This window comes from Nyctereutes procyonoides, unplaced genomic scaffold (genome assembly GCF_905146905.1).
Source record: "Nyctereutes procyonoides isolate TBG_1078 unplaced genomic scaffold, NYPRO_anot_genome, whole genome shotgun sequence".
In the NCBI taxonomy this organism is placed as follows: domain Eukaryota; kingdom Metazoa; phylum Chordata; class Mammalia; order Carnivora; family Canidae; genus Nyctereutes; species Nyctereutes procyonoides.
The window spans coordinates 37,842,466-37,979,741 of NW_026575131.1; the positions used below are offsets into that span (position 1 = coordinate 37,842,466).

The following is a 137,276-nucleotide window of genomic DNA, read 5'->3' on the forward strand; positions in this document are numbered from 1 at the left end:
AAAGCCACTTGCCCAACATGCCTGACAAGACCCTGGAGTCGGAAGAGACCAGTGCCTCCACTCGCTTCTTGAGACCCACCCCCTCACTCTGCTCTGGGCCTTTGCACTTACGTGATGTTCTTCTTCCTGGAACTGTCTCCCCATCTTTTCCCCTGGCTAAGGAGAGAATCAGCTTATGTACATACCCCCTTCCTCTAGAAAGCTCTCTCTTACCCCATCAGGGGTTCCCGCAGCCATTGTGCTCCCCTGGCCACAAGCCTGCTCATTCTGTCCCATACCTGCCTGGTCACATGTCTGTCAGCTCCGTGCCACCCAGTGTCGCAGGGCCTGGCACAGTGCCTGGCAGAGGGAATGTCTCCAGAAAGTGTCAAATGAATGAGTAACCCCCAAAAGGTGCTCAGAACCCTGAACTGGCCTTGACCAAATGTCCTGGTTCCAAGCTCATTGTCAAATCTTAGGCTTGTCCTGAGCCTGGATGTTGGTCTGGGGCTTGGAACCTGGGGGATCCCGGCACCCTGGGGTGGGAGAGTGTATGTGCCCAGAATCGTTTCCGAATGTGGTCCTGTTATTTGCGGACGGACCAACTGAGAGTCCTCGGTGAGCAGGAAGTGGGAAGGAGAGCTGGGCCTCTGTTCTCCCACCCAATCCTCAATTTGGAGGATATGCAGCCTGTAATTTGGAAGGCTAATTTGGTCTGGGGTTAGGAGGGAGCTCTCTGTGTGCTGGATGATGCCATCCTCTTCCAGGGGAGGAAGTGTCCTCTCGCTAGAGACCTGGGGCCTCTGCTCTCAGGCACAGGCCAACTGCTATAGTGTAGCCCCCCTGAGACCCCTAGAGAATTGGGTAGCCAGCCCTCAGCCAGGGGAGAGGCAGAGAGAGAACTGGGTCCCACCTTCTTGGCCACTGACTGCTCAGACATGGTTTAGCTTGGGTCAGTGGGTCCCAGATAGCAAAAAGAGCTAGCAGAGAGTCCCCAAGAGCCAGAGCCACATGGTAAACAGTGCCCCAGGGGCACCCAGCAGGTCATGCCCCTTCAGCTGCTCAGGAGAAACATGGGGGATGGGCACCATAATGACCTGGCTCAGAAGGCACACTCCCCAGCACCCCTTCCCCACCTGCCACTCCCTGAGCCCAGCCACGGAGCTACTTAAGGTCCCTCCAGGCATGATGAGCCATAGAGCCATTTCCAGCCCCTGAACATCTTTCATCTCCTCTCCTGTAAAGCCCTCTATGACCACCAAACTGGATCCGGAGCCACTTCTGGGCTCCCACAGCCCTGTGCTTCCCACTTGGAGACCTTCTGCCCTACAGGTGCCTGGCTCCCTCCCACATTGGGATATGGGTACCATGAGAGTACGCCTGGTCACGGTCACCTCAGTGGCCCGGGGCCCTGCCCAGGGTCTGACTTGGCATAGTTGGTGTGACAGGACAGGCAGAGAAGCTGTTCCACTCCCAGGTGTGTAGCCTCAGGCCTCAGTTTTCTTGTCTGTAGGCCAGGCACAAGCAGTATTTCAGCATTTGGTGAGCAAGTGAATGAATGAATGAATGAATGAATGAATTGGAACTTGGACTAGATGGTTTCTAAAACCAGGGCAGCTCAACCTCTCTGCAGTGTCTCCCTCCTCACCTGAGCTCCAGGGTCACTAACCACGTCCGTGTGAGCAGGGACTGGCAGTGGCCTTGGGATGAGTAGCCCCAGGGTGGGCAGGCCACCCAGGGAGCTGAGGGGAGCTGAGAAGCTGGGACCTTCTTAAGGCAACGGTGCTTGGGGACCGTTGTCTAGGGGAGAGCAGAAAGACTTTGCAGTGACAGGTGAATGTGTCTTATGCCTGAGGACCCCAGCATGCCCACACCCCATCCCCAGCTCACCCACAACCCTGCGGCTTCTCCCCAAACTTCTGCTTGGCTCTAACAGTCTGTCACTGGGACTGGTGATTCACACGCGCCGCTCTTCTTTCCTTTTCCCAACTAATTATAGCTCCTGCGTGTTTCTCCCCCTGGAAAATGTCTTCTTAAAAAAGTATATCCCCAAGCCGTCAGTAATTAATTTAGTGAGCACCATAGTGTGCAATTCAGATTGACTCTGAGGACAGGAAGGTCCCAGGTGTGGGGGAATGTCTTCTGTCCCCCAGAGGAAGGGATGGGCGTGGGACTTGGGACGGACGTGGGACACTTCAAGTAGCAGAGGTTCAGCCCATCCCCCACTCCACCCATCATGGCTCTGGGGGCCGTGGGGAATTAGAGTCACAGTAACAGTATGGGGACTTCATTGAGTACTACTATGTACTGCGCACAGTGCCAAGTACCTGCCAAGTGCGCTGACATTTCATCATGTGGCACCTGCTACTTGGCCCTGGAAGAGAGGAAACTGAAGCTCAGAGCTCACCCAGGGTCACACAACCATAAGTGGTGCAGGGAAGTCGGGACCCTGGGCACAGATCATGGCCAGTGGCCTGAGCACAGGGAGGCCCTTCAAGGGACAGGCAAGCACGTGGCCCTCAGGCCTGTCTTTCCCTCCCGCCTTCTGGGAATCACAGCCACTCCCCTGGAACTGGACCAGAGCTGAGACCACAAGTGTTGTCTGAACTCTTCCTGGGGCCCAGCAAATGGACGTCGGAGCAGATGTCTCAGCAGGCATCCCGGCCAGGTGGAGAGAGAAGATACTACCAGGACAGGGTCCCAGAGCAACAGTGACAGGAAGGCTGAGCTATCTGAGACTGGATGGGAGAGAGCCAGATGAGGAGAGAGGGCCGGAGATGGACACTGAGATGGAACCACATCTGAGTCAGCAAAGGACAAAGAGATATGCAGACAGGAGGGACAGAGACACAGGGAAGGAGACTAAGCAAAGACGGGGCAGCCAGAGCCCAGGCCCAGCAGCGGGGACAGCTGAGATGAGACCAGTCCCCCCAGCTGGGGTGGCAGAGGGGCTGGTTTGGTCAGCGAACTGGAGACCTGGCTGGGGTCTAAGGGAGAGCCAGGAGGGAGGTAGCATTGAGAGGACAATGGATGAGGAGAATGGAGGCCCAAAGCCTTCATAAGTTCAGGCTCTGTCGGCAGGGGCTGCAAGGAAACAGGGCTGTGAGGCACGGACCCTCCAGGCCTGGTGTGGGAGTCGTCTCGGTTAATCCAGGAAGACTGCCTGGGGAGGCAGTTCCAGAGGAGTGAGCACGTGGGCATTAGGAGAGCTGAGGGAGCAGTGGGGCCTATTCTGGAAGAGGCTCACCCCCGAAACCAGTTCTCTAAGCCTGGCCTGACACCCAAGGCAGAGACCCAGACCCTCCCTTGGGACACGAAAATCCAGGTAGGGCTAATCCACCTCCTTTCTTTCATGGATGGTGAAGGGAAGCTCCGGGTCTATCAGCCAGAGGGCCCCTGCCTCGTCCTGCACAGCCATGCCCTTCATCTGCTTAGGAGAAACACAGGAGAAATGCAGAGCCATCCACCTGCCAGCTGAGTGGAGACCGAGGGAGACAGGTCCAGAGCTTGCCCCCACCCTGAGCCCAGATGGCAGGTAGCCTTCCCTGCTGTGAGACTGAATCAGTCCCCCCTGTACCCCAATCCCCACCAGCAGCCGCTAGGAAATATATCCCCTCTACCAGCCCACAAGACTAAAGTAAAGGTCTCTCCCCCTCCTCAGATTTCTCAGGCAAGGCCAGGTCTCTCTCAGCCTATGATAGGACCGTACTTCCTTTCCCAGCCCCTCAGGATGGGGCCTGCCTCTCCTTCAGGCCCAGATCTCCTCCTCAAACCCTCCAGGGGAGGGCAGGACCCCTCCCCCACCCCTGGCCCCGCTCCATGTTGGCAGCCCAGGAGGTGTGGACAGCCTCCATAACCACAGGCAGACTGCCCTTGGCTCTAGCCATCACCTCCCCCAACTCTTCTGGACACCTGACACAGCCTGGGGTCAGGGCCCAGTGCCCAGGACCTGTGAGCCAGGCAGCTGTCGGGATTTCCGGCAGGGGGCCTCTGGGGCTGACGCCTCTCAGCCACTTTCTCATCTGGACTCTCCCAGCCAAGTCTGTACTTTGCTGGGGTCTGTGTCTAGATCCTGGAGCATCTGTCATGGGCAAGGAAGGGGACACAGCAGGAAGCAGGTGGCCTTGGATGGCCTTGAGCCCAGAGAACCAGCACAGGACCCTAGGATGTGCCCTTGAGCCCCTGGAATGAGGAAGAAGTGACTGTTGATCCCTGGGATGGGTTTCACCAGTGCAGGAGAAAGGCACCTGTGTGGGCTCCTTGTGCTTGGTCTAGCCACCCCAGTGGGCCTAGAACTCTGTGGTCACTAGGGTGTTTTGAAGGAAGCAGCTGTTTCATGGATCCCCAAGACAAACCAGAAACCCTCCTTTTATAATGATGTAAGAGGAGGCAACACAGGTAGAGTTTGAAGGCTAACAAACAAGGTCTTTCCAGCTCAGGCTCTGGGGAAATGACCAAGCCTCGGTTTCTTCATCTGAAAAATGGGGCTGCCAGTAATTCCCTCCTCAGAGAATGCTGTGAATAATTGAGACTTCACACATGAAGCTGAAACATGAATGGCTATGCTTTAGGGTAGGCTCCAGACTTCCCCTTAGAGCCCCCATTCGCCTCCAGGCCCCTCCTGGCAGGAGCAGACAGGCAGTCCTCAGCCCCACTGCAGCCTGGGGCAGACCAAGGTGAGGTTTGAGGGGAAGGAGGAGGCCTTGGTGGGGACAAGGAGCTAGTGGAGCTAGCTAGAGGTCCCCTCCGGGGTGGGACCTCTAGGTCTCTGAGCCATGGGGACTGGCCTGGCCAAGCACTTTCTCCCTCCAAGCTGGAATCCTCAGGCCACCCCCAGGGCTGTCACCCTCTGCAACCTCACCCTGACTCCACCCCCTTTCCAGGCCAGCCTGGCCTTTGGCCTCATTCCCTCCGAAAGAAGAGAGGGAGAAGGCCTGGCTCACCCCCATCTCAGACTGTTTTTAGCCCCCGAGGAACTCGGCGTCCTCCCAACAAGGGTGCGTGGGTCGTAGCTGGGTATTAATAGCTCGGTGGAGGAGGTGACCGGGACTTTCACAGCCAAACCCTGGAGGCCTCGCATCCTGGGTGGGCAGGGCAGCCCTTGAGTTGTCCACACGTCCTTTGTGGGCTCTCCACTGCTCCTGTCTCCCAGAGCTTCTCTCACCTCCCTCTGCACCCCTCTCCCCCGTGCGCATCCCCACCTGCGTTGAATCTCCCCGTGGTGCCCTGGGGAGGAGGAGGCCTCTGGGGTCAGGGCCCCGGTGCAGGGTGAACGGCCTGAGACTGGTCCATGCCCAGGCCCCGTGGGAGATGAGAACAGAGAGGCCTCTGATAAGGCTTCCTCCTTGGCACCCTTCTCTGCCCGCTGGCCTCTCATTCCTGCTTGCCTGCTCCACCCCCAGATTCCCCACTGGCCGTTGTGTGGGCTTGTCCCCAAATACCTGTCCGTGCTCGGCCCAGAGCAGGGAAGAGGCGGGAAGACCCAGCTGGCAGGATGGAGGCCTGGAAAAACTGCGCCTGGATGTGCTGCTGGCACACGGCTCAGGTGGGGCAGCGAGGCCTGGCTGGGCTGCGAGGCCGCCTCTAGGGGGAGCTTGGGAAGCCGCAGGGCAGGGGCAGTGACTGTGAGGGACCCCTTGCCACGGGACCCCAGGTGGGGAAGGAACATAAGTCCACGGCTCGCCTGTCACGTGGTTGCCTCAACCATGAGTCCTCCCCAGCAGCTCCCCGATGCCCCACCGGGGCCACAGTTGTGAGGGTAGAAATAGGCAGCCCCGCCCGACAGGGCATGTGCAACAGGGAGGTGCCTGATCGGACCCTGTGAGTGTCAGAGATGAACAGCTGAGGTTCCCATCCCCGGAGCAGGGACGGCCCTGCTCTAGTGGCTTTGCAAGCCAGATCTGCTCCCAGTCCTGTTCATAGTCTCGTTCAATCTCTGGAAGCCAACCCCGCCCCCGACAAACCCCTTCTTGCTTATCATAGGCATCCCTCCGTCACGGGTCCTGTCCGACTCATTTCCAGGAAATAGGAAGGCTTCTGGGTCTTTGGGGACCTCCTCCTCAGTCGGCTGTGGCCCTAAGCACCAGGCTGATCCTGACCTCTGACCTCTGACCTTACATCAGCTTGAGTCCTGACCCTGATCTCAGACGGAGCATGGAGCATGGCTCTCCATCTTCATCAAGTTCTGAGCAATGGCTGCTGCCCTCTGACCCCTGACTCCAAGCTAAGTCTGGAGCTTTGACTGTTGGAGGAGAATGAGGTCCAACCCTTTGATCTCTGACCTCAGCTCCAGTTTGTCTGAATCTTTATTTTTTTTTAATTTTTATTTTATTTTATTTATTTATGATAGGCACACAGTGAGAGAGAGAGAGAGAGAGAGGCAGAGACACAGGCAGAGGGAGAAGCAGGCTCCATGCACCGGGAGCCCGACGTGGGATTCGATCCCGGGTCTCCAGGATCACGCCCTGGGCCAAAGACAGGCGCTAAACCGCTGCGCCACCCAGGGATCCCCTGTCTGAATCTTTAGATCGAGGTTGAATCTGGGCCACCAGCCCCTGACTCCCACCCCAGGCTAAGCCCCAGGCCAGCCCCTACCCCCAGACCTGGCAGGGATTGGCCCCCACTTCCCTTCCTAGGCTTCCGTCCTGGGCTCACCTCGGCCCCCGGCTTGGTCTCTCAGCGTGGAGGAGGCCCTGCATGCTCCCTAAACTCACTCAGCCACCCCCACCCTGAGTTTTGAAGCAAGCTGACATAAGGAGCACATCACACCAGGCGATTTATGACTTGGATGAGCAGAGGCTGGAAACATATGCTATTTCGGGGCTGGATCCTGTTGGTTTGGACTGCAAGGAAAGCAGAGCCCACAACAGAGGGAAGGGAAGCATCCAGCACATGGACCCTCACGCACACAGACACCATGTGCTGGGGTACAGAGGCTCTGGGCAACATGGGGCTGGGAGAGCTTGCTCCCCCAGGGCAGAGAGGCAGGCATGCCTGACCGGGAGGAAACAAATTATGATAAATGTGACACCCCCACCGACTCCTACACCTAGTTTTCTTTCCAGCTGTGGAACCCACATCTTCGGTGGCTCACAATAGAAACTGGGTCCGAGTCCTGGCTCTCCTTCCCACAAGTCGTGAGACCTGGGATGTGCTGCTCAGCTTCCGATAGTCTCAGCAGCATCCTCATCTGTAAAATGGGAACGTGATGCTACCTTCTTCACAGGCTTTTATGAAGACAGAATGCCACTGTGGAGGCAGAGTCCCTGGTGTGCCTGGCATGTGGCAAGGGCTCACAAAGGAGCAGCTACTTTGATCCATCAGGGATCAAAGCCCAGCTGCTCCAGTTGGAGAATGGGTAGCATCTCTCTTCTGCTCCCACCTAAGGGCTCCTGGGGGACACAGTTTGGAAACCCTTGACCTAGATTCTAGGCTGGCAGTAGGACCAAAAGTAGCATTAGCTGATGATTACAGGAGCCGGGGAACAGCATGGAATTTGTCAGCATGGAATTAGGTCACAGAATTCTTAAAACAGAGGAGCCACAGAAGCCAAAAAAACTCAACATCTGAAGGCATAGTGCTCTCCTAGGTCAAGAATGGAGTGCATCAACCAGGAAAGGATAGCTTCCTGCCTTGGATGGCAGGTTGGGGCACTGGCACACGCCCGTCAGCTTTTCCTTGGGTGTCCTGCAGCCTCCAGGGGCTGGGAGGGCCCTTCAGTTCCACCAGGATCTTCAAAGCCCCTCATTTCCTGGGGATTTGGGGGATTTCCTTCTTCCCCACCTCTATCGGCTCGGGTGCCTGGGAAGGTCCAGCCACTCTCAGGCCTCTTTCCTCCACCTGATTGCCTCTATGGACCCTTCCCAGGACTGCCTGCCTAGCTACTGAGTCCCTTGGGGTGAATCCCGGGGGGCCACCCCTGCTGCCCCCGGGAACCCTGCAGAGTGGGCTCTGGACACTTGAGTGACCTCCAGCCCAACCCCCTCTGGGCTCCCTTTCCTCACGAGTGAAGTGAGGGGACTCTATGGAAGAAGGTAGGTGCTGGGTCGCCTGGGTGGTTCAGCGGTTGAGCACTTGCCTTTGGCTCAGGGCATGATCCTGGAGTCCCAAGATCGAGTCCCACATGGGGTTCCTTGTGGGGAGCCTGCTTCTCCCTCTGCCTGTGTCTCTGCCTCTCTGTGTGTTTCATGAATAAACAAAATCTTTAAAAAAGAAGAAGGTGGGTGCCCATATGCCGGGCACCTGCTGTGCACCAGGGATTTTATGTCCCTCGTCGCTGATTTGGGAAACAGAGTCAGAGGCGGAGTGACACTCCCAAGGCCACATTGCTGGGAAGTGGCAGGGGACGGTTCGACCTAAAGCTGCTGCCCTGCGAGGAGAGACAAAAATGAGGTCCCAGGTGTGGCTACCTTGCAACGGGCCACAGCGGAGATCTACGGAGATCTACGGCCAGCTCGCCCTCACCCAGATCTCCAGGGGTGGCCCAGCCTCTGCCAGGGCTGGCTGAGCCCCGCCCCCAGTGCCATTCCACATGACCTTTCCAGGTGGCTAATGAGGGTCCAGGCACCACTCAGTAATTGGCCTCATTAGGCGGCTGGGGCTGCCCAGGGGATGGGGTGGCGGATGCTGGGCCCTGTGGGGACAGGCCAGACAGCCTCCCGTTAATTACCTGAAAAATCAGACAATTAGGCCTCCTGCCACCCGCCTGCCCACGTCCTGCTGGCCCCTAATTACTGACGGCTGCTGAGCAGGCCGGGAGTGACCTGGATTTGGACCAAGGAGCAGCCATTGCCATGGCCCCCCTCCCCCATCCTGTATCCATCACGGGCTGTGGACATGGGAGGGGGGCGGGGGGTGGGGAGGCAGGGGAGTCGTCTGTCAGGGATCCTCTGGTAGCCCCCTTCCCCAGCCCTGGACCCTTCCCATTCACAGTGTCTCCCAACAAGGGCAGTCCTAGAAGGAAAAAGGTGGATGCCTATGCAGCCCTGGAGGCCTCAGGGAAGATGGGTGGGCTGCTAGAACAGGACAAAGGCTCAGAAAGGGGGGCCAAGAGATGTGGGGGGTAAAGTGACTGACTGCCCTTTTCTGCCTGGCTCCTCCAGGGAAAAATATACTGGACTATGTTCAGGATTAGTAATGGCCAAGAAGACAAAGCTGAGAGCTCTCCTGGGTGCCCTGGTCCAGGACAGGGGGTGCTGGAGGTCCAAACTGCCCTCAAGGAGTCTCCCTTCACTCAGGAGGAGATGGACCTGGACAAGCAAAAGCAGGGTACAGCCTGTGGTGCTGGGGGAAGTGTGGAGAAGGGGGCCTGGCTTGGCTGGGGTAGTCCTGGACAACTTCCCAGAGGCAGTGAGTGACCTTTTAGGCCGAGCCAGGCGAAGGGTGCACTATTCCAGGCAGAGGGAATTAGTGGGGGGGGGGCAGTCTGGGGTGGATCTCCCTCCACAGAGAGCCCTGGTCTACACCAATTAGAGACACCAGCCCAGCCCCAGGGGTGTGCTAAGCAGGGGAGCCAGAGGGACAGAGTGGGGTTGCTGAGGCAGACGCACTGTCCCTCCACCTGAGCATGCTGGGAGCCACCGCCATCGCAGACAGGTCCCGAAGGAGGAAGCCTGATCCGGGCATGTGGGCTGCTCCCCTCACTGCTCCTTTGAAGGTGTTCCCAGTAGCACTAAAGCAGCTTTGCAGGCAGTAAGTACCTGGGCTGCCTCCCTGCCTTATTTCCTCACTGGTTTCTGTGCCGGGATTGAAAGTCTCCTCCCTTGTTTTCCTGAGGCCTTGGAGCCCCAAAGGTGCCAACTGTACAGAGAAACAGTTTCAGCTCAGAGAAGCCAAGAGGCTAAGCTGAGATCACCCAGCCAGGTGGCTGGAGTGGGCCTCAGAGGTGTCCACCCTGGTCTTCCAGTAGAGATCTGGGCCCAGCCGAGGACAGAGCTACAGCACCAGGGAAGGAGAGAGGCAGGAAGGAGACAGGAACCACATGGAGAGCCTGGGCCCTGCACTGGGGAGCGAGTTTCCCTGGCAGCCAAAAGTTATGCCCAACCCATCTCCCATCCTAGCTCCACCTCCAGGCTTCTCTCTCCCCAAAAAACTGTCCCTGAGAAGAAACAGGGGGAGGGTAGTGAGACCAGAATCCTCAAGAGACCCTGACCTGGTACGTTTCCAGGAAATGGGACAGCCAAGGGGCCTGCCTCCTGCGGCAGTTATGAGATGGACTGGGGTCCGTGGGGACACCCTCGGAAAGGCCTAAAGGCCGTCAGGAGAGGTTCAGAGCATCCAAGTATTCCTCTGTAGGCAGGAGATCATCCAGAAGTTCTTGCTGCTGCTGCTTTTGTAAGGTACAGACTCACCGGGTGTTCTTAAGTGACTCCCTTACTTGTTAGCTATGTGAGCTTCACCCCCTATGAAATCCTGACTTTCCTCATCTATGAAATGGGGTATGCAGAGAGCCTCCCTTGCAGGTTGCCACGGGAATGAAATGAGACAAAATGTGAGTCACTGGAGGGTAAGCTTGTGCGTACCTGCTCTCAGATCCTTCTGTCTCCCCATCTGCGAAATGAGCCCCACAGCCCAGAAAGTCAGAGGCAATCCCGATTCCCCACATTCTGTCTTTCTGTCCTTGGGCATCATTGAAATGGGCCAGAGGTTCCAGATTCTGGGCTTCTGAATGGCCCCTCTCAGGCAGGATGATATCCAGGAACGCAGCGGAGAGGCTCCGTGAGACCTGGGGCCTCAAGGATCTTCAGTTCATGCAGAGCCTGCTTGTGGTAGTAATGAGGGGAACAGAGTGGACTGCAGTAGGGAAGCTAATGGAGTGGTTGTGTGTGTGTGTGTGTGTGTGTGTGTGTGTGTGAGAGAGAGAGAGAGAGAGAGAGAGAGAGAGAGAGGAGTGACTCGAGGTGGGAGGTCAGTGACAGCTGGAAAGGAGGAGGCAGGGAGGGAGCCCTTGCAGAAGGCAAAAGGCAAAACAGGCTTTGGATGAGTAGAGGGACAGAGGAAGAACATTCCTGGAAGAGTGAACAAGTGTCAGGGTGGAGGAGCAGAATATTATTTCTTCTTCTTTCTTCTTCTTCTTCTTTTCTTCTTCTTCTTTCTTCTTCTTTTCTTCTTTCTTCTTCTTTCTCTTCTTCTCCTTCTCCTTTTCCTTCTCCTCCTCCTCCTCCTCCTCCTCCTCCTCTTCCTCCTCCTCCTTCTTCAATATTTTATTTTTAGGTATTCTCTACACCTAACACGGGGCTCAAATTCACAAACCCGAGATCCAAGAGTTGCACATTCCACCAACTGAGCCAGTCAGGTGCCCCGGCAGCAGAATATTTCATATAATCACAACAGCAGCACAGATGGTGTGGTATGCGCTGGGTGCTTCACACACACATGCTGAGTCCTCCCAAGAGCTGATGTGATCATCCCACTTTATAGATGCAGTAACTGAGGCTTGGCCAGCCAGTCACCTCCCCAAGGCCCCACGTGAGGAAGCAGCAGAACCTGGCATTGAAGGAGCTGCGTATTCATCCAGCAGGTGCTGGGCTGTGTGCCGGGGCCGACGACACAGCATCAAGATGGCCCTCAGGGAGTCATCTATGACCAGCTCATAGGTCTGGTCATAGGTGAGGCCCTGCCCTGGGGACTCCAGGTGTGAGCTTAACCTGGACTTGCCGCCTTCATGTCAGCGATGAAGCTGGGTCTCCTGACTCCTTGAGCTGAACTCCTTCGCGGGCCCCCTTCTGAGTCTTAAGAGAAACAATCTTTCAAGCTGGGGAAGTGGGGTGGACTCACTCTGTAGAGGACACCTAGAGCCAAGCGTGGGTAGAGTCCCACTGGTGTCCCTTCTGGTCACGTGCCCTAGACTGTCCTCTTCTGAGCCTCAGGTTCCCCATCTGTCCCATGAGGCTGAGATAGGAGCCATCGAGGAGGCTCCTGGAAAGCTCTGTGAGCTTCCTAGACTGCGAGACTCAATGTGGTTGGGGATCAGAAGCTGTAGCAGTCTGAAAGCAAAGCGACTGAAGCCCCTTGCTCTCCATCCCTTTCCACGGGTCTGGGCTTGCTGACAATCGCTGGTGTGACTGTCCTGTGCTCCACAATACGAATTGCCATGGCTACCCAGGCATTTCCTGCTAAACACCTCAATTTGCTGTGTGGCAACTGCTGTAGGGATGTGGGGCCTCCAGGATTCTGCCAACTGTTCCCCAGAGTCAGAGCATCATGACACACACAGAGGCATGCACACAGATAAGCACCCATCCCTATAGACTCACGGTTGTCTTACTGTGCTTCCTGTCCTGTTCCGGCTACCAAGAGCCATCAAGCCATGAGTCCCCCCATAATCCTTCCCAAATGCCTTGTGTTCTACCACAACTGAGGATCATGCTGGATCGTCCCCGTGTCTGTCTCCCTTAGTGGACAGGGAGCTCCTGGGAGGTGCCAACTGTTCTCTTTCACGATTTGGTCACTGCCACAAAGGAGACACTCCTCTACCATGAATATTTGTTAAAGGAATGGGTGGCTGGTTGGATGGAGAGACAGATGGATAAATGGGAGGATAGATGGTTGCCTGATGGATTGGATCATTGGATGATGTGTTAGTTTCCTCTGGCTACTCTAAGAAATCACCAAAAACTTAGCAGCAGAAATCAAGACAAAGCTATTCTCTTACAGTTCTGGAGGTTAGAAATCTGAAATGGCTCTCATCAGGCTAAGATCAAGACACTGACAGGGCTGCGTCACTTTTTTGCTTTTCCAGCTTCTAGAGGCTGTTTACACTCCTTGTCTTGTGACTCCATTCCTTTATCTTTAGAGCCAGCAATGTTGGGATGAGTTTTTCTCATGCTGCCATTGTGTTCTCTCTTCTGATTCCCTTTTCCACTCTCAAGGACCCTTGTAATTTCATTGGGTCCACCCAGATAATCTAGGATAATCTCCCTATTTTAAGGTCAGCTGATTAACCACCTTAATTCCACCCATAATCTTAACTCCCCATTTGCCATGTTAAGTAACAAATCTACAGGGTCTGAAGATAAGAATGTAGGCATCTTTTGAGGGTCATTATCCTGCCTATCATAGACGGATAGATGGTTGGTTAGATGGGTATATAGATGTTATGATTGGATGGATGGACGGATGGATGGATGGACAGATGGCAGAGTGAGCCCCCCAAATAGAGATGAAGAGCTTGAGACAGAGCAGACATGTTAATCTCCCATCTTCTGCATCCTCTGCTTCTATTAATGTAGTGCAAGAGCCCTGGGCCAAGGGAGAGAGATCTTTACCAGGCTCTGCACTCCTCTCTATTGCATTTTTTCTTCCCACTGGCTCTGGCCATCCCAGAGGTCGAGTATCCTGCCCCACCTACCAGTCTGGTACTCCAAGCCAAATATGACCCTTGCCTGCCAATGAGTGAGAGAATGACCCTGTGAGACATTCTATCAGGATTGGAGGTTGGAGAGGAGATAGGGGTACAGGAGTTGGGACTCCTTCTGGATGAATGTGATGGAATATCAGTGAGAAGAGGTGGAGAGGGGAGGTCAGCCTTATGAGCTCACCCACTTTGGGATTTTTTATTTTGAAGGAGAGATCAATTAAATTTGTGTTTATTCCTTATCTATCTGTTTAAATACAATATTTGTTTAATGTAAAAGAATATCTGGAAGTGACAGAGCATAATAATATAATTGACACTGGTGACCTACCACACAATACAAGCACAGGAATGAAATTTGCCTTGTAAGAACATACACTCCCCAAAGCCTGGGATTACTATCTGTCCTGCTCTGGTCACATCCCCTCCAACATCAATTGTGCCTGGTACCCTCTGGGCTCTTAAGAGATATTCATTGGTGGTGCCACACCTGCCCAACTCCTACCTACCCCAGGGTATCAAGAATCTTACCTCCTGGACCCTGACACAGGCCCCACCTGCTCTGAGGGTAGTCCCTCTCAGCCCTGCACGAAGGGGGTGACAGGGAGCCCAATGCTGTCTCTCCAGACCGATTGAAGAGGTGGAATGAGGGAGGCCTCGGCAGCCCCAGCCCGGGAGGGAGTCAAGTGCTTAATTTTGCATTTGCACCCAGGTTTCAAATGAAGCTCAGTGTCTCATGGCAAGGAAGGGAGAAATAGGGGGGACAGGAGCCCAGATCCACCCCCCTGTCTACACTGGAATGGGTGGAAGGGGCTTTTGCCTCGAAAGTATGTTGGGGTGAGATCTCCTCCAAAACAGACTCTGTGCTGGAAGAAGCCACCACCTCAGCCAGGTTGGTCCCCCTCCAGGATGCAAGTCTGGGGCCAGGCCAGCCCTGAGCTCGGTAAGCACTGAGCTGCGCTCCGGGAGCAGGCCTCAAGGAGGAAGGCGAGAAAGGGCCATGTCGCCTGCGACATCCTGCACCCCTTCCCCCCCACGGGCACTGCCTTCCTCCATTCCCTCTCAGGGAACCCCCTCTCTAGGCGGCTGCCACACTCCCACCCCCGTAGCCCCCAGGCCCCTCCTCCCTAGGGTGGGAGCATAGCAATTCAAGTTATTTTTAGCCACAGAGGGAGCTGAGGATACAGCAAGTCAAGGGGAAGCCGCCCCCACACTCCAGGAGCTGCTTGTGGAAAATGCTTAAAACCAGAGCTGCCAGGCCCAGGCCAGGAGGGCAGCCAGGCAAGGTTGGCCCATCCCGGATGCTCCCAGAGCTGCGGCCTGGTGGCTAGGAGTGGCGGGGTCTCCACATGTCCCTCATTGTGGCCACCGCTCAGCAGCTGCTCCTCAGCATGCTGTCCCCTGGCCCTGGCCCTGCCATCCCCGCCTGCAGGGAGGAGGACATCCCAGGGCCTCCTCACTCTCCCATCTCCCTCTGGACTGGGCAGCTTGGCGGTGGGCAGCTTCCCTGTTTCCAGGGAAGTTTTTAGGAGTGGGGAAAGACCCCCGTATTGCCCGCCTGGCCTTCTGGTTACTTCAAGCCTGGTCCCTGGAGGGCCACCTAGTGAGACGGAGACCATGGCCCAGGCCCTGTTAAGTGCTTGGCAGGAATGGGTCCCTGAGGCCCCACCACAACCTGCCAAGTAGGTAGTGTCCTCATTCTCCTCTTATAGGAGGGGCCGGTGAGCCACAGGGGGTCCAGTAATTGCTCAAGCTCACCCAGCCACTGGGCGTCAGGCAGGATCTGGGTGGTACTGTCCAACCTTCACCAGTGGCTGGGCTGGGGTGGAATGTGATGGCCAGTTGATGAATAAGCTGGCGCTGACACAGACGGGAAGGACACACCAATGTTGTCCTGGGGGGATGAGACAGGCCCCCCACTCTCTGCCACTTGCCGTGGATCAGGAGCACACTCTACCACAGGGTCAGCCCTCAGGTGAGGCATCGCCCTCCTTTCCCCAAGCTGTCACCAGTGTGAGAGTTTCAGGCGGGGTCCAAGCCCAGAAGAGCTTCCCGAAGTGGTTTTGACTGAGGAGATGCTGGTGACCCCGGGCAAGTCACTTCACCTTTCTCAGCCTCGGCTTCCCCATGTGCAACAGTAGAAGCGGCTCTGACAGCACGGTGGGGACCAGTGAGGACCAGGGATAAGTGACTCCAGGCCCTACCAGGGCACCTTTCCCTGCTGGAGCCCTGGACTTGGGGCTGTGCTCTGGGAAGGTAGGGATACCCACTGTGGGCCAGCCCTCGGGGCTTTGGGGTACAGCTCAGGGAGGCCCCGATCAGCTGGGGTTGGGTGCCAGAGAGCCCCTTGCGCCCCCTCCAGCCTCTGGCTGATCTCCCTGCCTTCAAGCCCAACAGCGTGCCTCCACTGCCAGGAAGACTTCCAGGTCCCTCCTCCAACCCCCAGAGGCTCCTGGCCTAGATGGACCCCTCTCTGCTCCACATCTTGGTGTGCTATGCCTACAGCTTCCTCTCCTCCCAGCCCTCCAGGCTCTGGGCACAATAGATGCTCCTGGTGGTCATGACCATAGCTCTGGCCCAGCAGAGATAAGGGGTTTCAAGCTCAGGCCTCCCACGGTCCATCCACAGATCTCCTGCCTCTTCGCTGCATGGCAAGAATCTCCCCCAGCTTGAGCGGCTAAACTTATTTTACATGGAGTAAGGGTAGAAGGGGGGTGAGGGGCAGCCCCTGGAAAGCTGGGCGATTTACCTAGTGATGCAGCTTGGAAAGGGCAGTGCCTGGGCCAAAGCCCATTGCCTATTCTTGCTCAGGGGGCACTTGATGGGACCTTTAGGGTCCCCAGCCCTCCTGTGTGTGCCCCTCTTCAGATCCCCAGCTCTTTCTGTTGTCCCATATGAATCCCTAAACAAGGCTGGCTTCCTCCCTCATTCCATCCATGCTGGGGCCCTGGAGGGGATGTTACTGAAGCACTCAATGGGGAGCAGACACGGGCAAGCCAAGAGCCTTCCTTAGACATCCCCCCTCCCCCATGGGGTACACCCTTCCTGTGGCCCTCAGGGCCCATCTGCCCTTCAGCCCCACAGGAAGATGCTGCCCTCACCCTCAGCCTCTCTTTAGCCTGGGCATCCCAGCTGGACAGGGTAAGGGGAGGTAGCCGGTCTGCTGTTGCCATGGCAATGACCCTGGGGAGGGGGGCTCCCTGGGTTGCTGGGGAGGGAGAGGAAAGGGTCCCTCCCAGCCCTTTTCAGGCCCTCTTTGTTAAAAAGGAGTCGCCTTGATGGTTTTGTGTTTTCCATCTCAGAGGCAGGGCGGAAGGCAGGGAGCCACTCAAGGGTGCAGTCCTGCCCTGTCCTGCCCCCTCACATGTGCCTACTCCCCCACCCCACCTCCGTGACTCAGTTCTCCGGAGCGGCTGAGCTTCTCCTGAATTCACATCTTGCCAGTCCCTGCACGCCTCTGCCTCCTCCCAGGGTCACTGCACCCACCACCACACCCCCCCATTCTAGGCCTGTTCTGGGTGAGTGGGTCTGAGCAGAGGCAGGGGCTAGACCACAGAGGCCAAGGGCTTCTCCCAGGCCACCTGGGGGTCAGTGTCACCGGGCTCCCTCTGTGGCCTCACTGGGCATACATCATCCCATGCTCCTCCAGGCCCCAGGGGGCATCTACACTACAGCAGCTCTCCATTTGACTTGGGACTTCTAGCAAGTCACGCCCAAGGACTCTTGTCTCTCCATCTGTGAAATACAGTAACGAGAACCCCCTCAGCCCCCGAGGCTGCTGTAAGGTCTCTCGAATGCACAGCCAGGCTCTGGGGGGCTTCCCTCCTGCTCAGCCCTGGGTGCTGGCTCCCTCACAGCTATGGATGAGGAGAATGAGGCTCAGAGATGTGAAGTCACTGCTGGTGGGTGGCAGTCAGACTTGAACCCAAGCCCACCTGTGGCCAAAACCATGGCCTCCAGTCACTCTGAGGTGGCCCAGCAGGGGTGGTACCCACAGACTTCTCCTTTTTCCGTCCTGAACTCTCTTTGGGGAAAACACCTCACCCCCACCCTACCCCAGAGCACGTACCAGGAATGGGCAGACAGAGGCTTAATCCGCAGGTAGGGGCGGGGTGGAGAAGCAGGTGTGCGGGGGGGTGGTGGGGGTGGGGGGTGGGGGTTGAGAAGAGAGAGAGGTTGGGGAGGCTCAGAGGGTTCCCAGGAGAGGGGAGCTCCAGCCTGCCGGCAGTCGCACCATTCCATCCTCGGGCCTGTGCTGCCCCCGTGTGGACAACAGGCTCACATTCCCGGCTGGGGGTACCGCATCCCTCCTGGACGGGAGGCCCCTCCCCAGAGGGAACATTGGTGGCCTGGAGCTGCTGGAGGCATCCCAGGTGACCTGAGGGATGGGCTACCCCTCCAAGCCTCCACCTGAACTGTCTTCTCTTCCTGCCAGGTCCTGAGCCCCAATCTGGAGTCACACGCTGCCCGCCTTTCCTTCTCTAGGAATCTGAATCCCAGACTCCCAGAGGTAAGTGAACTTCAGGGTTATAGTCTCCATCCTTCTATCCCATACTTCGTTCTCTGTCCCCAGTAATTTTTAAAAAAGATTTATTTATTCATGAGAGACACACACACACACAGAGGCAGAGACACAGGCAGGGGGAAGAAGCAGGCTCCATGCAGGGAGCCCGATGCGGGACTTGATCCCAGGATCCCAGGATTTTGCCCTGAGCCCAAGGCAGACACTCAACCACTGAACCACCCAGGCATCCCATCCTCAGTAATTAAACCGCTGCTTGCACACCTCTCGTATCAGGGAACTCACTGCTCTGTGGTTTGGAGGAAATTCTGATTGTGGAAGTGATCCTCATCCACGGAGCTGACACTTGCCTCCCCCAGTCACAGCTCTGCTTTCTGGGGCCACACAGTGCCAGGTGGCCTCTCACTTGGGAATTTCTAAGCAGATCCAAAGTCCAACCCAATGCTTAGGGGGCTCCTCTACTCTGTCCCCCAGTCCTCTACAGAGATAACATCCTGGTTCTGCTAATCCACTCATAGTTCTCTCTTATTTGGGGTCCCTAGCTCTTTGGAGCTACAGGACTAGGGGGACCCAAGACCCCTGAGAACTGTCACTTGCCCCAATTGTGGCCTTCCCTTGGATCTTGTCTTCATTTTTAGCATTCACTTGCCACTGACATTCATTCCTCTCCAGAGACCCTGTGGGGAAAAAGCGTGGATGGGACTGACGATGATTGAGCACCTAATGCGTACTCAGTCAGGGGTCCAGTGCTTTGCTCAAATTATCCAGTGTCATCCTGTGGGGCAAGTTTTGTGTTTGTCCCCAGGTTAGACTCAGACCGAGGCCGAGAGAGCAGAGATCTGAGCTGGTAGAAGAGGAGGCTCTTCTTCCCATGAAATCCCTGCAGGCTGACTGGCTTCCTGCCTCCTGACTCTGCCACCTGCCTGCACTTGTGAAATGTGTACATTTAATTCCTCAGACATTTATCAGGTCCTGACATGCACCTGGGACTGTGTTAGGCACAGCAGAAATAACCCCAGATGTCTCCGCTGCTGTTACATTGCTGAGTGGGCCCCACCGGATCCTAGCTGGGCTGTGGATGGGGCTGTGGCTCTGGACGAGGCCTGGGCAAGACAATGCCACTGCAGGTCACATGGCTCAGGTGCGTCACATCCTGCCTGGTATAAGGCTTGACTCATCACCAGGGCCTTGCCTCTCTGTCTTGTGCCCAAGGCAGTAGCAGGGGGCCTGGCAGAGAGACACCGTGCTGAGTCCAGCTAGTGGCTCTGCCCAAGGCTATGCCACAGAGGATGGCAAGTAGGCCTGGGCCCCTACATGGACCTGAGATGAGCAAGAGCTTCTCACTCACAGAGGGTGGAAGTGTATGGAACCTGGAGGAAGGGTTAAGTTTTTCACCTTTTTTGTGTGAGACTCCTTTGACATCTGGTGATGTTTACTGACCTCTTTCAGAAAAGTTTGTGTGTTTGTGTGTGTGTGTGGGGGGGTATTTATCTCAGTATTCTCTACACCCAACATGAGGCTCGAACTCATGACCCAAGATCAAGAGTTGCATGCTCTTCCAATCGAGCCAGACAGGTGCCCCCAGAGTAATATTTTTAAATATGTAAAATAGAATTACAAAGGATTTTCTTGAACAGGGAACAATGTCCATGAATACGATTGAATGAATAAAATCAGGTTACAAAAGACCTTTTGTTTTTGTTTTTTTAAAGATTTTATTTATTTGAGAGAGAATAACAGCACAAGCAAGGATGGGGAAAAGGGGATTCAGAGGGAGAGGAAGAAGCAGACTCCCTACTGAGCAGGGAGCCCGATAACGGTTCAATCCCAGGACCCTGAGATCATGACCTGACCCAAAGGCAGCCCTTTAACTGACAGAGCCACCCAGGTGCCCCAAAAGAGCTTTTGTGAAAGAAGAAAGAAAGAAAGAAAGAAAGAAAGAAAGAAGAAAAGAAAGAAAGAAAGAAAGAAAGAAAGAAAGAAAGAAAGAAAGAAAGAAAGAGGGAAGGAAGGAAGGAAGGAAGGAAGGAAGGAAGGAAGGAAGGAAGGGAGGAAACTATCCTTCTACATAGGACAGGCCTTAGCATCTTTCTTACCTTGAAAAGCATAGCAGAAAAAAAAAAAAAAAAGAAAAGAAAGAAAGAAAAGCATAGCAGGCCACTGACTCCAGGTCATGTTCCCCTTTGGCCCCTGAACAAGTCCCCTCAGATCACAGTCATGGCGAATGGATAAAGAAGATGTGGTCTATGTATACAGTGGAATATTCCTCAGCCATTAGAAACGACAAATACCCACCATTTGCTTCAACGTGGATGGACCTGGAGGGTATTATGCTGAGTGAAGTAAGTCAATCGGAGAAGGACAAACATTATACGTTCTCATTCATTTGGGGAATATAAATAATAGTGAAAGGGAATATAAGGGAAGGGAGAAGAAATGGGTGGGAAATGTCAGAAAGGGAGACAGAACATGAAGACTCCTAACTCTGGGAAGCAAACTGGGGGTGGTGGAAGGGGAGGAGGGCGGGGGTGGGGGTGAATGGGTGACGGGCACTGAGGGGGACACTTGACGGGATGAGCACTGGGTGTTATTCTGTATGTTGGTAAATCGAACACCAATAAAAATTAATTTATTAAAAAAAAAAAAAAGATCACAGTCATGGCTCCTCCCTCTCGTCACTGCTCCCCCTTTGCCCGGCAGCGGGGATTTCACCCTGGGCCCATCCCTATAGTAGCTCCAATGTTAATGCGTGGCCATCACCTGTCTCTGACTCAGCCTCCCCCGTCAGACTATGGCTCTCTGCTCACTGCTTGCTCTGCCTCTGTCATAACGGCCTGGCAAAGCTGAGTTCCGAGCAGGTGTCACTGCTCACTTTTGAGGAGCTCACTGTGGGAGATGCCGCTCGGCCGGAAGGCCTCGCGGTGGGGCAGCCTGGTTCCTCTAAAGCCTCTGCAGCCCCCTCTGCTGGCCCCTACCATGCCTGCTCCTCTTTCTTAAGGGTGCAACCTTCTCTCTGTCCCATCCTCTGGGCTCAGCTCTCCTACTCCCTGGGCTCAACCCTTGACTCTCTGACCGACCCCTACTTCCCGTAGTCCCCACTTCTGCCCACCAGCTCCCCCCTCTGGCCTCAACCGCTTGTTGGCATTAGTTCACCCTGTCAGCGACTGAGCCTGCTCTTCATTCTCCTGACTCACACCTGCCAGATTTCTCTCTCCCTTCTCAGGAATGCTTTGGTGAGGAGTCACCGACATGTCCTGCCTCCATATCCTCTTTTCCCCCCTTTGCTCCCCTATTACCTGCAATATACTCCTGTCATTTCATGAATCCACTTTGCCAAAGAATGTCCACTTAGCAGGTGTTTACTAAGTTTCTGTTCTACAGCAGGCTCTATGTCAAGCAATGGAAAAGTAAAGGTGACCAAACGAGTCCTGAACTCAAGGTGCTTGTGCCGATGGATACACACACAAGTAAATAAAGAATATAACTAGAGTCTGGAAAGTTCTATGAAGAAAGCAAAGAGAATGAGAGGACACCAAGTAACTGGGGAGATAGAGTGGAGTGTTTTCAGACAGGAAATTCTAGGAAGGGCTCTCCAAGAAAGCACAGCACCCAAAGAGCAGGGAGAAGGTCGTCCAGGCAGGGGGGAGAGCAAGTGCAAAGCCCTGAAGGCAGAACAAGCATTCAGGCTTCACAGGAAAGAAAAAAGCCCACGGGTCAGGGGTAGGGAGGTAAAGAGTTTATTTCAAATGCGAGGTGAGGCCTTTGAAGACTTCCAATGACAAGGTCTGCTTTGTGTCTAACAACGCCCTCAGCCCCCACTGCTGTGTGGAGGGAGACTGAACTGTGGGGGGGGGGGGGGGCGGAGGGAAGAGTCCTCGGGAGGAGGCAATGCCTAACTCATTTTGGAAGCCCAATAGGCGTCTCACGTTTACTGCATCTAAACGGAGACCTCTGGATCATTGGCCTCCTCCAAACAGAGCAATAAAAGCCGGGCTCCTCCCAACCGTTGTCCCCATTTCTGTGAGCAGAACCAGCGTTCACCCAGACGTTCAAGCCAAAAACTTGGGAGCCACCCTGGCCTCCCTCCTCTCCCTCCTCCCCCTCCTCCCCCTCCTCCTCTGCATCCCAAGTGCGGTGTATCTATCCGCTCTTCTCCGTGCCCGCTACCCGGGTTCGTCGCCGGGTGCCCCCACTCTCCCAGGACGCTCGCAGCGTCCCCGCCTCACCGCTGCCCCCTACAGTCCATTCTCTGCCCACTGGTACCTTTATTTATTTTTATTTTTAAAAGATTATACTGATTAATTCATGAGAGACACAGAGAAACAGGCAGAGACACAGGCAGGGGGAGAAGCAGGATGCCTGCGGGGCGCCCGATGAGGGACTCGATCCAGACCCCGGGATCACGACCTGCGCCAAAGGCAGATGCTCAACGGCTGACCCTCCCGGGGCCCCGCCAGGCAGCCTTTTAAACACCAGCAGTCTGTCACTCCCTGCCTAGCATGCATGCCTCAAGGGCTCCCTCCGCCTTCGGGACCTTTCACGAGAACCGGGTCCCAAGAACCTGGGCCAGTAGGAACAAACGTGGGTAGAACCGGAAGGAAGCCGGGCCGGGCTCATAGCACCGCCTTCGCGTCTGCGTTGTACCCGTCCGACTTAGGAACCTTTCTTCCCGGCGCTGGGGGAAGCTTTTCCAGAGGTACCTTCCGGCCTCGACGACCCTATTTCCCGTGCTGCACAGCGGCCTTCCTCTCTCTTTTTCTCTTCCGGTCCGAGGCGCTCGGGGAGCCGCGGGCTTTGGTGAGGCTCGGCCGCGCGGTATCCGGAGCCATCCGCGACTCCCGACGGGCGGCTAGACGCAAACTCGGGGGGGGCGGGGAGACCGGCTGCGGGGCTGTGGGGAGCTGAGGGCGCGGGGAGTGCTTGTGGGTTCTCTCAGGGAGTGGATGGGAGAGGGAGCGCTCGGATTTGGGGTAGAGCGCAGTCTCGTGAGGGAGGGTTGGTTTCAGCGCGCTGTTACCGAGTCCCGGAAGCGGGGACCGGCGTCGGGTGGTGCTGTGTGGAGGCCGCTGGAGGCCGCAGATGCGAGGCGCCGGTCATGCAGCTGCATTCTGGCGTCTGGCCTGACGTCCACTGTCTCTTCCCCCAGGTGCAGACATGGCCAAGTCCAAGAACCACACCACGCACAACCAATGTAAGTCCCCCCCCCCCCCCGCCCCACCTCCCTCTCACTTCAGACCCTGGCAAGGATTAGGGATACTGGGGCAGGGCAAGGGGACACTGGGCCTGGGGCTGGTTTTGTTTTCCGCCACTCTTAACTTTGGGTTACAGTTTAAGAAGCCAGGGGGTCTTCCTGAGGTACCCACAGTGCTTTGCATTCCGTCATGAGGGCCATTCTGGATCTCGAGAAGACCTGCTCTGAGAAGGAATGGTTTTCCCCAGGGGGCTGGCCAGCTGTGATGTCGTGTGGTCCTAGCAGAGCACATCTCTGTTGGTCTAATTCCTTTGCTTCCCCACAGCACGAAAATGGCACAGAAATGGCATCAAGAAACCCCGGTCACAAAGATACGAATCTCTTAAGGGGGTGAGTTGAGAAAGCGGGTCCGGTGGCGCAGCCAGGGCCTCGCTCGTATCTTTTCCCGGTTGCAGCATCTTGCCTGAGCAGCAGCCGTTAATGACTGTCCCTCCTGGTACCTGGACTGCCAGAGCCTTAACATTAAACCTTTACTTGGCTTTGCCCAGCCTGAGTTGTAACTCCGTTGTCAGGTGTAACCTGCCTCCTCGGGGTGGCTTGACGGTCCCTGTTGCTTATCCAGAGCACTTCAAGGGAAGAAAGGACCTTATCTTTGTGTCCTCGGTAACTTGTGAGAGCCTTCCATTCTATCAGCCAGTGACCTCGATCTGACCCCGTGCTGAGCTTGGGGGGCAGCTGTCCTTGCTGTGCCAAGGAGTTCTAAGGATTGGCTGAGAAGGCTGAGGCTGGGGGGTCTGAGCAAGAGGATGGGGTCCTGTCCCTCTCCTGTGGCCTTGGTCTTTTGGTCTGTGGCATGAACCATTCTATCTCTGAACCTCAGTTTCCCCATCCTGGTGTCTTCAGCCTCATCTGCTGTGTGTCTATTGTACCGGGCATGGTGCTTAACCGACTGCATCCTTTAAAGAGGTGGGGATAGCCTTGGGAGGGGTTGAGAAAAGACAGTCCTGCAAGCCTGGCAGAGGGGGCAACTTTCATTTGTTCTTTTCCTTCTTGCATTTGAGCGCTGTTGGGCTCTGGGCATGTAGCCCTGAAGATATGGTCTGTGTATGTTGCATTAGCAGGATGGAGTGTTGGCTTTGGGGTTGTGGTACATGTTTCTCTGCAGATAGTTTGTAAGGGGTGTGTTTCAGCGTTTTAAGTTTGACTCGATGCCGTCCATGCCCCCAGGAGGCCTTGGGTGGAGCCCAGGGGTCTCCTGGGCACAGCTGTGGCAAGGGTCACCAGCGGTGATTTGGGGCCCCACATGCTGCACTTAGAGCCTGTACCTTTCCTTGCCTTCCAGGTAGACCCCAAGTTCCTGAGGAACATGCGCTTTGCCAAGAAGCACAACAAGAAGGGCCTGAAGAAGATGCAGGCCAACAATGCCAAGGCCATGGCTGCGCGTGCTGAGGCTATCAAGGCTCTTGTCAAGCCCAAGGAGGTTAAGCCCAAGATCCCAAAGGGCGGCAGCCGCAAGCTCAATCGACTTGCCTACATCGCTCACCCCAAGCTCGGGAAACGTGCTCGTGCCCGCATTGCCAAAGGTCTCAGGCTCTGCCGGCCAAAGGCCAAGGCCAAGGCTCAAACCAAGGCCCAGGCTGCAGCTGCGACCCCGGCTCCGGCTCCGGCTCCAGCTCCGGCTCCTGCTCCTGCTTCTACTCCTGCAGCGCAGGCTCCCAAAGGTGCCCAGGCCCCCACAAAGGCTCCAGTGTAGAGGCTTCTGCCTGCCAGTGTGAGGACGGAAGGACTGGTATGACCCCTGGGCTTCTGTCTGCATGGGCCTGGTGTCCTCCTGTGCTATTTGTACAAATAAACCTGCGGCAGGATCTGTCAGTTAGCCTGTGTCTATGATCCAGGGACTGGGGTGTGGGTGGGAGTTGGGAAATGGAGCCTTGGAGCAACAAGGGGACCTGGTAAAAATAATGGTGGAGGGCCTTAGGAGGCTGGGGCACATAGCCTGCTGGTGAGTCTGGTGAGGAAAGGAAAATCCCAAGTATCCTGATAACGTCTTGGAGTTTACCTCTTATCTCTTGGGATAAAGAGAAGGACCCTGCTGAATTTTGCACTCTGGCCTATGGTGGTCCAGACTTAGGCTGTTGCTAGTGTACACAGCCAGCTTCCACTACTCTGGATTGTGGGGGCAGTGTGCATGATGCTGGGCAGTGCTGGCACTGCCTTACTAGCACTACTGGACTTGACCCTGCTGTGCCCCTGGGATCAGCTGCTTCATCTGCAAAGTCTTAGTCCTTAGAGCAGCCAGTGAAGCAAGTGGTAGAAGTGGTCCTGGGTATTTGTGGAGGCTTCCTATAGAAGGTACCAAGTGTATCACTTCCTGGTCATGCAGTCGTCAAGACTAGTCTTTGAGTATGGTGGCCTTGTGGACCAACCCTGGGCACTTGGGAGGCTCCAAAACGGTTGCATTTCTGGGGCACTAGGCGGCTCACTCAGTTGGTTAGGCATCAGACTGAATTTCAGGCTCTGGTCATGATCTCAGTCATGGGATCAAGCCCTGAGCTGTCCTCCCTGCTCTGGAGGGAGTCTGCTTCTCCCTCTTCCTCTGCCCCTCCCCACCCCTTGCTCACACACTCTCAAAATCTTAAAAAAAAAAAAAAAGTTGCATTTCCTTATATGGAGACAACATATATAATCCATGATACATGGTCCTTTCTTTGAAGTAGGTATTCTTTTTGTAAACTTGTTTGAAATCAAGAGCTCTAGGACCCAGGCAGCCCATGTGGGACCCCAGAAAGTTTACCCAACCAGGGCTGTGCTGCTAGCTCAGGACTGGCGTCCTGGCATGCTCTGGGTGGCCAACTGCCCATCACCAGGGGGTGTCAGGTAGGTGGGGGTCTCAAAAGGGACCAGGAGCAAGTTTTATGTTTCAAAGGTAGCTTCGCCCAGCCTGAGGTCACCAGGTCAGGGGGGCTTCCAGTAAGGCCTGTGCTCTAGGCCTCAGGAAGGCATGAAGACTCCTTTCCCCTGTCAACATGCTGTAGTCAAGGGGGAGGCCAGGCCCCACATTGGGGGCTTCAACTAGGCTTACTTATGGTCACAGCCAGCTTGCTATCAGCTGCCAGTTTCCACATGGAGCCTCCCTTGGGTAGAAAAGGAATCCCTAGTTCTGGAGTTTCAGATATTAACTCCCATTACCTATTCACTATGTAGTCTTGGGCAAGCTCTTCTAGCAGAGCTTCTGAAGGGGCCCAGCGACCCTGCATCCAGGGGCTGCTGGGAGGGTTCAAAGCAGATGAAGATGGCCAAAGTCCTGGCTCTTCGTCAGAACTGCATGAGCAGGGGTTATTACTATCGGGACTAAGCCTGTAGGCCATGGAACCAGGCTGTGGACCTCCCTCTGGCCACAACTAGAACTTCAAAAGCCAGTCTTCCCCACCTCTCCCCATTTTCATGGAGGTCCGGGCAGGGAGACCTACAGGACTAGATCAGACGAGCTAGAGGAGCAGGTTCAGCCATCAGGGCCACAGTGATTCCTGGTACTGCCTGGACTCCCACCTAGCTGTGCTGACAGACCGAAGCCTCACTCACGGGCCACTCAGCACATGGGTTCCCCTGCCCGGAATGCAGGAGTTCTATGATGAACTGACGTGGTCTACCAAAGCTCCTGCCCCTCTGTGACTCCTGCTCCCAACACCAGAGCAGGGGCTGCACCCCCTTCCTGTCATCCTGAGGATCTGACAAATGCTAGCAGTCATGGCTTGCCAGCTATCTCACCACCTGCCCCACATCTGGCAGGGCCCAGCTGGCTTCCAGCTCTAGTCCTGTCTCAGGATCCTGAGTGTGTTCCCAGAAAGCCAGAAGTGTTTCCCTGAGATCTTTGCCTTGGTTTCCTCCTCAGTGAGAATGGTGTCCTCGAGCTTAAAAGTCAGATAGAGGTGTAGTGACCACTGAACAGGAGATATGGCCCCTTGATGCTAGACACAGACATGGCTGGGTAGTACTGGACGAGTGTGCTGTGTCAAGGGGCACAGAGAAGCATGGGGGTGGTAGGGAGGTATCTAGAGCCAGGCTCAGTTTTCTCATCTGTGAAATGGGGATGGTAATAGCATGTCCCCAGAGAAACGAGAATCCCTGCTCCATGAACCTCCTTGCTCATAGCACTTCAGAATTGGCCCCTGTCCACACAGACTTTATTGTTGGGGTGGGGGGAGGGAAGGGTCCTTGACCCTGATCCTTGACCCTGGGAGGAGGATCCCAGTCTAGAAGTTGGGAAGCCCGGCACTCAGCCATCACTGGGCAGGGCAGGCACGCTAGCCAGAGCGGGCAGCAGCTGTGTGTATATATCAACCCCACGGAGGAACACGGCCTCATGCAACCGCTCATCGTGGTCGTGCAGCAGCACAGGTGTGAGGTTCATGGGCGAGAAGCCCAGAGCTGGGACCCCTACCTGCAGGGGGCAAGGAGAAGCCATTAGGAGGAAGGCCAGCATCCAGAAGCACCCCACTGCCCACCCACTGCAAGTGGCTCACCGCACGGAGATAGCGGCTATCGGTGGCAGCAGGGAAAATCTCTGGCTCCAAGGTGAGGTTCCTACAGAGGGAAGAGCCTGGTGAATGAGGAAGCTGACAGGGGAGAGGGCAAGGGAAGGACTGGAGGGGCAGAGGCAGGTGGAAGGGAGGTAGGAGGAGAGAGGAAAGGGGAAGAGAAAGGCTGGCCAGTGTGCTCACATGTCCTTGCAGGCCCCGCTAAATGCTGCCCACCAGGGATCTGAGTCATCAGTAGATGTCACTCGGGACTCTGTCCACTTCTGGAAGGAGAAGGATTGCAGGATCAAGACAGGGCCTGGACATCTTGCCCTATTCTTCACTGCTTCTCTCTCTGCCTCTCTCTCTCTCTGTCTGCCATGAATAAATAAATAAAAAATCTTTAAAATAAATAAATAAAAGTAGTATTATATAAATGTTTAATTCAGGTCCATGCCTCTCTTCATGCTATAAAGACTATGAGACCATGAACTGGGTCTACTTTTACTCCTACGGTATCCCTAGCACTCAACAGTGGCCTCTACAACTAAGGCTTGTTGGTGAATAAAATGTCTCTCCTGCCTAAAGAAATGCCCAGACGTATGCAGGCACACCAGGCCTGCATCCCCACTGTGACACCCACTCAACAAGCCCCGTTTCCCCTGCCTCCAGAGCTCTTGACCCAAAGTCCCAGCTGATACCTGAGCAAAGTCGAAGGTGACCCCATCACCAGCTGCCTGGCACCAGCCCTGCAGCTGCTCCTCGAAAGCCTATGAGAAGGGAGATAAGCTGACCTCTCAGGCTCTCCCTGAGCCTCCAGCAGAGGATTTAGGACCCGGCTCCCTCCTCCAAACCCAGGTAGAGTTGGCACCTTCAGCTCCACATCTGGTGCCACACGGAAGTCGAAGCTGGCGCTCATAGTAGCAGGTACCACATTATAGGCCACGCCGCCCTCTAGCTTGGTCAGATTCACCGAGGTCACAGCCCCTGCCTTCAGGTGGGGGTTTGACTGCAGCCTGCAGTGGGGAGCAGGAAAACAACGATAGAGTCCCCCTTCTCTCTGGCACAGCCGCCCAGACCCCCAGCCTCTTCCCCAGGCTGCCTCACCTCTGCCTCTCCTTCTCCCGGAAAGTCAGGATTGAGCTCACAACCTTGTGCTAGGAGAGTGCGAGGTCAGATGTGAGAGTGACCCCAGGACAGAGCCTTGGGAATTCCCAAACTCCCTCCCTGTGTGCCACGAACCAGCTTCTCTGCCGCCGTGTCCTCGACGAAGCGTGAGCCGTGGCCTGGGTTCCCTGTGCTCGTGATCCGCACCCCTGGGAGATGAGGGAGAAGAGGGTGTCTTCAGCAAGGGGGGGGAGCTGGAGAAGTGATCAGCCTCGGAGTGGGCCCAGGTCTTCCCCTCATTCCAAGCTCCTCTGGCAGGACTGTTCGCTTTAGAACAGTGTAGAGCTGACTCCCTTGCCGCCCACAGCCCCCCGCCACCACCCTGGGGGCTACCCTCAGAAACTCAGGAGGAAGCCCAAGTAGGAAGGGGCTGGGAGGGAGAGGCTCTGGGTTCAAGGCCTCAGGCCCCAACTTGCTGCAGGACTCTTGGCAGGCCCCTGCCCCTTCTGGCCTAGTGCCCCACCTCACAGAGATGCCCTCCCTCCAAGCCCATACTCACACCAGGGGCTTCGCTCACTGTAAAAGACAGTGAAGGCGTCGGTGGGGTTGGCCAGGCCTGGGGAGGGAAAGGGGATTCAGGGGGTGGACTGGTCCAGCCACTGGCAGCCTCCACATCCCCCCTACTGGCTGCTCAGGGGCCTGCCACCCTGCTCACCTTCATCCAGGGCGAAGCCGGCCTTCAGGGCCCGGAACTCAGGTCGCTGCACGAACAGCTCCATGCCTTTGTGACCCCCAACCTCCTCATCTGCGAAAGCAGCAGGGACCTGGGATGAAGGAGCTGCCTCTGCCAACATATCCTCCTGTTCCCTAAAAGTGTCCCTCCCCAAGCCACTCCTACCTGGCACAAAGATCATATGGATGGTTCTGGGGAAATGGCGACCCTCAGCCTTCAGCCTCCTCACAGCCTCCAGGTACCTGAGGGGCAATGCCAGGGTTTAAGCCAGGCACCGGGGGAGCCTCTGGATGCCTACAGGTAGGCTGGAGCCCGCAGTTGGCAGGGGACCATGGGAAGGCCCTGTCCTTCAGTCTCCCTATCCATGTAAGGGTGACAATTCCTGTCCGAGAGAAGGGGTAAATTCCTCGGCCTCGAGGTTCTCAATCACACCCTAGGCCCTGGGTCATTTCGATGGGCCAGTAGGGACACTGTGGGGGGACAGGAAATGGGAGGACACTCACTGGATGCTGACACACTTCATGTCCTGGGCACCCCTGGCATAGATGTAGCCTTCAGCATCCTTGAAGGCCTCAAAGGGGTCATGACTCCAGTGTTCCTGGGGCAGAGATGAGAGGAGGGACCCGAGTCCCACATTTAGTCATTAATCTACTCTGTTCAACTGTGGTCCTGCCCTAGAAGCCAACCCTACGGCTGGGGTGACGAGTGGGGTTGGTGAAAGGGACAGAAGAGGGCTGCAGAGGGCAGCTGATTGCCATTCTTCATCTCTACTCCCACCTCCTCCCCTATCCTGGGCACAGAATGGCCCACTGGACAAAATGATGTCCTATGAGGTTGGGAGTCAGTTTTGGGACCAGCTCCTTAGGTTCCCTGGGGACCAGTGGGGGGTCTGCATCATCTTTGTGTACCCCAAGGCCTGCACCGCTCCCCGCGCCCCCACACACCTTGAAGACAGGCACCACATCCGTGTGAGAGTTTAGTATGAGGGAGGAGAGTCTGGGGTTGGTGCCTGGCCACGTCAGAATGGTCACCACATAGCCAGGGGCCACCTGGAGAGGACCAGAAGGTAAGGAGGTACGCCAGGGGCACCTCCCAACCCCATGCAGGGCCCCAGGCTCACCTCTACTTTCTGACAGCCCAGGCCCAGCTGACGGGCTCTCTCCTCAAGGAAGGCCACAGCAGCCCCTGGGGACACATAGAGTCTTGGGCCTACTTCTGCCTCTACCCACACCTCCCACCAGCCCAGGGAGAGCTGGGGGGCACATCCAGAGAGAGGAGCCGACCCTTACACAGGCCACTGCCTCCTCAGTGCAATTCCACATCCCTTGGGGACACCCGCATTTCTGTCTCCAGGGAAGATTATCTTTGGCCAGTCAGTGACCCTTTGTGGAAGGTCAGGTGGGAAGTCCAGAGTTAGAAATTGCTCTCTTCCTCAGGGATGGGCCAGTGTCTCCCAGCTGGTAAGTACAGGGCGAGGGTCTGGACCCACGTCCATAATTCCCAGCCACCAAGCTTGATTCCCTGAGGGCTGTAGTCTCTGTCCTGCCACCGTTGCTTCTGGAGCCTCTTCCCTTGTGGCTGTCCCATCTCCCCTCCCCCACCTCAGACCCTGGGCAGGGAGGTGAAGTTGTTTCTTCCGTAGCCACCAGGAGTAACTTTTGGTACAACAGCCGGAGGGGCTGCTGAGCAGTCTGCTGACCTGGGGACCCGCTAGAGAGGCGTGGAGACGCCACTTGGGGCAGCAGAGTGGGGCTCAGCGGGGTGACAAGTGGTGGGCGTCGGTGTAGAGCAGTCCCCGCCCCGGATCCCACCGCAGGCCCGGGCACCACCGCGTTCTCACCGTAGTCGGGCTCCGGCTGGACGGTGCGGATCCGCAGGTACTGGCGGAAGAGCGTCACGGACGGGTGCTCGCCCTCGAGACCCTCGCTGGCCATGGCGCGGCGCTCGGTGAGCTAGGGGCAAATCGAGTGGCTACCTACCCCTCCCAGCCGCGGGGGCCCAGGGGACTCCTAGATCTGCACCCAGCCCTTCCCCAGGGCGGTTCCCCGCACGTGAGAGCCCCCCTTCTGTTTCAGGAGCTGTGCTGGTCGCTTTCAACACATTCCCGTATTGAATCCACCAAAGAGCTCCAGGAAGTTCGTGCCTCTGAATGCCCACTTTACAGGGTAGAAAGCTGAGGCTGAGAGGTTCAGAGACAGCCACAGAGTAGCCGAGGCCAGGTCTGAATCCAGACATGGACTTTCCCTGCCCTCCTCAAAACACTTCTCCCAACGGCCCAGATTTTATGCCACGTAACCCCTGATCCCCCTACCCTTCTCTGGGGTCCCACCTCGCTCTTCGCTGGTCTCTGGCCCGCGCTCGCCTCTCAGCGCCTGCCCCGGACTGTGGCCAGGGCTCAGGGTCCTGCGAGGTGGAGGGCTCAGAATCGCCCCGGTCCGCCCACCACGTGGCTGCACCGGATCGCGGGGCGGGACCGAAGACTGAGAGTAAGGGCCGCCCAAGTCTCTGTGGCAGAGTCGGCGACCGTGTCTCAGCCCGCCCCAGGCTCCAGCCTCGTCTCGGATTACGCGATCCCTCTCGGGGACAGCCGCCGCCGCCGCCGCCGCCGCCACCTGCTCCGCCCCGCGGCCGCTGCGAGCCCCGCGGGCCCCGCAGGCCAGGCCCCGCCCCGCCCCGCCGCCCCGCCCGGCCGAGGCGGCGAGCTCCGGGTGGCCCCGCCCCCGGAGGGCTCTATCTCTGCAGCCTCCAGACTGAGCAGGAAGGGAGCAGGGCAGACCTAGACACAGAGGTTGCGTGTGCCCCCTCAGGCGCCCTTCCCTCCTGGGGTACAGCGCTACAAAGTCCTGCCAGAGCTGGCCCCTCCCTGCAACCCCAGCCCCTCCCTCTAGTCTCTGACTTTTCCCCTTTCCTTGTCTCAGCATCTCAGGGAGATCCTCCCTAACTGCCTCACCCCCTGGGTGGAGAGGTTATTGGTCAATATCTGTCCCCTCAGACTGTAAGTTCCAGGAGGCTGGTCCATGTACCCGCAGGAATCTGTCACTAGCAGGGCACAGAGCAGACGCTGGACAATGTGCCACGAGCGAAGGATAAATGGACAGAGGGGCACATGTGTGACTGCATGTGAGATGGTGCGAATGTGCCTCTGTGTGAGCTAATTCAACAATGTGCATGACTGTGAGTGTGACAATACGAGTGTGAGATGCTGGTTGGGTGTGACAGAGAATGTCATGGTGACAGGATGTAACCGTGAGGCTGAATGATTGTGTGAGAGGTGGAGAAACAGCACAAAAGCATACATGTGGCATATTCTTGGCTGACCCTGTGCCAGGCTCCCTGGCTCTACTACAGCCACCGGACAGGAAGGATAAAGAGGCACAGGTGTCGCACTGCACTGGCCACCCACAGGCTGCTCACAGTTGTAGCTGCCCACTTGTGTGCCTGGTTGCCCTTTGTACTCTGGGCCAGTTCTGCCCCCTGCTGTAGGGACTAAGTCAGCTTATGGAGGACAGAGTTGAATACTTCAACCTCTGTACCCAGAGGAGGCAGGCTGGGAGGGCAGGGTGGGGGATCCATCCCAACCCTCCTGGTGTTTAAGTCTAATCTGCTTGTTGACCCACACATACCTAGGGGCAATCGGGCTTGGTAATTCACCAGCAATGCTATGTTCACTGTTAAACCACATTCCTCACTTCCATCCCTGCACATCCTGCTCCCTTTGGCCATAGGTCCTGCATTCCTGATTCACTCGCTCAATTGCCAGACCATGAATTTCCCACAAATCCCAGTGGTCACGCAGCAGTAGTAATACTTGCTTGCCCTGACCCCCTCCAGCCCTGTGTGTCCAAATGCTCCATTTAAGCAGACTGAGTCAAACCTAAAACCAAATTTTGAGCCAGGTATTACCATCATGCCCATTTTACAGGTGAGGAAACTAAGTCAGAGTGGTGAGGGCAGCCAGCTAGGAAGTAGCCCACGTTCTTAGCCTTCCCAGGCTGCAGAAGCCTCCTTCCAGCTCCCAGCCCCAAAGCAGCCCCAGGCTTGCCTCTCACTCCCACCCTACCTGCTGTAATGCCAGGAAATAGGACCTGTCACTCACCAAACATGACAAAAATGTGTTTTTTTATTGTGTCTGTGAGATGAAATGAGAGGTCCTGGCTGGGCATGGCCCCCTGGCTTCCACTCTCCACTCTCCAATCCCAGGGGCTGCCTCCCTGGTGGAGCACTGGTCCAGATTCTCCAAGCTCAGGCCAGGTCTGGGGCCTAGTCAGTGGGTGAACTCAAGGCAGGTGGTCAAGGAAGGCAAGGAGGACAAGGTGGAAGTCTTGAGGCTTGTGGAGGTAGCAGGCGTGGCCTGCATCACGAAGCTTCACCACAGAGTGGTTGGGCAGGTGCCGGAGCTGCTGCAGTGACTCCCGTGCCAGGATACGGTCCAGCTCCCCATACAAGATGAGAGTCGGGGTCTGCAGGGCAAGGTAAGGGGCTGTGATCTGGGGAGCTTGATGGGGACTGACCCTCTAGCCACCTCCTTAGGAAATCTTTCCCAAACACCCCATCTCTTTCTATCCATATGAGGCCATGCCTCCTCCAAGTGAGACATGAGTCCTTTCCCGCCCCGTGACTTGAGACAGGAATAGGAAGCTGGACCTTTGGAAACCCTCCTTCCAGTACCTTCACGGCCCAGAATTGTTCCTGGGTGTAGTTCTGGGTGGAGGCGGGTGCGATGGGCACAAATCCACGCAGCTGGTGGTGGCCTTGGATCAAGAAGGGCAGGGCGTAACGGCCACTCAGAGAGGGGCTCACCAGAACGGCATTGTGCACCTCCAGGTCTCGCAGCACCCGCTCCAGCAGCTCTGCTCGCCCTGCCTCTGTGTTTGCCTCCTTGGAAGGTGCAGAGTTCCCAAAACCTGGGAACAGCAGGAGGCAGTAGCTGAGGGAGGTTGGAAAGGAACTAGGACTTCCTGCCCACCACAATGGGGGAAAAGCAGAGGCACAGGGCAGTGCTACTCCCAACTTCCCAGAAGCCATTTTTTGTAATGTGATAGGTCTGCTAGAAAAGCATCTTTCATCCATTATATTGGCAAAACTAAGAAGACTGGCAATGTGCAGTGCTGGGAAAGATGTGGGGAAATGGGCACTTTCGTACATGACTGATGGGAGGCACAAATCCATATAGCAGTTTTGGAGGGTAAGGTAATATTTGTCAAAAATTTTTAAATGTGTGTCATTTGACCCATCAATTACCCTTGGTAGCTACCCTACAGAAATTATTGCCTACATGCTCAAAGAAACATGTCCAAAGTTGCTTCAGTTTCAAGCATTTCCACTGATGCTGAAAACTCTAAATCAGCCTATATATCTACCTATAGAGAAATGGGCAGATAAAACCTGTCCATCCTTCCAATGGCACACAGTACAGACAGGGAGGTTCATAGTGACTGGCCTGCTCTATGAGATGTAATTTAAGGGGAGAAAACCAAGCTGCAGATAGATTTGCTAAGCAGACAGGACACTAGTCATGTTTCTAACCTCACCACACAATCTTGGGTATTGTCTTTCTATATATGGAAATGCCTGAAGGGGGTTGGGCAACACTTAGGAGAGAACTGTGGCATGGGTCTCCAAGGGCCTCACTTTTGTTCGATTTTTAAAGACAAGAATGATAACATAAATCAACTGCATGGCTAAAAGACCAAAAAGCTACTTAGTTTGTCATAATAAGTACACGGAGATCTCTCCATGCAAGCACTTGTGAAGTGAATCATGTTTCTACTAGCTCTGTGGCATGCAACACTCCACATTCTAGTTTTCAAGGTAGAAAATAAAGACACAGACCTTTTAGTATAACCATCTTGTGTTGTGACCTGCCCCAGACATTGGGGTCCAAATGCACCCACCCCACCATACCTTAAGGCTTTTCTACCCCTCCAATTCCTCCCTCTGGGAAACTGCCCCTTGTACCTGCTAGATATTGCCTCCCTAAACCCCGGAGTGGGGGCTCTCACCTGGGAGGTCAAGGGCCACGGCCCGGTAGCCCCTCTGCGCCAGCAGCTGCAGTGTGCCCAGCTGCTCCCATGTGTGGGAGTTAAAGGCCTTTCCATGGAGTAGCACCACTTCCACCCTGTGGGCACACAGGGGAGTGTGTGTCCTGAGGGTCTCAGAGTGGCCCACCATTCGTTCTTTCTAGGCTTGTCCCACCACCACCCCAGGCCCTGAGAGCCCTGAATTGAGCTGGGGTCCCATGCAGGGACTTCCCTGTGGACCTAGTCTGTCCATTACACCCTGGGGTCAGCACCCACCTGCGTGCCCGGTGGAGCGGGAGCACCTCGCGGTAAAAGATGGGGGAGTTGCCAGGGGTGAGACCAGCCAGGACTGTGACATTGGGGCCTCCCCAGAGCCAGGAGGTCTGCTCAGGGGGGCCTGGCAGCCCCACATACAGGAGCAGCATGAGCAGCAGGCCCAGGCCCAGCAGGGCTACCTGGGACCGGCTCATGGAGGTCTGTACCACAGTCTGGAGGAGAGGAGAGGAAGAAGATGCTGGGGCTGTGGCCCCATCAGGTCCCTGGACCCCATCCCCAAATCCCACCCAGAAGCCCCCAGCAGAGGAAGAGCTTAGCCCTTGCCCTTTCATCCTGCTCTGGGCAGGGGTCTGAAGGTTCATATCCAACTTCTCCACATGCTGGGGCAAGGGCTCCGATACCCTACAGCCTGAGAAGGAGCATCTGAGATGTCCCTGGATATACAGCATGCTCCATGACCACCATCCTCATTGTGCCAGCTAAAACCACTTCCGTTCATCAGGTGCTTATGACAGCCAGATTCTGTGCTTGGCCCTTCACATACCAGGGCTCACGAATCCACGCAAGAACACTGGGGAGCAGATATAATTAGAGTTCTCTTGCAAATGAGGAAACAAAGGCTCAGAGATGTAAATTCTCTTGCTCAAAATGAAGAGTAGCAAGTGGCAGAACTGGGATCCAAACCCAGGGCTGGGCGGCTAACGACCAGGCTACACTCAGTTTGCCAAGGAAGAGATCACAGGGCCGAAAGGTGAGGGATGAACTGGAGCCTTGCTGGTGAGGATAGAGTACTGAGAGTCATCACAAGTGAATGGCTATGTATAAAGCCCCATCCCACTGACAGCAAGCCCCATCCCACTGATGAAAATATTTAATGCTCTACTTCAGCTGATATTAAGTGGGAGGAGGGCTCATGGAGAATACCTGGGATGGAGAAATGCTGAGGCATAAGGGGACTACAACCAGGGAGGAGCATGGTACACCTAGAAATGGAGGTTAGAGAGATGAATGCTCCCTCCCAACCCCACCCCAGTTTCATGACCTGCTTCACAGACTTCTGCAGTCTGGGTCCTTTGCCTATCCAGAGGACAGACATCAGGACCCAGGACCCAGACAGAACGGCTAGCCCTGGCTTTGAGGCTCTGCTTTGCCACTTCCTGGCTGTGTGTCTTCAGTTTGTCAGTAAAATGAGAAGAAGAATAATCCTGCATCAGCCCTCTCCAGTTTCCCATGATATTTCAGTAATATAGTGGACTTGACCCAGGGCTGTCCTGTCATCATTTCTTGGGCCTAGGATGAGTACACCTGCCTTATTCCCAGTTTCCAGTAAACACATCTTTATTGAGTGCCAAATGGGTGCTGGCCCAGCTAGAGACCAATATGGTGCCACCCTCCTTTCCTGGGAGCTTTGGGGATGTTTCTCAAGCCCTCACCCCTAGGCTCCCAGTCCCGTGGGGGAGGGGGCAGCCCCTCTGGTGCTGATGGAGAGCCAGGAGCTGAGGGGAGGAACAGGCCACTCTTTTCTTCCTTTTGACCAGGAACAGCAAACTCCCACTCCACTTGAGCCTAGGTTCCCACTAGTGGGAGAATTGGAGCAGACCTCTCCTTGTGGGAAGCCTGATGTAAGGGAGAGGCGGGACCTTGACTGTTGCCTTAGCAACCTAGGCAGATCATGAGTGGGCAGCTAGCCCGCAACCCAGCATATGCTACAGATATGGCTTCAGATACCAGATGTGGTATAAGCTGTACCCAACTTAGGTCCTTAGCATACATGTATACAATGACACACAGGTGTACACACATGCACACAAACATCCAGTCTTGCTCCCACAATGCTTTTCTTTTGCACAACCTATTCCTGGCATGGCACATACAGGCAGACCTGCTTGGCCCATGAGCAATTGATCCCTTGAAATACATACCCTCAAAATCAGGCACACGGTCAGCCATCAGGAAGGCAGATGGACAGACAGACACACATGCTTTCAAAATCATGCACACCCTCAAATTCATCATAGTCATATACACCATCCTAAAACTACACATGCATACAAGAAACACATGTGCAAGCAAACAGACACTTATAGCCTCAGAAATACACAGGTAGATACACACCCTCAAAGTCACATGTACACAGAAATGCACACAGCAGACATACACAGACACAAGCATACAGACAGACCGACACCCCCCCCCAAAGGTTGGCACGTAGAAACAGACACCACATGGACACACACGCACATTCAGACCCCCGAGAACGCACTCAGACAAACGCCAGCGCTCACACACGACACACGGACACAGGCACACTCCCTGCCCCAGCGCCTGCCACTCCCGCAGGACTCTGCCCCAGGGCCACCGGGGGCAGGGGGCGGAGCCAGGATGGTCCGCTCCCGGGCACCCCGCTGTCTTCACTCCCCGGGGACACTCACCGGGCCGACCGGGATGACCGGGCCGGAAGCCCCAGGGCGGGCCCCGCCCACGCGGAACCAGCAGCCAAACAACGCCGCGACCATTGCGCCGCCTCCTCGGCTCTGCAGGCTGCTGTGCGCACCAGGCGGTGGAGAGCGCGGCCAGAGAGGCGCGCTTGCGCAGTGCGCAGTCGCAGGCCCCGCGCCTCCTAACCCCACCGAGGGGGGACTCCAGGCGGCGCCCGAAAGCAAGTAGGCCAGGCCCACTGTCCAGACTTCCCGGATTGTTCTCAGCCCCAGGGCCAGGGGAGAGCCACCGGCTTCTTCCCACCAGACCATCACTATCGTGGGTCAGTCCCTCGTCTATACAGCGGAGTTATGGATAAGGACCCTCGGTCAAGCCTGAGCACTGTGTCTGGAGAGGAGGCCTCGCTGTTTAATGTCAGATGTCATTGTTACTTGGCAGCTCCAGGTCTCAGCCCAACCCCGACAAATACACAGGCGCTCGTACTGTCACAGGCTAGGGTGGCCTGCGCCTCCTTCACTGCTCTTTATGGCACCTATCCTGGTGGCGGCCAGGGCGGGTACCGGGAGGCAGCGCGGGGCACATAGGACTCTGCGTTATGGACCCCGTGCCAAAGAGGCAACATCACACCCGTCCTCCTGGCCGGGAAATAGGCTCGGAGACGCCGTGAAAACGATCGAGGCCACCTGGCTGGACCTTGGCAGATCCTCGCACTCAAAGCTGTCGGGCTTCCTGCTGCCAGCGCACGTCTCAGGGCCTGGGCAGTCAAGGCCAGGGATGAGCAGGGTGGGGAGGACGAGGACGGAGCAGCAGGGATGAGACCCCAAGAACCCTTCTCCTCCAGCCGCCTCATGTGCCTCTGGGGCAGGCTGCTGGGGGCCAAACGCAAGGCGGGTGCTTGGAGCACCTGGCGCCCAAGGGCTCGGGGACACCAGGCCGCTGGGACAAGAAAGATCTAGCGGCACCGACCGGCCCTGCCACGGCTGTGGCCACAAGAGGGCGCCGCGCGGCACGGCCCGGTCCCCGCCTCCGCCCGGCCGCTGCCCCGCTTCCCTGCCCCGGGCCCCAGTCGCCGCCAGAACTCGCCTGCCTCTTATCCGCGCGAGCCTACGCAGCTCCCCAGGTACCAGCCCTGCGCCCCGACCCTCTCTTCTCCTGTCCAGTGAGAGCCCACCCCCATCTGCCCCCAGTTCTTCCCGTTCCGATCTCGGCTCCCGGGTCCCCTCTCGGGCCTGCCCCACCCTTTCCGCGTGCGCCTTACCGGGCCCAGCGAGCCAGAACCGAAGTCCGCGGAGCGCACCGAGCGAGCCGCCGCGGCGCGGATGGCCGGTGGCCGAGCTCCCGACCTCGGCGTCAGAGCGTTGGGCCCGGCGGGCGGCGCGCCCGACACCCCGCAGGCCTCGCGGGCGGGAACTCCAAAGACTTCCCCAGCTCTGCGTTCCGGCTTCCGCCTCCGGAAAATGGGTTTTTAACTCCAACCGCGACCGGCTCCGGCCTGTGGTGCCAACCTACAAACTGTTAACAGTGCCTTGAAGAGGAAGAGGTCGATAAGCAAAGTATCTACTTGCTGTTGATTGAGCACTTACTATGCCCACTGTGCGCTGGGAACGGCGGCCAGGCCAGCGTTCTCCCGGCTTGAGCTCGTTTAGTCTCACCCACCGCCTCTAAGCTGAGTGCTATTGTATTATCCCCATTTGTAGAAAAGGATAATAACAATGAGGACAATGATCGTAAGGGGAGCTCTTTGTATTGAGTTCCAAGGGTAGGCACCCTCACTTATCAATTCTTTTTTTTTTTTCCCCAACTCTTTAATTCTTGAGGTAGGCTTTATTGCCCCTTATTCCAGAAGAGGAAACTGAAGCTCAATGCCACACAGTTGACTGGCAGAGGCATAAATAACACCCCTGTCTTCCCCACCCCACAGCATGTGGAGAGTTCTGGTAGCCCCCTGTAGGCCTCCTTGCTGCTCCCAGAGGGACCCCTGCCCCTTCTGTTGCTCTCTTTGCTCCATGAGAAGGGTGTTCTGTGGCTCCTCATCAGTCTGGCCTTGAACCACAGGTGCTTCACCAGGACAGCGGCAGGGATGGCGGGTGTGGAGCAGCAGGAGGGCACCATCCAGGTACAGGGCCAGAGCCTCTTCTTCCGAGAGAGTCGCCCAGGCGGCGGGCAGGCTGCCAGCTTCTCAGTTCTGCTGTTGCATGGCATCCGCTTCTCCTCCGAGACCTGGCAGAAACTGGGCACGCTGCACAAGCTGGCTCAGGCTGGCTACCGGGCTGTGGCCATTGACCTGCCAGGTACTTCCGGGGCAGGCTTCTGGACAGGGGTTGTGGGGGCCTCACTGGGGAAACTGCGCACCAGGACACTGGAAGGACCTAGCCAGGCTAGGCCCTGAGCTTGACAGGGTGCAGTGTACTTTGCCAGGGCCTCCAGTTTTCTCTGGTCTCCATTGGGATGTGGTCTGGACACTCTCCAGCTGCTTCTAACCAGGTTGCCCAGGGCAGTGTCTCAGGGTCTCTGAGCCTGTTTCCTCATCTGTAATGGGAGATACAGATTTTGGATGGGTGGCTCTAGTGAGAATGGACTGAGATTACGTGAATATGTGACCAATACCCAACACCTAATAATCAGTACTCAGCCGATTGGAATTAAAATCTTTTGACAGAGCCATAGTATAGGCTCTGTTGGAAGCCCTAAGGAGTGAGACTGAGTCTCCTGACACATTTAGGGGTGAGGAGACTTTCCTAAGGTCACATAGACAGTTGGGTGGAAAACTGAAACCTGGCCCCACCTGTGTTGGACTTCAGAGCCTGATCTTTTCCAGGACACTCTACTGCTGGGAGAGATGGGCATAGACAAGGGAAATGCCTCGTGCTTGCCACAGATATGACAGATCTAGGCTGCCGTAGCAATAAACTTGGGCACACTGTGTGCTGCAGGAACCTGGCACAGAGAGATTGACTTAGGAGGGGTTCCTGAAGGAAGGGACTGTCTCTTCCATTTTCCTACTCAATGCCCTTATCTTTCTCACACCTGAATCCCTGCAGGTCTGGGGCGCTCCAAGGAAGCAGTGGCCCCTGCCCCTATCGGGGAATTGGTCCCCAGCAGCTTCCTGGCAGCAGTGGTGGATGCCTTGGACCTGGGCTCTCCAGTTGTGATCAGCCCATCGTTGAGTGGCATGTACTCCCTGTCCTTCCTCACGGCCCCTGGCTCCCAGCTCCGGGGCTATGTGCCAGTGGCCCCCATCTGCACTGACAAAATCAATGCTGCGGATTATGCCAGTGTGAAGGTATCCCTGTGTGGGAGGCTGAGATGCCCCTGCCACGAGCAAGAAAGGGTCCATCCGGGGGCCTCTTGTCACTTGGGGCAGGGTAACCAAGGTGTAGCTTCTGGGGGGAGCTAAACTACCAAACTCTGCCCTTTATCTTTATTTAGCAGATTACTGTGCCTTGGCCTGTGCTAAACTGTGTACTGGGGCAGCAAAAATTCATGCCTCTGTCCCTCAGGAGCTGGGGCCTCTCCTACTGCCCACTGGACCAGCTTGTCTCTCCCTCTCATTTGGGGTGACCCCAGGAAGACACTGAAGTGGTGGTGGGCCTACAGCTGACCCCTAGGAGGCTGGGCTGGTGTGGCCGATCCCAGCTTACTGTTTCCCTTTCCTTTCTCTAGACTTCAACTCTTATAGTATATGGAGACCAAGACCCCATGGGTCTGACCAGCTTTGAGCACCTGAAGCAGCTGCCCAACCACCGGGTGTTCGTCATGGAGGGGGCAGGGCACCCCTGTTACCTTGACAAACCTGAGGAGTGGCACACGGGGCTGCTGGATTTCCTGCAGGGGCTAGCATGAGACCCAGCCCTGCTGTCTCTGTGGGGGGTGGCTGCTGGCCTGCCTTGGACTCTCTCTGTTGCCTACCCCCTCCATGGGTTCCTGTTCATCATATACACGCAACAGGTGTGTCTCTGTCTATCTGGATTCTTGTCTCTAGGGTCTGCCTTTTCCTCTTTCTCTTGCAGTGACAGACTAAGGAGGTGAAATCAAGAGGAAAAACCTCAGGAATCAAGAGACGTAATCTGGTGGAGGGTAATCTGTTAGATGGACTTCTCCTGTAGGCTTTCCTGTTCACTCACACCCCTTCCTCTGCCCTGTGCAGCCTCCCCATCCTGCCTCTAACCTCTTCCTTCGGTTGCCCTACAGGGCATTCACATCCCCTACTCCTGCCTCTTAGACCACAGATACCTCCATGCCCACATCCATGCTTATGCATTTAGAGCCATCCATGTTCCCAGATATGACCCTTCACTTGGGAGCAACCACCTACGTTACGTACAGGCAACTTGACGGACATGCACAGTCACCAGCAGGTTTGCAGTGCGTGCACTCACACACATGCATTCTTGTGGTTCATTTGCATGGGCACATGCACCCTCCCAACCATGCAGAACCCTACCGTCCAGGAAGGTGGGGACCCTATGGGAGCCAGCCCTAAACTCCATTCACAGGTTGCAGCTGGCCCCAGACTAGAATTGCCTCCCAGAAGGTGAGGGCCATCCCTTGGAACCTCTGATCTCCTTGCTTTTCCCCCTCTTTCCGGATGCTCCCTGGGTTATTAGGCCTGGACCTGCTCAGCCAAGCTTGTTTCCTGCTCTGAGGTTTGGGGGCTGGGGAGACGGAGAGCGGAGAGTGGAGGTCGGTGAAATAAAGTGATGCAATTAGACCCCGCAGGCTCTTGCTGTCTCCGGAGCGCCGCCCCTCCCCCGCCCCTGGGGACCGCCACTGTGGGCCCCTCCCCCACTCTGGCGGGACCAGATGGTCCCCCTGCCCTTTGTCCACCCGGCCAGATGGAGGGGAAGGGAGATTGGATTCCCCTCCCCACCCACACACACCCAGGTGCCAAGAGACTCAGCTGTGGGGGGAGGTGGAGGTCAGTGGGACCAGGCTGAGCCGATTATGGAGAAGAGGGGGAGGGAGATAGATCTGCCCCCCAGGAGGTGCGGTGGGGGAAGAAGGGGGCTTGGGGACCGTCCCACTTCTCCCATTCCCTAGCAGAGTGCACGACCGCGCGGCGGCCCTTGCGACCCTAGCCCCCACAAGGCATCCTGGGGGTAGCTTTGGGGGAATGGCGGGGCGGGGCGCACGGGGTCACACCGCTCTCAGGCGCCTCCTCCAGCCGGTCCGGTCACCTGTCCGGGCCGGACAAGGGCCGGGCCTTGAGGAAGCGGTTGGGTGGCCGAGGGGCGCGGGGCTTGGTGGGCGAGAGCCCCGCGCGGGGACGGGCGGCGCAGAAGCGAGGAGAGCCGGGAGCCGGGCCGGGCGGGGATCCGATCGGAGCCGGAGCCCGGAGCCCGGAGCCCGGAGCCCGGAGCGCGGGGCCTGGCGGCGGGCCCGAGGCCGGGATGGGGGAGCGGGGGGGCGGCGGAGCGCCGGGCGGGCGGCCCTGCGGGGCAGAGAGCGCTGGGGCTCGGGGCCCGGGCCGGGGCCGGGGCCGGGGCGGGGGCGGGGCGGCTGCGCGGGCGCTCGCGGCGGGAGCCCCCGCCCCCCAGCTCCCGGCGCCGGGACGCGCTGCCGGGGGAGGGTCGCCCCAGCCCTCCCGGAAGCGGCCGCCGCTCGGGGCGCACCGCGGCGCGCGGGGCGGGGCGGGCGGCTGCGGCACTGGGGCGGCTGGGGCGGGCCCGCCGCGCTGTAATCGGATCCGGGGAGGGGGCGGGGAGGGGCCGGGCCGGGCGGGCCGGGGGGTGGGGGGGGCGCGGAGCCGGGCTCCGGGCCGGCCGGGCTCCGCGCCTGTCAAACCCCTCATTGTTCGCAGCTGATGTCACTCGCAGTTGTGAGCGGCCGCCTCTCCCGGGGACAATGTGGGACTGAGCGGCCCAGCCGCCGCGCCGCCGCCGCCGCCGCCGCCGCCGCCGCCGCAGGACAGCCCCAGCGAGGTAGGGCGCGGGCCGGGCGGGGCACCGCGGGCCGCGAAGTTTGGGGGTTCAGCCGGGGGGGCGGGGAGCCCGCGCCGGAGTCTCCAGGCCGGGGTCCCGGTTTGGGAGACCGGGAGACTGCGAGGAACACGCTTCCCTGTCCCACACGGGCCCAGGCCTGCACAGGTGGGGGGCGCTGCTCTGCCAGAGGAGCCCCCGGCGTCAGGGAGGGCCGTCCTGGACAAGACCCCAGATTTGAGGCCCACATCCCACCTGCTGTTTCTGTCCTTCGGACCTGCTCTTCCCTGGACCTCCTGCCTTGGGTTCTGGTTCTGCTCCATCTCTGTCCCCATCTGCCATCCCCCTGCAGTTCCTGGCTCACCACACACCCCTTCCCATTCTCTGCAGTCCTTGCCTGGCGGGGTAGGGAGGTGAGAGCGTGGGGGCAGACAGATCTCCAGACCAGGGGTGTGTGGAGGTGACAGTTGGGGGCTCAGAGTGGTCCCTCATGCTCTGTGGCTCTTCAGCCCCTCAGCTCTGACCTAGCTTCTAGCCAGTCCCCCTGGGGGGGCTGGGGGTGTCTCTGGGTACTCACTTCAGCCTGGTCCTCATGCCTGCCTGGTCAGGAGAGGGAGGTGCCCAGCCCCTCACCCCCCTATCCCAGCCCGCCATCTTGAGACCTGTGGCACCCAGTGCTCTGCCCGGCTCCAGCACCCTGGGGAGTGGTCTTCAAGGGGATGCTCCCAGGGCCAGTTGCATTCCCTCCTCCCAGAATGTGGGCTCTTGGTCCCCACCAAGCCCACACTGTTTACCTTCGTGCTGGACCAACAGGGCATGTGTCCCTAGGGGCCCTCCTTCTCCTACAAAGAGCTCTTAGACCCCAGGGACTCTTCAGGAGCTTAAACCTTAGTTCCAGCCTTCACTCTTTCCTGAGGTTACCCTCACTGCTTCAGAGCCAGCACCTGGGGCCTTATCTTTTCCCCATCTGAAGGTCCCCTAGTCTCTCTGGGCTCTGGAACCCCCTCAATCTCCAAAGCACCCCCATCCCAGCCCCCACCCCCCAGGCTTCATCAGCATGCAGGCTCAGGCTGCCCAAACACAAGGGGATTGTTCTTCTTGCATGCTCAGGGTGGGGGGCTGGGAGCAGGCGGCCCACACACCCTGGCAGGCCCAGGCCACAGGGAGGCTGGCTTTGCCCCACCCTGTGTCCCCAGACAGGCTGTGTCCACCCTCCCTACTCTCATCCCTGCCCCCCCTCCAGCCTCCATCACCACTGCCCAGTGGCATTGACCTCTTGAGGAAAGAGCCCTGGGCCGCACAGGTGAACCCCTGGTTCTCCTAGCTCTGCCAGTTGCTTTTCATGTAGCCTTATAAACAAGCTCCTCCCTCTCTGGGCCTCGGGTTCTGACTTTGTGAAACCTATACCACTCCCCAGCTCTTCTTCCAGCCTCCCTTCCACAGGGGGAAACCCATTCTGGGCCTCTAGTAGTCTCAAAGCTCAGCGCAAATCCCCCACCCCAGTGATATGCCTGGGGAGCCCCTAGACCCAAAGAAACAGCAAGAACAGGGGTTGAAGGTGCTGAGGAGTGGAAACTGGGATTTCTGTCCTGGCAGGCCCTGGCTTTCCCCTGTGTCTGGTCTCTCGTGCCCTCAATCTCACCCCATCCTCATTGCTTCTCTGGGACCCTCAGCCCCATCTCCAGTCCCTAATGCCTCCAGGCCCTTCTCCCTATGCACTGAGCCTAGTCCTGGCTCCTGCCCTCCTGGAGGAACTCCTGTCCTCCTGGATAGCAGAAAGATAGGCTTGAAAATGCCCGTGACGGTTCCTTTGAGCTTAGTTGGGGCACAGAGGCCTGAGTGATTATATCTGATTTGGAAGCTTGGGGAGAACTTCACAGAGGAGGTGGCATTTGAGAAGGATTTTGACAGAGTGAGGAGGATGGGCATTTGAAGCTGGGATCAGCCCGGACAAAAGCCCAGAGTCCTGGAGGTACTAGGCGTGTTTTGCAGCCTGATGTGTAGGGGGGCAGGGGATGGAGATGAGACAAGAGAAGCTGGCAGAGGCCAGGCCTGTCTGTGGTGATCAAGTTTTATTCCTTGGGTACTGGGGAGCCAAAGATGGCTGTTGAGCAGCAGAACGATCCAGTCCCCAGCCTGGAAAATGAAAGCTAGAGTCTTTTCTTAATTTGGGTGAGGCAGTGAGGGGATGGGTACCAGTGGGTGGGGATGTACCAAGAAGTTGTATCCTTTCTCTTGGAGCCCAGTCTGGGCCTGGGTCTGCCTCAGTTTCTCTTGGCTGTGAGGATTCTTGAGGGGTTGCCTCATGATGCTCTAAGGAGGCTGTACCATTTCTGGGACCAGCCAACTTGTCAGAGCTTACCTTTGCTGCTTAGCATCGAGTCTACAGGACAGCCTTGTGTCAGGAAACTCATGGACCCCACGCTGTTCCCCTGAAGGCCTCCCCTCCCCCGACTCTCCCAAGGGGTGGTATGAATGGCCATCCTGGGAGGCTGTAAGGCTGAGAGGCTGGGTGCATGGGTTGGAGGATACTAGGGCATTTCTTGCGGAGACCTGGGTAATCAGGAAGGAGGAGCATACCCAGAGAAGGGAACAGGCAAGGGAGTCAGGATCTCTCAGTATGATCTCCCCAAGCCCAGTGTCCACCTCCTGCCACGCCCTGCTCCGTCTGATGTCCTGAGCCATTCCCCAGCATCACTGGGTGTGGCCAGCATGGCTGCTTTTGGATTAGGAGTAGGAGGCTGCTAGGTTGGAGCCTGGTGGTGCTGAGGGGAATGTCAGGGGATGTGAGGTGGGGGATGAACTTGGAGACTGCCCCCCCACCTTCTCCCTAGCTCAGGTGGGTCTATAAGCCCTGGTTGGTCCAGACACTGGCTAGCAGAGCCAAGGGAATCCCCCAAGGGGCGGGCCAGTCCACTTGAGTTGCCTGGCCCCAGGAGCCCTCCCCTCCCCCGGATTGTTCTTGCTCCAGAACAAAGCCAGGGTGGACACTTGATCCCTGCGTGTGGGGGGGAGCTGGCTAAGCCCCCGGCCCTTTGATTGGGCAGCTGTCATGAGAGAGAGACAGCTGGGGGGGAGGGGCAGGAAGGGGCAGCCGCCATCGCTTACACAGCTGTCACCCCCCCCCCCGCCCCCTCCAGCCTGAGTGGCAGGAAGCCAGGGACAGAAGGAGTGGGCACTGGATCTGGGGAGGGGGCCTGGGGAGCAGGAGGGAACACCCGAGGTCAGAGGCAGAGGCCTAGTCTGAGCTTGGTATGTTATGCCAGGGAGTCCTGCTGACCAGAGGGGGCTGGGCACCCCCAGAGGTGAGCTGGAGGTCAGTGTGGCATGACGTTTGGCTGCCATGTGGGTGGCCCAGCAGGGACCCAGGGCCCACCAGCAAATAATTCCCTTAGAACCCTGGTGAGGGTAGAAGGGGAGCCAGTAAGTAATAGGGTTGCTTATTCTTAGGACCCCCTAGGAGGATAATTTGGGAAACCTGTGTCTGGAACTCCTGTTCTCTCCTAAAAACAGGAAAGATCTTGAGGGTGTCTCAGAACAGGAAGGACACAGAGAGACCAGCACCAGAATCCCCCCAGTTCCACACATACACACATAGCACAGGCAGGTAAATTGAGGTCCAGGTTAGGTGAAGGCCTGGCCAAGGTTACCCATGGAATTTGGGACAGTGGGTTCTCCTGCAGACTCAGGTATCTTTTTCAGGGCGGGAACTCTAGTTCTGACCACATTCTAGCCCCTTTGCCCTTTTTTCCCCGAGCCTTATGACCCCAAAGGTGATGTGGCAATGGTATGGAGACAGTGTCAGGTCTCCCACTGGTTATCACTCCACAGGAGTCCCTGAGTCTCAGAATATTCTGGAGTCTCAGGACTGTGGCTTTCGACAAGTTGTCAGTCCTTTCCAAAACATGACCTGCATGTACTAGCCAGGCAGGGGTTTCAGGAACTACTAAAGCCAGTTCCCCACCTTTGAAGAACCTCCCTGGGTCTGACAGACCCAGATGGGACAGCCAGAAAGGGAAGGCAGACGGGGCCTATGATAGAGAGCCCCATGCTAGCAGGCAGGACCATGCTGTCACCACTCCCCACCTCTCTATGACCTTGGGCGGGTGATAGACCCTCTGTTGGCATCAGATTCTCTTCTGTTTGGTGAATTCATCTGTTCAGCTAGCCATTACGTTCAGAACACCTTCTCCAGCCTGGCTCTGGCCTGAGCTCTGGGGACACCAGGAGAAGGTGGCAGCCTTGGCTCCTGCTCTAAGGGGCTCCTGGCCTGGGCTGCCCAGGGAGAGACAAGTGCTTCGCTGGAGGAAGTGCACGCAGCTGGGGGAATGTCAGCAAGGACAGCCAGCATGAGGCTGGCCAGGATGCTCACCTCGTACAGTCCCTGTACCCACTGTTGACCTCTGACATCTGGAGAGCCTATGGGCAGAAGTCAAGCAGAGGGAGGGGCAGCTGCTGGGAAGACAAGTGATTGAGTTCTTGAGGAGACAGTGTTGTTACCCGATGGTTCAGATGAAGGAAGAGGCTTCATGCCATAAGTGGTTTGCTCGGGCTTCCTGAGAAAGCTAGGCTGGGAGCTCTCCCGTTCCTACTCCATGCCCAAGCTCTGGCTAGCAAGGGGGTTCCAAAGAGGGGATTGGAGAGTGCTCCACGCCCTTGACCTTCATGTCAGGATAGGGCAGGGGGCTGAGGAAGAAGGTGCCCAATGGTCTCCAGAGTGCTCTAGGCAGACGCATGCATCCTTGGCTCCCACACCCTCCTGGGCAGGAGGAATTTGCAGGGTTAGGAGGGCTTGATTTGGGTTTTGCTTTGGCACCAGTTGGTCTCATTCTGTTTTCCTGCTTGGGTTCAGCTCCCCATCACAGCTGAGACTTGGTGGGAGAGGGCCACTGGAGGAGAGGGATTTCCAAGCAGGATTAAGGTTCAGGATTAGGTTGGGGCATGAAAAGGGGTCGGGTAGAGAGGGCTGGCGGCTGGGCTAATCTCAAAGGCTAATCTCTGGCTCCTCCTTCCTCTGTCAGTTAACGGCCTTGACATTTCCCAGCCCCCAAATCCCTTTTTTACCCATCACCCAGTCCCTGGGGGAAGCATTCTCTCCATTTTATAGGTGAAGTAGTGGAGCCCAGGAGCCCAGTGACTTGTTTCTGGTACAGAGACAGTGTTGCAGGCTGGGAATGTGGCTGCTTCTTACCTCCACAGCACGCAGGAGAGCAGCCCTGTGCAGACTGCTGGGCTCCTGGCATCACCCTTTCACCCCATGAGCTGAAGGAACCCTGCTCTCAGAGCTGCCTGCAGAGAACCTCCGCCTTAGTGACCTCTGGAGGTGGGGCTTCCAGCTCCCGTGCCCCCCTCCTCACAGCCTTTGCCACGCAGGGGGAGGCAGGGTCAAGAGGACCCTCCTAGAACCTTGTTATTTTCACTTCTTCCCTCCTTTCAAGGCCTCCTTGTGGCTCCCTGTGGCTGCTCCAGCCTCCGTTCCAGCTGCAACCCCATGCTCTAGTCAGCAGGGCAGGGGTGGGGGGTTGGGGAGGGGCCCTTGGACACAAGTGCTTCGTATTTGAAGTAACATTTCAATCTTAACCATACTTTCGAGGCGCAATCCACAGGGGTCCCCTCTTCCAAGGGATCACAGAGGAGGTGCCCCTTCTCTGGATTCTCATAGGCTTCTGGTTAATTCTTTCTTCCACTGTTCCACTATCAGGAAAGGGGAAGATACCCATGGAGACTGGCTGGCTACCACATATGTGCTTAGCTCATCTTAATTCTCCTCTTTGGGGGTAGGACTTGGTAGTCTCTGCTTACATATGGGGAGGCTGAGGCTCAGATAGGTTAAATGAGCTGTCTGGGGTTACACAGCAAGTGAGTTGCACGCAAGGGTAGTGGTCAGTGTGACATTTGAAATGCGGGTCTAGCGACACCTTGGTAGCTCCGTGGTTGAGCGTCTGCCTTTGGCTCAGGTTGTGATCCTGGGATCGAGTCCTGCATCAGGCTCCCTGTGGGGCACCTGCTTCTCCCTCTGCCTGTATCTCTGCTTCTCTCTTTGTGTCTCTCATGCATAAATAAATACAATTTTAAAAATCTGGAGGTCTACTCTGTCTCTCATCCGTGGGAATTTGGTTAGTTTGAGGTCTGAGGTCCCCATGTAAGGGCAGGGGCCCCAAAAGAAACCCAAGCTCCCCTCTAATCCTTCTTCCACTCCCCCCATCAGAGCCGCCAGGCACCGTGGACACACTCCTAGGCTGCTGTGGCCCCAGCCCCGCCTGACAGGATGAGCGGCTCAGATGCGGGGCTGGAGGAGGAGCCAGAGCTCAGCATCACCCTCACACTGCGGATGCTGATGCATGGGAAGGTGAGTGGATGAGGGGCAAGGTAAGGCGTGGCCAGCCAGGACTTGTAGCTCCTGTGTCCTGTCTCTGGTAGAACCCCTGTCCTCCTGGAGGGGCCAGGCCTGGGGCATTGGTCCCCCCTGACTCTATTCTTATCTTGTTTGCAGGAGGTTGGCAGCATAATTGGGAAAGTAGGTGCCCAGTTCTGTTCTGTATGGACCTCAACCCGAGGCCTCAGGCCAGGTAAGGGACCACAGGTTAAGAGCCAGTTCATATTTTTTCTCCCACAGAAAGGAGAGACTGTAAAGCGAATCCGGGAGCAGGTGAGGATGGAGTGTGGGAATGCTGCCTAGGGCATCTGGTTTGGAGGGGAGGGGAGATCTCTGGCCCACATTTTCCCTGAACCCCACCATCTGGGATGACCAGTGAGTGCCCTTGGAAAGTAGCTGTTTCCAGCCTTGGCTGGGGCCAGGTGAGTGGGCAGGCAGACCGGTTCCTGGCAAGGAAGTGGAGAAGGAGCTCCGCTGCCCGGCCTTGTCTGTAACCGCAGAGCAGTGCCCGGATCACCATCTCTGAGGGCTCCTGCCCCGAGCGCATCACCACCATCACTGGATCTACAGCCGCTGTCTTCCATGCGGTCTCCATGATCGCCTTCAAGCTGGATGAGGTCCGAGGCTGGCTGGGCTGGGAGGCCAGGGGTGGTGCCCCAGGGCAGGGTGGGCGGAATAGGGCTCCAAACCCATTCGATGGCGGTAGGTGGCAGGGAAGGCCAGGCCCAGGGCAGGGTTCTTTCATGAGGGAGGACTCGGGGAGGGCTGCCCTCCTTCAGCCCTCAGTAGGAAGATGCTCCAGGGGTGGGGGGGCAGCAGGGGCATGCACAGCCAAACCACAGTCTTCCTGCCCAGGACCTTTGTGCCGCTCCTGCAAATGGTGGAAATGTCTCCAGGCCTCCGGTGACCCTGCGCCTTGTCATCCCTGCAAGCCAGTGCGGCTCACTGATTGGGAAGGCTGGCACCAAGATCAAGGAGATTCGAGAGGTGAGGAGAAGGGGATTACCACCCTCAGGGAGTCCTACCCTTCACTTTGGAGAGGGAACCTGGGCTTATTGCTTCCTGTCCCCTGGGGAGCTCTGAGCCTGGGCAGCCCTAGTCTGGATTATGAGTCGCTCCTGTTCTCTGCTTGTAGACCACAGGTGCCCAGGTACAGGTGGCAGGAGACCTGCTCCCCAACTCTACAGAGCGTGCTGTCACTGTGTCTGGGGTGCCTGATGCCATCATCCTGTGTGTGCGCCAGATTTGTGCTGTTATTCTGGAGGTGCTGCCCTGGTGCAGGGAGGGGGGGACAGGGGATGGGCCCTGGGCCTGCTGTTAGGCCCCCAGATCCCATGCATGTGGCACAAGGTGGAGGCAGGGCAGGGCTGCATGGATGGACTGGGAGCTCCAGGATATCGGGATACATTTACCGGGGGGTCATAGGGAGGGCCTGGAGAACATAGGGACCCTTGGGGAGGTCAGAAGGACCTAAAGGGGCCTGACAGAGCGTCTTCCCATTTGTGCCTTCTAGTCCCCACCCAAAGGAGCTACTATCCCATATCATCCGAGCCTCTCCTTAGGTACCGTCCTTCTCTCTGCCAACCAGGTGAGATGGAACAGTAGGAGGGGTGGGAAGGATTACTGGGGAAGGGGGAATAAGGTGGGGGAGGGATGGAAGGAGGACTTGGAGCTTGGCAGAGGAGAGGAGTGACTGGCCACAGTAACCCCCGTTCACCTGTTTTGTCCCCACAGGGCTTTTCCGTCCAGGGTCAGTATGGGGCTGTGACCCCAGCTGAGGTGAGTGACCATAGCCCCAGGGTCCCCTCCCAGAACCAGGCCTCCTCTGACTTCTGACCCCTCTTCTTTGGCACAGGTCACTAAACTCCAGCAGCTTTCTGGCCACGCAGTCCCCTTTGCCTCACCCAGCATGGTGCCAGGTGAGCAGCCCTGCAGAGGGAGGCAGGGGCAACACCCCTGGGGCCAGGCGGACCCCCTCCTCCCCCCTGCAGAATGTACATGGGGAGGCAGGAAAGGCCCAGAATCATGTCCAATCCCCCTTCTCCTCCTTCCCAGGACTGGATCCTGGCGCACAGACCAGCTCACAGGAGTTCTTGGTTCCCAACGACGTGAGCAGGGGATGGAGTGGTTTGAGGGGGTTGCACAGGGGTCCTGGGGTTTAGGCCTGGCCCAGGGTTGAATTCCACTCTCCCCGCAGCTGATTGGCTGTGTGATCGGGCGCCAGGGCAGCAAGATCAGTGAGATCCGCCAGATGTCAGGGGCACATATCAAGATCGGGAACCAAGCGGAGGGTGCCGGCGAGAGGCACGTGACCATCACTGGTTCCCCTGTCTCCATCGCCCTGGCCCAGTACCTCATCACTGCCTGGTGAGTGTGAGGTGGGGGTGGCCCAGGTCACGGGGCTCACGTGCCTGTGAAAGGTACACTTGGGGTGGGGAGAGCTGATCTCCCTTCCCTGTCTGTCTGGGTGCGTCCCCTGCCTCCTCAACCCTGCCTTACCCACTCCATGTTACCCCCTCCTCCCCTCCACATCTATCCCTCATGTCCTCCTGTCCCTTTGCCCATCCCTGTCTCTTCCCGTGTCTCCCCTCACCACGTACCATACCTGTTATCCTTCCTTCTCTTCTGCTGTTTCCAGCCTCCCCGCAATATCCACCCCATGTCATTATTTTTGATTCCTCTCTGTCTTTCATCTAATCTCCCCCCACCCCCATGTTTTCCCTCACTGCCCCTCTCTTACCCCCGCTGTCCCCTTCATCTCCCCCCATATCCCTCTCTCCAGTCTAGAAACGGCCAAGTCTACCTCTGGGGGGACGCCCGGCTCGGCCCCCACAGACCTGCCTGCCCCCTTCTCGCCGCCCCTGACGGCCCTGCCCACAGCTCCCCCAGGCCTGCTGGGCACACCCTATGCCATCTCCCTCTCCAACTTCATCGGCCTCAAGCCTGTGCCCTTCTTGGCTCTACCACCTGCCTCCCCAGGGCCGCCGCCGGGCTTGGCGGCCTACACTGCCAAGATGGCAGCAGCCAATGGGAGCAAGAAAGCTGAGCGGCAGAAATTCTCCCCCTACTGAGGCCGGCTGAGGCACAGGCGCAGGGGCAGGCAGGACCACCGGTAGGGGGCTGCCTCTGCACCCTACCTGCCCAAGGAGACTCCACCCTGGGGTCCCAAATGCCACTAATGCCCAGACGCATGGATGCACCCCCCACCCAGCCCAGGTCTGTGGGAGTTCCTCCTCTCAGAGTGGGAGCAGTTTCTGGCCCAGGGCCCGGGAGCCGCAGCAGCCCCAGGGTAGGGGGCTCCACCCCCTCTAGCTCTATGCTTGGATGCAGGGAGCATCCTTAGTGCCCCCACTTCCGAGGGTCACTCATGCACTCCCCATCCCTTAGGGCTTCCCAGCCTACTGCCCCCCCGTGGGGATCAGGGAGGAGGGCTGGGGGGTGGCTGGGGGCCGTGCTTCTCTCCCCACCTCCCTGCAGATTCCTGCTGCTTCCACCGATACCCTTTTGACTGGAATGGACCTGCTGGGCTTGGCAGAGGGCAACCCAAAGAAGGGACCCTGCTGGGCAGCTGGGGGAGTGGCATGGAGGCAGGGGCCGAATTCTCAGCAGCAGACACTCTGTACAGTTTTTTCAATCCCTGTTTTTGAATAAATATTCTCAGAGACCAGGAAGCTGTGAAATATTGTGGGTGTTGGCAAAACCTCCAGAGAATGAGTGTGGCCAAGGCCCCAGAGGACCCTATCTGTGAATCCGCCAGTCCCCATTGGGTCTTGGCCCCTTCCACATGCCAGTTCTGGGGCTTCAGGGCCCTTTAGGTTCATGTTGTCCAGCCTCCTGCCCCTGGCACCACACTGATGAAGTTGCTTTATGGGCATTTTAGAAGCTGATAGAGGAGTTCCAGTAGCTTTGTCCAGCCACTTCTTGGTGCAGTTGTCAGGAAAGTCCTTCTGAGTGTCTCTCCACTGGTTCCTCCTGCTGTGGCTGTTACCTAGACCTTGCCCTGCTTGGTCCATCCCTTTGGCTGTAAGCTCATAGGGCCCTCGTCTTGGTGACCCTGCACACCTCCTCTCTTTCTTTGGCCTGGGGACTATCCATGAGTGTTCAAACCACCTAAACTGAAGGAGCCCTCAGAGATGGTTCAGGATACAGATGGGAAAATGGGCCTAGGGAAGAGTAGGTCTGTATTCAAGACTATGCAGAATAGGGCCCAGAACCCAGGATTCCTAGCTCCCAGAAGCCTCTTGATCTCACTAGGCCGCAGGCTCCCTTTCTCCCCGTCCCAGAGCCAGAAATCCAGGCAGGGCACCTGCCCGGAAGGAACTGTGCAGGAGGCTGGATGGGCTCCTTCTGATAGCACCATCTTTTCTCCAGTCTCAGTTCAGCATGGGAGACCGATGTCCTCTCAGGTGGCCGGTGACATACTCAGGTTCTCCCCTCCTGGCAAATCTGGGGCTTGTTCTGGTGCCTCAGAAGACGGTAGAGCAGGGCTCTCTGAAAGCCCCTGGAGGTGCTGCAGAAGTGCTGGCAGGTGCCAGGCCCGCGGAGTGCAGGCCCTCGGGGGCTGGGGCAGTGCCCGGCGGGCCAGGCGACCCAGTGCCCGGCGCACCGGGCGCTGCAGCAGGCCATACAGGAAGGGGTGCGCCGCGAAGGCGGAGTAGGCCACCCAGGTGACCGGCGCCTCGGCCACTGCAGCCTGCGCAGCGGGCACCAGGCACGCACAGCAGTAAGGTAGCCAGCAAGCTGCAAACTGGCCCACGGCCAGCGCTGGGGCCAGGGCTGCTTTGCCCCCAGGCAGGCGAGGCCGGAGGGGCGGCAGGATGGAGAGGCGGCTATCCAGAGAGTCGGAGCGCGGCCGCGGGGAGCCCCGCGCGGGCCTGGGGGGCCGCAGGGCTGCGCGGCGCGCCACGAGGAAGATGCCACTGTAGGCGCCGAGCAGCAGGAGGGCGGGCAGCGCGAAGGCCAGCAGCGCCCAGAGCGGCCGGAAGGGCCCGAGGCCGCCGGCCAGGACCGAGCAGCGCGCCGGGGCCGGGGGCGGCGCGGGCGGCGGCCCGAGCAGAGAGAGCGCGCCCAGCAGCCCCGCGGCGGCCCAGACGGCCGCGAGCACCAGGCCGGGCGGAGGCCGCGCGCCCGGCCGCAGCGGGTGCACGATGAGGCGGTAGCGCGCCAGGCCGAGCGCGGCCACCCCGAGCGTGCAGGCGGGCAGCAGCGCCGCCGACAGGAAGCGCGAGGCGCGGCACGGTGCGGGGCCCAGGCGCAGGCGGCCCAGGCCCGGCGGGGGCGCGGCCACCAGGCCGAGCGGCATGATGGAGGCGGCCGCCAGCAGGTCCACGACGCACAGGTGCACCAGGTACAGCGCGTCGCGCAGTCCCGGCGTGCGCAGCACCACCACCAGCAGCGCGCCGTTGCCCAGCAGGGCCGCTGCCTCCACGACGGCCGCCAGGACCAAGCCCACCGAGCCCACGACTTCCGAGGTGGTCAGCCCTGTGGAGTTGGCCATTCGAGCGCTCAGGCTTCACCTTGTGCGGCACTGCAGGGAGCGAAACGGAGCATCCCCCCTCCCCCCTTCCCATCACCTGTCCCTTGCTCCTCCAGCCCCTCGCCTCGGAGGCTGCCCGCGCGCTGGCTCCGTCGCCCAGGCTGCCATCCTCTCAGGGGCTTGGCCGGCCCTATGCAGAGGTGCAAGGCTGGGACTTCAGCTCTCTCCTCTGCCCGGGCAACTCAGCCTCTGCTGGAGATGGTACTGGCTGACACTCTGATGTTGCCCTTTAGAGACACACAGAGCTGGCAAGGGAGGAGCAGGGCCTGGCACCGGCCCCCTGGGTCCTAGCAGCTGCCAGCTGCCAACTGGAAGTGCTGGGGGTGCCTCTGGAGAAGGGCCCAGAGCACAGGCTGGACTCTAGACTGAGGATATCAGAATGTGGGCTTTGGAGTCAGCCCAGCCTTGCTGGAGTGGGAGTAGGAAGTAGCCCCCTACATGCTCTCTCCTCTCATCTCCATCAATGGGGGCAAGCAGATCATTCAGCCTTTGTCCTGAGGGGAAACTGAAGTACCAGTAAGGCAAGAGCTGGAGCAGAGAGGGCTCTAGGAGGGCTAGTTCTCTCAGAGAGGCTGGGAAAGGTGAGGGAAAAAAAATCATAGGCCTTGGCACATAGTACGCTCTCAACAGGGATTAGCGTAGCACAGAATAGGTGCTTCATGATAGTGTGTAGAATTAATGAGAGGAGGCCTTGGGGAAACTGCTGTTTTTGCTTGTTTTATTTTTTAAAAGATTTTATTGATTTATTTGCAAGAGAGCATGTGCGGGCAAGAGCACCAGAGGGGTAGGGGCAGAGAGAGAAGGAGAAGCAGACTCCACAATGAGCAAGGAACCTGGGGCTTCATCCCAGGGATTATGACCTGAGCTGAAGGCAGATCCTTAACTGACTGAGTCACCCAGGTGCCCCACTGTTTTTGTTTCAATTGAAGTACAATTCTCTTTTTTGGGGACGCCTGGGTGACTCAGGGGTTGAGCGTCTGCCTTTGGCTCAGGGCATGATTCTGGAGTCCCAGGATCGAGTCCCACGTCAGGCTCCCTGCATGGAGCCTGCTTCTCCCTCTGCCTATGTCTGTGTCTCTCATGAATAAATAAATAAATCTTAAAAAAAGAAGTAAAATTGACATATAGTATTATAGATAACTTTAGGTGTACAACATAATGATTTGACAATTCTATACAATATAAAATGCTCACCACACTAAGTGTAGTTACCATCTCAACTGCTGGTGTTTTTTTTTAATGTCTTGCTGAGTACTTTTTATCTATCTATCTATCTATCTATCTATCTATCTATCTATCTATCATCTATCTATATCTATCTATCTATCTATCTATCATCTATCTATCTATCATCTATCATCTATCTATTTTTTTAAAGTGGGCTCTAGGGCAGCCCCAGTGGCGCAGTGGTTTAGCGCTACCTGCAGGCCAGGGTGTGATCCTGGAGACCCAGGATCGAGTCCCACATCAGGCTCTCTGCGTGGAGCCTGCTTCTCCCTCTGCCTGTGTCTCTGCCTCTCTCTGTCTCTATGAATAAATAAATAAAATCTTAATAAAAATAAAATAAAGTGGGCTCTATACCCAGCATGGGACTTGAACTCACAACCCTAAGGATGAGATGCTCTACCTACTAAACCAGCCAGGTTCCCCCAAACTGCTGCTTTTTGTTTGGTTTTGTTTTTACTGTTAGCAAACAAGTCCCCTTCTGCTAGGAGCACCCTGAGTTTTCTTTAGGTAACCACCCTTTCCCAACTCTCAGGGCTTATGGTTTGGATGAGAAAAATCCCCACCCTCCGTTTTCCTGGTAAGGCACAAAATCCAGTCCTGGCCAGTCAGTGTATGGCATCCTCCACACCCAAGGTAGTTGGCTCAGAGAAAGTCATATGACTCCATTGGGGCATATGCCCTCAAGTGAAGTCACCCAGTCCCCTGTGTAACCCCTTCTATATCCTGATGGCTTGACTTGTATCTAAAGCGCCTTCCTCTCCTTTGCCTCTCCAACATCTCCCCTAGTACTTTGACTATTGGGCATCTTAAATGTCCTATGTCCAAAGCAGAACCATGACTCTAGAGCCCTCCCCAATGTGCTCCTCTCAGAGCCTTCTGCAGCTCAATAAACTCCATTTCAGAAGTCATTACTAATGCCTACCTTCCCCCAGACCCCACATCTCACCCATTAATATCTGTGGACCCAGCCACCACCACCTCACACCTGAACCACTTCAGCATCCTCCTAACTGGTCTCCTGGCCTCTGCTCCTGCACCTTGTGCTGGTCATTTGCCAGATCCAGTCCCCAGTCTTCCCCAGTGCTCCACCTCCCAGGGAACTGTACTTCCCAGACTCCTTTGCCAGCTGTTTTTTGGGTATATTCGGCTAATAACAGCAGCAGAAGACTGGAAGGTGGAGGAGGGAAGAAGCCAAGCTATTTGCCATCTCACACTCAGCCTGGGTCTCTGGGTCACCTCCTCAGGGGACAGCCTCTCTCTCCTAGAGCAGCCCCCTCTGTGGTTGAGTGCCTGCAGGGAGACCTTGGCCTCTGCGCAGTGGAATACCATTTCATTCCATTATCCCTCCAGCCTAAGAGTGGTAGCAACTTTCTACTGTTGCTGATCCTTGGATGGCCTCCCTATCCCCTTTGGTAGTTCAGTTCCTTGTCTCTATCATATTCTCCTTGTCTGGAATCCCTAGGGTGATTTCAGCTGTGCTGACTGGATTTTTAAGAATTTATTTAAATTCAATTAATTAACATATAGTGCATTATTAGTTTCAGAGGTAGAGTTCAGTGATTCATCACTTGAATATAACACCCAGTGCTCATTACATCTTGTGCCCTCCTTAGTGCCCGTCATCGAGTTACCCCCCCCCCCCCCCCGCCGACTGGATCTTAATTGTCACAGCCTCCAGTCCACTCTATACAACTACTGAAGTGGATCCTTCTAAAATTCGATCATGTCATGACCCTGCTGTCATCCCTTTAAGAGCTTCCCACGATCAGGTTAGACTCTCACCTCCTTGATGCCCAGGTGGCCTTATCTCCAACTCTCTGAGGTCACACTCTTTGCTAACCATACTTCCAGCCATAGCAGTCATCTTGCTGGTCCTGCACTATGTCAAACCGGTTTCCATTTCAGGATCTTCACATGTGCTGTTGTCTCTGACAGAACACACTTCTCTCAGATCTGTCCAGAACTTGGTCCCTCCCTCACCTAATTCAAGGCGCTGTTTGAGAGATGCCTTTGGTGACCATCTTTCCAAAAATCCCCCACCTTCCCATCACTAATTCTTTACCCTGCCTTATTTTTATTGACACTTTTCCTACTTGAGAAATTTCGTATCTCTGCACTTGCTTGTTTAGAGCCTGTTGTATTAACCTATAAGCTCTAGGGGAGCAGGGATTCTGTCTTTGTCTATGCCCCTAGAACCCACCCCTGGCACATGATCAGCACTGTACAGAGCTAGATGATAGAGCCATCAGGGCCTGAGCCTCCAAATTTGACTCATTTCCTGCTGGAATTTGAGGGGCCTGGTCCAATTCTCTGTTATTCAGATGAGAAAACTGGTGCCCAGAGAGGTGAGGAATGTGTCCCAGATCACACAGCTGAGTTGTACCTGGAACCCAGGTCACTGGCTTCCTGGGCTCTGTCTACACAGGCACCACTTCCTGTGCTTGGCCACAACTTAAACGTGGGCCTTTGCCTCTAGGAGGTAAAGCTGGATTTTTGAGGTTTTAGTTCGGAATAAGGGGAAGTCCAATGCCTTCCTTTTACCTCTTCTCCCTGCCCAGCTGGGCCTGTGGGCCTGGGGCAGTGCCTAAACCACCTGGGTCTGAGAGGGGTCAGCAGGGGTCAAGTGAGAATGGCAAATGAGAAAAGTAGACTGGGTAGATGATAGGGAGGGATGGAGGTGATAGTGAGTTGGAGAGGGCATGCTCGCTCCAAAGTAGTCCAACTAAATTAAAAATGGAGGGATAATGAAACACTCTGTATTTATGTTTTTGTGGTTTTTTTTGGTTGTTGTTTTGTTTTGTTTTGTTTTAATTTGCACGAAGAAATGCAGGCAGGATAAACCAGAAACTACAGTAAGTGGGTGGGAATGGAGTGAAAGGCTAGAGAAGAATGTTCTTCTGAGCACACATTTTTGTCCAAAATATTAGACGTTTTGAAACTATGTTAATGTTCTATGTATTGAAAAAATCAATCAATGAAGATAAGGAAAAACCCCTAAAAGTTAATTACGAACAGAAACAAATGAACCTACCTATACTTCAAATGTATAACAATACTGGAGAGAAATAAACAGCTCATCTAAGTAATATTTGAACCTGTGCTCAAACTGCCACTTTGACCACTGACCCTTAGCCTAAAAGTTAAGTCTTGAAGAAGATTCAGTACATCTTGAGCTCAACTTACAAAGTTTGTTTTTCACAATGGTATGAGTGTAGCAATTCTAAAACTTCTTTTTGTATGGGATTAGGCAATAAGTAAATATATTAAGGTTGATGGAAACCAAGATTATTACTGTTAGAGAAAGGAGGCATTTTATTTTTATTTTTTGAAAAGATTTTATTTATTTATTCATGAGAGACACACACAGAGAGAGGCAGTTAGACATAGACAGAGGGAGAAGCAGGCTCCCCGCAGGGAGCCCAATGCAGGACTCAATCCCAGGACCCTGAGATCATGCCCTGAGCCTAAGGCAGAAGCTCAACCACTGAGTCACCCAGGCGTCCCAGAAAGGAGGCATTTTAAATATACATTTGGGGATGAATGGAAGAACCCGGTGGTGTTGGATTGGAATTGGAGAAATAGATATGGGTAGATGTATTCACATATATGTATTTCCTGGCTATGTTTACTATGAGGATTTAAAAGCAATGACACCCCAGAACGAAGAAGCATACCTACTACCCAAATCTTGGATGTTTCATACCATTTCCTGCTCTAGAGAACCAGAGCTCCTTGGAGAAATGGCTGGTTTGCGTGAGATGAGCCTGGAATATCTTGAGATGCCAGAAAGTAAGGAAGTGCTCAAAAAATGATGTAGATCTGGAAGTCAGCTTGAAAGACTTTTTGCTGGCAAAATCTGGGACATTTTGAAGATCAACATTACAGTAATGGATTAGAACCCATTGCATAAGAATCCACAAGTCCATAAGGATAATAAAGAAAGACCAGTAATTAATAAATACAAGAGAAATGATGGAATTAGGTAACTGTTGTTTGCAACTATCTTAGCAAAAATTGATCTAAGTCGTCGATTTCGGGTAAAAATCTTCAATGCATATTAAAGCTAGTGGCGAAAGTCCAGGATGGATATGAAAATATTTTCCCATGGAAATACCTCAAAATATTTTCCCATTTATTACTGATTAATTATACCTCACAATATTTTCCCATGGATTACTGATTAATTACAAACGGGAGAAATGGTGACTTCCCAATGGAGACACCTGGTGGACACCCTCTTAAGAGATCAAAATTAACGTCACATGTCCCTGTGGCTATAATGCACTGAGAACACACCATGTAGGTCACATTCCTGCCCCAGCTGCAATGCCTGAAGCTGATCATAACAAAACATTAGACAAATCCAAATCTCGAGATATTCTGTAAAACAACTGGCCTGTCTCCTTCATCATCAAGAATGTCAAAGTTATGAAGGGAGAAGAAGGGCTGAGGAATGGTTTCAGGCTGAAGGAGACACATGAGGCATGACAACTAAATGCAATGTGTGATCCTGGACCAGTCCCAGACTTGCTCTCTAGCACCTGCACCCCATTTGGGGACAGAGTTACCTGAGAGGGGGGGACTGGTGTTCCCATCATGATTGTAGAGCAGTACCCCTTGGGTAAATGCTGAACTTATTAATAATATTCACATATGATACACGTGGATGTTTGGGCCGAGACATGAGGAATGCTTGATTTGCCCAGTTGTGTCTGGGCTAAAATGCAGAATCACCAGGTGGGTCCCCAAATGCCCAACAGTTCTGAATTGGTGAGAGTCTCCTTTGAAAGCTCAAGGATCAGGAGGCCCATTGTTGCAGACACGGATGTAGATCGGTGTGTGTGTGTGTGTGTGTGTGTGTGTGTGTGTGTCCCACATCAACCTTGTGAGTGCTCACTCCCTAGTGTGGGGTTAGGGCTGCTGTGTGGTGTGGTGGGTCTCCGACAAGAGGGAAGGAGAGCCAGGCCTTGTGCAGCTGCAGCACAGACAAGCAGAGACCAGGGAGTGAGCAGATACAATATTTAATAAACTTGTTATATATGCTTTGAAGTTCAGCCTACCTTGGTGCTCACACCTCTCGGACAGACAGTCTGGGGCAGGGCGGACAGCCTGGGTGGATGTGGGATTCCATCCATTCTCAGCCTGTGCTCCTCTAACTTGAATGGGCTGCTGTATCTGTGCCCCAGTAACAATGGCAGTCCATCACACCCAACACCTTAGGAGGCGAGACTCTGGAGCCATAGCCATGCCACGGCTAGCAAGGATTGGAGGGAGGGGGGGAAATCACTGTCTGGGACATAAGAGGGAGATTTGGGGGCACGAGAGATGGGCAGGAAGGTTAAGGATGACAGTCTGGCCACCAGTAGGCCCCAGGCAAGGGGCAGGGGTAGGCAGACGGTTCAGAGGTGAACCTCCAGCAGGTAGCGCAGGTGACACTGGCTCTCCTGGTAGATGAGATACTCGCTCTGGAAGAATCTGGAGCTGCTGAACTCTGCACAGGGCACAGGCTGGCCCTGGGGCACCACCACTCGCTGGCCGTCCAGCTCTAGCTCGGTGTCCTGGGATGGATCTGCAGGTACAGCAAGGGCCACAGGTGACTCAAGGATCACTGATCCTCAGCTTCACCAATAAGTTCTGCCCCCTATGCTCCCCACTCTGCCACAGGGAACCCCTGCTCCTTCCCACCTTGCAGTCTCCAAACCACTGCGCAGGCTGGGCCTTCTGCGTGGAATATCCTCCTAATTCCTCTGCCTGGGAAATGCCTACTTACTTTTTTTTTTTTAAGATTTTATTTATTTATTCATGAGAGACACACAGAGAGAGGGGCAGAGACACAGGCAGAGGGAGAAACAGGCTCCATGCAGGGAGCCCGATATAGGACTCGATCCTGGGACTCCAGGATCAGGCCCTGAGCTGAAGGCAGGTGCTAAACCGCTGAGCCACCCAGGCGTCCCTGCCTACTTACCTTTTGATGCTCAGTCATTGACACCTTTTCTTTGAAGCCCTCCTGGATGCTCAGGAGTGATGTGTTGAATCAGCAAAGGTTTGTGAATGACGTAGTAGGGAAGCCTGGTTCTTCTCTTCCCCACCACTGCCCCTCCCCTGCGCACCTCCTCCCTGAAAGTTTCCCAGTCCCCTAGCTCAGCCCCAGGCCTTTATCCTCAGGGATGTCCAGCTTTTCAGGACCCACCAGGCTCTGTGGAGCCTCGGGCAATGACGCTGTCGAAGCCAGGGGGTGGCTGCTTCAAGCTGGGGTTGTCGATGGTGATGTGGTGCTCTCTGCCCAGTGCCACCTCACCCAGGAACATGTAGCCAAGTTGGTGGGCTCCGCAGGATATGCCAGTAACTGGGGGACACAGAGAAGCTCAACATGGGCAGCTTGGCCCTCTTATCTGACTTCCTGACCCCCACTCTGCTGCATTATTATCTCCTCTGGCTTTGTTGATTCAGCCCAGAAAAGTGCCCACTCTTCCTGCATCCTTAAAACACCCCCTTGTCCTGGCTGTGCTCCCTCCCACCCGCTCCCCCATTCCTTGGATCCCTGAGAGCAGGCCTCTGCAGCCCCTGCCCCTCACGCCAAGGTCAGCTATGAGTCCCAGTGGCTAAATCCAGGGTAGATGCCTTCTCTCTCTGGCTGGCTCTGCTGATTTCGCCACTGGTATCCTCTGCCCCTTACCTGGGGACCCCCTTGCACTGGCTCTCCCAAGGCTACCCTCTACTCCTTCCTAGGCTCCTCTGTTCTGGTGGACCCCTTGCCCTGGGCAACCTCAGATATCCTAGAACATCATCACCCCCATCCAGCCTGGCTCTCTTGGCTCAGTGGGAGGTAGGGGTCTCCAATGATGGGCTGGCTGAGAATCCAGTCTGGGGAGGTGGTCTTAGTGAGGACACCTCTGGACAGAAACTTGGGGATGATGAGAGATACCTCCGGCCTTGTCACACAAGCTTCCCATCCCACTTCTCATGCATTCCTCTCACGGATACTCTCTTCCCCCACCTCCACTGCCTGGGCGGGATGCCTATCACATCTGGCCTGGGTGAGAGCATGGCTTCCCTGCACCTCTGGCCCAGTGGCCCTCCCCATGGCTACAGCCACAGAGATGCTCTATATACAAGTCTGGTTAGGGTCCCCATCACTCCCTGGATAAACTCCAGCCCCCTGCCTACACCAGGCATTTGCTTGGATCTTTATCATCAGGCTGTGCTCAGAGGTCCTGACCTGCTGCAGCCTTCCAGGGTTTGTGCTTCTAGCTTCTTCACCTCCAAGCCTGCTCTTTCACTACCTTCCCCCGCCCCACCTGTGGCTGGCTCACTCATCCTGAAGGTGATCTGCATCACCTTCTCTGAGAAGGGAAGCTGCCTGCCACTTCTAACCTGTCCCTGGCCACTGCTCTCCCTTTGAGTTCCCCCAGTCCCTGGGGAGCCCCACTGAGCACTCTAGTCAGTAGCCATTCAAAGGTTCCTCTCCCAGATCCACCACAAGCTGGGCAAGCACTAGGGCTAGTCCCCCTGGGGGTTGGCCCTGAGAGGTACCTCACCATAGCCAGCCGACTTGCTGTTCTCTGAGGCAAAGTAGATGCCCTTGCCAACACGGCCGCCAGAATGTGGCATGATGCGGAGCCCACTGGCAAGGATGGCGGCCACCACCGCCACGTTGGTGCCATGCCACAGTAGCTTCCGATTACTCATCTTGGAGTGGGCCTGGAACCTATCTCCCTTCAGGGGAAGGAGGTGGAAACAGGGAGCGTCACATTATGCAAGCTCAGGTGCTTCTCCCCACCGTTCAGAGGGCATGAGCGAAGCAAAAGGCCCCTGTGGCCAGTGACGCACACAAACGCAAGGCCTGGGTCTGGCGGAAGCTGATGAATTGCTACACCGACTTGCTAATGGGCACATATGCTAGGGACAGGTAGTGAGGGTAATGGGTTGGGCGCGGGGCGGGGGGGGGGGGGGGGTACTTTCCATTACCTCCCCTTCTCGGTTCACTTTCCAAACATGTTGAAGAGCAGGGCACCGGTAGGTGTCGCCAGTCTTTTCTAAATAGGTATGTATCACCTGCAGGAAAAGCAGAAACTAGTTGCCAAGGGTGAGAGATGTGTGGACAAACCCCCACTGGTGCTTCCAGTCCCAGAGCTCTCCTCAGGCCCTACAGACACAGGGAGAGAAGGCCAAGGGCAAGCGGCTCTTCTGCACACCAGGAGGGCAGATGGGCAGAGGGACAGTGCCTACTGTTGTCCCGGCTCCTCTGTGGGACATGGCCCACCTTGTACTCGGGTTCCTCTGGGTCCAGCAGCTGGAGCTGGCACTTAAGGAGCTGGTAGTCTCGGTCCAGGGGGTGTGGCACCTCCTCTACCTTTTCCTCTTCAGGGGATGCCTGCAGGGTCTGGGCTAGCTCGATGTCTGCCAGCACCTACAGTGATGGACACTGAGAGCTTGTCTGTCCAATTCACTCCCAGCCTCCTCCCTCCCACACGACCTGGGGCCCCAGCCACCTGACCTGTGCACTCCCACCACATCTATCCGGCTGGCCCTCCCCTCCCCTGTCCTTCCAGCTACCCATTCAGTCCGCCTATCTGGGCCTCCTTGGCCATCTGTCCCCCATCTCCCTTGCCCAGTCTGTCTGTCTGCCCTGCTGCCTGCCTGCTTGCCAAACCTCACCAGCAGCATGTCCTTTTTGGCCTGCAGAAGCTCAGGGGAGTTGATGGGCGGGGGCCGGTTGCGGCTGAAGTTGTGGGGAATGACAGTGTAGAAGTGGGAGGACAGCTCCTCCAGGTTGGGGCCACCATCCGTGGGGGCTTTCAGGGCCAGCTCCAGAGCCTCCAAAGCCTCGAAGCCCCGTGCAATCTGCTGCTTGCTCAACTTCCCTAGGGGCATCTTCTTTACATCTAAGGGGTGGAGAGAGTGGGGGAGACTCAGCCCTGTAGCCCTGCCACCCCTGTGGCCCCTGCCTCCTGACTGGCCCCTCTCCCCTCACCCAGGTTCATGAGGGTCATGGCATTCTTGAACATGTCCTTGCTGAAGATGTTGGTGATGAGCTTCTGTGTTGGTGCGTCCAGGGAGCAGGGCCGTACCCGCTGAACTATGTTCCTCACTGAGCCTCCTTCCACCTAGAGGTAGAGGGCGTGGATGGGCAGGAGCAGCTGGGCACAGCCAAAGCAGAACCTGGCATTAGAGACTGGCCACATTGAGGCCAGAGAGGGGAGGTGTATGCCCGACGTCACACAGCTGGGCAGTGGCAGAAGCCAACTGGCTGGGTCTCTCCTTCCAGTCCCCTCCCTCATACTGGGGCCCACCAACACCCTTCCTGGCCATTTCACCTTCACCACGGCCTCCTGGGCCTCATCTTCTCCTTGTACTTCGATGAGTGTGTACTTGCCCGGGTGGGCCACAAAGTGGTCCCGCTCCACCCAGCTGTTCTTGGTCTTGTCCCGAAATTTCTTCTCAAAGTCCTTCTTTGCATCCTCCAGCAACACAAAGTAGCTGAGCTTCGACTGGCCCACCTCTCCCTGCAACCAACAGCCTCAGGCAGCAGGGCAGGCGGGGGGTGCGGGTGCCTGCCACAGTTGCCCACTGTGAAACATCTGGTTGGCCTCAGCTGTGCCAGACCCTGCGGCAGGAGCCGCTGGGCATTCAGAGGTGGAGAGAGGGTGCAGGCAGTTGCCGAGTGAGCTGTGGGGACCCTGGTGAGCAGGGGTGGGGAAGGTGGGTCCAGGATGGCAAGGTGGCACTCACCACGCGGCCCCAGCGGTTCCAGCAGGCGAAGCGGTCCCCCTCTTCCAGCAGCTGGATGATGTAGAACTTGTTGTTGTTTTTTCCAATGTTGGTCTGATTCAGGGTGCAGGCGTAGTCTTCATGCACCTAGGGCCGGGGGTGGGGGTGCTCTGGGGAGGGCAGGCCAGCCTGGGCGGCCCTCAGGTGGAACAGGTGGGAGAGCAGGCCGTAGGGAGGGCGGGCCACACACTGACAGGGGTTTGAGGGGAACAGCAGTCAGGATGCACTGGGACATCCAGGGGAGGCTCTATCAGGAAAGGCTTGAGGTCATGGTTCTGCCCTGGGGGCCACAATCTGAGGGAACGTGACTAAACTCAGTTGGGGGAAGTTCTGGGAGGATGTGGCTGTACCCTGTGTCAGGGAATCAGAGGGAGACACTGCTTCTGCCCTGGAGGTCTGACAGGATGCAACCCTGCCATGCAAAAGGGATCTCAGTGGGACATGGCCCTGTGAGGCTGCTTTAGGGGTTACAGGTGAGCCCTGGGGAGACTAAGGAGGTTGAAATCCTGTCTTAAGTGTGGCAGGTGGAGGCCTGAGAAGCTTGGAGGCTTACCCTAGGGTCTGAGGAGCAGACATGACCTGCCTGGATCTGATGGGCTATAACCCTACCTGACCGTTGGGGTCTCAGGGAAACATAGCTTCCTTGGGAGCCTGAGCTACCTGGCCAGAGCCGAGGCCCAGTGAGGAGGGGAACTGGTCTGAGTGTATTTGTACCTAGGCTCCAAGTCTGGAAGGGGACGACAGATTACCTGGGTCTGAAGGTTGTGGCTGAGCGGGCATGCTGGGTCCACTCGGACTACGTGCTTCTCTGTGGGTGCAGCTCTGAGGGCCTCGGCAGTGGAGCGGAAGCTGTCCTCCTCCTCTGCACCCTGCCGCCCCTTCTTTTTTTCAGGGCCCTCCTGTTGCACCTGGGGCTTGCGCTTTGGAGCCATGGCTCTTCTGGGGCACAAAGAGGGCCCTCAGGCCTTCATGGCCTCTGTATCCCACCTGGCTGGCACAGCACCAACGTGCCCCACTCTGGGTTTGCTCTTTTGGTGACCCTCTCCCCACTGCCACCCCCCGACTCCATCTCTCTATTCTCTAAGCCAGACCAAAACCAGCTCTCTGTACCAGTCACCTTTCCCTTTTCCCATTCGCATGGGCCAGGCCAGGACCCTGTCCAGTCTGCCCCAGAGCCTCGGAAGAATGGTTCCCTATTCTCTTTAGCAATCCAGTGTCCTGATGAGGCAGGAAAAGTGAGGAGAATCTCTTCTTGCTTCTGGGCTCCTCCTCCCTCCAGAGCACTCCCTGGGTATTGCCCGCTCCGCCCCGTCTCAGCTGACTCAGATGGACGTGGCATGGCTGCTGGGCTGAGTCACCCCAACTATGGAGGACAGTGGGCAGCAGCTCCCAAGGGCCACACTCCCGAGGCCAGATCTGTCCCTCTAGAACTTGGGGCCCTGCGGCCCAGAAATCCTTCCCAAGGGGTTTAAAAGTTCTGGGGTGCCAGTCAGGGTCTGAGACCAGTGGGCCAGCACCAGCACCACCCCGTCCTGCCCTGCCCTGCCCTGCCCTGCCCTGCAGAGGGCTGTGGGCAGGGCCATAGGGCACTCACCTAAAAGAAGGGGGGACCTGGGAGAGATGGCAGCCACGGATCTAGTATCAGGACCCCCACGGCAGTTGCAGTTCTAGGGCCTTCTCCAGCAACCCTCTGTAACGCTAGGCGTGACTTGGGGCAGTGATCTCCCTACACTCGCCAGGGGTGGGGGTGTGGTTTCCCCGCTATCTGGCCACCAGTCCGGTGAGTCAGAGGCTGGACTAGCGCAGCCCAGCAGCCTGTCCCACGGACCGCTGGACACTTGATCGGCAGAGCCAGCGCAGCCCAGGAGGCTGGCGCGTCCCTCGCGCCGCTTGAGTGGCCTGAGGCACGCAGTACGTGTCCGCCGGCTGCCCCGTGACCTTGGGCCCAGGCGCGGGCATTGCCTCCCTCTCCTCCGGGCTGGGCTGCCGACGTTTCCTCGCCGTTACCTAGAGCCAGGCTGGTTCACCCTAGCTCCCGCCCCCGACGGGGAGGAGTCCCGCCGCGAGACTCCGGGCGCTGCATCTCTGACGCCCCCCAGCGTCCAAGGGCCGCAAACACAGAGAAGGCGCTTCGGGTCCGGCCCGCCCCTTGGTCGCCAGCCCGCAGCAGAGCGCAGGCGCCGCAGCTTTGGGCCGGAAGCGCCCGAGGAGGCTTGGAGCCTGGAGGAGGCCTTGGAGGCGGGGCCACAAGCGCTTATCCTATGGGCGCCTGGGGGCGGGACAGAGCGTACAGAGGCAGCCAATGGGGCCGTGGGAGGCGGGACCCGCGGGGCACTGGGAGCCTATCCGGGCGCGGAGTCCTGCCAGACCTCCGGGGTTTAGCAGCCACGTGAGTTCTCCGTGGCGGCCGCTGCGCTCGCGGTGGGCAGCATGTCGGCGGCGGCGGCGGCTCGGAAGCGGGCAAGGCCGGCCTCGGGGGCCGCGGCCGGTGCGGGGGCCGGCAAGCGGCGGCGAAAGGTGAGCCTGAAGCTTCTGCGGGCCAGAGTCAGCCCCGCCGCCGGGACCAGCGTCATCCGCTCCGGGACTCCCGGGCCCCGGGCGCCTCCGCGGCCCTTTTTTCGGGACCCCAGCTGGAGTCAGCTTCGTTCCTCTCTCCGGGGGCCAGATCCTGAAAGACCTTGCACTGGAGCCGGCGCGGGTGGGGGTGGGGGTGGGGGTGGGGGTGGGGGTGGGGAGGCCGCTGCCTTTCCTAGTCCGGCGGCTCTCGAGAGATCGGAAGGCGCGGCGCGCTTGGTCGGTGCCGGGGTGGTTGGGACCCCTGACTAACGAAAGGATCGTTTAATTCTCAGGCCGACTCTGCCGGGGACCGGGGCAAGTCCAAGGGAGGCGGCAAGATGAATGAGGAGATTTCCAGCGACTCTGAGAGTGAGAGGTGAGCTCTCTCCCACCTGGAGGAAGGGAACACTGAGGCTCATAGTGTATGGAAGACTCAGGGGGTCGGGGCAGAGCTGGGCCTTTTCGGCTCGTAGATCTTGGCTCTTCCCTCCAGTTCTGAGCCTGATAGTAGGACTCGTCTTAAGGAGATTGAGAAGTCTCCTCTCCTTTCCCGGCAGGGTCTCTGTGTGGGGAGAACCCCCAGTCCCAGTGGGAGACCAGTGAGACCTCTCTGGTTCACGGCAGGGACAGGTGCACAAGCTGGACGGGCTGGTATGGGGAGAGGCATGCAAGAAATGCTTGCTAGTTCTTCCATCTGTTTTCCCACAATGTCAAATTGCTGTTCTCAACATATGCCAGGCACTGGCTTTACTGTTGACAATGCAGAGGTAAGCAGGCAGGTGAAGACAAAATGGGTTGTAATGAAGTGGGTGTTCTTCAGCTCTGTGTTCTGGAGACAGGGAATGGGACGTTTAAATAGGGCCTGGGGAGATAAGGAGGAATCTGTCAGATAAGGAAGGGCAGGGAGGACATTCAGGGAGCAGAGAAAAAGTCTAGGGCTTGACATGTGCCCAGGTGGGAGATGGACAGGTTGGAAAGGCAGGTGTTGGCCGCATCCAGGTTGTGGAGGGCTTTGAATACCTCCATTCTGCAGGTGACAGGGGTGAGACATGTTGCAGGGTTTCAGAGGAAGTTAACAAGGTACCACGCCTGAGCCTGTGGAATGGAGGCCATCATACCAGGGAATCCTGGGGCTTTCCTAAGAGTTGACTTTAGAAATTCAGCTTCTAGGGACACCTGGGTGGCTCAGCAGTTTAGCGCCGCCTTCAGCCCAGGGAATTAAAAAAAAATAAAGTTCCAAAGTTTTCCTGATCCTGGAGTCCCGAGATCGAGTCTCACATCTGGCTCCCTGCATGGAGCCTGCTTCTCCCTCTGCCTGTGTCTCTGCCCGTCTCTCTGTGTCTCTCATGAATAAATAAAAAAAAAACCGTAAAGAAAAAGAAATTCAGCTTCTAACATTGAGCACAAGTTGGCCTTAACCTGGTCTCAGGAAGACTTCACATACTTACTTTTAAGATCACTGTGGGTAGCGGTGTGCCTGGCCCTGTGCCGAACACTTTTAAATGTTTAAAAAATGTGTTGTGGGGCAGCCCCAGTGGCGCAGCGGTTTAGTGCCACCTGCGGCCCAGGGCGTGATCCTGGAGACCCGGGGTCGAGTCCCACGTCGGGCTTCCTGCATGGAGCCCGCTTCTCCCTCTGCCTGTGTCTCTGCCTCTCTCTCTCTCTCTGTGCCTCTATGAATAAATAAATAAAAAAAAATCTTAAAAAAAAAATGTGTTGTGAATGTATGAGATACAGAAGAATCAATGAAATGTATTTGGACCATAGGGAGCAATGGTGAGATGATGAACCTCGGTGCACCCACCACTTAGGTTAGGAATTTAGAGGCCCCAACTCTGCATTCCTGACTTAATTGTTTCTTTGTTTTTCTCCGTCCTTCCTTCCTTCCTTCCTTCCTGCCTTCCTGCCTTCCTTCCTGCCTTCCTTCCTGCCCTCCCTCCCTCCCTCCCTCCTTCCCTCCCTCCCTTCCTTCTTCCTCTTCCTCCTCCTTTTTCTTTTCATTTTCTTTTTTTTTTTTATTTTTTTTCTTTTTTTTTTTAAAGATTTTATTTATTTATTCATGATAGTCACAGAGAGAGAGAGAGAGGCAGAGACACAGGCAGAGGGAGAAGCAGGCTCCATGCACCAGGAGCCTGACGTGGGATTCGACCCGGGTCTCCAGGATCGCGCCCTGGGCCAAAGGCAGGCACCAAACCACTGCGCCACCCAGGGATCCCTCTTTTCATTTTCTTAACCAGATATAATTTACATATGGTAATATTCACTTTCTTTAGTGTACAGTATGTGAGTTTTGACAAACACATATAGTGGTATAACTACCATCACTCTGAAGGTGTGGAAGGGTTTCATCATGCGCTAGAACCCCTCCTGCCACACACAACACTCCCACCCCCCCCTCCTTTGGAGTCCATGCCCCCCTCCCTCTAGCCCCTGCTGACTACTGTCGCTAGAGTTTTGCCTTTTCCAGGATGTCATATGATTATATGCTTCCTTTTCTTTTTTTAAAGATTTTATTTATTTATTCATGAGAGAGAGAGAGAGAGGCAGAGACATAGGGAGAGGGAGAAGCAGGCTCCATGCAGGGAACCTGATGTGGGACTCGATCCCGGGACTCCAGGATCACACCCTGGGCCGAAGGCAGGCGTTAAACTGCTGAGCCACCCAAGCGTCCCTTCCTTTGCTTTTCTTTAGAGTTCTATCTCCTACATGTGAACCCCTAAACGATAGATTGATTAGTTTGGGTGAATTGAGCAGAAGTTCTAACCATAGATATATACAGGAAGGGCAGAACCAAGCCTGTTGGCTGAAGGCTTGCTGGGCACTGGGTACTAGATGGTCTCTGGGGCCTGGTTCAGCCTTGGCTTCCTTGGCAGTTTCCAAGGTCCCTTCTGGGGACATTGTGGACAAAGTCATAAATGAGTCTTGGGGAAGCAGTTGGGGCATTTGACAGATACTAGGTATCTTCAGGCACAAGATTGGGGGATGGTTCCTGTGGCCTGCCTGTAGCTCCCAGGAGCAAGTCTACATAGGATGTGTCTTGAGTGAGGTGAGTGCTCTAGCCAGTGCGAATATGAGACATGTAATGGAAAGCTTCACAAGGTCAGGCCAAAACCAGTTGTTATGTTTCACCTGGAATCCTGTCCTCAGGGTAGATGCAGTGAGGGTGAGGTAGGCACGTCCCCAGTGTGTCTGCCTCTTGCTTGGGTCCTTTTTTTTTTTTTTTTTTTTTTAAGATTTTATTTATTTATTCACGAGAGACACACAGAGAGAGAGAGAGAGACAGAGACACAGGCAGAGGGAGAAGCAGGCTCCATGCAGGGAGCCCGATGTAGGACTCAATCCCGGGTCTCCAGGATCATGCCCTGGGCTGAAGGTGGCGCTAAACCACTGAGCCACTGGGGCTGCCCCTGCTTAGGTCCTTTTATCAGATCTGGGCTGGCCATAGCTCCCCTGTCTGGGGATGCATGGTCTGGGATCTGCCTTTTTCTGCTTCCCGTATTGGAGCTCCTGTTCCTTGTCTCCCATGCCTTTGTCATTCCCAGCTGACTGTCTTGTGTTGGGGCACGTCCCTCATCCTGTTGTGAGGCTTAGAGAAGGCCAGTCCTGTGGCAGCTTGTACATCTAACAGTGTCTTCACTGGTCATCGAGGGTTTAACTGGTGTGACCTTCCAGGGGTTCACATCTTGTGTAAACAGCTCAGTATTTTGTGTATGTGGCTCCTTTGTTGACCACTGTTGCTATTGATTCCAGACCCTTCGTATGTGACCTTTCTTCAACAGCTTGTAGAAACTGCTCTTTCCCTCTAGAGTTGAGAGATTTCACAGTGATCTCTTTGGATTTTGGGTCTCTTTTCACCCTCATGTGAGGACTGGGTGGTTCCTTTCAGTTTGACAAGTTCAGTCTTTGGGTTTTCTGCATATGTAATCGTTGGCTATGAGACGGGGGTGGTTGAGTGCCAGAGGAAGCAGTGAGGAGGTATGGTCTTAGTGGCTGGAGGAGTGGGGTGAGCCCTCTGAGAGCTATTCCCTTCCTTCCCGCAGTCTGGCTCCTAGGAAGACTGAGGAGGAAGAGGAAGAGGAGCTGGAGGAGACAGCCCAGGAGAAGAAGCTTCGCTTGGCCAAGCTCTACCTGGAGCAGCTCAGGCAGCAAGGTGAGCCCATGCACTGGCAGGCAGGGGCAGGGCCTGTGTCCAAGACCACCTGCTGTGCCCCAGCCGCCTGATGGGTGGCTGAGCAGGTACCTGGTGGATTGCCAGAGCTGCTGGTGCGGGCTTTCCTGAAGGAGGGTGGCTGGGAGACTAACGGGCCTCCTGGGGTGGGTCTGACCTTCAGGGGGCTTTAGCCTAATCTCTAAGTAATGGCAGGGGTTAGGCAGGAGGAGATCTCTCCTTTGCCCAAGGCAGCCTGATCTTCCCTTGGGACACAACCCAAGTGTTTGGAGCCCAAGACCAAGGCAGTGGGGTGGGGTGGGAATGGGAAGGGAAAAATGGAGTCTAGGCCTACATTGACTTGGTCTGGTCTGTCCTTGCATAGAGGAGGAGAAGGCCGAGGCCCGGGCATTTGAGGAGGACCAGGTGGCAGGGCGCCTGAAGGAGGATGTGGTGAGTTGTGGAGGGAAGGCGGTGGGAGAGGAGGGTTGGGCTGGTCCTGCTCTTGGGAGCTCATCCCTCTCCTCTCTGTGCAGCTGGAGCAGAGGGGCAGGCTGCAGAAGTCGGTGGCAAAGGAGGTAAGCGGGCAGGGGACTTTGATGTAAGATTGAAGTGAATCATGGGTCCCACGTGGGTAGGTGAGTGAATGGCCTAACTGGGGACTCAGGCTGTGGGGTTTTTGCTCTGGAACATGGTGGGCACTTAGGCAGACAGAGTCAGGTAAGGGTCTGATCCTTGCAGCCCTGGTCAGGGTGGTGGGAAAGGATGGTGTGTGTGTGTGTGTGTGTGTGTGTGTGTGTGTGTGTGTGTTTGTACATGCGTGTGTGCGCGTGTGGTGTGTGTGCGAGTGAGTGAGCATCTAGGGGCCTTCTTGTCCTCTGTGGCAGTGACCTCGCTCTGCTTGCCCAGATTCAGGGCCCAGCCCCGGCTGACATCCGCGTCTTACGGGGGCACCAGCTCTCCATCACATGTGTGGTCATCACCCCCGATGACTCTGCCATCTTCTCTGCTGCCAAAGACTGCACCATTATCAAGTGTGAGTGAGCCTGGCTTGGGGGTGCAGACCCAGGGATCTTTTGGGAGGGCTGATCTGTGGAGGAGGGACTAATCAGGGCAGACTGAGGCCTGGTGGGGGAAGCTTCTGGACATAAGTTTATTCCTAAGGAGGTGTTCTCTGGGTGCCAGTGAAAGCTTCTGCCTAAGAGTGGGGCTGTGAGCTCCCCGTCGCTGTCATTGGAGGCGATTGAACAGAGGCAGGATACTGATGAATGGGGATTGGTGCTGTAGGTGGGCAGTTGGAGGACACTTGAGGCTCTGTGCTGTCCTGGGATTGCATCCCGGTCTTCCTGGGTACCCCCCTTCGACAGCTGAGTACTGTTTTCATCCACCCTTAGGAGAAACTGGAAGAACTCGTACCCTTGGTCCTACGGCACTTTCCTATCCTCTCTGGGGCTTCGTGGCTGCCCTTGGGGGTTACTGTCACTGGGTGACAGATGAGGAACCTGGGGATTATACAGGGGCTCACGGCAGCCGAGCTGAGTTCTGCTCTGAAGGCACCACTTTCTCCACAGCCCCGTGCTGCCCCTGAGGGGGTTGCCAGCCAGTCCTACCCTCTGTCCCAGTAACCTTTCTCTTTCCTGTTGTCAGGGAGCGTGGAGACTGGACGGAAGCTTCACGTGATCCCACGGGCCAAGAAGGGTGTTGAGGGGCAACCCCCCAGCCACAGCAGCCATATTCTCTGCATGGCCATCTCCTCTGACGGCAAGTACCTTGTAAGGCAGGGCTGGCCCCGGGGGGTGGGCGAGAGTCGGGGGCACACATTGGGTGCCTGTGGCCATTGTCCTCATCCCCATAGGCCTCGGGTGACCGCAGCAAGCTCATTCTCATATGGGAGGCCCAGAGCTGCCAGCACCTGTACACTTTCACAGGCCATCGGGATGCCGTGTCGGTAGGAGCTGTGGGCATTTACCAAGCAACCAAGTGGGCCGGGCTGGGGCAGTGGGCTGAATGAGGCAGAGGGTGTCCATCCTCAGGGGCATAAAGGAGGTGAAGGGGAATTAGGGGGAGACTGAGCTTGCCTAGGGAGTGGGGAGGCTGCTCAGGAGTGCACCCCTGCCTCCCTGGGCTTGTGACGTGCTTTTTAGGAGGAAATCCTCCCCTGGCGAGGACTTCTGTCTCGCCTGCTGTGGTCCAGGTCCACTTTTGCTTCCTGTCCATGTATCTGTAGGGTCTGGCATTCCGCAGAGGAACCCACCAGCTCTATAGCACATCCCATGACCGCTCTGTGAAGGTGTGGAACGTGGCAGAGAACTCCTATGTGGAGACACTGTGAGTGTGCACGGGGAAAGGGTGTGCAGATGCATGTGCCAGTGCACCTGGGACCCCATCCTCCCTCTGTCCCCTCTCCCCCTCCAGCTTTGGGCACCAGGATGCCGTCGCTGCGCTGGATGCCTTGAGCAGGGAGTGCTGTGTGACGGCTGGGGGCCGGGACGGGACGGTGCGTGTGTGGAAGATTCCTGAGGAGTCCCAGCTTGTCTTCTATGGCCACCAGTAAGGCTATCCACTGGGCCAGGTCAGGGGAGAGGGGCTGGGGTGGGGCTGTGCCCCTCACTGTTCCTTTTGCCAGGGGCTCCATCGACAGCATCCAGCTTATCAATGAGGAGCACATGGTATCGGGCGCAGATGATGGGTAAGAGCTGCCTTTGGGATGCCTTGCACCACTACCGCTGCTCCTGGACTTGCCTCCAGGAACCTTCCCTTGTGGCAGTGGGATTCCTTTCTGCTGAGTGGCCTTTCTGCCCTACCCCAGCCTCTTGCCAATTATGTTCTTTGTCCACAGCTCTGTGGCCTTGTGGGGTCTCTCTAAGAAGCGGCCGCTCGCCCTGCAGCGTGAGGCCCATGGGCTGCGGGGGGAGCCAGGCCTCGAGCAGCCCTTCTGGGTATCAGCAGTGGCGGCCCTGCTCAACACGGACCTTGTAGCCACAGGTGGGTATCCTTTGAGGCAGAAAAGAGGGGGTTGCAGGGTGGGCCAGTGCGGGGGCGCTCACTATCTCCCTGACCTCTCAGGCTCCCACAACTCTTGCGTGCGGCTCTGGCAGTGTGGGGAGGGCTTCCGGCAGCTTGAACCTCTCTGCGACATTCCCCTGGTAAGTGGGGCTTGAATGTCTCGCCTATCTTTGCCACACTCCTGAGGCCCTAGAGTTCAGGGCACCTGGGATTAGCCCCTTATTGTTTTTTTCTTGCCAGAGGGGAGGCTCCTCAGGGCAAGGCTATGACTTGTCTTTTTTATAGTGCTAGCTCCTATCACAGGGCCTGATCAGAACCCTTCCTCCTTCCTCCTCTCCCGTCTCCCCCCACCTCTCTTCTTATACATTCCCCTCCACCCTGTCCTGGGTACAGGGGAACAAGGCTAGGACACAGCAGGGCACAGCATGTGCAAAGGCATGGGGGTGTCTGATGCTATAATGGCACCAATGGTGCCAGATTGGGCCCAGGCTAGGAGGTGTGGACACAGGGTGCCCTGAGGGAGATGGCAGGATGGTCGGTAACATCTGGTGACAGCGCAGGGCTTGGTGATGGCCATGGGGTCTCCGGGACCTCACAGCTGGGAGCCACGCCTTAGGCCACCCCTGAAACGTGACGTATTTGGCTTTTACTGTTTCCTTAAATCCTCACAAACTGCCTGTGAGTCCAGCGTGATGTTTCCCTCCATCTCACAGACGTGGAGGCTGAGGCCCTGAGGGGTCAGGGACTGATCAGGGGGCCCTGATCTGCTGGGGCATAGCAGGGATTTAAGCTCCTAGGGCCAAGCCTGTGGCAGTGAGGCCAGGGCTGTGGTGCTAGGGAGGCGTGGGGGAGGGGTAGGGGAAGGTGTGGGAGGGGTCTGTCCTCACATTTTCCCACATCTCTCCCTCTTCTCAGGTGGGTTTTATTAATAGCCTCAAGTTCTCCAGTTCGGGGGATTTCCTGGTGGCTGGGGTCGGGCAGGAGCACAGGTATGAGGCACCCTGGGAGGTGGCGCTGGCTGGGCTACCAGATGGGGTGCAGGGGGCTGGGCCTGGCCTCAGCTGCTTCCCTTCTGCCCCCTGCAGGCTTGGCCGCTGGTGGCGCATCAAAGAGGCTCGGAACTCCGTCTGCATCATCCCACTCCACAGGGCACCCAGGCCCCCTGCGGCAGGCTCCTGACTCCTCTCCCCTTTATTTAAGTCCTTTCCAGACCAGGCCCTGCCCTCTTTGTATTAAAAGCCTCCTCTTTTGGGCTTTGTCTCTTGAAGCTTCTCGGCTGGGGAGGGAGGGTGATGGCAGGACTGTGGGGTGGGGCAGGGCTCCCACCAGCATCTCTGATGCCTAAGGGCTTTCTGTCCTTCCATGGAACCTGGGGATGGAGACCTCATCCACCTCCTGGTCTCTTGAGTATCCTCTGTGACCTTATTAGGCCAGCTCCCCACCCACTGCTCTGGGCTGCGAGGGGTCAGAAGCTGCAGACCCCTTGGCTAGGGAGCCATGGCTGTCCAATTATGTACCAGGGCTGGCTGTCAGTCAGAATTGAAATGAAGAAAGCTAGGCCTGCATGTCAGGCTGACCTGGCCCACTCAGGCCAGTTCAGGAAGCTAGAGATGGGTGGGGGAGGGGGATACCACACTGCCTACTACCTGAGGACAAGTGTCAGAGTTGAGAATAGCTCTGCCCTTGGTCTGAATGCCAGCCAGGCTGTCACAAGAATGTGCTTTTTGCTGATTTTATCTACTGGACAATTTACTCCTGCCACTGGCGGAGCCAGGAGAGACAGACCAGAGATGTAGAAGTGCAGGAAAGTGTCCTCTTAATGGGAAAAAGGAAATGTTATGGGTTCTGCTCTAACCTTTTTGTAACCCATTGGGCTCAACCAAGAGGCAGCATGGTCCCCTCGGGAGGAAGTCACAGGGCTTCTCTCCTGCTACCATGCTCAGGAGGCTTCCCCTCAGACAGACCTGCTCTCGCCTGCCTTCATTTCACCTGGGGCCAGAGAGGTCAGGTTCAGATCAAAGCCCTGAAAATCCTGTTCTGAATCAGAAGATGGTGATAGAATTCGCTTCCTGTGTCTTGCCTCACATTGAGCTCAGTGATGGCATACACACACTTTCCAAAAGCCATGGCATAGCAACACGGCAGTGCACCTTAATACATGAACCCCTTTCCCATGGTACACTCCTATTTGGAGAAATCCACAGTCTTGAATCCTTGCTCCTCTATAAATAATGCATCATTTTTCTTCTGGCTGCTTTTATAATTTTTTTCATCTTTGATTTTCAACAGTTTGTGATATGCCTGAGTATGGTTTTCTTGGATGTATCTTTGTTTTTTATTGTGTTAAGATGTAACAAAAGCTTATCATTATCATTTTTTATGCTGATGTCATTATTGATTAGAAGAGGTTATTTATTTTTAAGAGAGATTGCATATGGAGTGGGGGTGGGGTTGAAGGGGTTGAGGGTGTGGGCAGAGAGGGAGAGAATCTTTTTTTTTTTTTAAATTTTTTTTATTTATTTATGATAGTCACAGAGAGGGGGGGGGCAGAGACACAGGCAGAGGGAGAAGCAGGCTCCATGCACCGGGAGCCCGACATGGGATTCGATCCCGGGTCTCCAGGATCGTGCCCTGGGCCAAAGGCAGGCGCTAAATCGCTGCGCCACCCAGGGATCCCGAGGGAGAGAATCTTAAGCAGGCTCCATGCTGGGCACGGAGGGCTTGGTGCAGAGCTGGATCCCATGACCCTGAGATCATGACCTGAGCTGAAATCAAGAGTTGGATGCTTAGTGGACTGAGCCATCCAGGTGCCCCACCATTGTAACCATCTTTATGCTTACAATTCGGTGACATTAGATACGTTGGCATTGTTAGTGCAGCTGTCACCACTGTGCATTCCTCTAATGCTTGCAAATTGAAACTCTATACCTGTGAAACAATAACTCCCACAACCCCTGGCAATCATTTTACTTTCCATGATTTCAGCTACTCCACGTACCTCATACAAGTGGCATCATTCAGTATTTGCCTTTTATTTTTTTTAAGATTTTTTTAATTTACTCATGAGATACACACACACACACACAGAGGCAGAGACACAGGCAGAGGGAGAAGCAGGCTCCATGCAGGGAGCCTGATGTGGGACTTGATCCTGGGTCTCTAGGATCATGCCTTTGGCTGAAGGCGGCGCTAAACTGCTAAGCCACCCGGGCTGCCCAATATTTGCCTTTTTGTGACTGGCTTATTTCACTTACCATAATGTCCTCAGGGTGCATTCATATTGTAGCAAGTGCAATATTCTCTTTCTCTTTAAGACTGAATAATATGCCATTGTGTGTATATACCACATTTTGTTTATCCCTCTGCCAGTGGACACTTGGGTTTCTTCCATGTTTTAGCTATTGTAAGTAATGCTGCTACAAACATGGCTGTACAAATCTTTCTTCGAGATGCCTTTCATTTCTTTTGGGTGTATGCCTACAAGTGGAATTGCTGAGACATATGGTAAATTCTATTGCCAATTTTTTGAGGAATCTCCATACGGCTTTCTGCAGTGGCTGCACCATTTTACATTCTCACCAACAGTGTACAAGGGTTCATATTTCTCCACATCCTTGCCAACACTTGTTTTCTGTTTTGTTTTTGATACAGCCATCCTGAGTGTGAGATGGTGTCACAGTGTAGGTTTGTTTGCTTTTTGTTTTTTTCAATAGCACAAGCAGTGGGGAGCCGCAGAGGGAGAAGCAGACTCCCTGCTGAGCAGGGAGCCCAATGCGGGGGCACCATCCCAGGACCCTGATATGACTAAAGCCGAAGGCAGAAGCTTAACCTACTGAGCCACCCAGGCACCCCAACATTGCAGTTTTGATATGCATTTCCCTAACGATGTCAGGTATCTTCGTGCACTTATTGGGCATTCAGATATTTTCTTTGGATAAATGCCTATTCAAGTCCTTTGCTCATTTGCTTTTTTTTTTTTTTTTTTTTGGTCATTGAGTATATCATTTTCGGTGTTTGCTGAGATTGTTGAATCTGTAAATTTATGTCTTTCAGAAATTTGGGAAGTTCTTAGCCTTTTTTTTTTTTTTTTTTTTTAAATTTTTTTTTTTTTAAATTTATTTATTTATGATAGTCACACAGAGAGAGAGAGGCAGAAGCAGGCTCCATGCACTGGGAGCCCGACGTGGGGATTCGATCCCGGGTCTCCAGGATCGCGCCCTGGGCCAAAGGCAGGCGCCAAACCGCTGCGCCACCCAGGGATCCCTTAGCCTTTTTTTTTAAATGGTTTATTTTTTTTTTAATTTTATTTATTTATTTATTTATTTACGATAGTCATACAGAGAGAGAGAGAGAGGCAGAGACACAGGCAGAGGGAGAAGCAGGCTCCATGCACCGGGAGCCTGACGTGGGATTCGATCCCGGGTCTCCAGGATCGCACCCTGGGCCAAAGGCAGGCGCCAAACTGCGCGCCACCCAGGGATCCCTCTTAGCCTTTCTTCAAAAGTTTCTTCTACATCAATTTCTTCTTTCTGGGACTAATAAGTATTAGACCCATTATTGTCACACAGGTTGCTGAGGCTCTTTTAATTTTTTTCTCAGTATTTTTTTTCTCTCTTTGGATACTCATTTCTATTCCTCTGTATTCAAGCTTACTGACTGATTTCTCTGTCCTGTGCATTCTGCTGATGAGCCTATCAGGGAGTTCTTTATTTCAGATATTGCATTTTATAGTTCTAGAATTTCCACATGGTTCCTCTTTTTAGAGTTTATTTTTAAGTCATCTCTACACCCATTGTGGGGCTTGAGCTGATGACCCCAAGATCGAGAGTTGTATGCCCTACCAACTGAGCCAGCCAGGCACCCCACTTTTTTTTTTAAATAATAAATTTTTTATTGGTGTTCAATTTGCCAACATACAGAATAACACCCAGTGCTCATCCCGTCAATGCCCCCCCTCAGTGCCCGGCACCCATTCACCCCCACCCCCCGCCCTCCTCCCTTCCACCACCCCTAGTTCGTTTCCCAGAGTTAGGAGTCTTTATGTTCTGTCTCCCTTTCTGATATTTCCTACCCATTTCTTCTCCCTTCCCTTCTATTCCCTTTCACTATTATTTATATTCCCCAAATGAGAACATATAATGTTTGTCCTTCTCTGATTGACTTATTTCACTCAGCATAATACCCTCCAGTTCTATCCACGTTGAAGCAAATGATGGGTATTTGTCATTTCTAATGGCTGAGTAATATTCCATTGTATACACAAACCACATCTTATTTATCCATTCATCTTTTTTTTTTGACATTTTTAAATATTTATGATAGTCACACACAGAGAGAGAGGCAGAGACACAGGCAGAGGGAGAAGCAGGCTCCATGTACCAGGAGCCCGACATGGGATTTGATCCTGGGTCTCCAGGATCACGCCCTGGGCCAAAGGCAGGCGCTAAACCGCTGCGCCACCCAGGAATCCCTCCATTCATCTTTTGATGGACACCGAGGCTCCGTCCACAGTTTGGCTATTGTGGACATTGCTGCTATAAACATTGGGGTGCAGGTGTCCCGGCGTTTCATTGCATCTGTATCTTTGGGGTAAATCCCCAGCAGTGCAATTGCTGGGTCGTAGGGCAGGTCTATTTTTAACTCTTTGAGGAACCTCCACACAGTTTTCCAGAGTGGCTGCACCAGGTCACATTCCCACCAAAAGTGTAAGAGGGTTCCCCTTTCTCTGCATCCTCTCCAACATTTGTGGTCTCCTGCCTTGTTAATTTTCCCCGTTCTCACCGGTGTGAGGTGGTATCTCATTGTGGTTTGGATTTGTATTTCCCTGATGGCAAGTGATGCAGAGCATTTTCTCATGTGCGTGTTGGCCATGTCTATGTCTTCCTCTGTGAGATTTCTGTTCATGTCTTTTGCCCATTTCATGATTGGATTGTTTGTTTCTTTGGTGTTGAATTTAATAAGTTCTTTATAGATCTTGGAAACTAGCCCTTTATCTGATACGTCATTTGCAAATATCTTCTCCCATTCTGAAGGTTGTCTTTTAGTTTTGTTGACTGTATCCTTTGCTGTGCAAAAGCTTCTTATCTTGATGAAGTCCCAATAGTTCATTTTTGCTTTTGTTTCTTTTGCCTTCATGGATGTATATTGCAAGAAGTTGCTGTGACTGAGTTCAAAAAGGGTGTTGCCTGTGTTCTCCTCTAGGATTTTGTTTTGTTTTTTTTTTTTTTTTAAAAGATTTTATTTATTTATTCATGATAGTCACAGAGAGAGAGAGAGAGAGGCAGAGACACAGGCAGAGGGAGAAGCAGGCTCCATGCAGGGAGCCCGACGTGGGATTCGATCCCGGGTCTCCAGGATCGTGCCCCGGGCCAAAGGCAGGCACTAAACCGCTGCGCCACCCAGGGATCCCTCCTCTAGGATTTTGATGGAATCTTGTCTCACATTTAGATCTTTCATCCATTTTGAGTTTATCTTTGTGTATGGTGCAAGAGAGTGGTCTAGTTTCATTCTTCTGCATGTGGATGTCCAATTTTCCCAGCACAATTTATTGAAGAAACTGTCTTTCTTCCAGTGGATAGTCTTTATAAAGGAGGATAGTCCTCCTTTATCGAATATTAGTTGACCATAAAGTTCAGGGTCCACTTCTGGGTTCTCTATTCTGTTCCATTGATCTATGTGTCTGTTTTTATGCCAGTACCACACTGTCTTGATGACCACAGCTTTGTAGTACAACCTGAAATCTGGCATTGTGATGCCCCCAGATATGGTTTTCTTTTTTAAAATTCCCCTGGCTATTTGGGGTCTTTTCTGATTCCACACAAATCTTAAAATAATTTGTTCTAACTCTCTGAAGAAAGTCCATGGTATTTTGATAGGGATTGCATTAAACGTGTAAATTGCCCTGGGTAACATTGACATTTTCACAATATTAATTCTGCCAATCCATGAGCATGGAATATTTTTCCATCTCTTTGTGTCTTCCTCAATTTCTTTCAGAAGTGTTCTATAGTTTTTAGGGTATAGATCCTTTACCTCTTTGGTTAGGTTTATTCCTAGGTATCTTATGCTTTTGGGTGCAATTGTAAATGGGATTGACTCCTAATTTCTCTTTCTTCAGTCTCATTGTTAGTGTATAGAAATCAGGCACCCCACTTTTGTTTTCATTTTTGTATCTTCTGAGAACTATGTTTCCATTCATTTAGAAAGGGTTCACTTTTGCCATCATGGAAGATGTGTATAATAACTTTAAACATTGTTATCTGATACTTCTAATATTAAACGATGGTCTTTTTCCTTAAGAATTAATCAGATTTTCCTGGCTCTTATATGTTGAGTAAGTAATTCTGGACTGTATCCTGGATGTTTCCTCTAACCAAGGAGGTGATTTTTCACAAGCTCAAAGGGCCACCACTGTGGCAGTGCAGCTCTGTGACTTTACCATGGGATGAGTCATGAGAACAAACAGGAAAATGGGGGAGGAGGAGGAAAAAAATGTCCATAATCTTTGCTTGAGGAGGTGACTTTCTCTGATGCTCTGGTAAGAAAGAGGGGCTTCCTCTCAGATTATTTGCCATCCACACAAGTGTAGTTCTGCATTTTGGGCTGCCTTCAATTATGACATGGAAACCAGAACTGATTGTTCTTTAAGATTTTCTTCCCTAATCCACCTGCTATTGTCCACTTTCCAGGGTCCAGTTGCTTTCTGCACTCTTATGCAGAGTTTTCAATTGTCATTACTGGGAGAGATTAACTGTAGTACTCTTGGTTCCATCTTGCTGGCACTGGGGTCCGTGGTATTTTAAGGAATTTTAAAAGATGGTCTTTTCTAGACATTCAGATGGCCAACAGACACATGAGAAGATGCTTAACATCACTTGTCAGCAGGGAAACACAAATCAAAACCACAATGAGATATCACTTTGCCCCTGTCAGAATGGCCAGAGTCAAAACTACAAGAAAAGAGTGTTGGTAAGGATGTGGAGACAAAGGAAGCCTCATGCACTGCTGGTGGGAATGCAAACTGGTGCAGCCACTTTGGGAAACAGTATGGAGGTTCCTCAAAATTTTAAAAAGAGAACCATTTTATGATCACACTACTGGGTATTTACCCAAAGAATACAAAAACACTAGAGGCAAAGGATCTGTATTCTGAAACTATAGAACACTTATAAAGAAATTGAGGAAGGGGCAGCTCCGGTGGTGCAGTGGTTTGGCGCCGCCTGCAGCTTGGGGTGTGATCCTGGAGACCCGTATCGAGTCTCACATCGGGCTCCATGCATGGAGCCTGCTTCTCCCTCTGCCTATGTCTTGCCCCTCTCTCTCTGTCTCTATGAATAAATAAAATCTTTTAAAAAAAGATAAAATTTAAAAAAAAGAAATTGAGGAAGACACAAAAAAATGGGAAAACATTCCATGCTCATGGATTGGAAAAACAAATATTGTTAAAATGTCTATGCTACCCAAAGTAATCTACACATTTAATGCAATTTCTATTGAAATACCATCAACATTTTTCACAGAGCTAGAACAAATAATCCTAAAATTTGTATGGAACAAGAAAAGACCCCAATTATCCAAAGTAATGTTGAAAAGAAAACCAGTGATACCTGGGTGGCTCAGTATTGAATGTCTGCTTTTGGCTCAGGGTGTGGTCCTGGAATTCTGGGATTAAGTCCTACATTGGGCTCCCTGCAGAGAGCCTGCTTCTCCCTCTGCCTATGTCTCTGCCTCTCTCTGTGTGTCTCTCATGAATAAATAAATAAAATCTTAAAAAAAGAAAAGAAAAGAAAACCAAAGCTGGAGGCGTCATAATTCCTGACTTCAAGTTGTATTACAAAGCTGTAATCATCAAGACAGCATGGTAGTGGCACAAAAACAGACACATAGATCAATGGAATAGAATAGAGAACCCAGAAATGGACCCTCAACACTAGAGTCAACTAATCTTTGACAAAGCAGAAAAGAATACCCAATGGAAAAAAAAGTCTCTTCAACAAATGGTGTTGGGAAAATTGGACAGCCACACGCAGAGGAATGAAACTGGACCACGTTCTTACACCATATGCAAAAATAAACCCAAAATGAATGAAAGACCTAAATGTGAGACAGGAATCCATCCAAATCCTAGAGGAGAACACAGGCAGCAACCTCTTGGACCTTAGCCCCAGCACCTTCTTGCTAGACATGTCTCCAAAGGCAAGGGAAACAAAAGCAAAGATGAACTATTGGGACTTCCTTGGAATAAAAACCTTTTGCACAGCAAAGGAAACAGTCAACAAAACTAAAGGGCAACCGATGGAATGGGAGAAGATATTTGCAAATGACATAGCAAATAAAGGGCTTAGTAGCCAAAGTCTAGAAAGAACTTATCAAACTCCATACCCAAAAAACAACCCTGTGAAGAAATGGGCAGAAGACATGACAGACATTTCTCCAAAGAAGACATAGCAAACACATGGGCAACAGACACATGAAAAAATGCTCAACATCACTCGGCATCAGGGAAATACAAATCAAAACCACAATGAGATACCACCTCGCACCAGTCAGAATGGCTAAAAATAACAATTCAGGAAGCAACATATGTTGACGAGCAAGGGGGCCTCTCTTACGCTGTTGATGGGAATGCAAGCTGCTGCAGCCACTCTGGAAAACAGTATGGAGGTTCCGCTCCCTTCAAGGAGCCTGCTTCTCCCTCTGCCTATGTCTCTGCCTGTCTCTGTGTGTCTCTCATGAATAAATAAATAAAATCTTAAAAAAAAAAGGAAAAAAGAGAACTACCCTATGACCCAGCAATTGCACTGCTAGGTATTTACCCAAAGGATACAAACCTAGTGATCGAACGGGCACATGCACCCCAATGTTTATAGCAGCAATGTCCACAATAGCCAAAATACGGAAAGAGCTCAGATGTCCATCGACAGATGAATGGTTAAAGAAGATGTGGTATAGGGGCATCTGGGTGGCTCTGTTGGTTAAGCATCTGCCTTTGGTTCACGTCATGATCCCGGGATCCTGAGGTTGAGCCTGGTATTGGGCTCTCTGCTCAGCAGGGAGTCTGCTTCTCCCTCTGCCCCACCCTCTGCTTGTGCTCTTGCTCTCTCTCTCTCAAAAAAATGAAATTTTAAAAAAGAGAAGATGTGGTGTGTATACACAATGGACTATGACTCAACCATCAAAAAGAATGAAATCTTGTCATTTGCAACAACAGGGATGGAACTAGAGGGTATTATGCTAAGTGAAATAAGTCAGTCAGAGAAAGACAAATACCGTACGATTTTACTCATACATGGAATTTAACAAAACAGATGGACATAGATGAAGGGAAGGGAAAAATAAAATAAGATGAGAACAGAGAGTGAGGCAAACCATAAGAGTTGATGAACTCTAGGAAACAAACAGGGTTGTTGGAGGGGAGGTAGGTGGAAGGATGGGGTAATTGGTTGTTGAGCATTAAGGAGGGCACTTGATATAATGAGCATTGGGTGTTATGTGCACCTGATGAATCATGAAATTCTACCTCTGAAACTAATAATACACTATATGTTAACTAAATTGAATTTATATAAAGAATTTCAAAAAAGGGATATAAACACATGTATTTTAAAGGATATATGCACCCTTATATCACAGCATTATTTACAATAGCCATATTATAGAAGCAGCCCAAGTGTTCATCAGTAGATGAATGAATAAAGAATATGTGGGAATTCTTGTGGCCTAGTCAGTTAAGTGTGTGACTCTTGGTTTCAGCCTAGGTTGGTATCAGGGTCTTGTGATTAAGTCCTGCATCAGGTGCCATGCTCAGCATGAAATCTGCCTGAGATTCTCTCTCCCTTTCCCTCTGCCCCTCTCAGTCATACTCTCTCTCTCAAATAAATAAATAAATAAATAAATAAATAAATAAATTTTGGAAATGTGGTATGTATATACATGAGGGAACATTATTCAGCCACAAAAAGCATGAAAGCTTGCCATTACAAAACATGATGGATCTAGGGAGTATAATGGTACGTGATACATCAGAGAAAGACAAATGCCACATGATTTCATTCACATCTGGATTATTAGAAACAAAATGAATAAAGGGAAAAGAGAGAAAGAGAGAGAGAAAGAGAGAAAAACTAAGAAGCAGACTCTTAACTATGTTGAGAACAAACTGATGGTTACCAGAGGAAAAGTGGCTGGGGGAGGAGTGAAATATATAACCAGGAATAAGGAGTGCACTTGTTGTAATGAGCACTGAGCAATGTATAAAATTGTTGAATGACTATATTGTAAACCAGAAGCTAATATAACACTGTATGTTAACTATCCTGGAATTAAAATTTTAAACTTAAAAAAAGATGGTCTTTTCTATTTGCCCAACATTTACTACTTTTGGACCATCATTTCTACCTGCTGATGTGGGCTTCCATTTAGGATCTTCCTTTAACATTTCTTGTAGTGTGAATCTGCTAGCAATTTTGTTTTCTGACTTCTATTTTTCTGAAAATGGCTTTAATTTCATTAAAAAAAATCAAGGTATAATTTGTGTATAGTGAAATCAAGAAATGTTAAATATTCAGTTAAATGGATCTTCACAAATGCATATATCTCATAAATCTATACCTCATCAAGGTATAGGACATTTCTATCACCCCAGAAAGTTCCTTTGTTCCTTTTTCTAATCCATCCCAATTCCCAGAGCAACCACAGTTCTGATTTCTATCACATGTGTTAGTTTTGTGTGTTAGTTTTGTATGTTGTCAAACTTTATATATGGAATTATACAATATGCTCTGTTTTTTGTTTGATTTTCCCCCCTCAACATGATGTCTGTAAGATCTGTCAATATCATTGCTTGTATCATTAGTTCTTTGCTTTTTATGGTTTAATAATATTTTATGAGTATATCCATAATATTTATCCATTCTCCTATTTATAGACATTTGACTTGTCTCCAGTATTTAGTTGTTATAAATTTAATGCTTTCAGCATTCCGGTACAAGTTTTTTTGTGAACATACATTTTCATTTCTCTTGAGTAAATGCCCCCTAGTGGAATTGTTTAGTCACAGAATAGATGTATGCTTAATTTTATCAGGAGCAGCCAAACTAATTTCCAAATTGGTTGTTCCATTTTGCCAATATCTGGTTCTAAGTTTCTAAAAAAAAAAAAAAAAAAAAAAAAAAAATTAGCCATTTTAATGGATAAATAGTGGTATCCCATTGTGGTTTTAGTTTTGCCTTTCCCTAATCAGTAATGAAGTTGAGAAACTGTTCATGTGTGGGTGGGTGGGTGGGTTACAGAGGGTGGGAGTGGGACAGAGAGAGAGGGAGAAAGAATCTTAAGCAAGCTCCATGCCTATGTGTGGAGCCTGATGTGGGGCTTGATCTTATGACCCTGAGATCATAACCTGAGCTGAGTTGGATGTTTGACTGAGCTACTGAGATGCCCCTGAAGATTTTACTTTTTGGGTAGCTCAGTGGTTGAGCATATGCCTTTGGCTCGGGGCATGATCCTGTAGTCCCAGGATCGAGTCCCACATCAGTCTCCCTGCATGGAGCCTGCTTCTCCTTCCTCTGCCTATGTCTTTGCCTCTCTTTGTGTCTCTCGTGAATAAATAAAACCTTAAAAAAAAAGACTTTACTTTTTTTAAAAAAATATTTTATTTATTTGACAGAGCACACACAAGCAGGGGCATGGGAGAGGAAGAAGCAGTTTCCCTGCCAAGCAGGCCTGATGTGGGTCTGATCATGACCCTGAGCTGAAGGCAGATGTTTAACTGACTGAGCCACCCAGGCACCCCATAAAGATTTAATTTTTAAGTAATCTCTACATCCAGCATGGGGCTCAAACTCACAACCCCAAGATCAAGAGTCACATGCTCTACTGAGCCAGCCAAGTGCCCCTGTATATCTTCTTTTATGAAGTATTGATTTAAGTCTTTGGACATTTTTATTGGGTTTCTTATCTTTATTCTCAAGTTGCAGAAGTTCTAGCCAGGATATGACATCTTTGTATATGTATAATGCATACATATGTATATGTATATATGTATATGTATAATGTATATATACACAATATATACATTCTCTCTCTCTCAAATGTTCTTTTCCTCAGTCTGTGTGTGACCTTTAAAAAAATTTTTTTTGACCTTTTAGAAATTTGAGGTATAATTGACATACAGGATTATATTAGTTTCAGATGTACAGCATGATTTGATATTTGTATATATTGCAAAATCCTTACCACAGTAAGTCTAGTTAACATCTATCACTACACAGTTACAGAGGGTTTTTTTCTTAAGATAACTTTTTTTGGGAAAGTTTTTATTTATTCATTTGAGAGAAAGAGAGAACAAGTAGGGGGAGAGGCAGAGGCAGAGGGACAAGCAGACATCCTGCTGAGGATGGAGTGCAGATGTGAGGCTCAATCCCAAGTACCTGAGATCATGACCTGAGCTGGCCAGACGCTTGACTGACTGGGCCACCCAGTCAGTTTTAAGAGAATTTTTAAGATTTACTCTCTTAGCAACTTTCAAACTCACCATATAGTCTTGTCGACTTTGGTCACCATGCTGAAAAATATGGAACATTTCAGATATTTGTGTGTCATGGTTGCACAGGGGCCATGCTAATCTTCTCTGTATCATTCCAGTTTTTTTTTTTAAATTTTTATTTATTTATGATAGTCACACAGAGAGAGAGAGAGGCAGAGACACAGGCAGAGGGAGAAGCAGGCTCCATGCACTGGGAGCCCGACGTGGGATTCGATCCTGGGTCTCCAGGATCGCGCCCTGGGCCAAAGGCAGGCGCTAAACTGCTGCGCCACCCAGGGATCCCTCATTCCAGTTTTAATATATGTGCTGCTGGAGTGAGCTCCCTAGCAGACTTTTAAAAATGCTGTCTTTTGGTGAAAAGACAGTTTTAATTTGGATGAAATCATTCTATCTTTTATACTTAGTGTTTTCTCTGTCATGTCTAAGAAACTGTCAACTCCAAGGTCACAAAATAATTCTCATGGGTTTTCTTCTACAAGCTTTACAGTTTTAGCTTTAGTTTTGTTTAGGCCTATGACCCATCCTGTGTGAGTGTGTGTTGTCTATAATTTCAGATAAGGGTCAAGATCCCCCCCCCCCATTGAAGATGCATTTCCTTTCTGCACTAAATTTTCTGGATTAAAAAAAAATCAATACATTGTGTAAACGTGCGTCTATTTCTGACTTCTTTATTCTGTTTCATTGATCTGTTTGTATCATCTTACACTAAAACCACATTGTCTTGATTATTGTAACTTTATAGTCTTTCAAGACAGTTAAGTCTTTTTTATTTTATTTTTATTTTTTTTTATTTATGATAGGCACACAGTGAGAGAGAGAGGCAGAGACACAGGCAGAGGGAGAAGCAGGCTCCATGTACCGGGAGCCCGATGTGGGATTTGATCCCGGGTCTCCAGGATCGCGCCCTGGGCCAAAGGCAGGCGCTAAACCGCTGCGCCACCCAGGGATCCCAAGACAGTTAAGTCTTGAAATCAGATAATGTAAGTCTTTGGTTCCATTTGTATGGAATCTCTTTTTCCATCCCTTCACTTTTAGCTTATATGGTATGTATCCTTTTTTTTTTTTAAAAAAAAAAGATTTTATTTATTCATGAGAGACACAGAGAGAAGGCAGAGACATAGGCAGAGGGAGAAGCAGACTCCTCACAGGGAGCCTGATGTGGGACTTGATCCCAGGACCCCAGGATCATGCCCTGGGCCAAAGGCAGACGCTCAACTGCTGAGCCACCCAGGCATCCCTTATATGGTATCCTTAAAGTTGAAGTGAGTCTCTGTAAAGCAGGGTATACTTGGGTCATTTTTGTTTTGTCCATTTAGTCACTCTATGTCTTTTGATTGGAGAATTTAACCCATTTACATTTATTTATTTATTAAGATTTTATTTATTTATTCATAGAGTCACAAAGAGAGAGAGAGAGAGAGAGAGAGAGAGAGGCAGAGACACAGGCAGAGGGAGAAGCAGGCACCATGCAGAGAGCCCTACGTGGGACTCCATCCAGGGTCTCTAGGATCACGCCCTGGGCTGCAGGAGGCTCTAAACTGCTGCGCCACCGGGGCTGCCCCCCACTTACATTTAAAGTACTTACTGATAGGTAAGGATTTACTGATGCCATCTTTTTTAAAAATTTAAATTAGGGGCAGCCCCAGTGGCTCAGCAGTTTAGCGCCTGCCTTCCACCCAGGGCATGATCCTGGAGACCCGGGATTGAGTTCAACTTAAATCAATTCTCAAGTTTACCAACTGGGAATATGGGATGCCCTGGCGGCTCAGTGGTTAAGTGTCTGCCTTTGGTTCAGGGCATGGTCCTGGAGTCCCTGGATTGAGTCCCACATCGGGCTCCCTGCATGGAGCCTGCTTCTCTCTCTGCCTGTGTCTCTGCCTCTCTCTGTGTGTGTCTCTCATGAATAAATAAATAACATCTTTAAGAAAATATATTAAGTCTACCAACTGGGACTATTACCAATGACTGGTTATTTTTACACACCTTTACATCAATGGGCCAGCATTTCTGGTGTCTTGCTTTGGTATTCAGACCTTTGGCCATTTCCAGGAGAAAAGAATGCACAACACTTTTGTCTTTTCCTTGGAGGGAGCTCAACTACTGGTGGCTCAACTATCTTGTGCCTGAGTCATAGCTGCCTTTATGACATCATAGGTCTTCCCTTCCACTCTATCTACCCATCCATGGCTAGAGGAACACAGACCTGAGGGGATTTGAACCATCTACACCCCAATCCATGTGGGACCAATGGTGAGTAAAAGAGACAGACAATCCAGGCTTTTTAGGGATGTGTCCATAGATCTCTCAGGATGAAGGAATTCTCTGGCATGTGAATACTCTGGGAAGTCCCAGAAGTTGGGAATGTGTGGGATACTAAATGAAGAGGGAAGGAGGGCAACTTTACTGTTGCCTTTTCCCTAACTGCTGATTTCAGGGGAAGGACCAGCCTGAAAATATTGGTGAACTCCCTGAAGATAAGCCTCAGCAGGAAGAGGAACCAACCGATTTAGCCTCAGAACCACTGGCCTCAGAGAATAAGGTGGAGGTAGGAGGAACCCTGATTTGGATGTCTCTGGACCTTGTGTCTTAGTCCTTGTGGCTACTGTTTTTTTTTTTTTTTTTGCATGATCTAGAGCTAAGAACAGGAATAAACTCATTCTTGTTTGTTCTCTTTCCCCATTTCTTTTTCAGGCTGATGATATAAATACAGAGGAGACAAAGAAAGTGGAGGATGCTAATAAGGAAGTTAAAGAAGTATGAGCCCCCTCCCCCAAGACCACACAGGGCTGGGGCTGGGGATCTAGAGGCTGTGTTTGTGGAATGGAATGGGCAATGTATGGGAGGCTGGGCTTAATCAATTTTGTGTGTGTGTGTGTGTGTGTGTGTGTATTTGAGCTTGTGCAAGTATGTTTGCTCATTAATTAAGACAAAGTGTGAAAGTCAAGAAAAATAAGGATGGGGAAGAGATAAAAGGTACAACTTTATAGGGTGGGGGAAATAATACTGTAACATGGAAGAGGAAGAGAGCAGGTTGTGACTTGGATCTGGAGTCAAGGATGAAAGGACAGGATTAGAAAATGATGTTACTTCTCTAGCAAGTGGGTGGGATTGAAGGGAAGGATCTTAGGTCCTGATCAGTTGGACACATGCAGGTGGAACATGTAATTCTTTGCTCCATAGATTATGGTTTTCTTGCCCTAGGTTGGCCAAGTTGATCCATATAAAACTGGGTAGACAGGACAGATGTACTCCCATTTTATAGATGGGGACTTTGAGATTCAGAGGTCAACATGTTGGCTCCATGTCCATTAACCAGAGAGTGGTAGAGACAAGACACCTACCTGATCTTCTGGTTCCAGCCAGTGCCTTGTCCAATGCTCCTGAGCTTCAGAAGAAGGGCTGATTGTTGATAGGGAATCAGGGTCCCTTTGTGGCATGCCCCAGGACTCATGTGGGTGGAGAACATTCTCTGAATGTCCCCTCTTTCTTCTTGCAAGATCCCAGGAGACCAAAATGAGCCCTCTACCAGTGATCCGGAAGTCATAAAGATCCAGGCCTGGTGGCGGGGTACCCTGGTGCGCCGGACACTGCTGCATGCAGTAATCAGAGTGATGGTCATTCAGCGCTGGTGGAAGCAAATCCTGACAAAGCTGATGGAGAGGAGGCGGCGTGCAACATTGGAAACCTTTACACGGAAGGAGTGGGCAGCAGTCAAGCTGCAGTCCTGGGTCCGCATGTGGCGCATTCATAGGCGCTATTGCCGTTTGCTCAATGCTGCCCGAATTATCCAGGCTTACTGGAGGTGCCATTCTTGTGCTTCCCGGGGTTTCATCAAGGGACACTACAGAGTCACTGCCAACCAGCTGCATCTCGAGCTAGAGATCTTGATGGGCTCAGGGCCTTGCATTGTGTCAGAGTGTATTCCCCTCCCAATAAAGCAGTGAAGTGGTCTTCCCCCTGCCTCTCTGTTTCACAAGTTCCAGGAGGTCAGGGCAAGTGATGGCAGATACTTAGCATTTCATATGCTAACACTGAGGAATGGGTAGGGGTTGTCCGAGGCCCCAAGTTTATTTGAGGGGAAGGATTCTGAAGCTTTGCCCAGACTCAGCAGAGACTGATTAATTAGCAAGGTCTGCCATAAGTAGAAAAGTTGGTGGAACAGATCTGCCATGTTGGCTAATGAAGGGAGCATCCTTCATGTAAATGGTGCCCCTCCCCAAGGTTGCATATAATAGAGGTCTGGAGGGAAGTGGTTAGTGACAGTAATGGCAGCACGTTTGTCAGGAATTCACCCACCCAGTTGTAGTTGCTCAGGGCTTGTTCTCTTACCCCCATGATTGAGAGGAACCCATCCACCCCAAGCTCTGTGATTGTGGCTCGCATCAGTTCATGAACTGGCCCCATATACAGAGGGCAAGGAGAGATGGAAGGAGGAGGCCGGCCATTCCAGATTGGCAGGTGACAGTTTTAATAAGCGAGTGAACTTACGTATGAGGCTTGTCTTGGGTGGCCAAGGTGAGGAGATTTCACCCGCCTGCCAGAACCTTTTTATTTTTTAAAGATTTTATTTATTTATTCATGAGAGACAAAGAGGCAGAGATGTAGCCGAAGGGAGAAGCAGATTCCCTGCAGGGAGCCTGATGTGGGACTTGATCCCGGTACCCCCAGGATCACGCCCTGAGCTGAAGGCAGACGCTCAACCACTGTGCCACCCAGTCAGGTGTTCCCACTCCCTTTTTAAAAAAAGATTTATTTATTTGAGAGAGAGAGAGAGAGTGGAGGAGGGGGAGAGGGAGAGAGTCTTCAAGCAGACTCCTTGCTGGGTGTGGAGCCCAACTCAGGGCTCTATCCCATGACCCATGAGATCATGATCTGACCTGAAACCAAGAGTTGGCTGCTTAACCTACTGAGCCACCCAGGAGCCCCTTTCCTGCCAGAATCTTAAAATTTATATAGAGGCCTTAATAAGCTTCAGTCACATATACTGTCCACATGTTCTCAAAACCACAATGCTCTCTCAAGGCTGTATCCTTGAAAATGGCTCTCACTGTGGAATGGTGGGTGGCATTCATATTCCAAGGAGGAGGGAGGAGGTGAGGAACTTTCAGTTGCCTGGGTCCAGCTTGTAAGTGGATGGGTAGTCATGTCCTCTCAATGGCCTCCTTCAGAGTTCCCTGCTGAACTGGGAACTGAATCCTCATACATGGCCTCCAAGTCAGAATCTGAGACCCAAACTGGACATTGTTAGAGTGCATAGCCCCAGTCCTCATTCCTAATTCAGATGCTGTCCCTCAACCTCCAGCCCCAAATGGAGACTAGGATTCAATCCCTTCAAATCTGGTGGGTATGGGAGGTTCCACAATCATGGTAGAGATGGGAAACAAGGCACTCTACTGCTAGCAAAACCCTCTAGTGAGTGTCAAGTCCTAGCATCTTACAGATCCAGAATTGAGAAGGATTGACCATGTGTCCCTCACCCGGTCTCCAGGTCCAGTCTAAGCAGAGGTTGGTCCTGCTGGAACTGACAGTCACTTCCTATGAAAAGATGCCACCTGGGGTGGGATTGGGGCCTAGGTTAAGAGATTAAGAGATCAAGGTTAGGCTGTCCTTCTGCCCATCAGGGCACTGCTATCCTGTGGTTTTCCGTAGACAGAGTCCCGGGGTCTTGGGTTATTCTCCATCCAGACTGCAAGCTCAGAAGCCCTATGTCTGGTCCTGCTCCTTCTACTCTGCCCTGACAAATTAGTTCTTCAGCTTACAGAGGTTCAGAGATGCTGCCTGGCAGTCTTATGTTCCAGCTCTCTGGCTTGCACTGGAGCATGAACTCTGTATTTCCTGCTCTGTCCTTCCATATCCTGCTCCTGTGTCTCACACAGGTCCTGGTCTGTCACTCTTTGAAAGATTTGTCTCCTTTTTCCTTGCCTACCTTTCTGTTTTATGTTCAGTGTCTCAGAGTAAAAAGCAAGGACTTTGGAGCCAAACAGCCTAGATCGGATCCCTTGCTCCATCACTCATTGCTGTGTAGCTATGGACATGTCATTTTACCTCTCTGAGTCCTAGTTTTCTCGGCTGTAAAGTGGGGCTGATTCTCATCTTTTAGTGCAAGTGTTAAGTGCCATAAAAATTCAGCTTCAGCAACCAAACAAGGAAAGTGGTCACACTCACCTTAAAAACTGGCAGCCAAATGACCTATCAGATAAAGGGCTAGTATCCAAGATCTATAAAGAACTTATTAAACTCAACAGCAAAGAAACAAACAATCCAATCGTGAAATGGGCAAAAGACATGAACAAATTTTACAGAGGAAGACATAGACATGGCCAACATGCACATGAGAAAATGCTCTGCATCACTGACCATCAGGGAAATACAAATCAAAACTACAATAAGATACGTCACACCAGTGAGAATGGGGAACATTAAAAAGACAGGAATCAACAAATGTTGGAGAGGATGTGGAGAAAGGGGGACCCTCTTACACTGTTGGTGGGAAGGTGAACTGGTGCAGCCACTTTGGAAAACTGTGTGGAGGTTCCTCAAAGAGTTAAAAATAGACCTGCCCTATGACCCAGCAATTGCACTGCTGGGGATTTACCCCAAAGATACAGATGCAGTGAAATGCCGGGACACCTGCACCCCGATGTTTCTAGCAGCAATGTCCACAATAGCCAAACTGTGGAAGGAGCCTCGGTGTCCATCGAAAGATGAATGGATAAAGAAGATGTGGTTTATGTATACAATGGAATATTACTCAGCCATTAGAAACGACAAATACCCACCATTTGCTTTGATGTGGATGGACCTAGAGGGTATTGTGCTGAGTGAAGTAAGTCAATCAGAAAAGGACAAACATTATATGGTCTCATTCATTTGGGGAATATAAAAATTAGTGAAAGGGAATAAAGGGGAAAGGAGAGAAAATGAGTGGGAAATATCAGAGAAGGAGACAGAACATGAGAGACTCCTACCTCTGGGAAACGAACAAGGGGTGGTGGAAAGGGGAGGTGGGCGGGGGGGTGGGGGTGACTGGGTGATGGGCGCTGAGGAGGGCACTTGGCGGGATGAGCACTCGGTGTTATGCTATATGTCGGCAAATTGAACTGCAATAAAAAAAATAGTGAAAGAAAAACTGGCAGCCAGGGAAAAACAGCAAATTTGGGGAGCAGTGGAGTGGCCCAGCAGAGCATAGCAAGGTGTGTTCATCATTATTGGGGCGCTGCTGGTCCCAGGCCTCTCAGTGGACAGAGATAAGGAATATACGTTTGTGCATACACATAGCACACATTGCTATCATCTATATTGCAATGTATGAGTTGATGCTGATATCTCTAATCCCAATCTAAAATCAAAGAGTTCATTCTAGTTTTTTTCCTTTCTTTATTTGTACCTTCTGTTTCCAAGATTAAATTTTTTTTAAATTTATTTATTTATGATAGTCACAGAGAGAGAGAGAGAGGCGCAGAGACAGAGGCAGAGGGAGAAGCAGGCTCCATGCACCGGGAGCCCGACGTGGGACTCGATCCCGGATCTCCAGGATCGCGTCCTGGGCCAAAGGCAGGCGCCAAACCGCTGCGCCACCCAGGGATCCCTGTTTCCAAGATTAAGACACCTGGCTTCCATTTTACTTAATAAATTTTCTTTAAAAATTTTTATATGAATTCAGTTAACATATAGTGTATTATTAGTTTCAGAGGTAGAATTTCATGATTCATCAGGTGCACATAACACCCAATGCTCATTATATCAAGTGCCCTCCTTAATGCTCAACAACCAATTACCCCATCCTTCCACCTACCTCCCCTCCAACAACCCTGTTTGTTTCCTAGAGTTCATCAACTCTTATGGTTTGCCTCACTCTCTGTTCTCATCTTATTTTATTTTTCCCTTCCCTTCATCTATGTCCATCTGTTTTGTTTCTTAAATTCCATGTATGAGTAAAATCGTACGGTATTTGTCTTTCTCTGACTGACTTATTTCACTTAGCATAATACCCTCTAGTTCCATCCCTGTTGTTGCAAATGACAAGATTTCATTCTTTTTGATGGTTGAGTCATAGTCCATTGTGTATACACACCACATCTTCTCTTTTTTAAAATTTCATTTTTTTGAGAGAGAGAGAGCAAGAGCACAAGCAGAGGGTGGGGCAGAGGGAGAAGCAGACTCCCTGCTGAGCAGAGAGCCCAATACCAGGCTCAACCTCAGGATCCCGGGATCATGACGTGAACCAAAGGCAGATGCTTAACCAACAGAGCCACCCAGATGCCCCTATACCACATCTTCTTTAACCATTCATCTGTCGATGGACATCTGAGCTCTTTCCGTATTTTGGCTATTGTGGACATTGCTGCTATAAACATTGGGGTGCATGTGCCCGTTCGATCACTAGGTTTGTATCCTTTGGGTAAATACCTAGCAGTGCAATTGCTGGGTCATAGGGTAGTTCTCTTTTTTCCTTTTTTTTTTAAGATTTTATTTATTTATTCATGAGAGACACACAGAGACAGGCAGAGACATAGGCAGAGGGAGAAGCAGGCTCCTTGAAGGGAGCGGAACCTCCATACTGTTTTCCAGAGTGGCTGCAGCAGCTTGCATTCCCATCAACAGCGTAAGAGAGGCCCCCTTGCTCGTCAACATATGTTGCTTCCTGAATTGTTATTTTTAGCCATTCTGACTGGTGCGAGGTGGTATCTCATTGTGGTTTTGATTTGTATTTCCCTGATGCCGAGTGATGTTGAGTATTTTTTCATGTGTCTGTTGCCCATGTGTTTGCTATGTCTTCTTTGGAGAAATGTCTGTTCATGTCTTCTGCCCATTTCTTCACAGGGTTGTTTTTTGGGTATGGAGTTTGATAAGTTCTTTCTAGACTTTGGCTACTAAGCCCTTTATTTGCTATGTCATTTGCAAATATCTTCTCCCATTCCATCGGTTGCCCTTTAGTTTTGTTGACTGTTTCCTTTGCTGTGCAAAAGGTTTTTATTCCAAGGAAGTCCCAATAGTTCATCTTTGCTTTTGTTTCCCTTGCCTTTGGAGACATGTCTAGCAAGAAGGTGCTGGGGCTAAGGTCCAAGAGGTTGCTGCCTGTGTTCTCCTCTAGGATTTGGATGGATTCCTGTCTCACATTTAGGTCTTTCATTCATTTTGGGTTTATTTTTGCATATGGTGTAAGAACGTGGTCCAGTTTCATTCCTCTGCGTGTGGCTGTCCAATTTTCCCAACACCATTTGTTGAAGAGACTTTTTTTCCATTGGGTATTCTTTTCTGCTTTGTCAAAGATTAGTTGACTCTAGTGTTGAGGGTCCATTTCTGGGTTCTCTATTCTATTCCATTGATCTATGTGTCTGTTTTTGTGCCAGTACCATACTTAATAAATTTTCTTATCTGATCTCCTCTGTATGTAACTAATCTTCCATGGCTGCTGCTGGCTATGTGACATTGTCTTCACTCTGCTTGATCTCTAACACCCTGCTGGGCCATTATCCTCTTTATGTATCACTCATTGGTTGCTGTCCTGTATGAATGCCCTTCTCACCAAATGGGACACTCTCTTGATGTCTTCAGATATCCTCCTTGCTGTGCTAGCGTTTCTGGCTTCCTATACCACTAGGCATGCCCTCTTCACCTGGCCCATGGTATGATACCTACTGTTGCCATATCCTTGAACCCCTGTGTCCAGACTCCTTTCACCTTCCCTGGGATCCAAACTGGGAAGCCTTCTTCTGCCAATACCTTCTTCACTCTCTTGGGATCCATGCCCTGTTCTGTGTCAAAATATCTCTTGCCCTGGTATACCTATGTTGCATTGCCCAGCCTAATGACTTTCAGACTAAATTATTCAGGAAGGAAAGGGAATAAAGTGAAAGCAAGGAAGAGAGGAAACTAAAATTTCCATTTAAAAATAGAGATAAACCATCTGCAGAAGAAAACTGTCAGTCACTTACTAAAATCTGCTTCAACATTTTTACCTCAAACCTCAAGGAAACATAACCATAAAGAAAACTGAAAAAAATGTCCATGAAAAAATAGATGAAAATATTCCACACAGGCTCAAGTCTCCTTCTCTTGGTATAAACTCATAAGAATAACAGAAAAAGAATATATTTATTTAAAATATTTCTAATAGGGGATCCCTGGGTGGCGCAGTGGTTTGGCGCCTGCCTTTGGCCCAGGGCATGATCCTGGAGACCCGGGATCGAATCCCACATCGGGCTCCCGGTGCATGGAGCCTGCTTCTCCCTCTGCCTGTGTCTCTGCCTCTCTCTCTCTCTCTGTGACTATCATAAAAAAAAATTAAAATATTTCTAATAGTACCTAAAAATTTAGGAAGGGAACTTCAATGGACAGAAACTATGTGGACTCCTTAAAGGACAGAAGGTAGATGTGAAAACACTGAAAGAAAATATTTCAAAGCTCTAGAAAAAGATCTCCTATAAAAGAAGAGAATGTCCATGCAGTCTTGCCAAGCTTGGAAGGAGCTGGTTCAGGAGGCTGCAGAGGTTGTTGGCCACCGTAGGGGCTAATTGGATATAACCATAGGAGGAGTAGCCAACTCTAGTTGAGTTATGTGGTTGGCAAGAGAGGGCCTATCTCCAGGGAGGAGCTGTGATTGGTCTTGGGAGCTGTGGAAGGGCCTGATGCCAGGTGACACCCTTGCACAGCAGGACTCCTGCCCAGGAGACCACCCACCATAAGAGCCTATCCTGTACCTCTCTTGCAATCTGTGGACACGGAAATCAATCAACAGACAAAAATCGCAAAACAAAGATGAATACCCAACCAAGATGAAACCAACTGCATGAAAAAGCATCCCTAAATTCAACAGCGCAGAACACAATGGCTAAGGGAAAGACTTAAAGAAGTGAAATTAATATTCTCAGTGGATGGGAGGAGACATATTAGCCATAAAAGAACAAACCATTATTAAAAAGAGCTATTTATGGATCTTAGAAAGGAACAGTGTTAAAATTCGAATTTGATAGATGGGATGAATAGCAGAATGGACATAACCAAAGTTAATGAGTGGAAACTTTGACAAAAGAGCTCCTCTTGAAATGCAGCAGAAAAGGGAAAGATGCAGAAAACTGAAAAGGTTAAAGAAAGGTAAGTTTAAAAATGGAGCACCCATCCATAAGTTCTAGTCATGGTTGAATTAGTGTTTCTGAGAAAGGAAGCACAGAGATGAAGAATAGAAACCTTCAAGGCATTAATGAATTTCCCAGAAGTCATTAAAGAGGCTCAATTGCCCTAAAAAAGGTGAAGGAAAACAGATGGTGCTTCAAACAGGTCGCAGCACAACCTCATAACTGATGAATATAAATATATGTAAACATTTGAAGAGGGAAAAAAATCCACAAACTACCCACTCAGGGATAAGTTTCAGACTGACATCTCTCAGCACATACCCTGGGTATGAGGAGAAAGTGGAGTGACATCCTCAGTGTTCTGAAAGAAAAGAAATGTAATAAGCATTGAATGATATACCACCTACAACAACATTTAAGTTGTTTGCCAGTGTTTTTTAAGTGTTTGCCACCTAAGGGCAAAGTGAAAGACATTTTTATTGGTTCGAAGTTTACATAAGGGGTGCCTGGGTGGCTCAATCGGTTAAGGGTCTGACTCTTGATCTCAGCTCAGGTGTTAGTCTCAGGGCCATACGTTCAAGCTCTCTATTGGGCTCCACGCTGGATGTAGAGTCGACTTAAAAAAAAGTTTACATCAAAAGTCTCTGAAAGTATTTCTGGGAAATGAATTTCATGACAAAGAAAAGTGAATCCAGGAGAGCGATGTAAGAAGTAGTGATGAGTATAGACATCAGTAAAACTTATTGTGACAAGCAAGATTTTTCTACCAAAAAAAATGTGTACTTTATCAGATGATACCAACATGAGAGGATGCTGGAGGCAGGGATGAAGTAAAGAAAATTGGGCTGAATTTCTTGCCTGCTTTGGGGTAGAAGTGATAGGTACTGATTTGCTAGAAAGAGTTATCTTTAAAAATTTTTTAAAGCTTTTATTTTTATTTATTTGAGAGACAGAATAAGAGATGTCACAGAGGGAGAGGGAGCAGCAGACTCCCCACTGAGCAGAGAGCCCAACATGGGGCTCCATCCCAGTACCCTTAGATTATGACCTGAACCAAAGGCATATGCTTAACCAACTGAGTCACCCAGGTGCTGCACCATATAAAATTTAAAGTGAAAGTGTTAAAATGAATTTAAGTACTAGAAGAAAAGGAATAAGGTGTACAACTTCTATATAAATTAGAACTTATGTTCAGCAAAAACAAATCTAAAATATGATGAGATAAACAAACCACTGGTTTGTTTTTACATCACATAAATCTAAGCATGGACAGTCCAGGCTTGGTACATGGAACTAAGCTACTATGTTCTCATCTGCTCCCCCTCACTATCTTAGGGATGTGAGCCTTGTCCTCATGCCCTCAAAGTGGTTATCAAAGTGCTGGCTGTCATGTCTACTTTTTTTTTATTTTATGATAGTCACACACAGAGAGAGAAAGAGGCAGAGACATAGGCAGAGGGAGAAGCAGGCTCCATGCACCGGGAGCCCGACGTGGGATTTGATCTGGGGTCTCCAGAATCGCGCCCTGGGCCAAAGGCAGGCACCAAACCGCTGCGCCACCCAGGGATCCCTGTCATGTCTACTTTTAAAGGAAGAAGAGAGTGAAGGTAAAATGACTAAAAGGACCCATTTGCATTTTTAAAGAGCCTTCCAGAAAAAAACACTCAGTGACATCTCATTGGCCAGTGAGTATCATATGACCACTCTAGCTGCAAGGGAGCCTGAGAAATGTCATTTACTTAAGTGAGCATGTTGCAAACCCCAATGAAATCACAGTTATTTTGGTGAGGAAGAAGTGGGATGTGGATATGGGTAAGCAACTCACAGTCTCAGCCACAATTTCTAAAACAATAGAAAAAAAGCTCACCAACCTCAAAATTCACTGAAAACTCAATCTGACAAAAAATAGGAAATGGAAAGCAGATCATAAGAAAAAATGATAGATTTAAAGCACAATACAAGATGGCAGTAAGTGCATACATATTAGGAATCAATAAATGTGACTTAGTAATATTCGCCTATAAAAAAATGCTCTCCTGGGGGACCTGGGTGGCACAGTCAGTTAAGTGTCTAACTTTTGGTTTCAGCTCAGGTGGTGATCTCAGGGTTATAGAATCCACCCCTGAGTCGGACTCTGTTCTCAGTGGGGAGTGCTTGAGACTCTCCCTCTCCCTCACCCTCTGCCCCCCTTCTCTCTAAAATAAATAAATAATTCTTTTTTAAAAAATATTTTATTTATTTATTTATTCATGAGAGACACACAGAGAGGCAGAGACATAGGCAGAGGGAGAAGCAGGCTCCCCTCAAGGAGCCCGATGTGGGACTTGATCCCAGACCCCAGGATCATGCCCTGAGCTGAAGGCTCAACCACTGAGCCACCCAGGAGTCCTTAAATAAATAATTCTTTAAAATTTTTTTAAATTTTAAATTATTCTCCTACTGAGCTAAACAGATCTTGCTTTTGGTAGACATGAAGATGAATTACATAGACTCCCCCTCAAGGGAGAACCTGTTGCCTCCACTCCTGGGAGTCTGAGAGCAGCTGTCAGCCCCTTCAGGGACTGTTCCAGCTGCAAAAGGCCTACCTTGCCCAAAATCAAGCCCTTCAGATACCACCCACAATGACTGATCCAAGTCCTTGCATAAAGACCTGGCCATTTGGCTCAGTCAATGTGGGGCAATTTTGCTGGGCCATTTCAGCAACTGAACTTCTGTGGTGCCTGCTGAGGTTGCTGGCTGAATTGCTGGATTTTCTCCCCCTACCCAGTCCTGCTTCCTACTGTTTTTTCCCACAAGTGTTGATCCCAAAGGCATTCCGTAATAAACATCCCAAACATTACACTCCATCTCCTTTCCTGGAGAACCCAAACTACAACAGTTAATGCCAGAGGTTGCCTGAGAAAATAGACAATAAAATGGAGTTCTGAAGAGATCTTTCATTTCATCATCACCCAGCTAGCAATGGGGACTTCACATACTAGTGGTAAGTGCAGCACAGATTGCCCCTGGCACAGGCTGGCAGTTTAAATGGTAACCCTTTCAAGGATGAATGGGATCACATATAGGAGGCATTAGCTGGTGTGACACAGCAGGAATTTGGAAAGTATGGAGGAATTGGAGCTGCTGGCTGGCTTAGTCAGTTAAGCACGTGGCTCTTGATCTTGGTATTGTGAGTTTGAGCCCTGCAATGGGTGTAGAGATTTCTCAAAAAATAAAATCTATTTAAAAAGCATTAAAAAAAGAAAACTATTGGAGGAATTAACTATAAAAGATTGGATGGCTATTTCTAGGCTCTATGAAGCTCTAGAAAAAGATAACCAAAGGCTGAGAACAAGTAACTGGCAATTAAAAGGGTAAATGTGAAAGCCAGAGGGCCTTCTTGATGGCATATAAAGAACCTCTCATCTATACTGGAATCTGAGGGCCAGGCCCAGGACTTAATCATTGGACTTCCAACCTCTTAAAAAGGTTAAACTCTGCATCAAGGCAGGGTGCTCTGCCAGTATTAGGGCAGGAGAAAGAATGAAACTCTGACACATGATAGGGTCATTTGGGTAATGGCCCCCTAAATCTTGAATTCTCAAATTCCCCTAAACCCTGTGAGTCTGAAGACATGTGACACTCCTCTCTAACCTCATGGATAGCAATGATGACAGGCAAGGGGAAACTGAAAGAGCAAATTACATAGGCAAGTATCCTCAACTCTTGAGTAACCACCATCATTGTGCCATGATCCTCTCTCATCTCATACTTGTGTGGGCTTATAGGGAACCCCTTGAGACCAGCTAACATAAGAGGAAAATGCCTGAGGCTGATTTACAGCTTGCTAAATTGGTGTGTGTATGTCATCCTAAAATAGCAGCTGAGCTATGGGCTCATTCAAGGGTAGCCTTGAAAGACTGAGTGGTGAGAGAAAGTCCCTCTCGATGGGCAGAGTTTCAGGTTGTACACCATTTTGTGTGGCAAGACAAGTGGCATGAGATAGAATATATACGGACTTTTCAGCAGTGGTGAATGGCTTACTGATCAGTTTCCTGGCTACATAAAGACTGAAACATTGGAGACAAGGAGGTCTGGGCTAGAAGCAGATAGCTGGACATATGGGAGTGTGAACATAGTTAAAATCTTTGTATGGTACTAAGGAACATCTATCACAGAAAAGGCACTAAAAAGTGAAGAAAACAATAATCACTGGGCTGATTGATGTCAGCCAGCTTCTGTCACTCATTTCAGTACTGGAACAATGGATTCTGATCATGGAGGCAGAGACAGAGGCAATATATGGACCCAACAGCATAGGCCCCAAGTTAGCGAGGCTTATGCAGCTACTACTCCTGCTGTGTTCAAGCCATGGATTCTGCTTGGTAAGTCAGAATACTCAGCTTCTGTTTCTGATAAAAACTCACAGACTGATGATATTTAAGTCAACAATGGCAAGTGAAGCTTACCGTTGACATTACTGCTTCAGTAACACAATAGATTAAAATACTTTCCAGAAACTATCTATTGATGAATAATATAATGAGTAACCAAAGGCAGTAAGCACTTTATATTTTATAAACCTTGTAAACTGGAGTGTCTGGGTAGCTCAGTCACTAAAGTAAAAGTCACTGACCTTTGGCTCAGGTCATGATCCTGAAGTCCTGGGATTGAGCCCTGCATCGGGCTCCTGAGCAGGGAGCCTGCTTCTCCCTTTCCCTCTATCTGCCACTCCCCCTGCTTGTGTTCTCTCTGTCAAATAAATAAATAAAATAAAATAAAAACCCAAACCAAAACTTTGTAAAATTGTCCAACAAAGCCTTTTTTTTCTTTCTTCAAACGTATTTTCACCACGACAGTTTTATCACATCCTAACAGATTCCACTTCAGGTGGTATTAAATTAGTGTCTTCTCAACCTCTTCAACAAATATTCTCATCTGTATGTGTTTCATGCAGACTATTCATAAAGCTGAATTCTTCAGGCCCTTTCAAACTTGGCATGCACCCCTTCAATGAACAACAGCTGAGCTGTTGGTAATATCTGTTAACTCATCAAGAGCCAAGAAAAAACCACTTGATACTATTTGCCTTATATACATATTTTTAAAGATTTTATTATTCATGAGAGAGAGAGAGAGAAGGAGAGAGACAGGCAGGCAGACTCCATGCAGGGAGCCCGATGTGGGACTCGATCCCAGGACTCCAGGATCGTGCCCTGGGCCGAATGCAGGTGCTCAACAGCCGAGCCACCCGGGCATCCCATTGTTTGCCTTGTTTTAAATTGACTATTGGTTCTGTTCCTAGTGTCTTCAACTCTTAGAGCAGCTATTCCCATTGAAAGGCTAGTAGTGTTGTTTATTTTTGTCATATTTCTTTTCCAGCTGCTGCAATTAAACATGATCTAATTAGCTCATCACTAGTAAACACCTTTTCTTTCTTGGCTAACAAATGAGCAATCTGCAAACTAACTTTGATTGCAGCCTCATTTTCATTTTTAATTTTTGTAAAGAAATTCTGTTGTGATGAGATACTTCATTTAAAATTTCTAAATTTTATGATCATCACTTTCATGTGAGTTAAGAGTACTGTAGATTGCTTAGTCTGGTAATATAGATATACGGTATTCCTTTAACACAGCTATAACATTGTTGCATAATGAACACAGTTCTTTGCTATTGTCCTAAAAATGTGACATTTAAAGTCTACTTTCCCCCTCCTTTCTTGTTTGACATGACAGGTATGTATGTATTAGTGATAAAAAAAATAAGTCACAGCACAGCAATACATACGGCACTCAAAACACTGCTTAGTTATAACAGCACCACTGCAATTTGTTGTGTGTTAAGCAGCAGTGGTAAGTGATGGGAAGACCACATACTGTCCCTGTCAAAAATATCAAATCTGTCATTGCACAAATGTAGCTATAGACAACACTTAAACAAATAAATGTGGTTGCGATCCAATATGATTTTATTTTTGGACACTGAAATTTGAGTTCCTATAATTTTCATGTGTCATGAGATTTTTTTTGTTGTTTTTTCAACCACTAAAAAATGTAAAAACCATTTTTCTGCAGGATTTACAAAAGCCGGCAGTGGGCTGGATTTGACCTGCTGGCCATAGTTTGCTAATCCAAGCCCTAAATCAATGTCCATTACATAGTTCTGGGTCCTTAATAGGTAGAATGAATGTGTCTCAGAATTAACATGGCAGTGGTAATACGTCTGTGAGTATCTCTTCCAGTTATACATGTGGGAATTTGGGCTTTGTGTCCTTGTAGGTTCCATCTGACTGGAGGTTCTAGTTTCTAGGGAGAAAGGCAATCAGTCATCAAGGGTAATAGTAAGAGTCCCATTAAACTTAAAGCTATGGCTGAGTCTCAGTCACTACAGAATCCTTTGCCAAGAGACAACCAGGTAATAAAAGGAGTCACCATACTGGCAGGGTAATTAACCCCGATCATCAGGAGAAGGCAACAGGGCTGCTGCCACACTATGTAGACAGGGAAAACTATGAATACTGCTTGAGTGATTCACTGGAAGGTCTTTTGGTGCTTTGGTGCCCAGGTATAATAGTAGATGAACACAAGCATGGTGAGAAGTATGATAACTAGAGAATCAGATACTTTAGGGATGAAGGGCTGGATAACTGCTCCCCCTCATCAAACCGCCTAGACCAGCAGAAATGCTGTTCAAAGGTAAGGGAAATCTAGAAATGGTGGTAGAGGGTGGGGGAAAGGGGTGTATATCTTATCTACATCCCCCCAGAGCCCCACACTGCCTCCCCATCCATACTCTATACATTGCAAATGCATGCTTCAGTGACCCTTGGGGCTGTGACCCTGAGAGGGAACCAGATCCTCACAATGATCATGTGGATCTTCAGAGGCCAGGAGCAGGAAGGAGTGGGGTAGTGTTAGTGTAGTGGTTGTCCCTCACCCATCTCCTGTCTGTGACTTGAGCTCTCAGGGGAAGAGGAAGGCAGGAGAGTACTTGAGGCCACTTGAGCCTGAGATAAAGACCTTGGCTGGTCCTGGAGCCTTCTTCAATTTTCTGATCTGTACAGCTCCTGTTTTCCCAAGGGCCTGATAACTAGATGACCTAGAGTTAGGCCAGACATAGGAAGTCTAGCCATAATGAGGGAGTTTATTCTGTTCTCTCAATTCCGTTCTCTTCATCAGAGATGATTATTGCTAATTTTAATGTATAGCTCCCTAATCCTCACTCTCTTTAAAAATAATGCTTTTACAATACATGTGTATAAATATATACTTACATTGAGTTCATCTTGATTTGATGATTGCTAATCTTATACACCTCTCTATATCAGTACATAGCACACTCATTCTGTTATTTGGAATATCACTGTTTAAATGAACTGCAATCCATTTAACGAATACCACCCATGCTCTAATGAGTATTATTATACAATTTTTAAAAGATTTTTATTTTTATTTATTCATGAGAATACACAGAGAGGAGAGAGAGAGAGAGAGAGAGGCAGAGATACAGGCAGAGGGAGAAGCAGGCTCCATGCAGGGAGCCTGACGTGGGACTCGATCCTGGGACTCCAGGATCACGCCCTGGGCTGTAAGCGGCGCTAAACCGCTGAGCCACCGGGGCTGCCCTACACTTTTTTTTTAAATTTAATTTTTTATTTTTTTATTGGAGTTCAATTTGCCAACATATAGCATATCACCCAGTGCTCATCCCGTTAAGTGCCCCCCTAAGTGCCCGTCACCCAGTCACCTCAACCACCAGCCCACCTCCCTTTCCACTACCCCTTGTTCATTTCCCAGAGTTAGGAGTCTCTCATGTTCTGTCTCCTTCATTGATATTTCCCACTCATTTTCTCTCCTTTCCCCTTTATTCCCTTTCACTATTTTTTATATTCCCCAGATAAATGAGACCATATAATGTTTGTCCTTTTCTGATTGACTTACTTCACTCAGCATAATACCCTCCAGTTCCATCCACATCGAAGCAAATGGTGGGTATTTGTTGTTTCTAATGGCTGAGTAATATCCCATTGTATACATAGGCCACATCTTCTTTATCCATTCATCTTTCGATGGACACCGAGGCTCCTTCCACAGTTTGGCTATTGTGGACATTGCTGCTAGAAACTTCGGGGTGCAGGTGTTCCAGCGTTTCACTGCATTATACACTTTTGCCAGTGGGTTAGTATTTGGGGTGTTTTTCTTTGTAGCCAGAGCTCTGACCTTTCTGGTAGGAAAGAAAGGGCAGGTCTTCTAGGTTTCTCTTAGAAAGGGGCTCAATTGTTGGAAGCCATCCTTGTGCCTGAGTCATAGGAGCCCTTATGACATCATAGCTATCACCTTTCCTCCACTTTTGCTGCCAGTGTATGGCTGGAGGACAGACCTGAGAGTGATGGGACCATCTTGCCCCTAACCATGGGTAATTTAGTGAAGTGCAGACCTGAGGGGGATTTGACCACCCAGCCTAAGTCACAGGCATTTAATGTTTTATAATAGATAGTCAGATCCACCAAAAATTACTGAGAGGGCAGTAAATTTCCCATAGATACCTCAGGATGGGATTTCCCCTCTTTTCATGTCTGAGGTCCTGGGAAAGACCAGGAAGCTGTGTGGTTGACTTGGCACCTAGTGATAAAGAGAGTGCCCTTACTTTCTCCAATGTTTTTCTCTCTAATCTCTGATTACAGGACAGCAAATTTTCCAAGTTATAGTCAGAGATGATGAAGTCACATTGATAGAACAGAGCTTGAAGGAGCAAAGGGGAGAAGAGGAAGCAACTCTGTCCCTGACAATCCCACCCACACCCACCGCCCCTACCCTCCTTATTCCTCCATGGTAGATGGTTCCAGGCTCTATTGTGTTGGGGAGAGCCTTGACTTGTGACATCTCTGACCCTTGGGTCTAGAAGAGTACCCCAAAAGTTTGTGAACATGTAACTTATTGTTAAAGAGAGATGGTTCAGTGAGTGAAAGGGACACTTATTAACATCACCCCAGGACAACAGGCATAAACCTGAAGTGTACCAGGCAAAGTGAGATGAATAGTCACCATAAACAGAGCTAAATGAATATGGATTGATTCTTCCTGAGGATGAAATGTGGGTCTTGCTAAGATGTGTGGATTGTGCCAAGAAGGTGGGCAAAGAGTATGAAATAAGACCACACAAGGTTGGGGGCTGTGTTTGGGGGATGGAAAAGGTAGAGGTCTAGGAAGATTGGGTATACACATGTGTGTATGTGTATCTCTGTACAATGTATGTGTTAACTTATGTTTAAGCTCTTAATAAAGGGTATGAGGTGGAAAAATCTTTTCATACTTCGGTGAGGCAGAGGGGAGACATTAGTTTGTGGGTATAACTTGAAGTCAGAGGTGAGAGGGCAGGGAGATAAAAGATGCCACTTCTCCATCTGAGAGTCTGAGGGAAGAGACATGGATCTTAGGTTGATAGGTCTAGGTGAAACCTGTATCTCTTTTACTTCTAGATCATGGTGTTTTTGCTCTAGACTGGCCAACCATATCCATGCAAAACTGGATGACATTGCAAGTGCAGGTGGAGACCCTGAGACTCAGAGGGCAAGATGCTGTGTCCATGTCCATTAATCAGAGAATGACAGATGCAGGATCCCTGCTTGGTCCCCTGGGTCCAGCTGTTGCCCACAATGGCTCTGCTGAATGTCAGAGAAAGGGAAGATTGTTGACAGACAGAGATCAGGGCTTCTTCTTGGCACACCACAGGGCTGAAATTCATGAGTTTCCTAAGTGTCCCATTTTCTCTTGCAAGGCCCCCAAATAAAGAACACCAGGAAAGAGGAAGCTGCCATGTTCATCCAGGCCTGGTGGCGGGGCACCCTGGTGCGCCGGACACTGTTGCACGCGGCACTCAGAGCATGTATCATTCAGCGCTGGTGGAAGCAGATCCTGATGAAGCTGGTGGAGAAGAGGAAGCGACTGGCCCTAGATTTCTATGTGCACCAACAATGGGCAGTGGTCAAGCTGCAATCCTGGGTCCGTATGTGGCCCATACGTGTTCGTTACTGCCGTTTGCTCCACTCTGTCCGCATCATCCAAATCTATTGGCGCTGGCACAACTGCCGTACCCGTGGTTTTATTCAGGGTGATTACATCCTCAAAGAAAGTAAACTGAATCTTCAACTTGAAATCTCTTTAGGCACACAGGCTTGTAGAGTGCAACAGTGCATACCCCTTCCAATAAAGGAGTGATCAGGTCTGCTATATCTGTGTCCCTACCTCTCTGTCAGTTCAAAGAGGTCAGTGAACTAATGATGGCATCTCATAAATCAGTTCTGAGGAAGTGGTAGGGTTTGTCTGGGGTCCAGCATGGAGAAAGATACTGAGTCCAGTGCTGGTTGAATAGGACCTTTGAAAAGATTGATTAGCAATGTCTGCTATGGGTAGGACAGTTGGGACTTCAGGGCCACCAAGTTGACCAACACCAGAGAGACTCCTTTACAGTGAGGTCCATGTAAGTTGTCCCCTCTGTAGTTATGCAGCATGGAGGGCTGTATAATCTTTTGCTCTTCCTCCCTCAAATCTTTAAAAACTACCAGTTAAAAAATTGTAGTAAAATACACATAGCATGAAGTTAGTCATTTTAATAATGTTTAAGTAAACAGCTCAATGGCATTAAGTATATTTGCATTGCTGTGCAACTATCACCACCATCTGTCTCCAGAACTCTATTCATCGTGTAAAATTAAAACTCTGTACCCATTAAACAATTATTCTCCATTCTCCCTTTCCCCTAGTCCCAGGCAACCACCATTTTGCTTTCTGTTTCCATGAATTTGATCACTGTAAAAACCTAATTTGAGTGGAATGACAGTATTTTTATTATTATTGGTGGTGGTGGTGGTGGTGATAGACATTTCTCATTTAGCATGTCTACAAGGTTCACTCATGTTGTAGCATATGTTAGAATTTCCTTCTTTTCTAAGGCTGAATAATGTTCCGTTGTATGTATATGCCACATTTTTAAAATCCATTCATCCATGGATGGATACTTTGGCTGCTTCCACCTTTTGGCTATTATTAATAATTCTGCTGTAAAAATGGGTGTACAAAGGTTCCTTTGAGATTCTACTTTTGATTCTTGGGGATATATACCCAAAATTGGAGGGGCTGGATCATACAGTAATTTGATTTTACATTTCTGAGAAGTTGTTATGCTGTTTTCCATAGCATCTATAAAATTTTACATTCCCATTAGCAGTGCACAAGAGTTCTAATTTCCCCACATCCTTGCCAACACTAATTAATCTCTCTCTCTCTTTTTTGATAGTAGCCATTCTATGTGTGTATGGTGGTAGCTTATTGTAGTTTTAATTTGCATTTCCCTCATGATTAGTGATGTCGAGTATCTTTTCATATGTTTATTGGTTACTTGTATATCTTGTTTGAAGAAATACTTATTAAATCCTTTGCCCATTTTTAAATTAGTTTTTGTTGTTGAGTTATAGGTGTTCTTTGTATATTCTGGATTATTTTATATTCTGGACTTTAATACCTGATCAGATATATAATTTGCAAAGATTTGACCCTAATTTTAAATTAGTTTTTCTCTCTGTTGTTTTTGTTTTTGATGCACAGAAGTTTTTAATTCTGGTATAATACAATTTATATTTTTCTTTTGTGGTCTATGCTTTTGGTGTCATTAAGCTGGAAATCATTCTCAAATCCAGTGCCATGGAGGTTTCCCTCTAGGTTTTCTTCTAAGAGTTTTAAAATTTTAGCTCTTAAGTTTAGATCTTTGATCCATTCTTAGTCAATTTTTAAAAGATTTTATTTATTTGAGAGAGAGAGAGAGAGAGCATGAGCAAGGGGAGAGGCAGATGGAGAGGGAAAGGCAGACTTCCCTGCTGAGCAGGGAGACGACGTGAGGCTTGATCTCAGGACCCCTGGGATCATGACCTGAGCCGAAGGCCGATGCTTAATTGACTGAGCCACCCAGGCAGCCCTTCAGCCAATTTTTAAATATGGTGTAAGATAAGCTACTATCTTCTGGACACTTTTGTATGTGGATATCCAGTTTTCCCAGTACCATTAGTTGAGAGATTGTCCTTTCCCTATTGAATGATCTTGGCAACTTGTTGAAGATCATTGACCATATATATGAAGGTCAATTTCTGGGCTCTCAATTCTATTCCATTGACTTATATGTCTGTTTTTATGCTGGTACTGCACTGTTTTGTTACTAGCTTTGTAATAAGATTTGAAATCAAGAAGTGGGATAACTCCAACTTTGTTCTTTTTCAATGTTGTTTTGGCTATTCAGGGTCCCTTGAAGTTCCATATGAATTTTAAGATGGATTTTTCTCTTTCTGCAACAAATTACATTTGGATATTAATAGGGATTGTGCTGAATCTGTAGATTCCTTTGGGTAATATTGATATCTTAACAATATTGCCTTCCAAACTACGTGCATAGAATGTAATTCAGTTTGTGTTTTTATTTCTTTCAGTAATGCTTTATAGTTTTCAAAGTACAAGTCTTTTACCTTGGTTAAGTTTATTCCTAAGTATTTTCTTCTTTTTGATGTTACTTTGAGTGAAATTCTTCTCTTTTTTTCCCCCCAAATTTTTATTTAAATTCTAGTTAGTTAATATATAGTGTAATGTTGGTTTCAGGAATAGAATTTAGTGATTTATCACTGACATATAACACCCAGTGCTCATCATAACAAATGCCCTCAAAATTGTTTCCTTAATTTCTTGTCTTTTTAATTATTAGTGTATAGAAGTACAACTAGTTTTTATTTGTTGGCTTTGTATCCTGCTACTTTGCTGAATTCATTTATTAGTTCTAACAGGTTTCTGGTTTTGTTTTTGGTATGGAATTTTTAGGGTTTTCTTCATATGAAATCATCTGATCTGGAAACAGGTAATTTTTCTTCTTCCTTTCCAACTAAGATGACTTTTATTTCTTTCTTTCTTTCTTTTTTTTTTGTCTAATTGCTCTAGCCAGGACATTGGATACTATGCTGGATAGAAATGGTGAAAATGAGTATCCTTGTCTTATTCCTGGGAAAGCTTTCAGTCTTCCCCATTAAGTATGGTATTACCTCTGGACTTTTCATATGTGGGCTTTATGTTGAGGTGATTTCTTTCTATCCCTCATTTGTTGAGTATTTGTATCAAGAAAAGGGGGTTAATTTTGTCAAATGTTTTTTCTGTATCAACTGAGATGCTCATGTGGTTTTCTCCTCCTTCATTCTGTTAATGTGGTATATTACATTCCTTGATTTTGTGTGTTGTACAATCTTTGTATTCTAGGAATATTTTCAACTTGGTCTTGATGTATAATCCTTTTTGTGTGCTGTAGAATTCTGTTTGCTAGTATTTTTTTAATTTTTATTTATTTATGATAGTCACAGAGAGAGAGACAGAGAGAGAGAGAGAGAGAGAGAGAGAGAGAGAGAGAGAGAGACAGAGACACAGGCAGAGGGAGAAGCAGGCTCCATGCACCGGGAGCCTGACGTGGGAGTCGATTCCGGGTTTCCAGGATCGCGCCCTGGGCCAAAGGCAGGCGCCAAACCGCTGCGCCACCCAGGGATCCCCTGTTTGCTAGTATTTTGTTGAGGATTTTTGCATCTATATTCATCAAGGATATTGGTCTGAAGTTTCATTTTCTTGTAGTTTCTTTGTCTAGCTTTGATATCAGAGCAATGCTGGACCTATAACATGAGTCAGAAAGTATACCCTTCTTTTCAATTTTTTTGGAAGAGTTTGAGAAGGATTACTGTTAGTTCTTCAAGTGTTTGGTAGAATTTAGCAATGAAGACATTAGGTCTAGAGCTTTTCTTTGTTAGGAGGTTTTTGATTACTGGTTTGATCAGTATCTACTCAGACTTTCTATTTCTTTATGATTTAATCTTGCTTTTGTGTTTTCAAGAATTTTTCCATTTCATCTAGATTATACAATTCATTGACACACAATTATTATTATTATTTTTTAAAGTATTTTATTTATTTATTCATAGACACACAGAGAGAGGTAGAGACACAGGAAGAGGGAGAAGCAGGCTCCATACAGGGAGCCCGATGTGGGACTCGATTCAGGGTCTCCAGGATCACACCTCAGGCTGCAGGCGGCGCCGAACCGCTGTGCCACAGGAGCTGCCCCGACATACAATTATTCACAGCACTCTTATAATCCTTTTATTTCTGTAGAGTTGGTAATAATATTTCCACTTTCATTTCTGATTTTAGTAAATTGACTATTGTCTTTTTTTCTTAGTCAAAGTTTTGTCAATCTTTTGAAACAACTTTTGGTTTCATTGATTTTTCTTTAATGTTTTTCTTTTTTTTCTTTTTTCTTTCTTCTTTAATGTTTTTCTATTCTCTATTTAATCTCTGCTCTAACTTTATTATTCTGTTTGCTTTTGATTTTCTTTGTTCTTTTCTTAGTTACTTAAGTTGTAAAGTTAAGTCATTGATTTGAGATCATTCTTCTTTTTTAATGTGGGCAATTACAAATACAAATTTCCCTCTTAGTAGTGTTTTCACTGCATCCTATGTTTTGGTGGGTTGGATTTTCTAATTTACCTTGTAATTTCTTCCTTAACTCACGGTTGTTTAAGGATGTATTAATTTTTGAATTTTACAGTTTTTCTTATATTATTGACTTCTAAATTTATCCTGTTGTGGCCAGAGAGGATACTTGGTATGATATCCTTTTAAATCTATTGTGACTAAATTAGTGGCCTAATATATGGTCTAATCTGAAGAATGTCCCATGTGCACTTGAGAAGAACTTGTATGCTATTTGTGTCTGCACAGAGTTCTGCATATGTTTGTTAGATCTAGTTAGTTTATTGTGTTATCCAAGTCTATTTCCTTACATATCTTCCATCTTCTATCCATTATTGAAAGCAAGGTACTGAATTCTCCAATTATTAAAAAGCTGTTTATTTAAAAAAAAAACTGTTTATTTCTTCCTTCAGTTTGTCAATTTTCACTTCATATATTTGATGGTTTGTTATTAGGTATTTAAAAGTTTATTTGTATTCTGTCCTCTTGCTGTAGTGAACCTTTTTTTTTTGTTTTTTTTTGAACCTTTTAAAACACAATGTTCATTTACATTTCTTATAACCTTTTTGATTTAAAATCTATTTTGTCTAATGTTAGTATAGGTGTCCTTATCATCTTTTGGTTACTATTTGCATGGAATATCTTCTTCCATCCTTTCACTTTCAATCTATTTGTGTCTTTTGATCTAAAGTGAATCTCTTGTAAACAGCATATAGTTGGGTCATATTTTTTGTGTGTTTTATTGAGATATAATTGACATATAATGAGTCATATTTTTAAAAATCTGTTCTGCCAAACTCTGTCTTTTGATTGGCGAGTTTAATCCATGAAAATCATTACAGATAAACAAGGAACTTACTTCTGCCATTTTTCTATTTGTTTTTTATGTCTTAAAGCTTCTTTGTCCTTCATTCCCTTCATTACTGCCTTCTTTTGCATTTAATTTTTTTGTAGTGAAGCTTTTACTTTTCTTTCTTGTTTCCTTCGTGTATATTCTAGAGTGATTTTATTTGTGGTTACCATGGGGATTACATTTAACATCCTGAAGTTGTAATACTCCGAGTTTGTATCAGATAAAATTTAGGAACACACAAAATTTGTTCCTATATAGCTCTATCCTTCCCCTTTCAATTACTGGTGTCACAAATTACACCTTTATGCATTGTGTGTCTAAAATTCTAGACTAATAATTTTTAATGCATTAGTTTCTTAAATCATGTAGAAAACAAAAAGGTAGAGTTATAAACCAAAGTTATAATAACTTTAAAAAATTAAAATAGTTATTTATTAATTTATTTTAAAAATTTCAGTGTAGTTAATATACAATGTTATACTAGTTTCAGGTGCACAATATAGTGAGTCAACAATACATTACCTAATGTTTATCATGGTAAAGATACTCTTAAATCCCTCCACCTATTTCATCCATTCCCCACCACCACCTCTTTCCCCTCTGGTAACCATCAATTTATTCTCTATATTTAAAAGTCTGTTTTTTGGTTTGTCTCTTTTTCTCTTTGTTCATTTGTTTTGTTGTTGAAATTCCACCTGAGTAAAATCATATGGTATTTGTCTTTCTCTGACATTTAGCTTAGCATTATACTTTCTAGATCCATTCATGTTGTTGCAAATGGCAAGATTTCAAGCTTTTTATGGCTAAATACTATTCTGCTGTGTGTATATATATATCATATCATTTTTATCCATTTTTTTTTGTTGGACACTTGGGCTGCTTCCATAATATGGCTATTGTAAATATGCAACAAACATAGGGGTTCATATATCCTTTAGAATCAGTGGGCTTTTTAAATTCTTTTTTTCCCCCCACTGTTTTTGTATTATTTAGGTGAATACTCAGTAGTGCAATTTCTGGATCATAAGATAGTCTTATTTTTAAATTTTTGAGGAACCTCCATACTGTTTTCCACAGTGGCTACACCAGTTTGCATCCCCACCAACAGTACATGAGGGTTCCTTTTTCTCCACATCCTTGCCAACCCTTTTTGTATCTTGTGTTTTTGATTTTAGGTATTCTGACAGAGGTGCGGTGATATCTCACTGTGGTTTTGATTTGCATTTCTCTGATGATGAGTGATGTTGAACATCTTTTCATGTGTCTGCTGGCTTTCTGTATGTCTTCTGTCCATTTTTAAAGATTTTATTTATTTGTTCATGAGAGACACAGAGAGAGAGGTAAAGACATAGGCAGAGAGAGAAGCAGGCTCTCAGCACAGAGCCCGATGCAGGACTCAATCCCCAGGCCAGGATCACACCCTGAGCTGAAGGCAGATGCTCAACCATTGAGCCACCCAGGCATCCCACTTCTATCTATTTTTAAATTGGATTATTTGGTTTTTGGGTGTTGAGAAAAATAATAATTTGAATTATTTAAAATAATTGTTTAAAATAATAGCTTTAAAATTGTCATGTATTTTCCTTTGTCAGAAATCTTTATTTCTTTATGTGACTGAGTTACATAATGTACATTCATTTTTTCAGTGTGTGTTTATATATATATTTAAACATTTTTTGTCTTTTTTTCCCTTTTGGTCCTTTCATTTCAACTTGCCCTTTACCATTATCAAGTGCAAGTCTAGTGGTAACAGACTCCCTCAGAATTTTTAAAATCTGAAAATGTCTTAATTTCTCCTTTTTTAAAAAAAATTTTCTCCTTTATTTTTGAAGGACAGTTTAGTTGGATATTGGATTCTTGGTTGACAAAATATATCAAACAACCACCTTTGGCCTTCAAGGTTTCCATTGAGAGATCTGCTGATGACTTATAGGCAATCTCTTATATGTAATGGGTTGCTTCTCTCTAACGATTTCAAGATTCTCTCTTGGTCTTTGTCTTTTGGAAGTTTGATTATAGTGTGCATGTCTTGGGTTCACTGAGCTTTTTGGGTGTTTATATTCATGCATTTCATCAAATTTGGGAAGTTTTTAGCCATTCTTTCTTCAATAATCTCTCTATACTTTTCTCTTTTTCTCTTCCTTCTGGGACTTCCACAGTGCATTTGTTGGACAGCTTGGTGGTTTTCCACAGGTCTTTAGGCTGCATTTATTCAATATTTCTTTCTGTTTTTCAGACTCAATAGTTTCAATTTTCCTATCTTCAAGTTACCTAATTCTTTTGCCTACTCAGATCTGCTTTAATCCCTCTGAGGAAATTTTCATTTTGGTTATTGTATTTTTCAATCCCAGAATTGCTTTTTGAAAATGTTTTGTATCTTTAATATTTCCATTTTGTTCTTACATCATTTTCCTGACTTTTTCCATATCTTCTTTTTAGCTCTCTGAGTGCCTTTTAGACAGTTGTTTTAAAGTCTATTTCTAGCAAGGCTTCCATCTTGCCTTTCTCAGGGAGTTTGTTGATTGGATTTTTTCCTTTGTTTTGTTTGCTTGGATTAGGCTCTAGAGCCTAATGCAGGGTTTGAACTCATGACCCTGAGATCAAAACCTAAGCTAAGATCAAAAGTCAGACTCTGACTGACCCACCAAGGCACCCTTAATTTTTTTTCCTTTGAATAGGTCATAGTTTCTTGTTTTTTGTATGCCTTATAAATTTTGTTGTTGTTGTTGAATACTAGACATTTGAATCTTAAAGTGTGGTAATTCTAGTGGGTCAGATTTTCACCTTTTCTCTGATTTTGCTAGGTTTGTTGTTGTTGCTGTAGGTTTGTTATAGAATGTCTCTGTGCTTGGGATTAATCTAAAGTGTACACCTAAGATCTTCTCTGGTCTTTTCTGAGGCCACACCTTTCCCTGACATACATGATGACTTCTTAAATTCCCTTGTACATGTGTTTTAGTCCTTAAATGTCTGGTTTTGAAATACAGAAAAAGAGAAACGTGAAGGGTAAGAAAAGGTACCATATCTATAAATTCCCTGGAAATCATTTCAGCTGGAGGGGGAGTGTATTGCAACAATTGTGGTAGGGATTGCAGCAGTGGCTGCTTGCCTCTGTTTCTGCACTTCTGTGATCACAAGCAGCAGTAAACAATCTGAATATAGATACCTGATAGAGGACAGAATCTTTATTGCTCATCTTGGCTCTTGAAAGCTGAGTACAAATTTTTATGGAACTCATGCATGGTTGCCTACCATGGTGCTTAGGATTAGAGGGGGTCAGAGTTCGGTAATCAGTACTATGCTAAGAGCTGAAACTGACCAAAATTAACTACAATTTACCATCCAAGTTTCTGGAAGTTACAATACTTCAAATAGAGTCCAGAGCTCCAAAAACAGCTATATTAGATTCTAGTGCAATAGTTGTCTAGATAAGGGAGATAGATTCCTGGTCCTTCCTTTCTGCCATGTTTTCTCTAGATTTGACCTCATATAAAGGCTTTTGTGTAAACATAAATTTCCATTTTTTTCTGGGAATAATACCCAAGAGCACTATTTCTGAATTGTATGAGAATTGCATATTTAATTATTTAGGAAACTTCAAAATTGTTTCACAGAGTTACTATACGATCTAACATTCACTCCAACAATGTATGAAAGATACAGTTTCTACATCTTTTCACCAGCATTTGGTTTTGTCACTATTTTTTGTTTTAGCTGTTCTGATAGGTATGTAGTGACACTTCACTGTGGTTTTAATTTGCATTTACAAAGTGGTTAATTAAGTTGAATATCTTTTCAAGTGCTTATTTGCCATCTATATACACCCCAGTGAAATATCTGTTAATGTCTTCTGTTCATTTTCTTTCTTTTTTACTTTTTTGCTTTGGGAGTTTAAAAAAATGCATATTTTAGCACAATGACATCAGCAAGATGGTGGAAAAGGAAGTTCCCTGCTTATATTGCCCCTCAGAAGCAATAACTTGGCAGCCACTCATGGACAAAAGTATTTTGTGGGAATTCTGGAATCCAGATAAGAGACCGTGAAACTCCAGTGTATTCAAGATGTAGGAGGTCCATTTTGAGAATGTTGGCCCATGCCCTGTGGGTGACTCACCAAACACGGTCCTGTCAACAGACCTGGAAACAGCTCTGTGCCCCCCGTTTGGCCTTGATCTTATAACCAGCATTATATATCAAGGAACCTGGGAGAAGTCATGTGTGCCTATGTCTCAGACAATAGGCCCCAGACCTTGGCCCTAGCTGTGGACCTGCAAGTGGCCTGTGAACCAGTTCTAGCCCTTCTCAGCCACAGCCTGGGATCCCTGGAGGCAAGCCTGTCAAACTTGGTCTGATGCAGATTATGAAATGGCCCTCAACTCAAACTCCTCCTGACAGCAGTCTGCAAGCAATCCTGACATCCCAGTGGTCCAGTGGGAAACAGGCCCCTCTGTACCCCTGGACATTATGAAATGGCTCTCTAGTTTGGCTCCAGATCCTCCCAGCTTCAGTCTAGATTTAGGAAGTCTTGCCAGCCGGGGGACCCACTGCAAGAAATGCCCATCAGTACCCTTGGAAGTGGGACAGTCACCTTTGGTATGACAGCAGATTCATGAAACAGCTCTGTGACTTGGTTCCAGCCCATCCTAGTCACAATCCATGAGCAGTCCTGCCCACCAGAGACCAACTAGAAGACAGGCCCATCTGTGCCTCCAGGTCGTTTGGAGTTAGCCAGTTAGAGAAACAAAAAAGAAAAAAGGAATGAAAAGAATGAAGAATCCCTATATGAAAAATGGAATTACACTAACTAAACAAATATACACATCATAAAATTCCAGAAGAAGAAAGGTAAGGGGCAGGAAGCTTATTTAAAGAAATAATAGCTGAAAACACCTTATATTTTGGGAGAAATATGGACATCGAGGTACCTGAAGCTTCAAAGACCCCAAGCAAGATCAACCCAAAGAAGACTACTCTAAAATACATTATAATCAAATTGTTAAAAGTCAAAGACAAAGAGAAAAATTTGAAAGCAGGAGAAGAAAATCAACTTGTCATATAGAATCCACATGCTATCAGTGGATATCTCAGCAGAAAACTTGCAGGTCAGGAAGGAATGAGACAATATAGTCAAAAATGCTGAAAGAAAAAAATGCCAACCAAGAATACTATACCTAGCAACAATGTCCTTCATCTTGAAGGAAAGATCAAGAACAGACAAAGCAGAAGGATTTCACCACCACTAGACTTGTCTTACAAGAAATGCTAAAGAGAGTCTTCAAGTTGAAATGAAAGAATGCTAAGAAACAGCATGAAAACATGGGGCACCCACGTGACGCAATTTATTAAGAGTCCAAGTCTTGGGGCAGCCCCAGTGGCTCAGCGGTTTAACACTGCCTACAGCCCAGGGTGTGATCCTGGAGAACCTGGGATCGAGTCCCACGTCTCCTCTGCCTGAGTATCTGCCTCTCTCTCTCTCTCTCTCTCTCTCTCTCTCTCCTCTCTGTGTATTCTCATAAATAAATAAATAAATAAATAAATAAATAAATAAATAAATAACCTTTAAGGGGATGCCTGGGTGGCTTAGTGGTTTGGTGCCTGCCTTTGGTCCAGGGCATGATCCTGGAGACCCCAGATTGAGTCCCACGTCAGGCTCCTGGCATAGAGCCTGCTTCTCCCTCTGCCTGTGTCTTTGCCTCTCTCTGTGTATCTCTCATGAATGAATAAATAAAATATTTTAAAAAAAAGAGTCCAAGTCTTAATTTCAGCTCAGGTAATGATCTCAGGAGCCTGTGTTAGGCTCCATGTAGGGTATAGAGCCTACTTAAGATTCTCTTTTCCTCTCCCTCTGGCCCTCCTTTCCCCCAAAGAAACAACATGAAAACATATGAAATTATACAACTCATTGTTAAATATATAGTCAAATTCAGAATACTCTAATATTGTAGTGGTGGTATGTAAATCACTTTTAACTCTAGTAGAAAAGTTAAAAGATGGTTGCCAGAGGGGAAGGTGTGAAGGTCAGAGGGATGGGCAAAATGAATGGAGGGGAGTGGGAGATACAGGCTTCCCGTTATGGAGTGATTAAGTCATGAGAATAAAAGGTACAAGATAGAGACTATAGTCAATGGTGTTTTTTTTTTTTTTTTTTTTAGATTTTATTTATTTATTCATGAGAGACACAGAGAGAGGCAGAGTATACATAGGCAGAGGGAGAAGCAGGCTCCATGCAGGGACTCCAATGTGGGACTCAATCCCGGGAATCCAGGATCACACCCTGAGCAGCAGGTAGGTGCTAAACCCCTGAGCCACCCAGGGATCCCCAGTCAATGGTGTTGTAATAGTGTTATATGGTGACAAATAGTAACTACACTTGTGGTGAGCATAGCACAATGTGTGAGTTGTTGAATAACTGTTGTACACCTGAAACTAATGTAACATTGTGTGTCAACTATACTCAATTTTTTTAAAAAGCAAGAGACAGGGATCCCTGGGCTGCGCAGCGGTTTGGCGCCTGCCTTTGGCCTGGGGTGCGGTCCTGGAGACCCGGGATCGAGTCCCACATCGGGCTCCCGGTGCATGGAGCCTGCTTCTCCCTCTGCTTGTGTCTCTGCCTCTCTCTCTTTCTCTCTCTGACTATCATAAATAAATAAAAAAAATTAAAAAAAAGCAAGAGACAGTGGAAAAAAACAATAGTAATAAAATATAGCTACAATAATTTGTTAATGGATGCACAATAGAAAAAATGTAGAGTGATAAAAAATGTGGGGAAAAAAGTATAAGTGTAGAGTTTTTGTATGTAATTGAAAGTAAGTTGTCAATGTCTTAAAATAGATTGCTATAACTATTAGATATTTTATGTAAGCCTCATGGTAACCACACACACAAAAATCCTCTAGTGGATACACAAAAAACAAAGAGAAACAAATTAAAGTATATCATTACAAAAAATAAATTATAAAGACAGCAAGAAAGGATTAAAAGAACCAGGAACTACAAAACAATCAGAAAACAATTAACATAATGTCAATAATAAATCCTTTATTAACAATTACTTTAAATGCAAATAGACTCAATTCGCCATTCAAAAGGCACGCAGAAAGGATTTTTAAAAAGCAAGATCAACAATATGCTGCCTATAAAAGACTCACTTAGCTTAAAGAATGTACATGGGCTGAAAGTGAAGAGATGTGAAAAGATTCCATGAAAATGATAACCCACAGAAATTGAACAGGGCTGGCTAATCTTTTATCAGAGAAAATACTTTTATTCAAAATCAGTTACAAGTGGGGTGCCTGGGTGGCTCAGTTGGTTAGGTGTCTGACTCTTGATGTCAGTTCAGGTCTTGATCTCAGGGTAGTGAGTTTAAGCCCTGCATTGGGGCTCCATGTCCCATGCTGGGCTCCACATCCAGTGTGGAGACTACTTTAAAAAAATCAGTCACAAGATGAAGAAGGTCACTATATAGTGACAAAGGAGTTAATTCATCAAGAGGATATAACAATTGTAAATAGATATTTGCCAGAGCACCTAAATATTTAGAGCAAATCTTAATAGAAGTGAAGGGAGAATCAAATAGCAATACAATAAAAGCAACAGACTTCAAACCCCACTTTCAACAATAGATCATCTAGACAGAAGATCAATAAAGAAATAATGGACTTTAATAATATAGACTAAATGGACTTAGCAGATATATCCACAACATTCCATCTAATAGCACCAGAATAACATTCTTCTCAAGCATACATGGGACATTCTCCAGGATAGATCATATGTTAGGTCTCAAAAAAGTCTTGGAAAATTTAAGAAGACTGAAATCATACCAAGTGTCTTTTCTGACCACAATGGAATGAAACTAGAAATCAATAATAATAAGAAGAAATTGAGGGATGCCTGAGTGGCTCAGTGGTTGAGTGTCTGCTTTTGGCTCAGGGTGTGATCCTGGGGTCCTGGGATTGAGTCCCACATTGGGCTCTCTGCAAGGAGCCTTCTTCTCCCTCTATGTCTCTGCCTCTATCTGTGTGTTTTACATGAATAAGTAAATAAAATATTTTTTTAAAAAGAAGAAGAAATTGAAAAATTTACAAATATTGGAAATTAAACAATATATCCCATGGGTCAATCGATGGGTCAAAGAAATAAAAATGGAAATAAAAGTATCTTGAGACAAATAAAAATGAAAATACAACATATCAAAATTTATGGGATGCAGCAAAAGCTGTTCTAAGAGGGAAGTTTGTAGTGAAAATGTCTACATTAATACAAAAAGAAAGATCTCAAATAAACAACCTAACTTTATACCTTAAAGAACTAGAAAAAAAAAAAACAAAGTTCAAAATGAGAAAAAAGGGCAGCCCAGGTGGCTCAGCGGCTTAGCACCGCCTTCAGCCCAGGGCCTGATCCTGGAGACCTGGGATCAAGTCCCACGTTGGGCTCCCTGCATAGAGCCTGCTTCTCCCTCTGCCTGTGTCTCTGCCTCTCTTTCTCTCTCTCTCTCTCTCTGCCTCTCATGAATAAATAAATAAAATATTTAAAAAAAAAACTAAAAAAAACAAAATGAGAAAAAATATTAGAGTAGAAATAAATGAAACAGAGAATAATATGATAATTAAAAAAATCAATTAACCTAAGAGCTACTTTTTAAAAGATAAACAATTTTGACATACCTTTCACTAGACTAACCAAGAAAAAAAGAGAGAGGATTAAAATAAATAAAATTATAAGAGTGTATATTACAACTCTTACCACAGAAAATCAGAGGATCATAAGAGATTATTATGAACAGCTATACACAGACTAATTGGATAACCTAGAAGAAATGGGCAAATTCCTAGAAACATACAAGATGCTCAACCCACTAAGTCACCCAGGTGCCCCGAACTCCTGTTTTATATTAGTTTCCAGGGTCATCACCTGTTCTTCACCATGCCCAATTGCACTTACAACTAAGGCCAGTCTACTGTCCTTCACCTGGGGCAGCACTGCACTGTTTCCAGTAGAGTCAGGCAAATGTTGGCATTTTTCTCTAGGTGCTTGTCAAAGATACTTTGTCTGAGGTATCCTGGCCAACCCCTGACCGCAGGCTGATAGAGAACAGTCTCAGGTCTCTTCTCATGTGCAGAGGTGCTTAGAGTCTTCAGGACGATGCAACCCACCTATTTTTAGATTCCCCAGGTGAGAAGAAAGGGATGGAGCTGGGAATGGGAACTGAGACTTCTGGCTCTGTCATATATCAGGATAGACTAGGACCTTAGTTTCTGTTTTGACAATTGAGTAAATAGCATATAGTCATAGTCCAGAACGGGGTCCATGGTCTCAAGGGGAAAACCTCACTGAAGTTCTTTCCCAGGGAGAAGAGGAGGCAGCATGGCCTAGAACCAAACATTTCCATTAGCTGGGGGAGAATATGAGACATAACAAATCAGGTTAGCTCTTTACTGGGGATAGGAGACACAGAGCCCGTTTTTGCCAGCCCTTATGGGTTGATGATCTCAATGTGGAACTGGAGGTGAGTGGCTGTGACTACACAGTGTCCCCGGAGGAGAGCACAGGTATAGCAGTTGTGACATTGCCAGTGGCATTGGATGACATCGATGGCGTTGAGCACCTGACAGTATCGCCAGTGGATACGCCACATACGGACCAAAGACTGGATCTTGACCACTGCCCTCTCTGTATTTGCGTAGGTAACCAAGGCTGCCTTTCGCTTCTTCTGCAGCAGGCTCTCCAAGGTCAGCCTCCACCAGCGCTGAATGATCCAGGCACTGAGAGCTGCGTGCAGCAGTGTCCTGCGTACGAGGGTGCCACGCCACCAGGCCTGAATCTCTGTGGCTGCTTTTGTTTTTTTTTTTAAACTTTTTTTCTAGATGGAGATAAGAGAGACCACTCAGGGAACTTCCTGCCATCAATTTCCAAGATCTTCCTGGAAGGGGCCCAGATTCTCTTAATTGTTATCATTTCTTTGGAGAATTCAGGGGAGTTAGGACACTGTCTAAGAGCCAGAAGACCTGATTAGTGAGGCCTCCTCTATCACTATGAGCACATCACTCTGCCTTCAGAATCATAGCACCCTCCTGACTATCTCACAGGTATATGGATCAAGAGAAAAACCATTAGTAGCTAGAAGGGTACATTAGGAATGTGAAGGATTGTGTTAGTCATGCTCTACCTCTTCAGTGCTTATTGGGTTTGGCAGATTTGGCCTTATAATGCCTTTGCCTGGTATTCTCTGCTAATGTAGTCCCAAACCATCATTGGTTGATTTCTCTTGGCCACAACAATGTACTTCAGTACTGTGATGGGTTTTCAGCACCCTCATCCCATTTTCTACTCAAGCCCATATTTTGGACATTGTACTCTCTAATTCAGAGTCCTCACAACCTCACCTCCCAGCCCCATTTGTTTCTTGATGGCTTTCATTCTCTCCATTCACTCTTCATGTCACAGTCAGATGGAGAACCAGAGAGCTCATGCTGAGCAGGGAGTGGAGGAAAAATGAGCCAATATTGAGTTGACTCTTGATTATTTTAACTCTGAATCTGTAAAAAGAACAATTCCACACTTTCACGACACAGACACAAATGTTCTGGATATCTCTTAGGAGATTTTACCCACCTTGAGTTTCTGCTTCCGCCTCTTCTTAAGTTCAGTTATTTCTTCAACATCTTCAATTACAATTACAATTAAATTGCCCTCAGTCTGTCATCAGAATTAAATGGGAAATGAATGGATGAGTTAAGACTGCTTTTTTCTCTCTATGGCCCAGTTTCAGATACACCCTGCTTCAGTATCCCTTCTTTTTCTAAGACCTGTGAAGTCCCAGGTGATTCCCACCCACTTCTATCTTGCCTAATAAATCTGGCCATGTCTCTTACACAAAATCGGATCCCCATGGCTTGTCTCTAGATGGTTCATTAGCCTTGATTTCTCTACTTACCAAAGTCTGGCATGAGTAAAATGAGGGGGACAGCTATGAGTTCACAACTGCATTGTGACATAAGGATTAGGATATCTACCACAGAGTTAAGTCTTCCTCAGAAAAAAGCTCCCTGGGAACTTGTACTGCCTGTCTACCTCCCTCCTGCCAGAGAGGTACCAGAGTTCAGAGTGGAAAGATAGGGCACTTGGGTGCCATTTCATACTAGGGCTCTCCTCCAGGGGGGCCCATCCACAACCCTTTTCATTATCAGTCACACAGGAGAGCAGGAGGGACCATGGTCACACAGGAGAGCAGGAGGGACCATGGCAGTGTATCTCCATACAACTCCCTACTGTCTTCTCAGATAGCATCTCCTGTCTTCCCCTAAGATTTCAGAACCTCAATACACCATAGGAAACTAGAAGGAGAGAGAAAAGATGAATCTAGAAAGTTGTAAAATAATGATAAAAGTTTAAATTAGGGCAGCCCCGGTGGCTCAGCGGTTTAGCGCCACCTTCAGCCTGGAGCGTGATCCTGGAGACCCAGGATGGAGTCCCACGTCGGGCTCCTGGCATGGAGCCTGCTTCTTCCTCTGCCTGTGTCTCTGCCTCTCTCTCTCTCTCTCTCTCTCTCTCTCTGTCTATCATGAATAAATAAATAAAATATTTAAAAAAATAAAAAAATCTAAAAAAGGTTTAAATTAAATGGAAAACAAAAATGGGTGGTGTAAAGTAAATTTAAAAGGTAGTATTTTTTAAAAGACCAGTATTAAAGATAAACATTCCATGCACCTTGGTGATGGAGAGAGAGAACAAAAATGCAATGAGAAAGGAAAAATAATCACAAAGAGAAATAAATATGAGAATATCATGGTAATAAATTTGAAAACTAAGAGGAAATGATTTCTTAACAAAATCTAAATTACCAAAATTAATTGAAGAAACTATGTAAAACTTGATAAATTGAGAAGGCTATTAAAGATCCACAATAAATAAGGTAAGACACCAAGACCAGGGAGATTCATATCTAAACTTTAAAAAATTTACAAATTCAGATATCTCCTATGTGACAAACTATTCAAACTTATTATGAAAGATAGAGGTTTCCATCAAGCATTTCATAGTGTCAATTCCCTGAAAAGTCCTGCTAGGATTTTTGCTGTAAGTGCATTGATTTGGGGGGAGAAAGGCTATCTTCTGAGACTGAGTTCCTTCTAAGACCATGGACTATTCCTCTCTTTGCTTAAGAATTCTTTTATGTCTTAAAAAATAATTCTTTTATGTCTTTCTATAGTGTTTTAAAATTTTTCTCTATAATAGTCTTTTAAAAAAACATTTTAGTTTTGAGTAATCTTGACATCCAACTTGAGGCTCAAACTCACAATCTCAAGATGGAGAGTCATATGCTCCACTGACTGAGCCAGCGGGGCCCCCCTGTCAAGGTCTTTTTTTTTTGAGATATAATTTACATTCTATAAAGCTCACTATTTAAAACTGTATAATCTAGTAGTTTTTAGTCTATTTACTAAGTTGTGCAACTATCACCACTATCTTACTTGAAAATATTTTCATAAGCCCCAAAATAAGCCTCATGCCTATTAGCAGTCAATCTCCATTGTTCCCTACCCCAATCTCTGAAAACCATGGATCTACTTTATGTCCTTTTAGATTTGCCTATTTTGGATATTTCATATGATTTACATTATACTATAAATGGCTTTCTTGGTTGGCTTCTTTTGCTCAGTACGTGTTTTCAAGGTCCATTCATGTTGTAGCATGTCAGTATATCATTCCTTTTTATGGCCAGATAATACTCCATTGCATGTATATGCTACATTTTTCTTTTTTTTCTTTTTTATTTTTTTTATTTATTTATGATAGTCACACACACACACACACACACACACACAGAGGCAGAGACACAGGCAGAGGGAGAAGCAGGCTCCATGCACCAGGAGCCCGACGTGGGATTTGATCCTGGGTCTCCAGAATCGCGCCCCGGGCCAAAGGCAGGCGCCAAACCGCTGCGCCACCCAGGGATCCCTATGCTACATTTTTCAATCCATTCATCAATTAATGGACATTTGAGTTATTTCTACTTTTTGACTATTATGAATAATATAGCTGTAAATATTGATGTACAAGTTTTTGCATGGGCATATGTTTTCAATTCTCAGATATATACTCAGGGTGGAATTGCTAGGTCATATGGTAAGGTTTTTTTCCCATAAAAACAAAACAAAACAAAACATATACATTTCTCCCACTTACCTCTTGCAACTATCAATATGTTCTCTGTATCTAAGAGCTTGTCTTTTGCTGTTTTTATTTTATTTTTTTTAGATTCTATATAAGAGAAATCATATGGCATTTATCTTTCTTTGTCTGAATTATTTCACTTAGTATAATGCCCATGACATTCATCTATAGTGTCACAAATAACATGATTTCATTATTTTTTTAAAAAGATTTTATTTATTTATTCACATGAGACACAGAGAGGTAGAGACACAAGGAGAGGGAGAAGCAGGCTTCCCTGAGGAGCCCGATGTGGGACTCAATCCTGGAACTCCAGGATCACGACCTGAGCCAAAGGTAGATGCTCAACCACTGAGCTACCCAGGTGCCCCTGGTTTCATTATTTTTTATTATTTTTTATGGCTGAATAACATCCCATGAATGTATGTACACACATACTACAATTTCTTTATCCATTCATCCATTGTTGGACACTTAGGTTGTTTCCGTATCTTGGCTATTGCTGCAATGATTAGGGTGATGCATATATCTTTTCAAATTAGTGGTTTTTTCTTCAGATAAATACCCAGAAGTGGAATTACTAGATTGTATGATAGCTCTATTTTTAATTTTTTTAGGACACTCCATACTGTTTTCTATAGTAGCAACACCAATTTACATTCTACCAACAGTGCATAAGGGTTCCCTTTTTCTCCACATCCTCACCAACTTGTTATTTCTTGTCTTTTTTTAAAAAAAACTGATAGCCACTTTAACAGGTGTGCAGTTATATATCATTGTGGGTTTTTTCCTAAAGATTTTATTTATTCCAGAGAGCGAGTGAGTGAGCGAGAAGGGGGAGGAGCAGAGAGAGAGGAAAAGCAGACTCCCCTTGAGCATGGATCCCTGTACAAGCCTCAATCCCAGGACCCTGAGATCATGACCTGAGCCAAAACCAAGAGTCTGATGCTTAACTGACTGAGCTACCCAGGCGCCCCTCTCATTGTGGTTTTGATTTGCATTTCTCTAATGACCAATGATGTTGAACATCTTTTCATGTGCCTGTTGGCCATCTGTATGTGTTCTTTGGGAAAATGTCTGTTAGATTTTCTGCTCGTTTTTAAATTGGATTGTCAGATTTTTTTTCCTATTAAGTTGTATGTGTTCTTTATATATTTTGGGTATTAACTCCGTGTCAGATATATGATTTGCAATTATTTTCTACCATTAAGTAGATTGCCTTTTCATTTTGTTGATGGCTTACTCTTCTGTCCAGAAGACTTGTAGTTTTATGTAATCTCATTCGTTTACTTTTGCTTGTGTTGCTTTTACTTTTTAATGTCAGATTTAAAAAAAAATCACAAAGATCTATGTAAAGGAGTTTACCACCTGTTTTCTTCTAGAAGTTTTATGATTTCAGGTTTTACAATAAAGTCTTTAATTCAATTTGAGTTAATTTGTGTGCATGATATATAGATGGTGGGCCAATGTCATTCTTTTGCATGTGACTAATTTTCTCAACACAACTTATCGAAGAGACTGTACTTTCCACATTGTATATCCTTGACTCTTTTGTTGTAAATTAATTGACCACATGTATATGAGTTTATTTATGAGATTTTTATTCTGGTACTCTGACATATGTGTATCTTTTTATGCCAATAACATATTGTTTTAATTACTATTGATTTGTAATATAGTTTGAAATCAGGGAATGTGATGCTGGCAGCTTTGTTCTTCTTTCTCAGAACTGCTTTGGCTTTTCAGGGTCTTTTGTGATTCTATACAAATTTTATGATGGTCATTTTCTATTTCTGTGAAAAATACCATTGGAGTTTTGATAAGGATTGCATTGAAATCTGTATATTGTTTTGGGTAGTATGGATATCTTAATGTTAATTCCTCCAATCCATGAGCATGAAATGTATTTCCAGTTATTTGTGTCTTCTTCAAGTTCTTTCATTAATGTGTAGTTTTTGAGTTTTACAGGTCTTTCACCTTCTTGGCTAAATTTATTCCTCGGTATTTTATTTTTTGAAGCAATTATAAATGAGATTGTTCTCTTAATTTCTCTGATAGTTCATTTATAAGTGTAAAGAAATACAAGAGATTTTTGTGTATTTCTTTTGTATCCTGTAACTTTACTGAATTTGTTTATTCTAACAGTTTTTTGATGGAATCTTTAAGGTTTCCTAAAATCATGCTATTTGCAAATAGTGATAGTTTCACTTCTTCCTTTCCAATTGGGATGTCCTTTACTTTTTTCTTGTCTAATTGCTCTGGCTAGGGTTTCCAATATTATGATGAATAGAAGTGGCAAGATTGGACGTCTTTCTTTTGTTCCTGACCTTAGGGGAAAATTTTTAGCTTTTCACTATTAAATATGATGCTAGCCATGTCTTTGGCATATATGGCCTTTATTACGTTGCAGTACATTTCCCCTATAGCCACCTTGTGGAGAGTTTTTATCATAAATGAATGTTGAATTTTGTCAATTTTTTCCCTGCATCTGTTGAGATGATTACATGATTTTATCCTTCATTTTGTTAATGTGGTGTATCACATTGGCTGATTTTTGGATATTAAACCACCCCGATGTTTATAGCAGCAATGTCCACAATAGCCAAACTGTGGAAGGAGCCTCGGTGTCCATCGAAAGATGAATGGATAAAGAAGATGTGGTTTATGTATACAATGGAATATTACTCAGCCATTAGAAACGACAAATACCCACCATTTGCTTCGACATGGATGGAACTGGAGGATATTATGCTGAGTGAAATAAGTCAGTCAGAGAAGGACAAACATTATATGGTCTCATTCATTTGGGGAATATAAATAATAGTGAAAGGGAATAAGGGGAAAGGAGAAAAAATAAGTGGGAAATATCAGAAAGGGAGACAGAACATGGAAGACTCCTAACTCTGGGAAACGAACTAGGGGTGGTGGAAGGGGAGAAGGGCGGGGGGTTGGGGTGACTGGGTGGCGGGCACTGAGGTGGGCACTTGACGGGATGAGCACTGGGTGTTATTCTGTATGTTGGCAAATTGAACACCAATAAAAAATAAATTTATTATTAAAAAAAGAAATCATCCTGTGTCTCTGGAATAAATCCCACTTGACCATGGATTAATGTCTTATTGAATTCAGTTTGCTAATATATTGTTGATGACCTCTGCATTTACATTTATTAGGTACATTTATTAGGGATACTGGCCAGTAATTTTCTTTTCTTATGGTATCCTTGTCTGGCTTTGTAAAATGAGTTGGAAAGCGTTCCTTCCTCTTTTATTTTTTGGAAGAGTTTGAGAAGGGTTGTATTAATCCTTCTTTGAATGTTTGGTAGAATTCACCAGTAAAGCTGTCTTCTGGTCCTGAACTTTTGTTTATTGAGAGGTTTTTGTTTTGTTTTGAAGATTTATTTATTTATTTGAGAGATATAGAGTGTGAAAGCAGGGGGATGGACAGAGGGAGAGTGTGGAGCCTGACATGGAGCTCAATCTCCTGATCAGAGGATCATCACCTGAGCCAAAACCAAGAATCAGTTGCTCAACTGAGAACCACCCAGGTGCCCCACTAGGTTTTTGATTACTAATTCAATCTCTGCTAATAATCAGTCAGATTTTCTATTTCATCATGATTCAGACTTGGGAGGTTGTATGTTTCCAGGAACTTATCAATTTCTTCTAGATTGCATAATTGTTCAAAGTAGACTTTTATGATCCTTTGTATTTCTGTGGTATCAATTGTAACAATTTTTTCATTTCTTTTTTTTTTTTTTTTATAAATTAATTTTTATTGGTGTTCAATTTACCAACATACAGAATAACACCCAGTGCTCATCCCGTCAAGTGTACCCCTCAGTGCCCGTCACCCATTCACCCCCACCCCCCACCCTCCTCCCCCTCCACCACCCCCAGTTCATTTCCCAGAGTTAGGAGTCTCTATGTTCTGTCTCCCTTTCTGATATTTCTCACACATTTCTTCTCCCTTCCCTTATATTCCCTTTCGCTATTATTCATATTCCCCAAATGAATGAGAACATACACTGTTTGTCCTTCTCCGGTTACTGTGGCCAAGTTAAAAAAGGGTGTTGCCTGAGTTCTTCTCTGGGATTTTGATGGAATCTTGTCTCACATTTAGATCTTTCATCTATTTTGAGTTTATCTTTGTGTATGGTGCAAGAGAGTGGTCCAGTTTCATTCTTCTGCATGTGGATGTCCAATTTTCCCAGCACCATTTATGGAAGAGACTGTCTTTCTTCTAGTGGATCGTCTTTCCTCCTTTATCGTATATTAGTTGAGCATAAAGTTCAGGGTCCACTTCTGGGTTCTCTGTTCTGTTCCATTGATCTATATGTCTGTTTTTGTGCCAGTACCACACTGTCTTGATGAACACAGCTTTGTAGTACAACCTGAAATCTGGCATTGTGATGCCCCCAGATATGGTTTTCTTTTTTTAAAATTCCCCTGGCTGTTTGGGGTCTTTTCTGATTCCACACAAATCTTAAAATAATTTGTTCTAAGTCTCTGAAGAAAGTCCATGGTATTTTGATAGGGATTGCATTATACGTGTAAATTGCCCTGGGTAACATTGACATTTTCACAATATTAATTCTGCCAATCCATGAGCATGGAATATTTTTCCATCTCTTTGTGTCTTCCTCAATTTCTTTCAGAAGTGTTCTGTAGTTTTTAGGGTATATTTTGAGAACCATTTGAATGGTAAATGGTTCTCCAACCTTTTATTTTCGGGTTGTAGGTGTCCTTCTGTCTAAAATGAGTCTTGTAGACAGCAAATAGATGGGTCCTGTTTTTTTATCCAGTCTGAAACTCTGCGCCTTTTGATGGGGTCATTAAGCCCATTCACGTTCAGAGTTACTTGAACTTCTTCTTAAAGGGGAGTTTTAAGAGTCCCCCTTAAAATTTCTTGCAGAGCTGGTTTGGAGGTCACATATTCTTTCAGTTCCTGCCTGTCTTGGAAGCTCTTTATCTCTCCTTCCATTTTGAATGAGAGCCTTGCTGGATAAAGTATTCTTGGTTGCATGTTCTTCTCATTTAGGACCCTGAATATATCCTGCCAGCCCTTTCTGGCCTGCCAGGTCTCTGTGGAGAGGTCTGCTGTTACCCTAATATTCCTCCCCATGAAAGTCAGGGACTTCTTGTCTCTTGCTGCTTTAAGGATCTTCTCTTTATCTTTGGAATTTGCAAGCTTCACTATTAGATGTCGAGGTGTTGAACGGTTTTTATTGATTTTAGGGGGGGATCTCTCTATTTCCTGGATCTGAATGCCTGTTTCCCTTCCCAGATTGGGAAAGTTTTCAGCTAGGATTTGTTCAAATACATATTCTGGCCCTCTGTCCCTTTCGGCGCCCTCGGGAACCCCAATTAAACGTAGGTTTTTCTTCCTTAGAGTGTCATTTATTTGCCTTAATCTGTCTTCATGGTTCTTTAATTGTTTATCTCTTTTTTCCTCAGTTTCCCTCTTTGCCATTAACTTGTCTTCTATGTCACTCACTCGTTCTTCCACCTCGTTAACCCTCGTCGTTAGGACTTCTAGTTTGGATTGCATCTCATTCAATTGATTTTTAATTTCTGCCTGATTGGATCTAAATTCTGCAGTCATGAAGTCTCGTGAGGCCTTAATGCTTTTTTCTAGAGCCACCAGTAGCTGTATAATAGTGCTTCTGAATTGGCTTTCTGACATTGAATTGTAATCCAGATTTTGTAACTCTGTGGGAGAGAGGGCTGTTTCTGATTCTTTCTTTTGAAGTGAGGTTTTCCTTCTAGTCATTTTGCTCAGTGCAGAGTGGCCAAAAACAAGTTGTATTGGAACACGGGGGAGTATCACTGGTCCCTCTAGCTGGACTTCTGGGGGAGGGGCCTGTTGCGCTGATTCTCAGGTGTTAGCACTTGGGGGAGCTGCTCTGCCCCTGCCTGCTGCAGGGCTCAGCGGGGGTTGTTTACCCCGTGAGGTCTCAGGAGGAACAGCGGCAGTTGCTATGGCAACTCTGGAAGCCTGGATTCAGCCTCCGCAGGAACTACGGGGCTCGGGGCTCTCGGCTCTCCGTCCGCAGGGCCTGGAGGCTCCGGGGCGGGGCCGCTGATCTGCTCAGCTCGGGGCAGGAGCGTCCTTGCTGTCCTGGGCCCTCCCGGCCTCTGCCTGTCCCGGGGGGAGGCCGGATCCTGGGCTGTGTCCCGGCGCCCTGTGCTCCGGGGCCTGTGTTGTTGGATTTGCGCTCCCGCCCTGCAGCCCCCTCCGCGGAGCCGCTCCCGAGCCCCTCCGAACTGCTCCGGTGCTTAGGGAGCTCGGAGCACTCTCCTGCGCGCGCAGGTGTCTGTTAGTGTCCCCGGGAGCCCGAGGGCATCCCCGCTCTCCTGGGTCCTGCTCCACCTCCCTGCGAGCCCCTTTCCGCCCGCCCGGGAAGGTTGGTGCAGCTCCTGCTCCTCCGGGACGGGGCTCTCCTGTCCTGGGGACACTCGCCCCGGCCTCAGCCCGGCTCCTCGCGGGGCCCCTCCCCCTCGGAGGCCTTTTGTTTCTTTATTTCTTTTTCCCCGTCTTCCTACCTGGATAGAAGCGCGAACTCTCCTCACTGTAGCATTCCAGCTGGTCTCTCTTTACATCTCAGGCCGAATTCGTAAATTTTCAGGATGGTTTGAAGGTTATCTAGGTAATTTGGTGGGGACAGGTGATTTGGGGACCCTGCTCTTCCGCCATCTTGCCTCTCTAAATCTCAATTTTTTCATTTCTGATTTGAGTCTTTCTTGCTTTTTTTGTTCGGTGAGTCCAGGTAAGCCTTTTAGATTTTATCTTTTTAAAGAACCAGGCTTCATTGGTATTTTTTTTTGTTTTTATTTTTTTATTTATTTATGATAGTCACAGAGAGAGAGAGAGAGGCAGAGACACAGGCAGAAGGAGAAGCAGGCTCCATGCACCGGGAGCCCAACGTGGGATTCAATCCTGGGTCTCCAGGATTGCGCCCTGGGCCAAAGGCAGGTGCTAAACCGCTGCGCCACCCAGGGATCCCTTCATTGGTATTTTTAAATGTCTTTTTAGTCTCTATTTCATTCTTTCTGCTCTGATATTTATTTCCTTCCTTCTGCTAATTTTGGGCTTCTTTTGTTTTTCTTTCTCTTGTTCCTTGAGGTGCAAAGTTAAACTCTTTACTTCATACTTTTCTTGTTTCTTATGGTACACATTTACTACTATGAACTTTTTTCTTAGAACTACTTTTGCTACATAAACTTTAGTATGTTGTATTTAATTTTTCTATTTGTCTCAAGGAATTTTTAAATTTCTCTTTTGATGTCTTCTTTGGCCCATTGGTTATACAGTAGCATGTGGTTCAATATCCACGTATTTGTGAATTTTCCAGTTTTCTCCATGTAATTAGTTTCTAATATAGTCAGGAAAGATGCTTTATATGATTTCAATCCTCTTAAATTTA

The 137,276-nt window shown here is 49.7% G+C and overlaps 11 protein-coding genes and 1 non-coding gene across 15 annotated transcripts; 6 read left to right on the plus strand and 6 right to left on the minus strand.

Annotated features, from left to right (window-relative positions):
* The first annotated feature begins 22,539 nt into the window (after nt 1–22,539).
* Nucleotides 22,540–24,922, plus strand: RPL29 (ribosomal protein L29). Its single transcript, XM_055343590.1, has 4 exons — nt 22,540–22,652; nt 23,002–23,046; nt 23,372–23,436; nt 24,389–24,922. The coding sequence occupies exons 2-4, from the start codon at nt 23,010–23,012 to the stop codon at nt 24,797–24,799; spliced, it is 513 nt and encodes a 170-aa protein (XP_055199565.1). The 5' UTR covers nt 22,540–22,652; nt 23,002–23,009; the 3' UTR covers nt 24,800–24,922.
* A 2,291-nt stretch (nt 24,923–27,213) lies between these two features.
* On the minus strand, nt 27,214–32,025 carry ACY1 (aminoacylase 1). Of its 2 annotated transcripts, none has more exons than XM_055343585.1 (15): nt 31,733–32,025; nt 31,244–31,355; nt 30,524–30,588; nt 30,348–30,452; nt 29,907–30,001; nt 29,569–29,645; nt 29,386–29,475; nt 29,230–29,286; nt 28,806–28,879; nt 28,671–28,720; nt 28,435–28,579; nt 28,265–28,333; nt 27,768–27,847; nt 27,570–27,630; nt 27,214–27,487 (listed from the first exon to the last, which is right to left on the minus strand). In XM_055343585.1, exons 2-15 carry the CDS (start codon nt 31,335–31,337, stop codon nt 27,323–27,325), a joined length of 1,227 nt encoding a protein of 408 aa, XP_055199560.1. In that variant the 5' UTR covers nt 31,338–31,355; nt 31,733–32,025; the 3' UTR covers nt 27,214–27,322. The 2 variants fall into 2 exon arrangements, with proteins under 2 accessions (XP_055199560.1, XP_055199561.1); XM_055343586.1 differs by having other exon boundaries at nt 31,715–32,025.
* A 1,480-nt stretch (nt 32,026–33,505) lies between these two features.
* On the minus strand, nt 33,506–38,995 carry ABHD14A (abhydrolase domain containing 14A). Its single transcript, XM_055343587.1, has 5 exons — nt 38,132–38,995; nt 35,700–35,911; nt 35,406–35,521; nt 34,072–34,307; nt 33,506–33,863 (listed from the first exon to the last, which is right to left on the minus strand). Exons 1-5 carry the CDS (start codon nt 38,447–38,449, stop codon nt 33,681–33,683), a joined length of 1,065 nt encoding a protein of 354 aa, XP_055199562.1. The 5' UTR covers nt 38,450–38,995; the 3' UTR covers nt 33,506–33,680.
* A 140-nt stretch (nt 38,996–39,135) lies between these two features.
* On the plus strand, nt 39,136–42,849 carry ABHD14B (abhydrolase domain containing 14B). The gene is made up of 4 exons (XM_055343589.1): nt 39,136–39,258; nt 40,194–40,429; nt 41,180–41,421; nt 41,802–42,849. Exons 2-4 carry the CDS (start codon nt 40,219–40,221, stop codon nt 41,979–41,981), a joined length of 633 nt encoding a protein of 210 aa, XP_055199564.1. The 5' UTR covers nt 39,136–39,258; nt 40,194–40,218; the 3' UTR covers nt 41,982–42,849.
* A 1,028-nt stretch (nt 42,850–43,877) lies between these two features.
* PCBP4 (poly(rC) binding protein 4) lies at nt 43,878–54,099 on the plus strand. Of its 2 annotated transcripts, none has more exons than XM_055344849.1 (13): nt 43,878–44,059; nt 50,265–50,405; nt 50,550–50,573; nt 50,673–50,705; nt 50,933–51,049; nt 51,288–51,419; nt 51,568–51,696; nt 51,946–52,020; nt 52,167–52,211; nt 52,288–52,351; nt 52,488–52,540; nt 52,630–52,799; nt 53,215–54,099. In XM_055344849.1, the coding sequence occupies exons 2-13, from the start codon at nt 50,325–50,327 to the stop codon at nt 53,501–53,503; spliced, it is 1,212 nt and encodes a 403-aa protein (XP_055200824.1). In that variant the 5' UTR covers nt 43,878–44,059; nt 50,265–50,324; the 3' UTR covers nt 53,504–54,099. The 2 variants fall into 2 exon arrangements, with proteins under 2 accessions (XP_055200824.1, XP_055200825.1); XM_055344850.1 differs by having other exon boundaries at nt 53,412–54,099.
* A 115-nt stretch (nt 54,100–54,214) lies between these two features.
* On the minus strand, nt 54,215–55,929 carry GPR62 (G protein-coupled receptor 62). The gene has a single exon (XM_055344851.1). It carries the CDS (start codon nt 55,927–55,929, stop codon nt 54,835–54,837), a length of 1,095 nt encoding a protein of 364 aa, XP_055200826.1. The 3' UTR covers nt 54,215–54,834.
* Nucleotides 55,930–62,200: 6,271 nt separating this feature from the next.
* On the minus strand, nt 62,201–68,948 carry PARP3 (poly(ADP-ribose) polymerase family member 3). 2 transcript variants are annotated; one of them, XM_055344715.1, is made up of 11 exons: nt 68,561–68,948; nt 67,716–67,902; nt 66,928–67,053; nt 66,513–66,701; nt 66,170–66,302; nt 65,854–66,080; nt 65,459–65,605; nt 65,164–65,250; nt 64,734–64,911; nt 63,386–63,541; nt 62,201–62,764 (listed from the first exon to the last, which is right to left on the minus strand). In XM_055344715.1, exons 2-11 carry the CDS (start codon nt 67,896–67,898, stop codon nt 62,595–62,597), a joined length of 1,596 nt encoding a protein of 531 aa, XP_055200690.1. In that variant the 5' UTR covers nt 67,899–67,902; nt 68,561–68,948; the 3' UTR covers nt 62,201–62,594. The 2 variants fall into 2 exon arrangements, with proteins under 2 accessions (XP_055200690.1, XP_055200689.1); XM_055344714.1 differs by having other exon boundaries at nt 67,716–67,905; nt 68,561–68,947.
* A 386-nt stretch (nt 68,949–69,334) lies between these two features.
* Nucleotides 69,335–79,053, plus strand: RRP9 (ribosomal RNA processing 9, U3 small nucleolar RNA binding protein). The gene is made up of 15 exons (XM_055344953.1): nt 69,335–69,483; nt 69,816–69,898; nt 73,563–73,672; nt 74,055–74,122; nt 74,206–74,247; nt 74,579–74,705; nt 75,317–75,441; nt 75,525–75,617; nt 75,897–75,997; nt 76,085–76,219; nt 76,296–76,358; nt 76,509–76,654; nt 76,736–76,815; nt 77,591–77,664; nt 77,761–79,053. The coding sequence occupies exons 1-15, from the start codon at nt 69,397–69,399 to the stop codon at nt 77,852–77,854; spliced, it is 1,428 nt and encodes a 475-aa protein (XP_055200928.1). The 5' UTR covers nt 69,335–69,396; the 3' UTR covers nt 77,855–79,053.
* A 9,432-nt stretch (nt 79,054–88,485) lies between these two features.
* On the plus strand, nt 88,486–94,162 carry LOC129522131 (IQ domain-containing protein F1-like). The gene is made up of 4 exons (XM_055344285.1): nt 88,486–88,494; nt 92,653–92,763; nt 92,910–92,972; nt 93,716–94,162. The coding sequence occupies exons 1-4, from the start codon at nt 88,486–88,488 to the stop codon at nt 94,160–94,162; spliced, it is 630 nt and encodes a 209-aa protein (XP_055200260.1).
* Nucleotides 90,240–90,343, minus strand: LOC129522639 (U6 spliceosomal RNA). Its single transcript, XR_008666939.1, has one exon. It is a non-coding gene; the product is annotated as a U6 spliceosomal RNA (small nuclear RNA).
* A 15,527-nt stretch (nt 94,163–109,689) lies between the features above and the next one.
* On the plus strand, nt 109,690–111,495 carry LOC129522132 (IQ domain-containing protein F5-like). Its single transcript, XM_055344286.1, has 2 exons — nt 109,690–109,693; nt 111,056–111,495. Exons 1-2 carry the CDS (start codon nt 109,690–109,692, stop codon nt 111,493–111,495), a joined length of 444 nt encoding a protein of 147 aa, XP_055200261.1.
* A 14,654-nt stretch (nt 111,496–126,149) lies between these two features.
* IQCF2 (IQ motif containing F2) lies at nt 126,150–127,566 on the minus strand. The gene is made up of 3 exons (XM_055342681.1): nt 127,549–127,566; nt 127,289–127,372; nt 126,150–126,536 (listed from the first exon to the last, which is right to left on the minus strand). Exons 1-3 carry the CDS (start codon nt 127,564–127,566, stop codon nt 126,150–126,152), a joined length of 489 nt encoding a protein of 162 aa, XP_055198656.1.
* Nucleotides 127,567–137,276: the final 9,710 nt, after the last annotated feature.

Excerpts from the sequence above, each read along its gene's own strand:
- RPL29 (XM_055343590.1), top strand. The coding sequence starts at position 23,010 with ATGGCCAAGTCCAAGAACCACACCACGCACAACCAAT. Across the intron at positions 23,047-23,371 it reads CCACACCACGCACAACCAAT|CACGAAAATGGCACAGAAAT; the intron begins GTAAGTCCCCCC and ends GCTTCCCCACAG. Across the intron at positions 23,437-24,388 it reads GATACGAATCTCTTAAGGGG|GTAGACCCCAAGTTCCTGAG; the intron begins GTGAGTTGAGAA and ends CTTGCCTTCCAG.
- ACY1 (XM_055343585.1), bottom strand. The coding sequence starts at position 31,337 with ATGGCCAGCGAGGGTCTCGAGGGCGAGCACCCGTCCGTGACGCTCTTC. Across the intron at positions 28,580-28,670 it reads CGGGAGAAGGAGAGGCAGAG|GCTGCAGTCAAACCCCCACC; the intron begins GTGAGGCAGCCT and ends TCCCCACTGCAG. Across the intron at positions 27,848-28,264 it reads TCACCTTCGACTTTGCTCAG|AAGTGGACAGAGTCCCGAGT; the intron begins GTATCAGCTGGG and ends TTCTCCTTCCAG.
- ABHD14A (XM_055343587.1), bottom strand. The coding sequence starts at position 38,449 with ATGGTCTGGTGGGAAGAAGCCGGTGGCTCTCCCCTGGCCCTGGGGCTG. Across the intron at positions 35,912-38,131 it reads CGGTCATCCCGGTCGGCCCG|ACTGTGGTACAGACCTCCAT; the intron begins GTGAGTGTCCCC and ends CCTCTCCTCCAG. Across the intron at positions 33,864-34,071 it reads AACAATTCTGGGCCGTGAAG|ACCCCGACTCTCATCTTGTA; the intron begins GTACTGGAAGGA and ends CTTGCCCTGCAG.
- ABHD14B (XM_055343589.1), top strand. The coding sequence starts at position 40,219 with ATGGCGGGTGTGGAGCAGCAGGAGGGCACCATCCAGGTACAGGGCCAG. Across the intron at positions 40,430-41,179 it reads TGTGGCCATTGACCTGCCAG|GTCTGGGGCGCTCCAAGGAA; the intron begins GTACTTCCGGGG and ends GAATCCCTGCAG. Across the intron at positions 41,422-41,801 it reads CGGATTATGCCAGTGTGAAG|ACTTCAACTCTTATAGTATA; the intron begins GTATCCCTGTGT and ends TCCTTTCTCTAG.
- PCBP4 (XM_055344849.1), top strand. The coding sequence starts at position 50,325 with ATGAGCGGCTCAGATGCGGGGCTGGAGGAGGAGCCAGAGCTCAGCATC. Across the intron at positions 50,574-50,672 it reads TTGGCAGCATAATTGGGAAA|AAAGGAGAGACTGTAAAGCG; the intron begins GTAGGTGCCCAG and ends TTTCTCCCACAG. Across the intron at positions 52,212-52,287 it reads GGGCTGTGACCCCAGCTGAG|GTCACTAAACTCCAGCAGCT; the intron begins GTGAGTGACCAT and ends TCTTTGGCACAG.
- GPR62 (XM_055344851.1), bottom strand. The coding sequence starts at position 55,929 with ATGGCCAACTCCACAGGGCTGACCACCTCGGAAGTCGTGGGCTCGGTG.
- PARP3 (XM_055344715.1), bottom strand. The coding sequence starts at position 67,898 with ATGGCTCCAAAGCGCAAGCCCCAGGTGCAACAGGAGGGCCCTGAAAAA. Across the intron at positions 63,542-64,733 it reads CAGCAAGTCGGCTGGCTATG|TTACTGGCATATCCTGCGGA; the intron begins GTGAGGTACCTC and ends TGTGTCCCCCAG. Across the intron at positions 62,765-63,385 it reads CCGAGGCTCCACAGAGCCTG|ATCCATCCCAGGACACCGAG; the intron begins GTGGGTCCTGAA and ends CTGTACCTGCAG.
- RRP9 (XM_055344953.1), top strand. The coding sequence starts at position 69,397 with ATGTCGGCGGCGGCGGCGGCTCGGAAGCGGGCAAGGCCGGCCTCGGGG. Across the intron at positions 74,123-74,205 it reads GGCGCCTGAAGGAGGATGTG|CTGGAGCAGAGGGGCAGGCT; the intron begins GTGAGTTGTGGA and ends CTCTCTGTGCAG. Across the intron at positions 77,665-77,760 it reads GGGGTCGGGCAGGAGCACAG|GCTTGGCCGCTGGTGGCGCA; the intron begins GTATGAGGCACC and ends TGCCCCCTGCAG.
- LOC129522131 (XM_055344285.1), top strand. Across the intron at positions 92,764-92,909 it reads CCTCAGAGAATAAGGTGGAG|GCTGATGATATAAATACAGA; the intron begins GTAGGAGGAACC and ends TTTCTTTTTCAG. Across the intron at positions 92,973-93,715 it reads CTAATAAGGAAGTTAAAGAA|ATCCCAGGAGACCAAAATGA; the intron begins GTATGAGCCCCC and ends TCTTCTTGCAAG.
- IQCF2 (XM_055342681.1), bottom strand. Across the intron at positions 126,537-127,288 it reads GGCGGAAGCAGAAACTCAAG|AAAAAAAGTTTAAAAAAAAA; the intron begins GTGGGTAAAATC and ends ATCTCCATCTAG.